Here is a 144179-nt window from a genome sequence, read left to right on the forward strand (position 1 = left end):
GCAGAAGGTCATCGACGAAGAAGTCGACAAACTCCTCGCAGCTGACTTCATCAGAAAAGCTATCTATTCTGATTGGCTCGCCAATATAGTGATGGTGAGAAAGATCAATGAAAAATAGAGAATCTATATCAACTACACAAATCTAAATGAAGCTTGTCCGAAAGATAGTTTTTTTTTGTCTAAGATTGATCAATTAGTTGATGTGGCTTTGAGGCACCGACTTTTAAGCTTCATAGACGTCTTTACATGCTACAATTAGATTCAGATGACATCCGAAGATGAGGAGCACACAGTCTTTGTAACCGATAAAGGCATCTACTGCTATAAAGTAATGCCTTTTGATTTAAAAAATATTAGAACCACATATCAATGGCTAGTCAACAAAATTTTCAAGACACAAATCAGGTGAAATATGGAAGTGTATGTGAATGATATGCTGGTTAAAAACCCTCAAACTACTGATCATATTCGAAACCTGGAAGAAGTTTTCAACATACTTCGACGACATCAAATGAAGTTGAATCCGACAAAGTGTACGTTTGGAGTAACTTTTGAAAAGTTCTTTGAATTTCTCATGTCACAATAAGGAATCGAGGCTAATTCTGAGAAAATAAAGGTTATCATCAGTATAAAATATTCTAGCTCCAAGAAAGAGATACAGTAGTTCAACAGAAGGATCGCAGCACTCAGTCGATTCATATCAAGATCGACAGAAAGATGCTTGTCTTTTTTCAAAATCTTGAGGTAATCAAATGACTTCATATGGTCAGATGAGTGTCAACAATCCTTTGAAGACCTAAAAAGATATTTAACATCTCCACCGCTGCTTATAAAATTAAAGGTCCAAGAAATTTTATATCTCTACTTAGCGATATCGATAGAGGTAGTTAGTTCGGTACTTATCCAAGAGGATGAAAATTAAATTCAACGATCAATCTACTACACTAGCAAGGTGCTTCATAATGCTGAAGTGAGATATTCAAGAGCAAAAAAAATGATTTACACTCTAATCATATCATCACAACGACTTCACCTATACTTCCAAGCACACTCTATTATCGTCTTGACAAATCAGCCATTGAAGACAATATTACACCGACCTGATATGTCGGGTCGAATGACAAAATGGGCAATAAAGCTTGATATATTTAATTTACAATATCGTCTACGTCCATCAATGAAGGCGTAAGTTTTAGCCGACTTCATCATCGAGTGTACAATACCTGATAATAGACCTGAGGATGAAGCTAATGACAAAACAAAGCAGGCCGTGGCTCTCGAACCCGATTTAACGACGGCATGGGTGCTACATATTGATGGAGCATCTAATGCACAGGACAGCGGAGTCGGTCTCATCCTCACCAATTTCGAAGAGGTTATTACTGAATATGCCCTTCGATTCAACTTTAAAGCTTTGAATAATCAAGCCGAATATGAAGCACTCTTAGTCGGTTTAAAAATTATCAAGAAGCTTGATATCGATAGCCTGAAGGTCTTCATCGACTCATAACTGATTGCTGGACAGGTTAAGGGTGAGTTTGAAGCCCGAGACTCCATTATGATGAAGTATCTTTAGAAGGTGAAGGATTTTACATCAATCCTAAAATATTTTGAGATCTTTCACATCTCAAGGACAGAAAATACTTGAGCCGACGTACTTTCACAACTCGCAATTACTTCTTTCAATTCGCTAGGTCAGACATTCGTCGAATGCCTTGAATAATCGAGTATTGATAAAGTCTAGGAAGTGCTACAAATTACTGATGAACCAAGCTAGATAGATCCGATTGTCCAACACTTGATAAATGAAACTCTCCCTACGGATCCCTCAGAAGCCAAATGACTCAGATGGATGGTCTCACAATATATTTTGATGAATGGTCAATTATACAAGAGGTCATTCTTTCTTCCCTTACTGAAATGTTTGGGATTGACAGATACCGACTATGCACTCAAAGAAGTTCAAGAAGGAATTTGTAAAAATTACTTGGAAAGAAATCTCTAGCTTACAAGGTCTTACGACAAGGATATTATTGGCCCATCATAAAGAAAGATACAGCTGAACTTGTCCGAAGATGTGAATCATGTCAGAAATACGTAAATATACAACATCAATCGGCCAGTCAGTTGACATCAATTATTGCACCATGGCCTTTCGCACATTGGAGAATTGATATACTTGGTCCTTTTCCTCCGACATCTGGTTAGAGAAAGTTCATAGTGATCACCATCGATTACTTCACCAAGTGGGTGGAAGCTGAATCTCTGGTGCAAATCACTGAAAATAAGATGGAAGACTTCATTCAGAAATCAATCATATGCAAACTTGATCTACCACACACCATTATTACTGACAATGGTCGGCAATTCGACAATCAAAACTTCAAAGAGTTCTGTGTGAAATTTTATATTACGCACAAACTCACATCAGTCAGCCATCTACAATCTAACGGAGAGGTAGAGGTAACAAACCGAATAATTCTTTATGGACTCAAAACCAGACTAAATGAAGCTAAAGGCCTTTGGATGGAAGAATTATATCCAATCTTATGGGCTTACCAAACGACTCCTCGCATACCAACGGGAGAATCACCATTCAATCTGGCTTATAGAACAAAAACGATGATCCCACTTGAGATCGGATTACCATCAGCAAGGGTAGAGCAATACAGTGAGCCGAGCAATTCAGAATATCGGAGAGCTGATTTAGACTTGCTTTTAGAAGTCCGACAGCAAGCTCAAGTTCGGATGGCAGTATATCGACAAAGAGTAACCCGATATTATAATGTAAAAGTTAAGCCGAAGATCTTTCATCTAGGAGATCTGATCCTAAGAAAGTTGAAGTTTCAAAATCTTTGGATCAGAAAAAATTATCTCTGAATTGAGAAGGACCTTACAGAATAATCGAAATACTTAGATCGGACGCATATTGGTTGGTAACCCTTGAGGGAGCAGCTATTTCTCGAACGTGGAATACTGATAATCTAAAGATACATTATCAATAAAGCTGTTCATATGTACAGCATTCAGAATGAAATATTGAAGTTCAGAATCACAAAATTTCAGCCAACTACAAAATAATTTTAGACCGATAGATGGACGGTCAGCTCTTATCGACTATATTCCGATTTTTTACTGTAAAAATCGATACATCGATTATATTTTGGCTTTCATTGTAAAAGTCAAAATATCGACTATATTTCGGTACCGACTATATCTTGGCTTTTCACTATAAAAGCTGACTCTAATCGAACGACTATTATACTGACTTAGTTTTAATTAAGCGGAACATTATGCTAATACAATCCAGATCGGATTAGAATTATACCGACTTAACTACGGTCGGTCAAAGGATATTTGGCTTACCACCGATTATCAAATAACTAGACAAACTAATCCGACTACGGCCGTTTGAAGGGTATTCGGCTTATTATCGTTTATCCTAATACCTAAAAGGTAAAGTATATCTATTAATATTTGACTAACAGATGAATTCTATAAGTACGTTCGGCTTGTTGATTGATATTCGATATTTAAATAGTAATACTACAATATTGCAAATACACAGAAAAGAAAAAGTTTGTACTTAGAAAAAAAAATTTCATTCATTCATTGAAAAGAATATTACAAAATTGGACCGAAGTCTGATTACAAAAATTTTTGATTATAAAAAGAAGACAAAAACACTACATCGATCACTAGTCATCATCCCCATCTCCTTACTCCGACGTAGTATCGATGATTGGAACGTCTTCTGATGCAGTCAATGCACCATCTTCAGTAGTCGGTGCAGCGTCTTCAATTGGCGTAGCTTCTTCTTCGACAGCTCCATCTTTTAGGAGAAGAAGGATGATGCTGCTCAAGTCCAAATTTGGGTACAGCTTTCTGACCGCATCTCGACCGTCTTCGTACCCAATGCAATAAGAAGCGAACCCACCTTCAAAGATTTCTTCTTTAAACTCTTTAGAGTTCTTGAAGTTCTCAATGACTTGGTTCAAAGCTTCCCTTGCCGACTCTGCTTCCACTCTCGCCAACTCTGTGTCAGCTTTTGCAGAAGCTGACTCATTATCGGCCAATGCCAACCTTTTCAGGGTGGCCCAATGTCTTCCACATTTGGCTTTGAGTTCGTTGATGCAGTCATCTCTTTTTCATCAAAGTCGGTGGATGGAATGCTTCTTGCTCTTGATTCGTGACTCAAAAGACAAGATGTTCTGACGAGCTGACTCAAGTTCAGCTCTAGAAGATTGAAGATCGATGGGTAGATGGGAGACTTTCTCCTAAAGCTTTGCCTCCCACTCGATCGTCGCCTGGAATTGTTCAAGGGCAGCCATCTTCTCAGCATTGGCGACCGCCACCTTGTCCATCCAGGTTTGATGAAACTCTGCAACCTTTCGATAGCCGATCTCTAGGTTGTGCATATCACGTGCCCACTAAAAGCAGAAGATAAGTCAGATCAGATAAAAAAATGTTGAAGAACTTATCTCGAGTATCATTAGATAAAAGAAAGAAAACATCTCGACTACGATCCGATTCTTCCTGTTCTCCCGATCAGTCGGGAGAAGAGCAGTTTGGATGAGCCGTCTGGCCAATACCGGATTGGCCAAGGCCGACTCACCCTCAGAAACTCTAATATCAAAAAGAACTGAGTGACCCACCAATGATCCATCATCTGTCGAAGTCGTCGGTGCCTTCTCCTGGTCTCCTGTCGGCAGCCCCGCACTTAAGAATGCAGGAAAATCGAAGCTCAACTGCATCCGAGATGGTTCCGCTGGAGGAACGACTGGCGCAGCTGTTGATTGCTCGACTGCGACTTTCGTTATGGTTCGAACTTCAGTTGGTGGAGCTGCCGATGGTACTGCTGCAACTCCTTTTGCCACCCCAGCTTCAATAGACGGCACCTCAGGGAGCATTGTCGGGGCCGACAATATCAAAATCGGCTCAGAAATCGATGCCGATGGTACATCAAATTTCTTCATCGATGCAGATGAAGCAGCTACCCGACCCCTCTTGGACAGTCGGGAGGGTCCAGCTTCGGATGCTGCCTTCTTCTTGGCAGTATGCTGATGAGTATCGACGGTCGATATTCATGTCCTCAGCTGCATAGCTATAATCAGAACAAGAAAGTCAGTACAGTTCAGAAACAAACAAAGAAAAAAAAAATAAAAGTGATCAACTGTGCTATACCTAAGGAAGTGATCGAACTAAGACCGGTATCATAGAGAGCTTGTTCGGTCATCAGCTCTCTCTGTGGTGGTACTGTCATATCCTTCAGTCGGTGAAAATCTTTTCGATCGTCGACCTCCACCCGACTATTCTCGTTGGGGCCGGTCCTTGGATCACCCCAGCAAGAAGGAAAGCCCCAGGGAAGAGAAGAAGAAACAAAAAAAAATTGGTTCTTCCATCCATGAATAGACGATGGAAGATCGATGATGAAGGAAAGGTCTTTTCTTGGCTTGAAGAACCACCAACTCTTAACCTTGGGATGGGAACGTAGGATGAAGAAAGTTTGAAAAAGAGAAGGATGAGGCTCAGTCGGTATTAACTAACACAGCAAAGCAAAACTAATTATCAGCCAACCAAGTTCGGTGCCAATTAAGCAAGGCAGAGACTGTAATGTCAAGCAAATTTCGGACGAACTCTAAAATCGAAAACCGAAGATCGGCTCGAATTTCTTCGACATAGAAGGAATCTGGCTCGGAGGAGGAGAGTTCACCCGACTATCAAAGCCAGGAGCGAAAAGTTGATACTGCTTCGAGATACGATATTGCTCCTTGAGCCGTTCAACATTAGGCCCAGATAGAGAAGAAGCTTCCACTTCCAGACCCGATGGAGATTTGTCAGTCAAATTTTTCGACTGACTATCCCGAGAAGAAGAAGCCCTAGCCATAAAGAAGAAAAACTAAAGAAAACCAAAAAGGAGGTGGACCCAAGAAGAAGGACAAGAAAATTGACCTGAAGCTAAGAAGGGGCGAAGAGAAAACCCTGGAGCTCTGGTACTGGGGCGACCTTCCGGCAGAGCTTCCGCAGCAAAGAATGGTGACAAAATGCAAAGTAAAAGTTTGGCTGAAAGCGACCCTATATATATAGGATCAATCAATGATCCAGATGAAATCGATCAAATCGAAATCTCATCAGATGATGACACGTGACAACATCCGATCGATCATTGGTCGGACGGTTCGACGCACCTACTCCTGATCCTGCCACCTCACCATCATCCACATGAACAGCTCTGATCCAATGATATTCGGACACGTGGCCAAGATCTACTAATTAGAATCATTTTGTCCGATACCGAATTATTTTTTTGAAACGATGTCCGATATCGAATTGTTCTGTCGAAATGACAGTCCAATAATGATTCTGCAGCTACTGAAACGATAAAACAGTCGAATAAATCTCATATTCCAAAAAAATTATAAAGACCAGCAGCTAAGTCGGGGCTTGAGGCAACACGTGACGACTTCCTTTGTCCAACGTGATAGACTACGTGATAATATACATGTCAGACCACCTTGGATTTGGGAGTAGGGGGCAACTGTTGGGACAAGTCAACCGACCTCCGACTATATATCGGCCGCATGAACACATTACGCCGACTCACAATCGACTGACCCATCAATAGTCAGCTATTGTCAACCAACAACAGAACTCAATTAATCTTCGATCGAAGACCATCGGTAGAGTTACCGATCGATGCTCATTCGAATCTCCAAGACTACCGATTTATCAGTATTACTGATATATAGTCGGCCTATCTGCTCAACACACCATAATCATTATGAATAATTATCGACTACGTGTCACGGTCATTAATAGGAATAAACAATCTACTAACTCCACAATTCGATAATTTAGCGCCATAAAAAGCAGGGCCACGTATTCGACGGTTACATTAAAATCATCTATAAAAGAGAAGTAAACGAACAGTATGAGTAAGACAATTCTGAGCTAAGACTCTACCGCTTTAAATATTTTTTATCTGCTATTCACCAACTTTCTCTCTGACTTAAGCATCGGAGGATCTCTGCCGGACACAACTTCGGTCTGTTAGGATTTTATCTTATAAGTAGTCTTCACCGACGATAGGTGACAGGAGATTGGCCGCAATAATTTTTTAGAGAGTAAAAATCAAAAAGTGTAATCAAATGCATCCCAATAGAGTTGTGATGCAGCAATCTCTCGGTATGTTAATCCAAGCATTTCTGTTACTATTTTCAATGTTGTATGGATAAGTTATTGCACATACCGGTCAAGCTTCAGGATATTAATTGACACAGAATTCAACTTCTGTAGCATTTTATGTTCAAGCCCTCAAAAAATAACAGAGCATGTATAGATTATGTAGATTCAAATTCTGCATAAACTTGAGTTTAATTGAAGTAACGTCCAAGAGTTGGAATGGGCTCCAAATCAGGATTTGACCTCTTATCTTGCTCGATTTCAAGTATGGCTCTTACAAAAATTGGATCTAAGTGGCCCACAAAGCAAAAGTGAATAGCAAAAATTAGTTTAAATATCTAAATCCAGCTGTATGAGCTTAGATCTGATCAAGACTCGAACTGAAGGAAGAACAGGCATGGCCCACTTCCAACTCTTTCATAATTATTATTGTTCAATTTCCAATGGCAGAATAATCTAAATCTCAATCGTTCACATGATATTATTAGAGCACAATAAATAAATGCACAAACTAAGACAACTTATGTTTTCTTTAGAATAAAGAAAATAATAAGTTTTGCATGACTGTATCATCTAGAGTATTTAGAGGGGAAATTTTGCCATGGCCAAACTTCTTTTTCGCAGATATACCTGAATATTTCTTATATTTGGGCCCATTTTTTCCCGGTTCGAATGGCATACATTAAATCTTACAATCTCTCTCTTTGCATCTTTTTTTTTTTTTTGGTAAAAGTCTCTCTTTGCATCTTTAGTGGTTCTTTTCTTGTGTATACGTGAACCAGTGCACTTCCTCTCCTTTCAACGTGGTGAGAGTTCTTATCACTAGGTGGGATTCAAGCCTGCCTACATTATTTTAAAATTTATCTTCTCGATAATTTACGTGAGCCCAGATTCCTGATTATATTGTCCTAAAGAAAATTAGAAAAATATCTCCTACTAGTCGTATATGAATTTTTATGGATATGTGCTTCAGGCAATATGATCATATGTATCCATGCTTCTTTCTTTGGACATTCAAATGCCACCATGTCCCCAATATTAGCAATTTATAAGTAATAATTCCAAGCAGCCAGTTGAGAACATCAAGGTACCGCAAATAGCAATCTTCAAATATGTCACTCCAAGAAGCATAGCTGTAAATATGAAATTGATTGCAGACGTAAAAGAAAAGAAAATTCTTGTGCGATATAAAACCCTGAATGTTCTTATGTCGAATCAAACTGAATATAAGTGGATTGCCACATTGTTAAAACGTCAAAGCACAGAGAAGCTCAGCACATACTCTACTTTTTCTTCTTTTTTCTCTTTATGGATGAAAATGCTCGGCATACAATAACATAAAGTTTTTTGACCCGTTATCCACCTAAGATGCTGGACCAGCACTTAAAAAAAATTAGTCAAACAAAATAATGCTTATGAACTGCAACATAGATTCGTACAATCATTTCTAAGAGATTCTTGCCCCTCTGACTTCATACAATGATAACGTGAGTTTGTAATCTGACAATATTCAATATTCTGATTTATATACTGCCTCAGTATATGTTGTCTGGTTCTCTAAGTTATTCTCGGTATGCCAAAGTCCCATTTCGTCTCTTCTGGCTGATTGCAGTCCTCCAGGTCTTCGCTTTGAAGCTTAGCCTCCAAAATTCTAAACCCAAATCAGCAATCCACCTCAAATCTTATTGTACATCGGTTTTTTGTTTCACTGGATAATGCAAATTTATCAGAATCAACATTTAAGGCAAAAATCTGAGTGTAAATTAGCACACTCTTGGTTGTGCAGTTTTGAACATTACTCTTTATTTTCCATGTGAAAATTTTGAAGACTTTGGTACATGGTACATGACATATTACAGTGGAAACTCTTTCTGAAGAACATCAAGGTTTCGTGCATCACAAGCTTCAAACATGTCATTCCGAGATGCAGAGCTGTATAAATGGAAAGAGCATATTGTCATAAAATTTTCCCGTATGTCTACTCTCTAAAGAAAAATTTGTTTATCTCAATAAATTGGTTTCATTACCAGTTTTGAATGCATATGGGAAAGAAACTTATCAGCAGCATACCTGAGAGAAATCCTCAAGTATTGCCAGGCATTGTCCCCTTTAGGATTCATCGAAAGTGCTCTCACATAGTATCGTATGGACTCCTCATACAGACCCTGAACAAACAAAGAAGGAAATCATGCAAGGGTGAAAAATGTTATAAGCCAAGCTATAAACAGAAATAGTTGGCTTACACAAGTAAATATGATTTCACCTATCATAAACAATATTGTTCATTTCCAGACTTCTACCAATTGAAACACTTTACAATTCCTTTACTCTTCAGTGTTGCTTTGCTTTACAATTTATAGGGGCTGTTGCATTGCAAGATTTTGTAAAGGTTGTTTTGATAAAAATAGGATTTGATTGTGATAACCTAGGTTGTTTTCCCTTTTTTGGGACTACATAAGAATAGAGTTTATAACTATTTAAAAAAGGTTGCAAGACTCTTATTTGAAAATTTATGAAAAGGAATGCTCCCTAAGGACATATATAGTACAAGTATTGTATGCAAGCCCGGGACAAATTATATAGAACTACATAGAAAAGAAATCATACATAAAGGTATATTGTTGATCCATTTACTTGATCCATTTACAATCATCATTCTAATGAAATTTTATTTGCCATGCCATTTCTCAAAAATTTTTTAAAGAAACTGCAAAATATTGAGGTTGACAAATAACCATGTATTGAGAAGGGGTGAAGGGAGACTGGCCGTGGCTTACTGGGAGTACAGTGGTGTTGCTTGGAGTAAGAACAAAAGAGGAAATTATGGAAGGGATGTTATTCTGTCGATCTAGAAGCTTCCAAATCCCTATATTTTTACAGAGAACTAAAACCATCTTTATAGTGGAATTTTTAATATCAAAGACTGAGGGATTGTGAGTGATACATTCCTCAAAGCTGTTAGACAGTTTTTTTATCTTGAAAACTGCTGATCATAAGCTATTCATGGATGAGAAATCCAAGTATTCAAAAAGCTCCTAAAGGAAAAGAAGAAGATGATAATGAGAATAATCTGGCTTGCCTCCATAATTACCTCTTTTACAGAAGGGATAAACACAAGGCACATAGAAATGGAGACATCAAGGCAAATGAGAGAGTATCAGGCATTAGATGTCGCATGGAACCCAATCTGACCAGATTAGTCTGACCGGCCCAGATCAAATTAAACAGCTGGTCCCCAATCTCTCTAGATCAGGTTGTTCTGACCTATCCTACATGTCCTACCCGAGACAGACTGAGATTGATGCATCTTGACACTTGGGACAGCCTAGTATCCAGATAATTAACTAGGATGCCAATTTTGTCGCATCTCTTTTTACTTCTTGCTTTCAATGGTTGTTTTCTAGGGGCTTTCTTGTTCTTTTATTTAAATCCATGACTTTTTGTTCATGATATGATAGATAAGCAGTGTTTCATTTAAATTCACTATTAATTTTCCATTATTTTCAATCTATCACCGGCACCTCAAACCCAAGTCCCAACCATTGGCTCAGAAACCCTGCCTAAACCCTAAATTTTGATAAACAAGCTCTAAAAACCTCTAAATAATATTAAAAAAAAGGCCAACATGGTAAATCACTGGGATGCCAATCCAAGTGTCAAGATGGGAGTTGCAGTAACATCCCGACGTGGCCCTAAACTGATATGAGCACCAGGATCAAGATGGGTGCAGGCATGGATCATTAGCTTACAAGAGAATGTGAAGTCTCAAACGCACCTCACAGGCTCCTGTAACCATGAAACAGCACACAGGAAAACCAAAGTTGACAAATTTGTCTTGCTCAAGTCTTCCCACTTTTTCCAATCAAAAGAGGTAGCATATCCCAGGAAAGGAAGTACTGATCCCTAATCTAGTTTCTAATTCTTAATTTTAGGGACATAGATAAGAAAGCCTATAAGCTATAACAGCATAAATAGTTAAGCGATCACAGTTTGGCCAAAGGCAGCTTATCTTGCCAAAAATCAAAGAGCAATCTCCAATAACAAAGGAAAGGGCAAGAAGCAATGCCTAATAACTGCCTGAGTAATGCGAAAGAAAAGGTACAGACAAAAAAGACAATTTTTCAACCATCTTAAACCATCTTAAGATTCACTGAATAATGTCTAGCAATGAATGAAAAAGCCATCACTTTTCCCAAGCTAACAGCAGAAATAAACAATTAAAATTAATTTCCATATGGTAAAGGTTGTTTGACTTTGAAAGGGGAAAAAACCTGATTGGCGTAGCTGATACCCATATTTGCCCATGCTCGAACATAATTGGGTTTCAAGTCTAGTGCCTGAGAAGAGAAAGGTAAAAGAAGGAAAACAAGTAAGAACACTACAGAAGCCAAAAGACCACACACTAGATTAAGCAGAAGGAAACAACATAATGCTCCCTGTTACCAATTTATATTTAAAAAAAAAAACACTATTCATTTGAACAAATGCAACATGCAGGCCTATTTACTTGAGTGCATTTCCCAAAAACAATAGTGTGCTATTCTACCATCTACAAGTAAATAACTATGCAGCTACGACTCTTGTAACAGTGCTGTAACCAAAGAAGAATGATGGAGACAACTCTTTGAATGAGACACGAAAGTTGCACAATGCATGCCAGATGCAGGTTTTACAATGTCAGTATCTGAACAAGTAATACAATCTGCCTGATAGCATATAAGGCACACCAATATGCAATGTGTGATGTGTCAACTAATTAGCACAACAAATCAAATCAATGAACATATCATGGTCATCTTTTTTCACTTAAAAGAATCTGTAAAGATCTGTTGAGCAGATACAGTCTGTAAAGCTACTTTGAAAAGATAATGAATCTACCTGTTGGTATGCCAATATTGCATCTGCACTTTGAATGCTGTTCGCTTGGGTTGCGCCAAGTTTGTTCCAGAGAGAGTAATCATGTGGTTTGAGTTTTAATGCTGTCTTGAAGGATTCTATAGCTTTGTCATATTCCCTTGACAGGTTATATAACACACCAAGTACAATATGGACATCAGCATCCTCAGGTGACATTTGAGAAGCTTCATTGAACAACCTTGCTACCTGATATCAATAATATGGTAAGTTCTTTTATCAACAACATTAGATGCAATATTCATTACATCAGTTAAGTTTTTTTAAAACTGTGTTAATAGAGCAAGTTGATGGACCCAAACAACTTGCTTCCTGTCTCGTAGTAATGAGAAACCAATGTTAACTTTTTATTTTTCAGAAGCCATCAAAATCAAGAAATTGAAGGCAATTAAGGGATGGTTATTTACATCACTACTGCTCAAATCGAAACTATTGTGCATAAGGGTTGTAACAGAAAAAACTGAAGGTCTTGTCTCTGGTGTCAATTCGCTAAGAATGGCAACAAGAACTTTTAGGTGATTGTCTGGAGTACTTACACTGGCATAATACAGAGAATCAACTTGCTCATGGGGGGTAAGAGCCCCATACTGTGGGTGATTTTGAAGCCATTTATAAAGAAACGTCAATGCCTCTGCTTGCTCTAATTCTGTAGATGTCATGGAAAAAAGAATCAAAAAGAATCTTAGACCGGAAAATGGTATGATCTTAAGTCTCTATAATGACATGATTGGTAATACAATTAAGTAGAGTTCAGACAAAAGAAAAGAAAAAAATCAAGCGTAAGTGCTAAGAATGAAAAGTGTCGATTCAAAAAAATGATAATAATTAGTGATGCAAAGAAGAATTGGTGAATGAAATTTCTTAAGGTTTTATAAGCTAGTAGTCAAATATTGTGGCACACAGCAATTTCATGAAGCGTCACACTCACCATTGGTATGGCTCACACCAAGAGCAAGAAGCACTTCGAGGTTTGTTGGATCTACTTCTTGGGCACGCATCATGGATGCAATAGCCTGAAATGTAAACAGTTAATTTACTATAACTGAAGTAATCAGAACCCAAAATGCAATATCTAGAATGAAGCAAATTTCATTAGGTTTTCCAGCTTTTCATGTCTATAAATCTCAACATTTATTTTCATCTTCTCATCCCTATCAATCTCAAATTCTGTCCACTAAGGTACAAATTTCATTGGTTCAAGCAGTGAGGCATTGAAATAATCCATAAATAACCATATTGTCCAATAAGACTCCCACCTCAGAATTTTCTGACACAAGCAAACATTTAGTGACCTATTTAATTGTTAAAAGATCTATTGCCAGGTCTAGTGCACAAAAATACATAGCAGATTCTAGAGTATTATGGCATAACAATCCTAAAATTTCATCAATTAGTAATGATGTCTGCTTGGAGTTAGTACAGATAGGTATTCCATGTTCACAAGTGCTGCTAGTTGACATCATATAAAAGATAGCCCATATTAACAAGCCTTATTCATCTATGTAAGGCCAGCCTCATGCAACCTAGTCATAATTTTTAATAGGATGTAAAGCATAGCTTCATTTATTTTTGAGATAACCAATTCCGACAACCAATAGCGGTTCATGAACCATCATCACATTTTGCTACTGCAGTGAGACTGTGATTTGCAAAAGCAGAACCATTGAAACATACTGATGATTATTTGAGGACACGAAGCACAAAATTTGATAGAGGTACATGTCTCATATGCTAAGATGTTCAAACATTCCTTTCAGGAAAACCCTGTACAAAAATAAGAAATGTTTCACTAGCTTAGGAAAATCCTGTACATGATAAATAATCATGCTTCATTTCATGAAACATTCACCAACAAGGAGATCCACCTGCTATCATCACCAATGGTGAAGCGCACATTTAGGGATTTCAGGATGTTTCTAGGATCTCATAACACCAGTGTTACTCTTATTTACAATTTTTTTTAAAAAAAAGGATTTTGAGCTGAAGAAATCGTAAATGGACAGTAAGGAGGATGAAACTTTTCAAAAGTTGGAGATTGTCTCACCTGTTCATCATCATCATTTTCTGCATGTGTTATTCCCAGCAACCTCCATCCTTCAGCATTGTCAGGATTCTTTAAAACTTCAGCCTCTAAAGCGAGAACCGCTTCACTTAGAAGTCCCTTGTGAAAGAGCTCCTTCCCTTCCTTCAAAGGATTGGGATGACCAACATAAGGGTTCATATCAGAAAAGACATAAACACGGCTTGAAGTGTTGGACTGTTGCTTGGATGCCAGTACTTGTTCATCAAGGTACCTATTAGTAGTAGATTAAAAGATTAATGTATTGAAAAAAAAAAATCAGAAATTTATCCAAGACAATCGGGAAAGTATGCCATAACAGATGATCAACAAAATGCATGCTCCTAACTGTTCAAGAGATCTCCAGGTAAATGGGCTTTCATAGAAAGTGAAGCATAACACTTCACAGAACAAATTCAGATTGAAAGGCTTATATAGCCAAATACAAAAACTGAATTTTCGTAAATAAGCTAGTAAGCATAGCATATGCACAATGATTTATTAAAAGCATGATCACATAACATTATAAAAGAAATTGATGCGATTAGACTTACTTATCATATGCATCTGCCCAATTATCTGCAGAATTTTCTCCGAGAGCACCTTCACTGACCTGCTGTCCAAATTCCTCTGCCCAGTCTTGGACATGCAATTTGGAGAACTCATCAATCCATTGATCATCAACTCCCTGCTGTTGATGTTGCTTAGCAAACTCATCCACCCACTTATCCATTCCTTGTGAAAGCTACACCAAAATTGGTAGCACATAAGACATCAGCTAACAAGAAGAGGTTGATGATTTCAAACCATGAGGTCCTACATACTTTTCCAACTTTGACTTAACAAAGTAAAAGAGGCCATCCACAAGGCTCTGCCACTGCAAGGTCTCGGAAGGGCCAAGTATATGCAGCCTTACCCCCAAAGGGAGAGGCTGTTTCCGTGTTTCAAACCCATCATACCCAAGTCAATGGAGCAACCTTACTGCGGCACCAAGGCCTGGCCTCTTTGACTTAACAAAGTACAGGACAAAAAAAAAATGAAATTGTGTAAATGAAAAAAAAAGGGTTTTAAGTATGACAACATCACTAGCAGAGCACATGAAAAACCAACAAAGTATACTGTCATACTCCTATGAACAATTCAGAAAAGGAAATTTGATATTTTAGCGTACTTCATGATGAATAGAGAATATAATAGTATTCTTCATGACAAATACAGAATATAACAGTATACTTCATCATGAATAAAGCGTATAACTTACCTGTTCATGTGCAAACTGATCAGCCCAAGAGTTAGGAGAAAAATTATACTGTGTTTGATATTCATCGGCCCAATCAGCAGAAACAGATCCAGTAGCTGGTTTGATTTGGTTCTCATCAACTATAAGCTCCCCACGGCTCATCTTTGAAACATACTGGAGAAACTTTGAATTCTTGTTGATCATGAAGCAAAAAGAACATCAGGTGTTTATGATACAAGAATATTGAAGGAAAACAATTAATGGTATTAAAGGATGGTGTGTCCCGCTAGGCTGTAAAATCATTTTAAGTTTGTAATTTCTTCTCTTGGAAATACTATAAGGTTAGTAAGAACAAAAGTCAATATGGACAGGTTACCAGCATTGTATGAAGCATTCCATGCTGAGGCTTGATCTCCCTACCGTATATTTGGTGCTACAAACAACCCTACTCTTGGTCAATAATCCTATATAATATCATACTGATGATGGTAAGGTTCACTGTCACGGTACCAAGCCCCATCTCAATGCCAACCTGTTACTGTGTCAGTATGGGGCCAGTTCAGTGTACCGAGTGCCCATACGCTCCCCATACCATGTACTGATATTGAACCAGTATGGTATAGCACACCCATACCGCCCGGTTCAGTACAGTATAACAAACCTTAGATGATACACTATTAACGTTTCTGCATGTATGTATGTCTATATGTGTCTATATGTATGTTACACAAAGCACAAGCAGACTCATGCACTTTCCACCCACACTGACACATCTAATTTTAAGAGACAAAGTCATTTGTTATTGTAAAGCAGCACTAAACATGAACACGATAGTAGTCACATTTCAAGACATTTATAATTGAGATAGACATGAAGCTCTTGGCTTCCATTTCATACAGAATACAGACCCCATTAACCATATGTTTGAACTTTGAACTGTTTGAACTCAAGAGAATACAAAGCACAAACAATAATATGCACAAAGTAATAGTATATCAACATTTGAATATTACAGCTAACCTTCTTCAAACAAATTTCTACTAAATATAATTGAATTTTCAATCTTGTACAACATGGCCAAGTTATGTCAGCTACATAACACAATGCGTCAAATACCCCAGTGATCTTGGTATTTGTTGAGATTGAAGAGTTGAAATAGAAAGATGATAGCAACAATTTTTTCTATAAAGACATCAGAACTGACACTCCCATACCTGAAATTTTGGGTCAGTATTTTGTGCTAAAGTATGTGCAAGCATACGGCTCTGCTCCATAACTGAAATATTAGACATGTTTCCACCCCTTATCTGACCAAATGATTCCATTTGTGATTGTTCCTGTAAGCGAAGACATTGTCAAGGCAGAGCTCAATATTTTAAAACTGAACTGTGAATTATTTAATGCTGTCTAATAATAAAAATAAAAGATTTTTTTTTCTTAATTTTTTATGTGAAAAGCATTTTCCTGACAATCAAGTACATGAGCTTGCAACTGACTATAACATATGTCACATAAAAGTGCAAAGTAATATGAACTCAGGGCTTGTTGGTTGCCCATGAGTGTTAAACAAATAATTATTGAACCTGAATTAATGTAGAGCAGGCTTTATAAAGATGGGGAAATTTGTTTCTTGAAAAACTCAATCTTCAGGTTTATGAACTACCAGAAAAAAGTTTTATGCAAAGCAATCAAACAAGTGCTTTCTAAAATTCATTTTTGAGGATATTCTTGAACTGGCTTTAGTAAAACCTGACAACCAAACAGCCCATAAATCACTTTATTATTAAGCAGGGATTGCCTGGTTTTAGTAAGGCCAAGAGGGGAGAACATTTCAAGATTTGCAAGATTAAGTACATCACTCTAAAGGATAGAATTTCAATTACCATGTCTTATCCAAGGTCTACCATATTGATGCATACCGCCGTGTACAGGTTATACCATACCATACCAGCACCAAATTGAGACTCGATACTGGAGGCATAATGAGTTTTGGTATGCCGAACCAACCTCCATAACATGTGTACCAACACTGTATCATCACAGCATCAGTGTGTGGTTTGGTACCGGAACAGCAAACCTACTCTTATCCAAAAAACAACTAAACAGTTTATAATCTCAAGCATCTGCTAATTGGAAAGCAGCTATGTTGTAAAACTTTTGCACGTCGGATGGCAAAGCACCAATCCTCAAAAATTTTAGTAGCCCTCACTTAAGAAGGATTTATTTGATTAAGTTCTATGATGACTAGCTGGTATCCAGTGATTCTCTTTTTTAAAAAAAAAAGTAATTTTATATGGGTAAGTAGTTGGTGGAATTAGGATCCAGCTTAGAACGGGCAGCTGATAACAGCAAATAAAAGGTAGAACCCATGCTTAATGCAATTTCAAACTCCGTACGTCGATAAACGATTGTTATTTGGAGGATTTATTTGTCTCGTATCTAGATAAGAAGTGAAGTCGCACTGAAATTATGGAGCTAGGCAGTGAATAAAAAATAGACATGCTAGCAACCAGAGGTAGGAACAAATGAAAGAATGAGATGTTAGACAAGTGGGAGCAAGAGGAGATTGAAGATTCCATATCAAGAACAAGCACCTGTATTTAGGTGACTTACAAGTAAGATATCTTTAAACATAATCATCAATAAATTTGGCAGTGAAGCTCCAGTTAGAGTACTATTTTTAACCTATAGAATTCAGATGAGTCCAGGCAGAGTTAATTCACGGCAAATTTGAGTTGAAACTTTGATCAGAATTTCAAATGAATGCCTGAAGAAATGCATCCATGTTGCCTAACATATACACAGAAACACCATCCTCAGACCCTCACTAAATGCACAACTAGATTTGTGGAGTACTGGAGAATGTAAACAAACCAATCAAGTGGGATACCTTGTCTTTCTAACTTAACTATAACCAGGTACATTATCTAGTCTAACAACTACTGAATCAACGTGTATGGCAAGGCAAATTGCATCTTTCATGAGTTTCATTTTGTGTATCATCTTCTTATGCTCACAATTTACAATAACGGACCACCACAAACACTATGTATAGCTTCCCTCCAAATTTTTGACAATCTTAAAGAGAGAAGAAATATTTCAAAAAGAGAAAGGAATATAATTTCAATTTGTCTCAGCAGCAGAAACACCTGTACATATGATTGTTCACTTTTTTCACGAGTGGCCTGTATCAATGGGAGATAAAAGTACTCTATATGGCAATCTTGAAACTAAAGAAGATAGAGAAAAGGCTCCTAAAACTATTCAGAAGTCTATATAGATGCATCTACCAACAGACAGAGCATAATCCCATGTTCTTTATGGTCCAAATACGCCAACTAACTATATCCATGCCATTATCTGGTCTCAGGACACCAATATATAAATCATAAATAATCCAGATGTACTAATACATGAATGTTTCAGTAACAATAGAGAAGGCATTCTGTTAAGGGCCTTGGCGGTACATAATAATCCAATTGTGTGATTCAAATTATATGCTCTACGAGACTCTACCTTCTCAAATTCAGATGCCCAAGCATCAGTACCATGTAGTTCGTCAAAAGAATAAGCCCAAGCCTCAGGGTCGCCATTCTCCCTTTGTTGATTAAATTCAGTAACCCATCTATCTGCAGAATTAGGCATCCTGGATTGCAAGCCACTTTGAGACTTATTCCAATACTCTTCCAACTCTGGAAAAGGGTCATGCATGGGGCCTCTAATTCGATGGTCACTGTCAATATCCAGAGAGTGCAGCAATGCATTTACCTGAGACAGGCATTGATTAATATAAGATCCAATTTTTTTTCCTTGAAAAAAAAAAAAAAAGGCATAGAACTTAATGTAGCAATTAACATAGTATGAAGTGCAAAAGGAAATAGATGAATATAAAAAAAATGACTTCATCTGGGCACTTCAAGGTAACACAGAGGGAAAAGGTGGTCTTTTTTTTTGCTAAGAGAAAAAGGACTTTTCATTGTTGCCACTAATCACATTCTAAGGCATGGTTCAGTTAGGAATATGAACATCTAGCCAATATAACGAAGTAGATATTGAATGATCATTAAATATGGGCACGCACTTCAGACTGATCAACTTAACCAACCTGGAAATTTTCAATGCAGCCCACAAAACTAAAAGCAATGACTTCGATAAATATCATGCGTCACAAATAAGAGACTCAAGCCAACCTGTGAGCTGATGTACTCTTCACTTTTATCTACAAAAATATGCCTAGCCATTATGCAGCTACGATCACGAATGCACTGTTTGTCACCTTCAGACAACCCAAGAACTGGTTGCACCGCTGGACGGAATGGAATACCTGCACGACCACTGTCCACAAAGGAATGCAAGAAACTAGACAACACTCTCTGTGGTGGTCCTACAAAGAGAAAAGGTGATATAAATCATGTTGATTTTTAAGAAGTCGTATGTTTCTGCACTTCTCTTCCAATATGTAATCAATAAGGTTTTATCATAGTTCTAGAAGCTTTACACCAAAGCTTCCAGCATCATGATAGGAAGAAAATTATGGCTGAAACAGATCAGATCAGATATAATCCGACAATATCCATCTCCAATATATGGCAATTGTAGGACATGGATATGTATTTGTATATCCAGTCAATATACAGATACGTAGCAATTGTTTTCCCACAAGATCTAGATACGGATACAAAAATGTATAGTTCAGATAGGATTACAGATTATCCAGATATTGGAACACATATAAAGATCCAATAATCAACATATCACAAAACAGTTTTTCCTTATACCGGTAACATATTTAGAATTTATTTCCATTTAGAAGATTAGTTATGCATATTACTTCCTATAAAGACCAATATATCCAATAGATCTACTTTTAGCATATTTGATGTATTTAACTCAGAACAAAAAGGACCACAAGTGCAGTAATTGTGCAATCTCTATCCAATATTTGTTATTGAAGACACTACTTGTATTCAATTTTTTTCCAGTATATAATATATCAATATATAGATATTACTCATTTTGATCTGTATCCATATATGTGCAGAATAGAAGCATATATACTTTAGCACTCTACCTGATGAGCATGTTTATATTCATAAATTAAAATGGATATGGTTATGGATATTATCAACATCGTCCTTAAACAATTAAAAATATCTCTAGTCAGTAGAAAAATGTGCCTCCAATGACAAGTATATGCATTGAAAAGAAGTATAATAACCTCTTGCGTAGTACTCCAACATAGCCAACAAGCTCTTGTGTAGCACTCTTGATTCAGTGTCTTAATGCATTGGATTGGGCTCTGGCTCCAATTTCTCTTTCATATATGTATATTGGTATTCCTACCACTACTATTAGTTCAATAGAAAATAAATTTTCAATGAAGTAGTCTATTGAAGTAATTTGGTGATTGATTCTACTATTCCTTGACCTAGAATTTTCTTGGGCTACAAGGTAAATAAATTTCTAATAAAGTACATTGATATTCCACAGGGTATCATGAGTTAATGAGAAAAATATTTGGATACAATTTTGGAGCGCTCAGTTAACAATTTAGCAAAGTTCGGGAGCACAATTCTTTAGATGCAGAACAAGATTACCGATTTATTATATAATTTAAGCCTGCCTAGTCTCGCTATTTTTTATTCAACTTTTAATATTGCAATTGTGAGAAATCATCTTCAAGGGGAGGTCCATTTACTTGGAATTGTTAGCAAGGTGGTTGTGCTTCCATGACCCAAGTAGTATGTTCCTTTGGATAGACAGAGGAAGCATTCCTTCGATTGTCAGGTAAGTGGCCTTTCTATTGTCATAGTAGTAGTAGAAAAGTAGGTTTATTTTGGGAAAGGTAATGAAATTTCAGCATTTCTAGAAAAGAATTGATCTCCCACAGACAATTCCTCACTCTAGAAAGCATCCTGGCGAGCAAGGATTAAGTACCATGGTGCCAACCCCATGTAAATCACAAACTGGCATGATTGTGGTCGCATGCCATGGCTTATGGAAAAATATTGATTTCTATCAGCTGATGCTGATCTGTGCCAATCCAGCATGCATCATCACAGACTGCAGGCCAGCATGGATTGGTGCTCAGGATGAAAAGATACATCCCTCTACACCATGTATGCAGTTACCCAATACAATACGTATTATGCAATAGATATTGGTAGGCTACATTAATCCTTGACAGAGAGCTTAAAGGTTATTAGGGAGATAGTTTACTTCAAACTTCAAAGTGGGTCAGAAGGAATAGTGTGTTCTTATCAGATGTAGGTAGATCTTTCAAGTTCATGGTTGTTACTACAATTAGGGATCGAACTGACAACATGATCTGCTATCCTTGAGATTCTGCAAGATTTTGACTACAACCTGCCTCTTTCTTGGATCAAAGGACCCTTTTCAACATTGGAAAAATTGGCCCAAACCATCTAATGCCATTAAAGATCCACATATTCATCTAGATTATCATTTAGAGAAGATCCAATCTTGTGGCCACTTAATGTAGAAAAATGTTCTGCAAATCATCTGAACATACAAATAAGTAATTTCTCCATTGCTACTCCTTATGCCCTTAAGAAAGATATTCTGCAGAAACACAGGATTACCACATACCAATTAACAATTGTCATGGCTCTCACAGTAAGCTATGATGCTAAAGGGAATGGATATTCAGTTACACCCATGACATTGAAAGGGCCAAGATTTCTAAAAGATATTCCATCAAACTGAACTCATATAGATATTGCTGTATCCATCTTAATTTAAGCACAACAAACCTTTTAAAGATTAGTGATCATCCTTTTTAATAATGCAAGAACTTATTTAAAGGAAAAATGGCAAGTGACGAAAAAGAGCCAAAAGAATCCAAAGAAGAAAGTTTATGGCAACATCTTCCTAATAGAAGCATTATATGATCTAGAATACCCTTATTAGCAAGAAAGCACATGAACTCATTGACAGTTCGAAGATGCCCTGCCTATGGAATGTTTCCATTTAGTAGCCAAGCAGTATCATAACTTCAGTCACCTTCCACTATATTTTCATTAAGTAAAAACTTCACTGAATTCTTTAGTTTTCATGAAAGTTTCCCATAACCTAGAGGTCTTCCACCACTCCATCCAGATTACCAAAATGAGTGTATGATGTCACAATTTGTCCACCCACCCAACATAGGTACTGATGAGCTTCCATGAAATTATAATTCGGTTATATCCCAAGGAAGACTTGCTCACCTTAGTCATAACTTCCAATTCTATCCAGTAAACACCAAGATATTTAGCCTTGATCTATGAAGAAACAACAAATATAAAATATCCATCAATCATTGATGTTGGGAAACATGTTTCCCACTCTAAGAGGGGTTTCCAGGGAAACTGAATTGAGAAACAAGTATGAATTGCATTTTAAGAAGCGTCGAATTCACATTTTCAAAAATTACCTATCCCACTCAGATGAGAGGAAAAAAATGATCTCATTCTCCCTTCCCTTCTTTAATTCTGCTTGGGTTTGTCATATCTATAAGAGGGGTTTCCAGGGAACCTGAATTGAGAAACAAGTGTGAATTGCATTTTAAGAAGCATAGAATTCACATTTTCGTAAATTACCTATCCCACTCAGATGAGAGAAAAAAATGATCTCATTCTCCCTTCCCTTCTTTAATTCTGCTTGGGCTTTTCATATGAGAGGAAAAAAATGATCTCATTCTCCCTTCCCTTCTTTAATTCTGCTTGGGTTTTTCATATCTATCTATCTATCTATGTGTGTATGCAACAATTGGAGCAAGGATACATAAGTGCAGGACTTTGGGCTTTCCTCCCTCCCGTAGATTCAAGAATTTTTTTTTATGGATTTACCTCAACTAATCTTGTTAATTTTTTGGTAGAGATTTTTAAGGAGATGGGAAGGAGAGAATGTTGATTAGGATAGAGATTTTAATTTTTTGTTACACTTTATATGATATATTTCTTGTTTCTTATACTAAGTACATGAAAGATTTTTGTAATGTTATACAAATGTTTCATGTTTCCCAAGTTATACAATTTTTTATCAATCATTTCCTTCTCTTGTTTCTCATATGGTTTCTAGCACTCATTTCCCAACCTGACAACTATGCCGTCAATATCCCCAAATGCTTCACAGATGACAATTTTGCTCTTCATTGACGTGGCAATTTGTTCCGGCCTACTCATATATCCCAACATATTGTCCTCAAATTATTCTTCCAGATTTCCTTTTCCTAAGATTATCAAGCCAATAATAACAAAAGATACACCAATTAGCATAAAATAAAGAAAGTCCATATTTATCAAACCATTTTAAATTTTTTAAAAAAGAAAAGATTATTTGGCTTGTTAGCGTCACCAACAAGAATCATATAAGGAATAAAAGTACCATATCTGAATTGTTAGTTTGGTTGTGCACCTAAATAAGAACCTTAAACATCCAAATGAATGTTATTGATTTAGGTGCAGATGAATCATGAATGACTTGGAAACAACAGTGAAGACATATTCTGGTGAAGTAATATGAACTTCATATAATTTCTATGAAACAATCTGAGTGAAACTTCACATCCTTTAGTGGTTAAAATCCAACCCATTATGTGGATTCAGAAAGGCTTCTCACCATCTTGTCAGCTAATTTTGATTGCTTCCCTATTGTTTTTACAAAGGTAACATGATAATCATGACCTAATCCAAACTAATAAAATGCAAAGGCTTTCATCTCTCAATCAAGTATAAGAATACAACTTTTATACTGCCTTCAGTAGCAAGCACTCACATGGTAGATTATGTTTAAACTTTTAATACTTATTTTAGATGGCTTCATCAAAAATGATTAAACCAATCCATCTTAATTCTAGATTTATAGTACATTTTTGTCTTACAACTTCCATTACAGAAAGCAATAACCATATTACACATCCTCTTTGCTAAGTATGTCATACTAAAACAACTAAAGCATTTAGACCTGGCAAGTTATAACCAGAAGCAGTAAAAGAATATATATCATGCTAAAATCAATTTGTCCTTGAAAGAACCTAAGGTTGGTACATTGCAAATATAGCAATATAGTGGAGAAAGTGTACAGATAAAACTACCATGAGGTATCAGGTTGTTCGATAAGCAAACTTTAAAGAGGCAATTTCCTGCCTAAAAGAGCAGGTAGTTTAAGGACATAGCAGACAAAAACATTAGGCAGAAGAAAAATGGAATATGCAACTTAAAGTGTACAGAGGATCAATTTTGTGCATTGCTTAGCCAACTGAACTTGTTTCAAATTGCATAAAACCAGCTAAAACTGCTGACATATAGCATGGATTACACAAATAATAATAACAGTAATAGTAATAATAAAGGAAAAACAGATCTGAAAGCATACCATCCCAAGTGGGTTGAAGGACAGAATTGCCACTATGGTTGTAAATTTGCTCAAACTCAGCAAAGTGAGATTCACTTTCTCTGCCCCGAGCATGGGGAAGATTTGAAGGTCGGTGGATTTCATCCCAAGCATCTTCAAGGCCATGATTAGCAGAGCGGAAGCCATATAGGAATTCAGAATTCTGTGAAAGGTTAGTTACAGTTAGAGAAGTTCAACATATTAATTTTTTTTCTTTTAAAAGATAAAATTTTACCCCGGCATCCAGTTGCTGATGCTGTTGGTTCTCATATTCTGACCCCGGAATGGTTGTCAAAGGAGCTTCAGGCCTAAAGTCAGAAGAGGGACCGGGGACATTAACTGAGGTTTCAGGAAGTCCCTTCAACTCCTGTTAAAAACAATAGATAATGGATCAGCTGACTGAACAGGGAAGGAGAAACAAGGAGAGAAAATTAAAGAATTATATAGGGGCACTCATGTATTCATAGATGTGCAAGAAGAGCAATGAAAACTCCATCAACTGCTATCAACTATGTTTGCTTAACCAGCACCCATATTCTAAAGTTGGAAATGATTTATACAAGATTTCCAACAAGACCATGGTCTAGAAGGTTGAGAAGGTTAGGCATTTACTAACGTTAAAATTCTTTAACTATCTTCAAACTCCTTATCCCCCTCTGAGAAGACAAGAACACATTTTCCTTGGCCAAAATTTAAACAATCGAGTAACCAGGAAACGTGTTCCAGCTAACAGTTAAGCAAGTTTATAGCACATTCTGTAATTAAATATCGCCTAAGGTTAATCATACATCACATGGCACAAGTCAATCATATCAAAATCTTTAAACAACCACTATCAACTGTGTTTACTTGACAAGTACCTGTATTCTAAAGTTGGAAAAGATTTATAGAAGATGTCCAACAAGATCAATGTTGAAAAGGTTGAGCATTTACTATGTTAAAATTCTTTTATCTTCGAACTGCTCTTCCCTACTCTTAAGGAGGCAAGAACACATTTTCTTTGACCAAAATTTAAATAATCAAATAACCAGGAAATGTCTCCAGAAAACAGTTTAGCAAGCTTATAGCCCAATCAGTAATCAAATTTCACCTGTGTTAATCACACATCGCATTGCACAAGTCAACCATATCAAAACATTTAAACATGGTCTTTTCTTTCCTCTCATTTTGTCACGACACTTTATTTAATATGGTGAGTAGACAGAAAAACTCATGCATGCAAGTCAGCTCAAGGAACATACGCTTCCCTAAATAACCCAAAGATATAACTCTTCGGCAAAAGAGCTGCAGAGGTATGTCCTAAGTTGAGACACTCCTATTGGCCTTTCAATCTTTGGATTGATTGGGCTATTTTAAGTTTCTGAATGACCAGCAGCAGATCAAATAGGCATTAGGCAGGCTATTAATCAGTGAGTTGATAGCACTAATACATACATACCATTTTAAGTTTCTGAATGACCGGCAGCTAATCAAATAGGCATTACGCAGGATATTAATCAGTGAGTTGATAGCACTGGTACATGCATGCAAGCATGTGTGTGTGCGCACGCATGTGTGTGTGGGTGTGCGCATGTGTGTGTGCACGTGCGTGTGTGTGCATGTGTTCGTGCATGTGTGCGCACGCGCGCCCGTGTGTGCATGCGCGCATGCGCTTCCATGTGTGTGTGTGCATGCATATGTATGTATGTATGTGTGTGTATGTGTGTGCACGTGCATGTGTGCGTGCATGTGTGTGTGTGTGTGTCTATATATATATTGTAAGGATACACATTTGCCATCATGCAAAACCTTGACTAAGAGGCATTAAGATCCTAGATACCGAAGAAGCAGTTGTCTCAAAAAGACATATATAACAAGCAAGAATTTAGAAAGCAGGTGTCAGAACAAGTTCCTGCTATGATTATAAAGTGGATACAAAACCCTAAGCAGACAAGTCCTGCTACTAAGACGAAGACAACTGCCCTTCTAAGCATGACTAATGCGATATGAAATAGCACGCATTTCACAATAAGCTAAGGATTCCTATATGGTTGTGTTATCCCAGCAAGAATTTAAGTAGATAATTAATTCCAAAACCCTAGGCTGAGAAATAAAATCTAAAGGATTTTCTGGTATGAGGCAACAGTCCTTCGGAACAGTTCTAAAAGAAACCATAAAAATTAAAATTCAGATTTTGCGCACCATGATTCAGTTGAATAAAGCAAAAACTAAATGTACCCTGTACGACATGGCAAATGGCGCCAGTGATCCATTTTTCTTGACTTAGAAACTCAAAATTCGCATGAACAAGGGAAAATGTAAATGCTCAGACAAGTAATGACAATATTTTTATTATGTCCAAAAAAAAAGGTGCCAATAGATTTCTCAGAAAGGTGCACACGATTTCCGCTAAACAGTGCATAAAAACAGGTCTGTTGGTCAATCAAAGAGGCATGGAAGGAAAGACTCGTGTGATCCAATATCTACATGGCTTCAACTGATAGAATGAAAATGGCGAGATTTTTGGAAGAATTCTAACAGCTTGTCGGAGAGATTGATGGTAAGATGAACGCTTTATCAGTTCGGCAAAACAACTCGATATTTGGACTTTGTTGAGCGTAAACAAGCCAAGAACTGAAAATTTTCCAAGAAATCCAATATTTCAAATAAATGGCACATCAAATATCAAGTAGGTTTCATCGATTTCAACCAGCAAGAACCGACCGAAGAGTTTTTGAACTAGAATTCACAAGAGGGTACCTGAGCCTTGGAGGACGACCCGAGGATGGCGTTTGCGAGGGCGCCGAAGGGATTCGAGGATGAGGAGGTGCCAGGGACGGCGCAAGCCGCACCGCCGGTGACGAGATCCCTCATCGCCATCGCCGCCCTCCTAGTGGACTTTATCGGACGCTGGGGCTCTCTCGACTTCGGATTGCTTCTCTGGAATGCTTTCTAATATATTTATGGTTTTCGTGGCGCGTGGCGACGAGAGCCGCACAGCGAAGGACGGGAGAACGCTGGTTCGGGGTAGGGGAACGAGACAGCCGTAAAGCCGTTTCCCAGCCGCGGTCGAAGCGGGATGGGATTCGGTCACCGTCACTGAGCTAACCCACCTCGTTGTCAGTGGGTCCCACAACAAAACCATCCTACCTGTGTATCACATTATTTAATCATGCCGTCGGATTAGTGGTTCTCTTGTGATTGATCAAACGGTTGAGATCATCCGGCAACGGATGTCGATATACCGCAGCGGATGGATGGCTGGTGATTTGGTTGTGTTGAGATAAGGTCCTCAGGATCGTGTACCAGTGTTAGTGACAATGGGTTTGGGTTGGAGCTATCGCCTAGACATGTGAGCCGGGAATCTTGCGTTGGCCGCCGGGGGAATGCATATCTGGAACGATATAATTGGTAGGAAATTCTACTTTAGTACTCTACTCGCAACGGTCCGCCGATTAGAATACGGAGATAAAAAATCTAATATTTTTATCTTATTACTCTAATTAAAAAATATAAATATTTAATTTGATTAAAAAAGTTTACATGGAAGTTTTTTTTTTGATATTTTTTTCTCAATTATGCGGAAAATTGAAAAGCGGATGTTAAATCATGCTGTGAGAAAATAAAACATCTATTATCATAAAAATAAATTAGTTAGTTGATATTAAATTGTCCGATATGAAGTTTTTTCTTCGATAGTCATGCCATCATCTCTCAGTAGAATAGAAAAAAAATATTTTTTTGTTATAGAACATAAGAAATATCATCAAATATTGATGTAAAAATTTAATATCTAATTATAATAGAAAATATTTTTAAAATAATTTATTGAAAATTTCTAAATATATATATTTTTTAATAGTAAAAAAATCCGACGTCATCAAAAGATCATCTCTCTTCCAAAAAATTTTTGTTACTTGGAAATTGCAATTATCAGTCTCAATGTGCCGTAGACCAAACATAATCTAAAAGATATAAAAATTATTGAAAAATTTTTGATAGAATTTTGCATGTATAACCTCCTAAATATTCAAATTTATATGAATATCTCTCAAAATTTATATTTATATATATATCCTCATAAAATACATATTTTACATATATATCTTTTTTTTTTATCTTTTTTATATATGTACCCACATCGTATAATGCCGTTAAAAAATGAATGATTTAAAGTTCAAATAACTAAAATACTTTTATGGGTAGATGTGCAAAAAGAAAATTTATAAGGATATATATATAAATAGTAATTTATGAAGATATTTAGATAAATTTGAATATTTAGAAAGATATACATACAAAAAATTTTAATTTAATTTTTATCTATTTCATTTAGATGGATTCATGTCCTATTACTCTATAATATAGTAATATATTACATAATATTACAATATGATGATGATATCATATAATATTTTATATATTCAAATATTGTATTACATTTTAGTTTTAGGCAAGATAGGATGTGTATGTCGATCTTATAACAATATGATATATTTTATACATTTCACAAAAATATTTTCTGTTAAAATTTTTAAAATAAAATATAATAAAATTATAAATTTTTATTATTATATAATGCTCAAACCCATAACTATGTCTACATGTTAGATATTTTTTTTAGAAGCTTATTATTACATGTTAGAAAAACATGGATGGTTATGATTTATCTATTTTCTAGATAAAATTATTTTGATCTATTATTTAATAAAAAGATTATTTTATTTATGTAAGTCAATAAATTAAGTATATTCATTATTTTAGTTGTGTATGTTAATTTTTTTCATTAGAATAAAGAAAAAATTAACAAACCAAGAGAGGTGTATTATATACAAAAAAAATTTAATTTAGATGTTTTGCATATATACTGTTTCGAACATTCAAATTTATATAAATATCCTCATAAAATTACTATTTATATATATTCTTATAATTTTTTTTATGCATATATCCATAAAGATATTTTAGTTATTTTAATTTTAAACTATTAATTTTTAATAACATTAAATGATGTGGGTACATATATAAAAAAAATAGTTTATATAGATATACATATAGACATCAATTTTGAAAGGATATTCATATAAATTGGAATGTTAGGAAGATATATCCGTAAAAAATTCTTCTTGATAATGTTTGAAGGAATAAATATATCTGATCTCAGATTGATAACAAGATTAAATACCGATATGTCAAATAAATGTTAAGCCAATTTTTTGAATATAATAAAATTGATATCACAAGTATCATCTTCAACTATTGCATTCAGTTTGTATCTTTAAAATTTAAATATCAAAAAAAAAATATTTATTAAAAAAAATAAATTATCCAAATTTTTGTAAATAATATAACAAGAAAGGTATTATTGTTCTACCATGGCATTGGAAGTTGGTCATTGTTATTGTATTTGTTACATTACAAATTATCATCATATATTTTTGTTGGTGTATATTATCCAATCTCACCATCATCTAGAGTAGATTGTTATTTGAGTTAAATGTTCTCTCAAGTTAAGTTGGTCTTTATCCGACCTGCCTTTTCAGTATTATCTGCTAATCGACTTAATCCATAACTACTAGTAAGCGAGATGCTCATCTCAATTTACTTCTGATCTCTATCACAATACTTCAATTTTTGACTGACTTGATTATTGACATCAAAAGCATGACGTCTAGTTTAGATAATTACTGATATCAGCTATTCCACATCGATCTTATATCGACGTACCACTATAAGTACATATAATTATCTGACAGCTATCATCTAGCTCAGTAGTAATTGCCTTCCAGCTGTATTTCAGCTCATCGCTACGTAGGCGGCCATTCCACGATCTCTGCACAGCTGACCATTTTGTTATAATAACCTAATGGTCTAACAGATCTCCAACGATCTAACCGATCTCTAACGGCCTAATTGATCTTCAACGGTCTAACAAATTTTTCTTAAATCCTAAGCAAGCTCCCTCTATATAAGGAAACAAGGTGCTCTCCGGGAGGTAAATCTGAACTCACAAAGATAAAAATCTGTTAAACTTCTCATTGAGGAATCAAACATCTCTGCACTTCTCTCTACTCTCAAACTCTCAATTTTTGCTTTCTATTTCTCCATTTCCACCATCTGTTCTCAAAACTCTGGCTGACTTAAGTATCGAAAAGTCCTAAATCGGAGGGTATCCCATGATCTTAAGATTTTTTTGTGGATTTCACTCATAGTTCAATTGGCTCAATCTCAATTCTTTAGCTTGGTTTATTACTGACTTCATCTCCGGAGCCTTGCAGCAATATTTTTGATTGCAGATCCATAAAAATATATATTTTTTCTTCCATTATCCATCATATTATAAGATTATTTGGATGATGAGAGGTTTGAAATTTCTGGTAGCTCATGCAATATACATCGTGCAAAGGGTGATACACAGGTTACCAAGCGAACATATCCCGTGTAGTTTCCTCTCACCATGCATAGTATCATATATTATTATGAAAACTATGAGCTACTATATTTGTTTCCATCATGTCTTACATAGCACGTACGAGTTGCATTTGCGGCTACTTTGGACATTCAATATATTAATATGATAAATTTTGTGTTACCACATTTGTTTCGATCCCCTCATGAACAGCATAGACAAGTCGCATTAGTCACGAACTTAGAATTACGCTAGGCCAATTTTATCCACATTTGGCCTTCAACGAATGGAAACTTGCTTATACACCAGCACAATATTTCCACTAACATATATGAGTGTAATATCCATCATGCATAAAATGATTGAATAAATTATAAATAATATTATAATATCATATCTTAAATTATAATATTATACTTTTTTACTTTATGGCTATAATGTTTCGGTATTATATTTTAATATAATTTCATACCATCGTAGCCTCTACTGTGCCATAAACAAATAAATTGCACATGTAACCTCACATAAGTCTCAATTAGATGTAGCCAATTTTTTTATCAAATTTCAATGATATTTAACAACCAGCTGCATAAATACTATATAATATAATAATAACTAAGAAATAATATCATAAAATCAAATTAAAATATTATTATAATATATTATATGATATTATATATTAAATTACATCATAATTGATATAATTTATTGTAATACATATCATGCATAAAATGATAGAATAAATTATATTTTTCTGTTTCATTGCTATGATATTTTAGCATTACATTTCAATACTATTTCATGCTATTAAGATATTTTTATTATGATATAAACCAGTAAATAGCCTCACATACTCTTGATCCTACCATAGGACATGGCCAAGTTTGCTATCAAAATTCTAATAACACTTCACAACAAATACACATAGCCAAAGAATAATTATATTATTATTTTACATTAAAAAAAGTACTATAACATAATATAAGAAAATATGTTATATCAAATTATATCATAATTTTTATAATTTATATATTCATATTATATTATACTACACTCCTCTACCGGCATAATTTATAATTTTTAATAGTGCAATACCAGATTATATCAATTACACAATATGTTAATAATCCAGCAATAATGAAATAATATCATATTATACCTATCAAATAATATATTAGTTAATGCTTTATTATAACATATCATATTTTACAATATTAAATTTCAATAATCAATATTGCTGCAATATATAATAAAATGTTGATTTATATATAATATAACAATAATATAATATGATATATTTTATCCTTTAGTTCTATTGCTATAAAAATATCTCATTTCTCATAAAAATATCTAAACATGATTTTTACACAATGAATTTAGAATAGCGCGAAACTTTGAAGGGTTGCCAATTTTTTTTTGAAAAAAAATCTATTTCAATAACTAATCACAAAAGAACACTTCAAATAGCAATTTTTATTATCGTCAGCATCCAAACGTTCCGAAATCGCAATCATTACTTGATATTATACTATTTTTTAGATATAAAATAAATTATCGAAGCCAGTATAAAATAACGTCTCTACTGTAACTTTTCCTTGTCCCCAGAAAGATCCAAACGTAGCCGTAGATTCGAGCTGCAAGTGAAAAATTCCCCCTGCTTTCGCCCCCACCGCCTCTCTCTTTTCTCTTCCTCCCTCTCGCTCGCTTGCTGTGGGCGCGATGGCGTCGTCGTCGAGCAGCGGGCTGACCTTCAAGCTCCACCCGCTGGTGATAGTCAACATCTCTGACCACCACACCCGCGTCAAGGTCCAGGCCCAACACTCCTCTGCCGCCGCCGCCCCTGCCGGCGCCGCCTCCAACGGTGGCGCTCCCTTTCCCCCGCCCCGCGTCTTCGGGTGCGTCATCGGCGTCCAGCGCGGCCGAACCGTCGAGATCTTCAACAGCTTCGAGCTTCTCTTCGACCCCGTAACCCACACCCTTGACCGCGCCTTCCTGGAGAAGAAGCAAGAGCTCTGTAATCAAAATCATCCCTTCCTCTTTCCTCGTCTAGATTTTTTCTTCTTTCTCGTGTTTCCCTCTTCTATTTTTTTTTTTTTGCTTTCTTTAGATCATAATCTTCTCTAGAAGAAAAAGGAAGGAAAAAAGATAAAGATATGATACAACTTAGGGTTTGTTCTGTTCTGATGCACTTGTTATTTTATTTTTCCATAGAAAATATTCTTTTAAAATTTTTGGATTTTTTTGGTGTAGACAAGAAGGTTTTCCCAAACTTTTATATTCTGGGGTGGTATTCGACAGGGAGTGATGCCGAGGAATCAGATATGCAGATTCACAAAGCTGTAAGTTTGGCATTGTCTTTAGGAGTTGAGTATACGTATATATGCAGTTAAATTATTTGATAATTACTTTTATGTTGATGCTAGTTGAGTTTTGAGAATGATCATTTATCAGTCCGTGTTTTCAGTCCGTGCAGTCAATGTGTCTATGCTTATACAATGTACTAAATAGCACTGTACAGATTTTCTTTGTCTCTGAAGAGCTCAGCACGTTGAACACCAAGGTTCTTTGGAAGCTCTTATGATCCCTTCTAAATAAGATTTGATCAACCCAAATCTATGAACTTACAAGGAAGGCATGAGATGGTTTGAGCATGAGAAAGGATGTTGGCTTGGGAAGATCATCTCTTGGAATGTGGTCAGCTTACCTGAAACCAGTCTCCTGCTGCTGTCGTTGTTGGATGTCGCATTGACATCCTGCTCCCTCTCGCCCTTGGGAGGAAAGGGACAGGTTTCAATTCTTTGCAGAAGCATAGTTCCCTACCAAATAGAAAGCCCTAAGGAGGAAGAAAGCAGCTACAGATCTTGTGTATATAAATTGGAGCTAACATTTTTCATTTAAAGATTTTGATCATGAGCTGGTGAAAAGAAGGACAATAAACATGAGGTTAGGATGTAATTTAGTTGTAAAAAGATATTAGTGTTTGGTTCTGGAGAAGTATGTTGGTCTTCTTTTTTTTTTTTTTTTTTTTGGGACACCAATATATTTTTATTCTTCAATAATGGAAGGTGAAAATAATCATGTTTGATGTTTCATTTAAGACTATTATGTTGGTGGTGTTTTTGGCTACTTTTAGAGTTCAGGCCTAGATGACCCATGGTTAGGAAGCTGACTTAGATTTGACTAAGTTGGGACACATTGGAATAGATCATGATTCATCGAGGATGATTTAGTTGTCACCTAGCATTATTGGAGAAGCACACCTGTGGAAGGCTACTGGAATTATGAAGTTTTCAAACTCTGTCGGGAGTTCCATTGGGTTTTGGATTCCTAGACCGTTGCTTAATCCTTATGATGAACATTTTTGAATAGATCAGAACAGGTTATTGTTACATTGTTTTTGCTCTTTATAATCATAACTCGTGTTCAAGCACCGTCCTACAATTTTTTCTTGTATAGTGAAAACAGATAAGTTTCCTCTTTTTTGTTTTTTTCCAAGGATTGTATGGTTGTTATTCTATGTCTTGCCACACTTAAGCGTGATAATTGTAGAGGGAATCAACCATACTAATATTCTTATAGATTTCAGATAACATGACTTGAAAGGTGGGATCGCTCGAGTATTTGAGACAATGTTGTAAAGGGGGTGAGGAGATGTTTAAACATGTTAGACAGTTATCTTAGATGGTTTAGGAGTTCAACAAGGCTGGGTAGTCACTGGAGATACAGACGCTGGGTATAAAAGGAGAGTACTTATTAACTGAAAAGTGACTTGAGGACTTGAAGTTATGGTATGGGGAGCGGCTTAAGAGCGAGAGAGGTTGCTTAGATGCAAAATGAACAAATGGTTTGGCTTTTTACATAAATGTCGGAAGCTACAAATGTATTTATGGTAGTCTGGGTGCGGTGGGAATTGATCTCATGTTGTACCTACCAAAATCTTATGAGGTGCTTATATTTTATGGTGTTGGCTTTACATGATTGAGTATGTCACCCTGACTCAACACAACTTGGATATAAATTCTGTAGTCGGTGTAGGTTTAGATGATGCATTACTAGAGAATGTGGAGTAGTTAAGATAGAGGATAGATTTTCTAATCAGGTATTGGGCTTACAATTTAGTCGGAGTTCAAGTAGGCGGGGTTGCTATGCCAGACAGAGTGCTTGCTTACTTGGATACTGCTTGCTGGCTATTTATCGCAACATAAAATGATGTGATAGAGAGAGAGAGAGAGAGAGAGAGAGAGAGAGAGAGAGAGCAAACAAGGAGCAGCTTGAGCTCATGAGGTTGTGGTAGATATTGAAATATTCTTTTAGAGGTTGTAGAGATGAGCACGATGGTCTGTAATGAGGGACGGACACCTCCAAGAGAAATTTGTAGAGGCTAAAACTTCCAGATGCTAGGCAAACCTTCATGTTAGGATATGGAACGATGGAGTGATGCCATTGTTACGGGTGATAAGATTCCATAGAGGGTGGCAAACTTCCATAACTAACTAAAATGGAAAATGTTCTTTGGAGGGGAGTTTGGGATTTCAATCCTTTATTTTTAAATGTTTGCAGTGTGATTATGGATCAATCTTCTCATGGTTGCTGATGTAGTCACCCTCAATTAGAGTCTTGCATAAATCCTAGATTTTATTGCTGATTGTAGATTTGAACTTTTGAGTTCTTGTGCTGAAAATTCAACAGAAAAGGTTACAACTATGTTTGAAGGTGTTAAGTCCCAATTGCAGATAGTCCACCAAAAGAAAGAGAGCCTTGGGAGAGAGCAAAAAACTTGGCTGGCCATCCTAGTGATGACTTAAACCTAAATAAGGAGAACCTTTTGACCAAAGGTCATCTAAAAGGTTCTTAAAAAATGCTAATATATAATCTTTATTTCAATAACATCCCTATGACTCAAAAATTAATTTCTAAGATGCCAAAAACATCAAAAAAAGATAAACCTTTGAAAATTTAATTATTTAGATTCAAATTTAAATAAGAACCCTAGAATGTATTATATACATCTACTGCATGGATCGTGTGTAAGATCTCTTTGATCATGTCTGACAGTGTGCTCCATCATTAGACCCAACTTTATCTCTTATCATGATTTATTGGATGAAAACTTTATTTCATGATTTGATTGATGAATAAATGCTTTTGAGGGTGTTTGTTTGATGACTTGGATCCTTCTCTTATGATCTTTCGCTACTAAGTGTTTGAAGCTAGGATGAAAGAAATCATATATTGAGGAGTTGAACAAGTCAATTGGTTCCAAAATAATAGTTTGATTTTGATGAGAATTTTATCTCTTTTAAATATCTGGTATTTGGATCTTCTGTTGCTTTGGTTGCAAATTCATAAACTCTTAAATCTTGCTGATCTTTGATTTTGAGATCATTGGCTATTGATCTTTAAAAAAAATTCTTTTGTGAGGTATTCTATCTCAAGACTTTGAAGCAAGGTTCATTGTCTTGGTACCAAACCTTGTATCATTACCATGTTGGTATAGTGTTGATATGCCATGTCATGGTTGATTTAGCATATCGAGACTTGGTATGTCTGCTGTATGAAGTCTCAATTTAGTACCGATATGGTACGGTGTGCCCAATACGACAAACCATGCCTTGAAGCAGTTGATTTGCAGGTGTTGAAACTTCATTGGATAGTATGTGAAGTTCATTGAGTTTTGATGCAACCATTTGCTTCCATATTTTATGTAATCGCTTATCTATTTGCTCCTCCATCCATGGCTTTTAATTCTCGTTGATTGGCACTATTAGCATGATCTAGATGTTTGAATCTTCTTTTGAGTTGTACATGCCATTTTTCAAGTTGTCTGCAACTTGTCCCATGATTTGTGTGCCACCACATGAAAGGATCTTGCAGCTTAGTGATGCAGATGTTGTAGCTGGTAAATCCTTTGATGCAAAGGGTCGGGCCAGAAAGAGGAAAAAATCGAGTTGATTGTATCCGACCCTGCTGATTTTGATACTGCTGCACTAGAACGGCCATAATTATTGATGTTAGAATCGTTATTATGATCCCAATTTAGAAAGTTCTTTTCGTGCTCTACAAGCCTGATTGCTTCATCGCCGCTCTCAATTTTGAAGCCTAATTTAATCATTTGACAGGTCAACGAGAGCTTGAAAGAATTCTAGCTAAATTGGAAGTCCTAGTTGTAGTCTTATTCCTTTTTCTATTTTGTTTCAGATTTCTTTTGTTGTTAAGTTAGGATTTTTACTTTATAAATATGGTCCTTTTAGCCATCATTGTAATCAGTTAGTTTATTTCGTGATTGTTGAATCAAAACTTCAGAGAAGAGAGTTTCTTCTTCTTTGTTGTTTTCTTATTTTATACGTCTTCTTTTTCTTTCCATTGGAACATGATCTATATTGCATCAGTTGGTATCAGAGCCCAAGCGATCCTTGAGAGGAGATTTTTCCCTGCAGTTCAGATAACGGATGGTGGTCGCAAGAAGAACCAATCTGCAAATCAGACGACAGTAACTCATAATAAAATTATGTAGCGGGAATGGGATCTGATGATAGAGTATAAAGATTTGATAGAACAGGTGACGGAAGTGACTGCGTGTCTTACGCAGTTGGAAATTTAGAAGGCGAGATTTGAGACGGATCCAAAAGATCGTAGATCTGATGGAGAGACTTCAGATATTCGATGGAAAGTAAGGAGTAGATGGTCGCGAAGTATCTTGAGGGGCTAAGATAGTAGATCCAGGACGCCTTGAGGCTCCACTTCCTGTGGAGGGTCAAAAAAGCATACCACCGAGCCATGGTTGTTGAGGAGCAGCTGCGATGAAGGTCTGTGCCCAGATCTGATCCTCTCCTGTAGAGCAACCAAACACTGGAGAATCAGGAGGATATGTGGCACAACCCAACTTCTATCCTTTCTGTTTGTGCTGCTGTTGAAGCAAGGTCATCAAAGCCAATCCCAGCTGGATCGTCAACTCTACGGTGCTATAATTATGGCGAGATTGAACACACGTAGAGTAAGTGCAAGAAGCCTGCTAGACGGCCCGGGATGCAGTTGTTGATAGAAGCAGACAAACCTTTCGACGGGGATCAAGAGCCTATCTACGATGAAGGAGGTGACAAGGAGGATGATTCCCTACTGTTTGGAAATAGAGCAAAGGCTCTAGTTGTTTGAAAGTGTCTGTTTGCTTCAAAAAAGGAGAAAGAAGACTGGAGGTGAATCAATATCTTCCACACCTGCTGCACCAAAGAAGGTCTGTAAGGTTATCATTGATGGAGATAACTGCGAGAACGCCATCTCCCAGGAGGCCATCTCGAAGTTGAATTTGACAACTGAAAAACATCCTTGGTTTTACAAGCTATCATAGTTTTGGAAAGGAAGCGAGATGGTTGTCGATAGTTGTTTTCTTGTATTGTTTTCTATCGGATAGAAGTACTTTGACGAAGTTTGGTGTGACGTCGTTGCTATGGATGCTTGTTATCTGCTTTTAAGGTCTTGGCAGTATGATCGCAGCGTTACTTATGATGGTTGTCAAAATATCTATATGTTCTGGAAGGACCGTCAGAAGATTACTCTGGCATCGATGAAGAAGGAAGATCAGTCTACATTAAAGTTAGAGACCAGCATCAACCTTTTGATGAATTACTCTTACTTGCAGGAAGCATGTTAGAAAGCGGTGGTTTCGTACGTGTAGTTTAAATTTTTTTCATAAAATAGTTTTATGTGCAGAGGAAGTAAATTAAATTAAAACTCTTTTAATTTAAATCACATACCAGATTGGATTTGAAAACCACGCTTAGGATCTTGATACGAACATGTCATCATGAATCTAAAATCTGAAATCAAAACAAAAGGTTAGTAAAGTAAACTCGTAGATCTGATCTCCATACCTTTGGATTCTACGGATGTCCAGGGTTCAAGTCATAGCTGCGCAAACGTCTAGCCTCTGTTGGTATCCATACGGAGATGTCTGATCGGAGCACCGAGACCATCGGTGTGCTATCACCTTGCAGATCTCATTCCTCAGCTTTGGATCTGGATCTTCTTTAGAACTCGAAGAAGATGAAGACTACGCGAACCCTTTCGCGCAGATCTGACAGGATTTGAACCTGACCACCAAGAAGAGGAAGAAAATATCTTTTTTTCTTTTCCTTTCTCTCTCTACTCTCTCTTTAGGTTTGATCTAATCAGATCATAGGTGTGGAGGTGTGGGAACAAGGAAAGAGGGCGTGGAGGAGTGGCAAAGAAGAGATCACATATCTCATCCTCACGTGCACCTTTTTCACATCCTTTTATTTTGTCGCACAAAATAAAAGTCATCTCCCAATTCCAACGCCCAAACTCGGATAAGATCTTATCTCATCTAACAAGAATATGGGGCATGGAAATTTTTGCAACGGAAAGAAGAACACACGGAAGGAACTTGGAAAATACCTCACGCACAAAAGCATCGCACGCCCTTCTTTCCTACCTTGTTTTGTCGCACAAAAAGACCCTCTTCCATGCCAAAAACTAACTTCAATCTGATAAGATCTGATCTCTAATCAATTTAAATTCAAATTAGGGAACAAATCTTAATCAAGGAGTCCTACATAGTTGGCGTCCTTTCTCCTTTCACGCTCACGCCAATAAAATCAGGGAGAAAACAATCACCCCATCTGATTTCTGGTAGGCCAAGTGGAGAGAAAAGCCCAGAGAACCTGGACTCTAAGGGTTAGGTTTAATCTGATTCAAACTGGATCCAAATCGAGTCCGAATCGAATTGAATTCGAAAGACTGTCAAACCTGATCCAATCAAGATTGAAATTCAAATTTGATTGGATAATTGAATCCAATTAGCATTAAATTAAATCAAGCTCAATTAAATTAAATCTGATTTAAATTAATTAAGATTTGATTCATAATTTAATTGATCCCAATTAAATTATAACATTTGCAATTAAGTCTCTGTGCTAATACTTAGCAGTTGCTACATCTGTAACACTTACAAATTAGCAATTTTTAAAATTTAAATCATCAATTCAATTGATAATTCGAATATGATTTAAATCGTTGATCAGGTCATGCTTCTTTTGTGTGTGATCCTTTAGGTTCTATTCTGTCTTAGTGAGACATACCATAATCTCCATCACAGTATCATCGAAGCTTCTTTTGATGGGTTGGAATAATTCTAACTCATCTCAACAAAGATCATTGATCCGAAAACGATCCTAGGGAGTTCTCATGATCCACCAGTGATGTTTAACAGCATGTAGTGGCAATCCAACAGAACAGAAGAATGAGCTCTAAGTGTATTTAATGTGTGATACAGTCCCTCTATTATGAGTTTCGATTAGACGGAGGTCATGGAGAATTCGTCAAATTCCATCGTCAGTCATATGCTAGATTGGCTCGACTCGAGTTCATTTATTAATCCCATGAAATTTTTTTTTCAGCATTTATACTTGCTCTGGTCAGAGACTTTCTGAACTCAGTCTTGTGAATCGCATAGGACTACTTTTCTATCAAGATCGATAGATTCCATCTAGATGCATCCTACTCCAAATAGCGAATCTGAATCTATAATAGCCAATATACACAGTAAGGATCCGAATGGCTAGGGATCAAGAAAATGTACAGTTAAACTAAATAGCTTCGCTGTAAATAGCCAACACACGGCAGGTCAAAAGATCAGTCACACTACAGCATCGAGAAAATTACTGACGAGTGAGTAGACATCCAAGTGGTTTCTCGTGTTGGTCACGTTCAGTGCAAGTTATTTTCTAACAACCATCTGCACTCTCATTCTAGTATCCCTACACCACAGACTCGAGATTCATCTGTCCAGAAGAGAGGTGATCCGTGCATCGATCTAAATGGATTGATCACTGTCCTCTGTGACGATCCTATGATCGAAAGTATCTAAAAATTAACCACTAATGATGTATGTCTCAAATTCTCAACACTTTGAGAATATACAAAATCATCTTTGTTAATTTTTAGGACAAATCGTGGACACATACAATATGATTGGTAATAAAAAATTATCCGATAAGTATAAAAATGTCTTAGCGTCCATCAAGATTAGCTTCTAGAGCATACATTTAACAAACTTTCATTTGCACTAAAATCAATCTGCCATATACCTGAGCCCCATCTTCTGAAGACAGGCTTCGGTCTTTAGCTGATTAAGTGACTTTGGCCTACCATATCCTATATGGAGTTTACTCTTTGCACCTCTATGTATTTCTATTTGAGGTAATCGCGTATATCCCTGCTCTATGTGCTTGGACTTCTGGTGAGACCTTGGGTCCTTAGCGAGGGCTATGGGCTATTATCTTTGCAGTATAGTGTCATGGCATCCGATGGTATAACATTTAGTTCTGCAACTATCATAAAAATTAGAATGCATCCTGCACATCTACATCATATTCGACTTCTATTGGTCGATTGCTTGGAACCCTTCCAACATACCGAACTAACATAATTCAAGAATACATACTGATGTTGACGTTCTACCATCAGCATTAGTGTATCCTCTCATTCTTAACTTTAACCCTTCTTCAAAGATCAGGAATAATCTCTTAGTGCTTCTCAAGTACTTAGGGATGTTTTCATAACAATCCGATGCTTCCAGTCTGGATTCGATAAATATCTGCTCGTGACTCTCACGGCAAGATATACCAAGTCGAGTACATAGCATGGCATACACCTATGCCCAAGAGGATAGCAAACCCCTCTTGAAGGTTTCTATGCTGAATCTTTTCAGCATCTCTTCTATGTATTTGTCTGTGAATATCCAAATATCCTTTTAGATTTATCTCTATAGACCTTTATTTCCAAAATACAAGATACTTGCATTAGGTCTTTGATGAGAAAATTTTATATGCAACCACATCTTAACTGATGTCAGTGTGGGACACTCGCACTAACCTTCATGTAAACACATGATTCTTCATTTTTGATGAAATCAAATAATTTGATCATATCATTGAAACGGTTATTCTAACTTCGAGATACTTGCATAAATCCATAAATGGATCTTTGTAGTGTGATCTCTATCACTGGAAGTGTAATCCAAAGACCGCTCTATATAGATATCTTCCTGAGATATCTATTTCGGAGGGCTATATACACATCCATCTCTCAAGATCGATGTCCAGTATCGTCTCATTGTAAGTTTTGGGATCATCTCTATGTTCCCAATCTTCTCTGAAAATATTTTTTCGGAGTCCTCTGTAAGAATATCAAGTATCTTTCAGAAGGATAAGAGATCCTACTAGATCTACAAGGTGGAAGAGGACTACAAGAACTGGCTCATTATGAATAGATTCTACAGATTCTATGGCTCGTTGCTCTTTAGAGACTTTTTCTTCGAGCTTGTCCTCCTACGATTTTTAAGAAAATAGCATGATTGCTCACAATCACATTGTGAACCACTGAAAAGAAAAAGTGTATCCCAAACTGTTTAGGATGCCCATGAAACGAGCTCTCATAGATCTATCCTCTAACTTGTTCGTCATGCCATATCTCATATGGTGTGGTGGAACCAACTTTAAAGAAAATCTAATTTAAATTTTAAAAATTAAAGTTTATCCTTAAAAAAATAAAGGTTAAATCAGTGATGTTCATGATGGTTCGGACCATATCTCATATAGTGTCATTTTTCCTCTCAGATATTCCGTTGAGCTGAGGTGTACAAGAAGGATTCCATCATGAAACTATACTATTTTTTTGACATAATCGAGAAATTTTTTATTTGGTATTGCATCCTCGATCTGATCAAAGTACCTTTAGAATTTTTTTGGTTTACTTCTGTACTTCACATCTAAAATCTTTGAATCTTTCAAAGGTTTCAGATTTGTATTTCATATACATATCTATATCATGACTGATCATTAGTAAAGATAATGAAATAGAAATAACCTTTCTAATTTGGCTCATCAAATGGACCGCATACATCAAATGTGTACTAGGACAAGTATCTCAGCGGTCCTATCCTCTTGTCTCACGAAGGATAGCTTGGTCATTTATCATCAAAGAGATGATTTACAGATTAGATCTGTCTTAATAGTCAATGAGCCCGAAAATCTATTTTTCTTCAGTCGGTAAATCATTTTTTCTCTTATATGACCTAACCTAAGGAACCACTTATATACTTCAGGTTTATTTGATCTCTGGATCTCTCAGATCTGATGGCATTCACTAGTTGCTCAAATAAGTTCACAGATGCATCACCATGCAAATGATAGACTGTATCTAAGAACTAAATCCAAAATGGTAGTCGTAGAGGTTAAGTACCCATGGCCACAATGCAACTCTTGCACCATTGTTGACTCAAAAGAGTACCTCACCATCCTTCAGCCCTCTTCTTTCCCTTAGATCCTATATAGAAGTGCGTAACATGCACTAGAGTCTAATACTCAACTGGGAGAAGAAACCGTAAGATCAATTTTGAGCAATTTCGACATACCTTCCAAAGGCGTGTCCATGTTTCTTCAGGCTTTTTAGGTATGTATCTCTTAACTTTTCAAGGTCCCTTAGTTACCGACATATTGACCAATTCAGTTAAAGTGCTATAATATTTATTCATATAATAGTTTCACAAACTATCCATATAAATCAGGGATTGCAGGATTAAATCCATCAGCAATTCCTTGTGCATGGTCATGTCGAGCTTCTCAAGCTTCTCAATGTCCTTAATCATTGTCAAACAGTGATCATGGACAAATTGTTCATCACGTATCTCATGCACTGTGCGACTCTGATCACCTCACAACTGTTGTAGATGAGTCAGCATGTCGTTGGCAGTCTACATGTCCTTATGCATACATTGGAGCTTATTAAGCATGGACTCCAGATTATAGCACTTAACCTAATTGTTATTGTCCAGCCATTTGTTAAGTATAGCTCGTTGACTATGATTTGGACAAGCTGATGACATTGGGATAACCTGATAAAAAACATGACTTAATTTTTCAAAAATTAAGAATGATTCTTAAGTTTCTGAGCCAGAATATATAATTGGTTTCAGCTAAGTGGTTGATATTTAGGATCGAGCTAAAGGGTTGGAAGCTGATACTATAAATTGCAGAGTAAAGATTTAATTAGATGATTGTACTTGTAAATATTTGTTCTAGGGATTTTAAAAATAAATAGAGACTTCCGTTAATTTTCAAATCTCTCACCCTTCTTGGATGGAGAAATGAAAATCCTAACACGACAATTGGACTTCTAGTGGTGCTGCGGTTCCACTGATGTACGGCACCTCACCTAACAGTTATTGATGATACGTACACTAATGCGTGGATAATTCTTTGTCCAGATACTTTTCTAAATATGTTGCAGCGACTTGATCTCTAAGTCATATGGACTCACCTAACAGTTATTGACTATACTCTTTAGTTAAGTCCGATCCACCGTTCATCAGCAGGTGTAAAGTCATCATTGGGTCCCTTACCTAACAGTTATTGGGTCCAACCCCATCTTTATCCCGAGACATCTAATGCCAATAGAGTGGTTGTGCTTTTTCGATGCAACCGAACCACTATGACCAGTCGAGAACGATCAGTGGTGGAAAAGGCACCCGCATCTCTACAACGGTGGAAGATCGTTAGACTTAATATTTAGTGAGGAGATTTAGGTTTAGGTCTCTTCTAATAGTCACATACATCTGATGTAGATAACTGATCTTGTTCATGTCAGCATATCTCATATCTGATCACTCTAGTCGGCATAGGTGAATATGAATGATCAAGCAACGTTATCTAATCGACCAAATTGGTCAGATAAGTGAGATTGGTGGGAAGGTCGGTCGATGCTTACCTTAGACACCATCGAAATGGCCAGATAAGCATGCTTCCAATTAAAAACTATCGATCGAGCTATCAAACTTATCTTAGACACCAATTGGTCTATTAGAATCAAACAAGTCAACCTAGTTATTCGAGCTCGGACCGGAGTCAAATTCGATCTTGATTTAATCAATTCACATCACATATGAATCGATTTGATCAACTACAATTAAATTCAATTTTGAGCCCCTTTGATCTAATCTCAAGCAACTGCTCAAAATCGGAAAGAGTTCTAACCTAATCTAATCAATGATCCTAGTTGTAGTTTAGTCTTTAGATCTAATTTGTTCAACTCATACCCCAAGTTCATATTTTATGCATTAAAATTTTGGATATTAAATTCATAATTTTAGATTTTTTAATTTCAATTTTTAATTCTCAAATTAAGTGAATTATGAACATGGGTTTTAGTTTAGATGTCAAAATAATTTTTAATCTAAATCAATTTAGATTGTATCTCATATAATTTACTGTCTGCAGAATCGAATTGACTCGCCTTGGACATTGAGTCGACTCGTCATAGTGAGTCGGCTTAACTATGAGACTAAGTCGGCTCATCTGTGACAAACCAAAATTTGTAGATTATGGCCCGTAGAATTGAGTTGGCTTATCTGCAAATGAGCCGACTCGTCAGGATCTCGAGTCGACTTCAACAAAAATGAGTCGACTCGTCAAGCACTCGAGTCAATCCGAATAAGAATCGAGTCGACTCCATAGGCATGCCAGTCACAGTTTCAGGGTTTCATGCAAACAGAATCTAGGATTTTGGATCTAGGATTTTGCAGAAATTAAGTTTCAGATCATGTGTTCAAAGCTATATATTAGATATATTATTTATTGATCTAAAACACATAAAAACACATGCATAATCAGATTCAAAACATGTATTACGTACAAATTTTCGTTCATGGTTCTTCTTCATGCGAAACATCACAATCGGTATCCCTATACGTCATAAGAGAACTCGTCGAATGGGCAAGAGAGGGATTTTAATCTCTTCTTTTTCTTATGATCGAACGGTCATGGTGTTTCTCAATCCGAATACTAAGCTACTACGAGATCCAATCTAACATATCATATATGTAAAGACTAAATTTCAGATCTAATTATCTTTCACATATTATGTATATGAACTATAATTCAGATCTATGCATGCAATCATATATCGCATATATGAAATAATTTTAGCAACCATACTAGATCCAAATTAAACCCTAATTAACGTATTCAGATCTGAAACTAATTTCAGATCTGAATCACTCATGATTTATTTCAGATCTGAAATAATTTCAAATCCGAAACAATCCTGTAATCACATTACATTATGTAGAAATTTTCAGATCTACCATTAATTAATGTTCTATATCGTTCTCAAACAACAATTTGTCAGAACGATGTCAATGATTCATCAATCTTTAGATTTGATTTCAGCAAATCAGATTTCAAATTTGAATGGTTTCATGTTCGTATCAAAATCTGGCTTTGATACCATTATTAGAAAGCGGTGGTTTCATACGTGTAGTTTAAAAATTTTTCATAAAACAGTTTTATGTGCAGTGGAAGTAAATTAAATTAAAATTTTTTAATTTAAATTACGTATCAGATCGGATCTGAAAACCACGCTTGGGATCTTGATACGAACATGTCACCATGAGTTTGAAATATGAAATCAAAACAAAAGATTAGTAAAGTAAATCCGGGGATCTGATCTCCATATTTTTGGATCTTGCGGATGTCCAAGGTTCGAGTTGTAGCTGCGTAAGCGTCTGATCTCTGCTGGTATTCATACAGAAATGTCTGATTGGAGCATCGAGACCATTGGTGTGCTAGCACTTTGCAGGTCTCGCTTCTCAGCTTTGGATTTGGATCCTCTTCTAGAACTCGAAGAAGATGAAGGCTGCGCGAACCTTTTCGCGCAGATCTGACGGGATCTGAACTTGACCACCAAGAAGAGGAAGAAAACACCTTTTCTTCTCTTTCTTTCTCTCTATTCTCTCTCTAGATCTGATCTGATTAGATCATAGACGTGGAGGTGTAGGAACAAGGGAGGGAGTGGAGGAGGAGCGGCAAAGAAGAGATCACATATCTCATCCTCACGTGCACCTTTTTCACATCCTTTTATTTTGTCGCACCAAATAAAAGTCATCTCCCAATTCCAATGCCCAAACCCAGGTAAGATCTTATCTCATCTAATGAGAATATGGGGCATGGAAATTTTTGCAGCGGAAAGAAGTAACACATGGAAGGAACTTGGAAAATACCTTACACACAAAAGCACTGCACGCCCTTCTTTCCTACCTTGTTTTGTCGCACCAAAGGACCCTCTTCCATGTCAAAAACTAACTCCAATCTAATAAGATCTGATCCCTAACTAATTTAAATTCAAATTAGGAAACAAATCTTAATCAAGGAGTCCTAGAGAGGTGGGGCGCCAACTATTGGTGCCCCTTCTCCTTTCACGCGCACGCCAATAAAATCAGCTAGAAAACAATCACCCCATCTGATTTCTGGTTGGCCAAATGGAGAGAGAAGCCTAAAGAATCTGGACTCTAAGGGTTAGGGTCAATCTGGTTCAAACTGGATCCAAATCGAGTTCAAATCGAGTTCGAATCGAATCGAATTCAAAAGGCTGTCAAACCTGATCCAATCAGGATTGAAATTTAAATTTGATTTGGATAATTGAATCCAATTAGCATTAAATTAAATCAAGTCTAATTAAATTAAGTCTGATTTAAATTAATTAGGATTTGATCCATAATTTAATCTGTCCTAATTAAATTACAACATTTGTAATTAAGTCTCTGTGCTAACAATTAGTAGTTGCTACATCTGTAACACTTACAAATTAGCAGTTTTCAAAATTCAAACCATCAATCCAATTAATAATTTGAATATGATCCGAATTGTTGATTAGGTCATGTTCCTTTTGTGTGTGACTCTTCAGGTTCTATTCTGTCCAGTAGTGAGACATACCATGATCTCCATCACATTATCATTGAAACTTTTTACGATGGGTTGGAACGATTCTAACTTACCCCAACAAGGATCGTTGATCCGAAAATGATCTTAGAGAGTTCTCACGATCCATTAGTGACGCCTAGCAGCATGTAGTGGCAATCCAGTAGAACAGAAGAATGAATCCCTAGGTGTAGTTATCGTGTGATACAGTCCCTCTATCATGAGTCCTGACTAGACGGAGGTCATGGAGAACTTGTCAAACTCCATCGTCAGTCTTATGCTAGATTGACTCAACTCGAGTTCATCTGTGAATCTCGTTAAAATTTTTTTTCAGCATTCACACTTGCTCTAGCTAGAGACTTCCTGAATTCAGTCTTGCGAATCGCGTAGGACTATTTTTTTCTATCAAGGTCGATAGATTCCATCTAGATGCATCCTACTCCAAATAGCGAACTTGAACCTACAATAGCTAACATACACAGCAAGGATCCGAATGACTAGGGACCAAAGGAACATGCAATCAAACTAAGTAGCCTCGCTACGAATGGTCAACATACCGTAGGTCAAAGGATCAGTCACACCACTGCAGCATTGAGAAAATCACTGACGAGTGAGTAGACATCCAAGTGATTTCTTATGTTGGTCACGCTCAGTACAAGTTATTTTCTAACAACCACCTGCACTCTCATCCTAGTGTCTCTATACTGCAGACTTGACTCATCTATTTAGAAGAGAGGTGATCCATGCACCAATCTAAATGGATTGATCACTGTCCTCCGTAACGTTCATATGATCAGGAGTATTTAGAAATTAACCACTAATGATGTATATCTCAAATTCTCAACACTTTGAGAATATAAAAAATCATCTTTATTAATTTTTAGGACAAATCATGGACGCATACAATATGATTGGTAATAAAAAATTGTCCGACAAATAAAAAAAAATGCCCTAGAGAAAGGTATGCATCAGCTACGATTGGCTTATAGGGCATACATCTAACAAAGCATTGATTCTTCGAACTTGAGGACGAGTTCTTTCCAACCTGAGGAGTATGACGCAAATATTGTAGTTGGTAAATCCCTTGATTCAAAAGGTCGGGCCTGAAAGAGGAAGAAATCGAGCTGATTGTACCTGATCTTGTTGATTTTGATACTGTTGTGCTAGAACGGTCATAACTTTTTCATCCGGTGTTAAAATCGCTATTATGACCCCAATTCGGAAAGCTCTTTTCGTACTCTACGAGTTTGGCTGCTTTGCCACCACTCTCAATTTTGGAGTCTAATTTAATTGTTTGACAAGTCAACAAAAGCCCGAAAGAATCCTAATCGAATTGGAAGTCTTAGTTGTAGTCTTATTTCTTTTCCTATTTTGTTTCAGATTTCTTTTGCTGTTAAGTTAGGACTTTTACTCTATAAATATGACCTTTTTGGCCATCGTTGTAATTGGTTTAGTTTATTTCGTGATTATTGAATCAAAACTTCAGATAAGAGAGTTTCTTCTTCTTTTGCTATTTTCTCTTTTCATGCGTCTTCTTTCTCTTTCCATCGAAATACGGCCTAAGTTGCATCATTTAGATTGTGAATTTTAGAGCAGCGGTAACAATCTACCCAGGATCCATGTGAATCTATATGCTTAAATTTAAATTTTTCAGATCAATCTTGCTAGTGATTGATAAGAGAGGAATGATTAACATAGCACAAATGAATCCTCAAACCTCAGCTAAAAGGGAGCAGAAGCAAAAAGGAAGAAAAGAAGGGACAGAAGAAGAAATAATTAAGAATTTTTATTAAACTTATCAGAATAACATTTGCTTCTTCTTTCTGTAGCCTAAAGTTGACCCCAAGCACTAGTCAATGGTCAATCTGATAACACCAGTATTGAGGGGCTGTGCTTCAATTATAAGACAGGTCAGCAAGATAAAGGGGAGGAATAGGGGTTTTTGGTAGCCCTGGCAGCCGGCATTAAAATTTCGATATGTACCTGAGAATTAAATTTTTTCTCCGTAGACCAACTTGAAGGTTGTTCTGTTCCTGTGAATCTTTTTTCACTGCAGGAGTATGGCCCTTCCATTTGAGATTTCATTTATGTGCGGAAAAGGGTGAAGAAGTAATACTTTAGGGGCAATTCTGTTGTTTTTTCTAGTTCTTTTAGCCCTTACTATCTTTAGTTACTTTAGAAATAGATTTTGGCAAGGTTGTTAAACTGCAGCATGTGACTGTAACAGATCACTGGTCAGTATGGCATATACTATGTAGGCTCCATACTAATGCTGGGTTTTTCCTGCATGGCTGGTGACCTGTATGGACATGGATTGGTGATTGGCAGGTCTTGGATGATGGTATTTGAATTGCTGGATTTACTGGTTTCTTTTTGGGCATGAGGTTGGCATGGATAATGTCGAGGCTAGTTAGTCACTCTAGATCTCTTATTAGTTGTGCTGGTGTTTCTCCATCAAACACTTGTGACAAATCATGCCTTTTGAGTGTGTGATTCTGAAGGTCTTTCTCGTCGCATATGGGTACTTGATCTTGCCTTGGTTATACATATGCATATTGTTTAGACCTTTTTTTTTAAGTTATGCGATTATTTGGCTGTAAAATTTCATGCATCATGGATCTTTTAACATTTTGTCATAAGTAGCATAATTGACAAAATTAGTACTAGGGCAAAGAAAGTTAACTTTAGGAGATTGGCTGTGATAGTAATGTTCTTGTATGTAATGGTATATCTGTTATTCTCCACCAACTGTATGATGTGAGTCATAATATACTCTGTTTTATTATGGATTATAGAAGACCCTGTCCTTCTTGCATCCTATTTTCATATGATATATTTTGAGAACTAATATTTCTCTTGGTGTTTGCATGAGGAGGTTATTATTATAGTAAACAGTTGTTTTAAGTTTCATTCGCTTTGCTAACAAAACTTTTTTTTTTTGAAACAGTTGATGGATATTAATGAAAGTCCTATTTATGTCCTTCTGAATCCTTTGATCAACCATGCTCAAAAGGACCTTCCAGTAACCATCTTTGAAAGTGGTGTGTGATCTTGCCCTAGAACCTTCTTTTGTTTTCCTCTTATTCTCATTTACAGTATGTGATGCTTCATGCTTTGTACAGTGAAGACTCAAATCTCACGATCTGTTTCTTGTTTTCTTCCCTGAAAGAAAACACAGAGGCATAATTTGTTAAAAATCACTGTGAAGTTATCTGTGAGTATGTGTGTCTGTCTCTTTTGTTACTTCAAATAAGTTCTTAAATCGTGCCAATTTCATGCACTTTCATCCTTGCCAGTTGCAACATCAGTGGCCTTTTGTCCCCCCACCCCTTCTGCATCTCTCTCTCTCTCTCTCTTTTTGTGTGTGTGCGTGTGTGTGGTGGGGTGGGGCCGGGGCGGGGAGAGGTCAGAGGCTTATACTGTCAATTCTTACTGCGTAACATCACTCGTGGGCACCTTTATGTAAAGTTCTTCTCATTTTGAAGTGTCCAAAAATTGCTAGGGAAGATGCCTTGAAAAAAACCTCTCTATTTACACTTCTATGGTATGTAAGGAGTTGTGGGTCAGACACGCAGAATGTGGTTTGGAAAAGTTGGTTTTGTCATGACACAGATTATGAAGAGCAGGGTTCGCCGTCCCGGGCCGAACCGTCCGGTACGAGGCATATCGAGCCGGACTGGTACATTACCGGTTCGGTTTGGATCTTTTTTTCGAAAAACTCCCCGAACCGCATCGAACCGCTCGGTTCGGTCCGGTTCGTGTCCATACCGCCCAAAACTGGACGGTATGGATCGGTTCGGTACCGGTTCGGCGTGAACCGAACCGTGCCGACATCCCCACATGCAAAAAGTGGGGAGGGGGGAGGGGTGGGGTCGGAGAGCTTTTAAATGATTGAGAGGTGTTAGAGTTCTCTGAGAAGTCTCAGAGAACTCCCGAAGCATATGAAGGTCTCAACGAAATCGTTGAGACCTCTGAAAAATTAGAAAAAAAAAAAAAAACTCCGTCAAATTGTAGGAGTGGTTCGAGGAGAGGCTGATCTTTGGCCGGAGGTAAGATAATATGTTATTTTTTAGTAAATATATTTTTTTTATTTTTGTTGTTAAAAATAGGATTAGAATGAGAAAGAATGAAAATAAGAGAAAATCATGCCAAAATCTTATGATTTTGGTATGATTTAATTATATGTGATATTCGATTCACCGGTGATTTTGGTATTATATGATTTAATTATATAATTTAATTATATATGATTTTGATATGATTTTGGTATGATTTAATCATACCACAGGGTGATATTCGATTCACCGGTGAATCTCAGTTTACGCATGTCACACAGGATAGGGATCATAGTGGACGAGTCGGTAGAGATCGTGGGAAGCCGATTTCATATAGACGACGGGCTCCTAGAGGTCGTTCAGCACATGATGCAGTTGCGGACAATCTTGCACGTGGAGTAGGGTTCATGGATGTATCTGGATCATCCTCTCATTATGGATCCTATTATCCACAGCCACCTTATGATCCATATGTATATGGTGCATCCGAGGCATCTTCTAGTGGTTACTATCCTATGCAGTCTGGAACATCTTACGGATCAGATTTTGCTACTGGCATATTTGGATGGACTCCACAACCGTACCATTATCTTGAGGATACTTCTCAGAGTCAGAAATTTTAGCGAGAGGTCTGAGATGTCTTACAATCTAGAGAGGATGTCTTATGGGATGATGAATATTCGAGAGTACGGTGCAGCTTGGCTAGAGGGTTGGATTGATATCCCTTCAGACTATGTTGATGATCCAGACATCTACGAGCGTCATAAACACTTGACAAGAAATTAAATGCAGAGTACATCTTAAGGTTCGTATATCAGTTATTGCGCTTTGTACTTAAATATTTTTATACATTTTAATACGTATTTTATATATTTTTTCTTTAGTTTTAAGATGACAGTTGAAATATAATGTAAATAATTATATATTTGAAATTTTGGATCAAGAGTCTTTGTACCGCAACCTAACTCCAAATTGAATCCAAATATGTCAATAATATGCAATATAATGCCATATTGAGGTTGTATTTATCAATTATTAACTTCAAAAATCAAAAAAAAAAATTAAAAATCAAAAAAAATATTATGTATCGGTATCGGCCGGTACGTCTAGGCGTACCATGTGTCGGTACGGTATGGTACCGATATCGTACCGTACCGATCCGGCACCGGCACGCCGTCTGGTATCGGTACAGCGAACCTTGATGAAGAGTATCAGTAAGATGCATTTCTTACACTCCTGCACTTGTTGAATGTAACCTCCCACCTTAAAAACAAGAGAGGAATTTTTTTGGAATTGCTTCGTGTTTATAAGTTGTGAAATTTTGTGTTATATCCTTGTTCCTCTTTTCGGCCATATGGCTGAAACCATTGATGGTCCCTCTATCTGCCAATTTTCATGCTTCTGCACGTATGGTTAATCTGTGAGTAGAGTGAAGGATTAGAGAACTGGATGAAATAATAGTTATTCTTTGAGAGAAGCCCAACTTTTTTTAATGATGACTTCATGATTTTAGCCTTCAAAGCACTAGTTTACTAGTATTGGTAGATACAAAATAAAGCCTAAAGGGTGCCAAGGTCCACCTTCTAGATAAAAAATATGTTTTATTTTTAGATAAAAATAAAAACATGTTTTTTAAATTTTCTTTTTAAAAAAATCGACCTTTTCCATATCTCATGATAATTTTGGTGGTGGTTCAAATCCGATTTGTGAGCATATGGGCAATGAAGCAGTTCTAAGGCACTTCTTTGTTATTTAGTAAACAAACTGACTATCTCATATCGCTTGCCATGTATTCATTTCAGTCCAAATCTACTAAAGCCTTTAGTAGACTATGTGATCTCCAAAATAATAGAACCATGATAAGCCAACATATGATGCATGATAATCTGTGAAGATGTTTTATATAGCAACATAATTTATCCTTGTGATGGATGATCAGGTCTTTGTAGTGTTGGTGGTGATTTATGTGAAGGGGCTTGTTGAATTATCTCTGAATATGAGGACCAGGCCAATTTTGCAAAATGGTGTGAAAAATTTCTCTTACCGTAGATTCTGCAACACCCATCCACCTTTCAGGTTCATATTAGAGGGACCTGCCCGAATTTGATGCTAGGTGGTTGAACAAGATAAAAATTTGGTATTCTTTAAGGTTCAAGAGCATTTAAGTTAGTATACATGACAGCAGACCATGATTAAGAAACATTTGTCTTATGCTAGATGTTAATTCTTGCTGGACAAAATCATTCATGGTTTCAGCAATGGAATGAGGCACTCTAGAAAAGAGATTTAGAGGAGGAAACATCAATCTAGGTGTTAGTTTAGATGGAGCAATCGTAGGAATTAGCAGTTCCTAAGAAACGTGAAGAAACTAGGAAAATTTTTGTAAAAAACTTAAAGCCACAGGATAAAAATATAACTAAGCAGCAAAATTGGAAAGGAGATAAAAAAGTAAGTTCTATGGATTCATTATCATCATATAAACCTAGGACCCTTGGTTAAGTCATCATCACCAACAAGTATTGTGTGCGTATGGTTTTTTATACAGTACAACAACATTGTTAATCCGCAGTTCATGTAGCACATGTGGATGCAGCTGGGTGATTGCACTGCATCAAAACTGGTTGCATGGTGATTGCCAGTTGCTTGCATAATGCCCAACTGGCTTGTGTTTTGGCCCAAGAGCATATGGATTGTTATCAAGGGTGGCAAATGGGTCAAGGTGGGCCGGATGTGGGTTGAGTTGGATACTGGTTGGGTTGGATGCAAGTTGCATCAAATGTCTATCAACCCGAACCTGGTTTGTTTACTATCTAAACCAGAACCCAACATTTTTGTTAAACAATTAACCCCAACCAACTTGCATTACTTATTTAACAAACAGGACAGATTAGGTTAAATGTTTTTAATTTGGTTAAACAGGCCTTGAATGGGTTACACGAGTCTTAAATGGGTCAAATCACAACTTGGCACAACTATTAAATGGGTCAAAATTGGTTAAATGGGTCAAGATTCTAAACCTGAACCTGGCGTGCTTAATAAATGGGTTAGGTCGGGTCTGCTTGCTTACAGCTTGGTCCTGTTTATGCTTTATACCAAACTTGAACTTGATTGAATGGGGACCGTTGCAGGTCATGTTCGTGGGTCGGGTTAGTTGTAAATTGCCACCCTTGATCGACTGCTCGTGATTCGACAAGCTATGCCTCTTGCCCATGTGGGAAGGTTCGATGGCCAGTGGAAGGGGGCCGTGCCTAGAAACTTTCATTATATATGCATTTCTATAACCACACAAACTCTTCCATAGTTAACTCTTCTAAGAGAAAAAGTAGCTACCCAAGCTTATGTTTCTACAAATACAAAGTGCAAACCATCCTCTTATGTCAAAATTTGAGAAGAAAATCGAACCCAACCAACTTGCATTACTTATTTAACAAACAGGACAGATTAGGTTAAATGTTTTTAATTTGGTTAAACAGGCCTTGAATGGGTTACACGAGTCTTAAATGGGTCAAATCACAACTTGGCACAACTATTAAATGGGTCAAAATTGGTTAAATGGGTCAAGATTCTAAACCTGAACCTGGCGTGCTTAATAAATGGGTTAGGTCGGGTCTGCTTGCTTACAGCTTGGTCCTGTTTATGCTTTATACCAAACTTGAACTTGATTGAATGGGGACCGTTGCAGGTCATGTTCGTGGGTCGGGTTAGTTGTAAATTGCCACCCTTGATCGACTGCTCGTGATTCGACAAGCTATGCCTCTTGCCCATGTGGGAAGGTTCGATGGCCAGTGGAAGGGGGCCGTGCCTAGAAACTTTCATTATATATGCATTTCTATAACCACACAAACTCTTCCATAGTTAACTCTTCTAAGAGAAAAAAGTAGCTACCCAAGCTTATGTTTCTACAAATACAAAGTGCAAACCATCCTCTTATGTCAAAATTTGAGAAGAAAATCGAACCCCTGTTCCATTAATTTCCAAAAAATTGAAATACTCAATTTTTGATCCAAGATAACCAAAATTGCTGCTGCTTTAAATTTTAAAAATTAAAAACAAATTCTAATATGGAAAACTAAGCCAAATCCGTGCAGATTTAAATTCTATTGAGTCAATTGAAGGAACTCAGCTTACCATAGATACAGCCTCTCTTGAAACTTTTCTTTTTGTTTTTCACGCAATATACTTGCCTCCTTAGTATCCTTGCTTTGGTCGCACTTTATCATATCCAAATCCGTGCAGATTTAAATTCTATTGAGTCAATTGAAGGAACTCAGCTTACCATAGATACAGCCTCTCTTGAAACTTTTCTTTTTGTTTTTCACGCAATATACTTGCCTCCTTAGTATCCTTGCTTTGGTCGCACTTTATCATATCTGTCATTAAATGCCCGTCCATGTTAAATGAGCACAAAACAGAAGAACAGGGTTTTTTAATGGAGTGAAGGACTTTCTGTGCTTAAAATAAAAGATCTTTACTTTAAAAAAATTGAGTTGATAATACAAGAAATTAGTTTCACCTGTTTCATTTTCATTTAAAATACAAGATTTACGTCTAGATAAATGCATTTGTTGTTTGAGGAACTTTATATGTATGTTGAAGTCATAGGAAATTGCTACTTTACACACTACATGATTGGTGAGTAGGAACAAGCTTAGGGATTGAGTGACTAACAGAGTGTAACATGGACATCTAGTTTGCTTGACGGTGCTAGATTACATTAACAAAGCTGTATTGGTCTTTCTAGATTGTGATATTGGAGATTTTGGAGGATCTGTTGGTCTTGGAGATCTGAATGGTTGATGCATTCTAGTTCTTTTTTTTTTTTTTTTACCGTGTGCATTTTCTAACAAATACTTAATATGGATGTTGGATCAGAGATGAGAAGTTTTAATGTTGGTACTCTAATTAGGTCTGTTCAATTTCAGATCTAAAATCAGTAGTCCCTCCAATGCATTGCAGTTTTCCGAGGTCCATATTCTTAGAGATTTAGGGATCTATACTATAAATTTCAAGTCAATAGTACAATCCTAGTCAGCATGATAGTCTTCATTGGGCTATTGAAATAATGCTTCAATATATTTGCTGTTGCAACCCATGTTGTGTCATTTTTTAGTGATTTTCCTGTTTTACCATTCGTTTGGAACCATAATAACGTATGCAACCTTTTCCGCATAAGCTTATGAAGAACTATATATTTATTGATTCATAAGTTGTTTGATTCACTAGACCTTTTAAAAACCAATGATCCTTTTCATACTTAGGCTTTTTGTGTGAACTAACGTTTGCCTATGCTATTTCTTGAATGTTTTACAACCCTTGTATTTAAATGATAAGAGCACATTTCTGTTACTATATTTGCACAGTTTTTTTTACATATACCTTAGATCATGGTGCTATTCAATGCATATATCCAAGGTAACATATTCTTTCCTACCTAATGGAAGTGCATTTTAGATTTCTTCTGCAAAATCAAGTTGTAATTCCTTGTTTAAACTGAAGTTTGATACCACCTTGTTTCTCATAGTTTTCATGGCGTCTGGTAAATGAGCCTCTCCCCTGATGTTATCTAGGTTTGTAAATAACATATTCCATCTTCTTAATCTTGTAAATTGCATTAATGCATTGTGTTAGATGTGACTTATGCGGTTCACCGAACTTGTGCCAAAACCATTGATGAATTATTTGAGATTTCTTTTCCAAAATGATTATTTTTATGTCAGTGATTCAGAAGTGCCCTTCTGGATTTAAACCTCTTTCTCAGCAAGCATGCCACACATGGCTCAAGTTTTAACTCATACTACCTTATTTGACATCAGAAATCACCTTGCCCAGAAGATTCGAAGTGAAATCTCTTCATAAATCTGATGCAGATTAAACTTCTAAATAACAATTTTGAGGCCTATGACATACCTTAAAATATTGGCATGACAACTTGCTTAAAAAGAAGACCCTATAATTTAGCTCAAAACTACAACAAAGCAACTCAAACAGTATCTTGTTGAACTCAAACACGGACCTCTTATCAGAAATCCCTATGGTGGAAATATTGAAGCTACCATGGTTACCTTGATCTGTGACTGGAAAATGATCTTCCCATGATGAAACAGGTAGATTAAGTTCACATCTTGTTAGCAGGCCGCATCTTAACTGTGTTTTAAGTTAGTCCTTAGCTCCCTCAGTCTGGTTCGGTCAATCTATATGATTGAATCTTTAATTTAATCGTGTTCTATCATTTTAATTAGATGCACTGACCTGCATTTGTTCCACCTAATAAAGCTGATTTAGTTGCAGCAAGGGAATAATTAATATGATTTGGATTCTTTCTATTAAATTATCTTAGTTTCAACAGTATTTTATTCAGGAATTTAACTGACTATTGGCCTTCTATTCTGGAAATATGTCATTACTTTCAAGAGTTGCACGTCATCGATGGAATTCCTCAGCTCATATTTGTTAGATCAAACTACACCATCGAGGTTTGTCTTTTTCTTTCCATTCACTTACATTGCCATCTAGATGAGGCAGCAAACATGTTTTAAAATTGATATTTTCTCCAAAAATTAAGACAGTAGAGGCCGAGCGAATTTCAGTTGATCATGTAGCTCATCTTAAGCCATCTGATGGGGGCTCGGCTGCAACACAATGTGAGGTTTCTTTCTTTAACTGAATTTATTGTTTCATTTTATATTTTCTAGTCTTCTTCTTCTTTCGTACTTATAAATGTATTTTGTGAGCAGTGGCTGCCCATCTTACTGGCATGCATAGTGCCATCAAAATGCTAAATAGCAGAATTAGAGTTGTTCATCAGTATCTGCAAGCCATGCAGAGAGGTACATTTATATGACATAAAATCAGCTTACAGACTTATTTAATATTGCATTATTTTCAATTTCATTTTGTGACTTCTATGGACAATTTCCATTGGAGTAATGCTAGGGGGTGCCTGTTTCATGCACGTGAAAGGTCCTCCTGCCAAACATGGTAGGATGGGATTGGCGTGACTCATGGGAATTGGTGCAACACATGGGGGAGGGTGGTTTGAATATGGAGTTGCCAGGCCAGGTTTTAGTCAGCGCAAGGAACTCTTCATGTGCATTAGCGGGCACCTCAAAGCATTTTCCTTCTTATAATTCTTAGTGGAGATTCTTTATACCATGCTGCTTTGAGTTTACATCAACCTTTTCTTTTGTATCCTTTCCTTTGCAATCCTTTTTTACAAAATCTTTATGCTGAATGCTGTTTTTTTGCATTAAAGTGCATTTCCTGCCACCATATCCTGAATGGTAGAATCCCATATTATTTATTTTAGTAATGAATGGCTTTAGTGTGAAACATTGAAATCTTGCATCTTTGTAGCATGGGAAAAAAGATGGTAAACAATCTGAATTCCTCTTGCACTTCTTTCCACTTACTGTGCTGTAACTTTTAATTGTTGTTGATGGTGTGTTTCCTTGAATTTGCAGTAAATGCTCATAATTTTAAAACATGCAGGTGATATTCCTCTTGACAATTCATTGCTTAGACAAGTCTCGAGCCTTCTGAGAAGATTGCCTGCCATGGAATCAGAGAAGTTCCAAGATGATTTTCTGATGGTATGTATTGAACAGATTTGGGCGTGCCGACTTTGCTTTGTGCATTTGCTTGATTTGATGCATTAGACATTTAGACCTCTATTCCATTAAGCTGGGCTACCTTGGCATAAAGCCTACTGTATTTATATAACATCACGATCATGACAGGACTTCTGGTTTCAAGCAAGTCCATTTTTCCTTCCCAGATGCTATCTTCTAATTATCCATCAGTAATTCAATAACCATGTCAATTTTCCTCTACAGGAATTTAACGACACACTTCTCATGACCTACCTCGCGATGTTCACAAACTGTTCAAGGTATGCAAAAAGTCTCTTTTGCTTGCAAATAAAAAGAACAAGATTAAGAATTTACATAAATGAAAGGCATGAATTTTGAATCGGCCATTTGTAATGCAACTGTGTCGTCCATTCAGTTGGATCACGTAAATGAGAGGTGGAGAGAGTGGGAGGGCAAAGACAGCTATGTCATTTTGTATTTGTACCCAAAAAGGATGGTTGCACTAGATGATCCATTAAATAATAGCACAGAGAATCATGAAATGGGTACATGGCAGTTCTGCATCAACCTAATGACAGATTTGGTTGCAAGTAATGTGCATCCAAGTGGTCCCTTGAAATTTTGATCGCTGATTGCATCCTACAGTTAATAAGATGCTCGTTTATTTGCATACAAATTCTTTTTAAGAGGCCCATATAAGAACCAAAGTGACATTGTTTGCTTGCTTCTCTGCCATTGCCAGTAAAATTGATATATGTGTATATTTGTTGCAACGAAATATGAAAGCCTGTTGTCTTGTGAGATTTTATTCTTTTGCATTTGTTTGATAGACGTGGAAATTTATAGATCTGGGAGTGTTTATCAAGTTATTTCAGGCATGTGATAACAACTCTTTCTTGAACTTTGCAGTACCATGAATGAGCTGGTTGATAAATTCAACACAACCTATGACAGACACAGTAGAAGGGGAGGCCGGACTGCTTTCATATAGCTGGTGGTGCTTGTTTTACTGGCATTGTCTCAAAGTTTTTCCATCATTAGTTGGTTCTAGAGTTCAATATTCTTCTGAGTTATAGAAGGGTTGATCATATGCTGGTGCTGCAAACTTTTTGTAACGTAAACTTTCCCATTTTTGCTGTTGATGCCTCCAGATAGGAGGATCAAGTTTTTAACCTTGTTTTTGAAATTTGTTTGTGCGTAAAGATCTATCAGATGGTTCAGTTCATGCATTCTAAACTTAAGAATGTTTTGCAAACTCAAATTCCCTTTGTTCTTCTCGTAAGGTGGTGTTGAAGTTTCAAGAAATAAGAATGGAATTTGTCATGTGTTTGTTTATCTCCATCGCTCCTCATACATGCAATGTGTGTACCACGGACATCAAGTAATAATTTGCTATTTAACATTTTGGGATTGAGTATATATCGGAATGCTAGTAATAATGGGTAATGAACTTATTGGTCAAATCAACCAATAAATTCCGGTTAGGTTTAAAAGAGCTACCAAAATAATTGTGTAACGGGTCCCAAATGCCTATTACGGATTCTTGAAATTATGGAGGGTCACCAACTGTACCTGAAATGCCTGTTATCAATTTCAAAGTTTGGCGGAGAAACATCCAAAGTTTCAGAAATATTTTAAACATGTCTACCTTCCTCATAATCCATCAGAGGTGGCAGTCTGTATGGTTGTCAGATACCAATGTACGCTACTGCAGATTAAGATCATGCTGTTTTGCGTCCTAGAAGATCCATATTCAAAAGAGCTGTCGAAGGAAAAAAGAAAGAAAAGAAAAAAATTTTCATCGGACGTATGGCACTTAATAGCACATTCCTTCTGATTTCGAAGTTTCTTCTGAACTGCTGAAACTCATCTGATCAGACAGCTTCACCATTTAGGTTTTCAACTGAAAATTTCAACAAGGATCCTTTTATCAAGTACCGGATGGTGTTACGAAAACCTCTGACAGTTAGCAGTGCTGCAGTTTGGACGCTTACACCATGGCCACCGAGTAGGTCCAGTAGTATTGTTGTGGAAGTTTTCTTTTATAAGCAATGAGGTTGCCAGTGACTTGCAAACCTCTGGGATGCCAAGATGCTTCCAGCGTGGGTCATGGGTACCATTCTTCTATTCAGTCTCGCTCAGACCAGTAGCATATTTATACCTTTGCAATGAGGGCACCAACTGGAATAGCATTTATTTTGAAATGCAATCCAAAGTCTAGTGTTCACAATTGTTGTCACCTATGATTTATGATATTGTAGTGCAACATGAACCACCACCGGCTGAACCTGCTTATGTGCAATTTGAGTGACGAATGCTGAACCTGTTTGAGCTATTGCTTTGCGGAGTAAATTATCAGAACAAAGAAGATACGAGGCCTAGTAAGCAGTATCACCTTCCATAGCTCATACGGTCAATAGCTATTACATGATCTACTTGGCCTGCTGCTCTTGTCAATAAACCCACGCCATGCTCATTAATGACTCCTTTCAGTAGCAATAACTTTGATCATAATTAGGCTAGAACAGCTTCCCTTAGCTGAAGTTCTTCCGTCTAAATTTAAATTTTTTCTTGTGTTCTAAATTTTTTTTTATACTAGATGAATGTTATTGTTCTAGAGATGTGGGTGAAATTTAATCATATACTGACCTTTTTATCCAGAGAGTACCCTGTGCCACATCAAATAATCTATAAATTGTATATATCAGATAAGCTGTGCTTAAACTGAAAAACTGTTGTGAATCAAGAGAGGAGATGAATAGACAGGTGAATTTGATCATTTTGTAAGCAGATACCACTATCACATTCCTTTCCATAGAAAACAAATGTTAATATGAAAATGAAACCCTCAGCAGAAGCATTGAACGGAGAATGGAAGCAAAGTTAGATACTGTAAATTCTTGGGTTACATGCAGTCAGGGTTTCTTCCGGCAAAAAAATTCATGTTTTGTAATACTAAGCGAAGCTTAAACAGACTAGTTCATATCGAGCATACAAAAATTCATTAATTCAAGCACAAAAACCTTTTCTGGAGTGGCCACAAGCACAAAATTGATAGGAATCTGCTTTGCAATGGCAGCTGGGATAGGTCTATTCCAATCACCGTTTCTTTTTCTGTAACCATCCCTCAGCCTAATCTCGAATGCTCCGCCTCTTTCATCTGGGATGAAAATCATCATGGGAGGTCTTAGTTAATCGTCAAATGCCCATCAGAGAAAACGAAATAAGAAAAGATAACTGCTTCCTTTTTTTGAAGCTCGATACTAGGCATGGAAGCACCATTGTAGCATCAACTTCTTACTTCGAGAAAAGAGTCTGGTCCTGTATGACTCCAAGATGATTTAGCCTTCCAAACTGGAGCTTGCTAAAGTCCATTCTCTTCCTGCTTCACAAGATGAGAGAAGATGAGAGAGAAATATCAAATCCTGTTCTTGATGTAGGAATGCAAGCCGCTGCAATCATCGATGCTTCATGTCCAAAGAAACTTTTCAACATCAACAGCACTCTTAAGGTCTGGCATGGCAAACACCATATTTTCAGATGCAAAGAGTCCATAAAATGGTCATCCATCATCTTCATCTCCATTGTACTTCTTAAACTTATACACAAACTGCCAATACCAAATTTCTTTTGTCAGATAAATTCATGGCACTGCCATCCGTCCTTGCAACCCATCTCACAGCCATTTGCACAAATCGTTAGACCTGGTCGATCTCTTGAAAGTTCCACAAATCTGTCTTTGCTTTTAGCCAGCAACCTAGTGTTTCCCACACCAAGCCAGCGTAGGCCACGGAAGAAAGGAGGGGCAAGCAGCCAAAAAGAAGCGTTTGACAACCCACTACAGCTATAGAGATCAAGCTTTCGAAGTGGTCTTCTTTTGCCCTCGAATCCTTCCATCGAACCCAGAACTGTTATAGAAGCATCAGTGACAAAGAAACAACTCCGGATGCTAAGGTTGGTGATTTCTCTACAGACCTCAGCAATGATAGATATACCTTTATCTGACAATCCAGGCAGGTAACCCAGATCCAGAGTCGATAAAGTTCTCCTAATAATGCCATCCTGATGCAACAGCTGCGTCAGCCCTCTGTCAGTGATCCTTTTGCAGCCCCTTAGACATAAAGAAGCAATTGGGCAACTCCCACGACCAAGGGCTGCTAAACCACTGTCAGTGATATCAGCTCCACCAAGATCCAATGTAGTCAATTTACAAAGTTTTGAAATTGAAATGAGCCCAACATCTGCAGTGCTTTTGCATCCTGAAAGGTCCAGAACCTCCAAATTTCTGCATAAGGATAGAGATTCTACAGTTTCACTGGTTACAAGATTGCAGGACAACAATCTCACTTCAACAAGGGAGTTTGTGGCATCAGCAAGATTGTGAAATGTCAAATCTGACAAGAAAAAAGGATTGACGACCTCAAACCTTTTCAAGTTCTTGCAGGAGTAAAGAAAAGATACATACCCTGCATCAGTCACTCGAGAAAATCCACCAAGTCTTACTGATTCAAGCCTTCTACATCCCTCAGATAGGAGGAGAATACCAACATCATTCACCCTCCTGAAAGTGGCTGGGAAATTTTGTCTACTCCGTGTAAGCGAAAGGCTAGTCAAATTTCTACAGGAGCCTAGCGACTGAAGCCCTCTGTTGGTCAAGTCATTGTGCAAAGAAGGCTCCTCCAGTGGTTTATCTTCAAGGCACAGTTCAACCAATTGAGGAAGACTGCTTGCAACAGCTATAAGAAGTTCATCTTTTATTTTATTTAAAACAAGAGATAGCGACTGCAGTCCATTACAATTGGGCCTTAGAAAGGAACTGCCAGGACCAGCTAAGGATGCAGTTGAATCCCTATCAGCTCCAGCTTTGAGGACAAGCAGCTTGGCTTGCCAATCAGATATAGGCTGCAACAGCAGAACTCTAATGGTTTTCGGCAAGATGAGCTGGATGAATTCAAGATCACTTGGGCCATCATATTGGACATGGAACTTTATACACAGAGACTACAAAGCAGCAGAAACAAATTAGAGTACATAAATTTTACACACCACTTTGTGCTGCAAACAATATGTGAAAAGAAACTGAAAATTTGGAATCTTGTATTTATAAATTTTCACCTCCAAGCACAAGCATCCCTTGAGCATTTCTGCTATGGAATTGTTGCAGTCATCAGGTGAGTCAAGCTCACATGGACGTATCATTTCCAATGATAACAGTCTGACATGGTAAAAAGATGACTTTTCAGGCAATTTTCATTCCTTTCTCATATATGCAACTCATGTAAGATCCTAACTACCAGGGAATATACACTCATCAAATCAATGAAAAGTTATGACAAAATAATGTCACTGAACAACTTTGAGTGATTCCATATTGCATTTTGTACTAATCTTCTGAAAACAAATTTACCTTGCTGTGTGTTTGGAATGATTTATGCCATGAGTATTAACCTTTCAGTTCAATAAGAGAAGTTGATCATTTTATTGTAAAAAATTGATAAGAAAGAGTTCACATTATGGATGTAAATAGCTTGTCATGCTTTACTACTTGGTACAATATTACAAGTGAACATCAAGTCAAGTATCATTGCTGCTGCTGATAAAACATTTTGTATTTGACAAAATTATTGCATTATATATCTGAGGAACTGATCACCGAAATATATAACCGAAATAGCAAGATTCTACAGAAGTTGACTGCAGAATTTTTTTTTTTTCCTTCTTTGTCGATCATTTTTTTTCTTTTTCTCCTGTTGCATAAACTAAATCTCTCACAAACAGTCATTCTACATGATACCACAGACATCAACATATACACAGAGGTTTCTTTTATGCCCTTCTTAATGCTTCAAGTCTTCTATATTTTTGTATTTCAATTGTGTTATGTGGTGATGGCCCTCTTTTCTTCATAATATCCATACTATATTTAAAATTGACAGTCTCAAAATTGGGGAATATTCTGTTTAGATTCAGTCTATCATTTTTTCTGAAGTGCTTTGCCTCACCACCATTGGCAAGCGCAGCTGCGGGTATGTATGGTGATTGCAGGGCACACACATTTGACATGCTATGCACGAGCCCTGCACCTAGCATTGCTTGAGATTGCACTTCCCTAGTGGCGAGTTAAGCCATTATACCAAAAATATCATTCTTTCTAGTTTCTAGATTAGCTAAGCAATCTTCCATGTATACAAATAAGGAAAAAATTTTAAAATCCTGGGTACAAATAAATAAGGAAAGCTCACCTATTTACAATTCTAGAAGTAAACAAATAAAGAAACAAGTCAAAAACCCTAGCTTCAAAAAAATAAACAAATAAGTTGCAAACAAGTAAGGAAATGGCCATAATAAAAAAAAAAAAGAGAAAGGAAACAAAAAGGGGGAAAACTTGAAAATACTAGCTGCAAGGGAAGAAAACTAATAGAAGATATTCTTTTTGGTGACCATACAAAAAAGAAAATCCTTTCTCTCTGTTCTTCTCCCAACATGAAGAATAACCACATGGAGAAAAAACATCATAATAAAAAATTGGAAGAGTAAACAAATTAGAAAACTAAAAGAAGGGCTGCAAACAGATAAGGACAAAACTAATTACGAAAAATCCTCATTATTTTTAATATTATTTTTATAATTTTTATTTAGTATAATTTAAAATTTTATATTTTTCTTAAATGTGCATTGCATGTGTTCAGTTACTAATGAGCATAAATTTCTTTCTCCACATGGTGATAAAAGCCCTTCATTTTGTCTTGTTGCTTAAGATGATTCACATCCCACGACACAAAATCATAATATATACAACAAAAAAAAGGAGAAAAAGAAAAGAGTCTCTCCTTGTAAAAGAGATTATCATGTTATGCAACAAAATTGAAATAAATCCAGCTAACTCTAAAGAAACATATCACTCAAAATATTAGACCTCATATTCTTCTTATCCAAATCTTTCAAAAGCACTTCATGTACATTTCTTCCACAGTGATGACAGTGAACTCAATTGTGATTTTATAGAGCCCCAAATGTTCAGACAGAAACTATGGGTGGTCAAAATTTTAAAAAGACTGCAAGCTACAAATTTCATATTTTGTTTTCGAAAATCCACAAGTTTTATGTATCTTTGAATGTTAGAATTTGACGCCTCGAGATTTGGTCCACACTAAGCACACAACGAGATCCGCGACGACGAACGGAGTCCAACGAGCCCAAGATCAGCCCAAACAGAGATCGGATAAAGGAGATATGCTCGATAGAAGGTGGCACGGCTTACGGAGCGGCGGAGGCCGGCAGAGCGGGCGCATGGCGGCTTGCGGCCCAGGCTTGGGTGGGCACGCGCGCCGCACGCGGGACGACCACGAGTGCATGGCCCAGTGTGTGGATGTGCGGGGGCGCACGGGCGTAGTCCGTGTGGTTCTCCTATGCGGTCCACGCGCGGTGTGTGGACCGAGCGGACGTTTTTCCTTGGTTTCGCACGGTCCACCATGGATCGAAGGGCGTTCCGAGCTGGTTTCTCGCGGTCTATAGGGGTTTTCGTGGATCAGATGCACAATCGGATGGCCCAATGAGCTTGTGGTCAAGATCCAACGCTTCAGAGGCATGTTTGGGTGATCTAAGGAGTCCTAATTTGCATTAGAGTCGGGATTAGATCAATATGAGGTCTTTAAAAGAGCCTGTTGACATAATAGAGATGGTGTGGCTTTTAGTTGTTCGGCGGAGGACCCAGAGCAGCAGCAGATCGAGAGATGCCGATAGAGAGCAGAAGTAAGGTACTTCAGGCAGACTGTTAGGCAGCGAACAGCGGTTGCTTCAGGAGTTCAGAGAGATCTTCCTAGAGAAAGAGCTTTTGTGAGGAAATACTTTTTGTGAGGGAGCGATTGAGTGTACGAAGGTTGAGAGTGTGATCTCCTCTTGTAATTTTTTTTCTTTTCTCATAGTGAAGCTTGCATGCCCCATGGAGGCGAGTCTTTTTTGGCTGATCCACGTATTTGATTGTTTATGTTTTATTTTTTCTTTCTTCCTACTGCGACGCGTGGTATCGAAAAGGTCCTATGGAGATGGTGTCCTGACCAGACATCCCCAGCAAGTGGTATCAGAGCAAGGCAGTATCAGAATACAAATTGCAGTAGTGGTGAGCAAGATTGAAGATGGAGAAGACATGATCAATCAAGATGGAGATCAACAGATTTGATGGAAAGAGTAATTTCTCTCTGTAGCAGGCAAGGGTGAAAGACGTGCTCATCCGGCAAGGATGAAAGACGTGCTCATCCAGCAAGGATTGATCGATGCTCTCTTGTGCGAGAAGTCGACTACCGTGGAGGTGCAGGATTGGAGGCGGCTTCAGATGCAGGCAGGCGGTGAGTACAATCTGCTTGTACCTAGCGGATGAGGTGGTGATCCATGTACTTGACGAGACTTCCCCGACAGTACTGCGATCGAAGCTCGAGGAGTTGTACATGGTGAGGTCTCTCACCAACACCCTTTTCCTTTGAAGGCAGTTCTACCAGCTGCGGATGACTGAGGGACAGAGCGTACAGAAGCATCTCAACCACTTTCAGAAGATCCTCACTGACCTCCTCAGCGTTGGCGAGAAAATTGAGGAGAAGACCAGGGCGCTGGTCTTGCTAGCATCGCTTTTCCCTTCGTATGAGTCTTTGGTGACTGTTCTTCTAGTAGGAAAGAGCACCATAAAGATGGACGAGATCACCGCAGCGATTCTTCAGGACAAAGTTCTTAGGAGGGAGAACACAGCTTCGAACTCAGGTAGCAGCTTAGCTTTGATAGTTTCTGGAGGAATAGGAGGCGGTAGACGGAGCGACAGGAGATCGCGACGAGACGGTCCAAGTCTAAGAAGAGGGACTTGAGCAAGACCAGATGTTATCTGTGTGACGAGTTGAGGCATCTAGCCAGAAATTGCTCTCAACTCAGGGATCAGACGAGGGCTATTGCAGCGACGGCTAATAGCGAGTCAGAGGATGATGCCTTGGAGATATCTGATGAAGTATCTATTTCTTCCCAGCAATGGATTTTAAATTCTGCATGCATCTATCATGTATGTTGCAGAGAGGAGCAGTTTGACTCTCTAGAGAGCAGTGAGGGCACTGTTTATTTGCCGGATGGATCGAGCTATGCGATTAGAGGCATCGGGATGGTCAGCTGGAGGATACATAATGGTGTAGTGAGAAGATTGAGAGAGATCTGATACATACCCGATTTCAGGTGAAATCTTATCTCACTGAACAGACTGGATTCGAGAGGCTACAGAATGATAGCTGGTGGAGAAATCCTGAAGGTGTTGCGCGGCGATAGAATTATTCTGAAGAGAAAGAAGAGGATGAGAGGATATTACTACCTGACAGGGAGTTCAGTGCGAGATGGAGCTTCAGGAGCCAGGAGGAGTCCAGAGTGAGGTGGAGCTCCAGGTGGAGGTGGATCAGGCATGAGATGCGAGACTCGAGAGACGATATCGTAGAGTGAGATTCTTATTGCCGCAGGGTGCTACCCCGAGCAGATCTCAGATTAGGAGAAGCACAGCATACGACAGAGATAGGATCGAAAGGTCTGGTTCGACTCCCATGTCTGTCCATTCATGATCAGCAGGCGATTGCCTCAAGACATGGGAGCGAGGAGATTTAGAAGCTCTCAGAGTTAGGAGGCCGAATGTCAAGTCGAGGTGAAGATTGTTAGGATTTGACGTTTCGAGATTCGATCCATACGGAATCTACAGCGAGATCCGCGATGACGAACGGAGTCTAACGAGCCCAAGATCAGTCCAAATGGAGATCGGATGGAGATACACTCGATAGAAGGTGGCACAACTTATGGAGCGGCGGAGGCCAGCGGCGACCGACGGCAGGCTGGCGGAGCGGGGGCACGTGACAGCGCATGGGACGGCAGCGAGCGCGTGGCCCAGTGCATGGACGTGCGTGGTACGCAGCTTAGGCCCGGGCGGGTGCGCACAGGGGCGGTCTGCGCGGTTCTCCCACACAGTCCACACGCGGTGTATGGACCGACGGTCTATGGGGACCCACGTGGACCGGGCAGGCATTTTTTCTTGATTTCGCATGGTCCACCATGGACCGAAGGGCATTTCGGACTGGTTTCTCAGGGTCTACAAGAGTTTTCGTGGACCAGACGCGCGATCGGATGGCCCAGTGAGCTTGCGGTCAAGATCCAATGCTTCAAAGGCATGTTTGGGTGATCTAAGGAGTCCTAATTTGCATTGGAGTTGGGATTGGATCGATCTGAGGTCTTTAAAAGACCCTGTTGACAAAACAGAGACAGTATGGCTTTTGGTTGTTCGACAGAGGACCCAGAGCAGCAGTAGATCGAGAGGCACCGATAGAGAGCAGGAGCAGGGTGCTTCAAGCAGACTGTTAGGCAGCGAACAGCGGTCGCTTCAGAGATTCAGAGGGATTTTCCTAGAGAGAGAGCTTTTACGAGGAAGAGCTTCTTATGAGGGAGAGATTAGGTGTATGAGGGTTGAAGGTGTGATCTCCTCTTGTAATTTTTTCTCTTTTCTCATAGTGAAGCTTGCATGCCTCGTGGAGGTAAATTTTTTTTGGCTGATCTACGTATTTGATTGTTTCTGTTTTATTTCTTCTTTCTTCCTGTTGTGATGCATGATATCGAAAAGATCATATGGAGATGGTGTCCTGACCAGACATCCCCAACACTGAATAGAAATATTCATTATTTTAGTTTTTTTATAACATTATTCTTTTTGATTTATGCAAGTTTGATTGGCTGAAGAAATATCGCATGAACCATGAAGGTAATATGTGTAGGAAATAAACATGACTCACGGACTTCCCTACTTAATCATGAGTTTACATTATAAGAATCCATAGTACCGACTTTTCTACTTAATATACCTATTATAATAAAACTTGAGATAGCCTTTTAGAAGCACTTCATTTTGATAGCCTTGCACATAAAGAACAGTACAGCACATCTTTAAAATGATAGAACTTCATAGAATCACCTCTAGTTTTGTTCTCTACATCCGGAACCTTGATAATTGCAGTCAAATATATACTTTCTTTCTTTATTCCTTGATGGTTGTACATCCTGCTTACTTTAACCATGCACCATACAAGGCTTAGTGATGCTTTAAGTCACCGTTTCTATAAAAAGGAGGATGGAGTCATCTGTGTATTGGCAGGGACACATTTTTCTTTTCAGATAACATATATTGACCTCCCATTAATGCTTTCCTAAAATCGTGAACAAGCACTTGTTGAATGAATTACATTATAGTTGGGGAAAAAAACCAAGCTATAGCATGTCCAAGAATTAACTTTTTTCTAACATATTAAATAATTGCAATTCTATCTTTCTGGTAAGACACAAACATCAAATTTAGCTCTTCATTCAATGGTTTGATGTGGTTTATGGAAACTAAGATCCATACCTTAAATTGGGGCACTTTCTGCTGATGGCTGTGAAAATATATGAAGAGAACATGAAGCACTTAAGCAAAACAAGTTCTTGGAGATGTTCCTTGGCAAAAACTTCAATTGAAGAATCATCGAGTCGAGCACAGTCAAGGGTAAGGCTTCGAAGCATTCTATTATTAGCCAGAACTCTATTCAGGATCTGGACGGTAGGTGAAAACTCCTGCAACAATGACCACCAATATTTAACAAGAAAATTGAAGGAAGGTCTTGATTATACTCAACCATCTATTCAAAATCTCAGAGCCGCTAGAGCCGCAAACACGCAACAAAATTATGTCCACATGCCGAATTTGCAAACCATAAAAAAGCACCCTCTTAATGTAGGCACTGCATGTAACATATGCGGGGCCCATGATTCAAGGGCTAGGCAGGTGTGCATGTAGGCAGTCTTCAGTTTGGTCTATTCCTAAAATGCATAGGTAGGTTTAGCTTTTCCTGCATATTCTTCAGCTCTACCTCATAAAATGAAGATTATGATATATGCAAAAAGATTAAATTTTTGAATGATGGAGAAGAGAGCAAAATGCAATTCGATAATCTACATTTATTTATAAGGAAAAATTATAAAGATAAGAGTCGCCAAAAGTGCTGAAGTAAGAAACTGAAGTTACAAGGCACATCAAAAGGTCTAGCCACCTGATCTCAAACCTGTCTTGCCACCAAAATAAAATAAATTGCCCAAGTATATCATTCGCATGCCTTTCCATTTTCTAGCCAAACCCCACTTTTCAATCGTAGCAAACTTTTAATGCGCCACGAATAAGTTAGGAATTTGATGAGATCCTCTATGTAATTATTATCTTCATAGTGCATAGGACATGTTTCTAACTAAACTAATTTCTAACACATAATAGGCAAATCTGTTGCACACCAAACAGTACGCATCTAATGTACCATGGACATTGGAACCCAAATTAAATAATTAATCCACTGCTCACACAGCAAAAATAATGATAAAAGGGAAAATACTTTCCTATTCAAAGATTTAAGGAGATTTATCCTAAATAAAGAATCAACAGGCCCTACCAACTTAAAAATTCACAATTTTCTTTTACTAAAAACAATATTGAGCAGACGCATCAATAAGGCATCTAAAATATCTGAAAAGCGCATGAAACTGTATAAGATTGCAGTCCCATTAAGTTGTGCAGAAGAATCACAAAACCAAATATATCTCCCACAAAGAAGAGAGAAATCTGCACAAAAATTCCAACTTTACGACACCCATCTAGTTATTCTTTCATGGCGAGTGAAGAAAAGGAAAAAACGTGTCAAGAAAAAGGATTTGGGAGTACTCACAGAGAGGTCGATGGTGGAGATGGTCGAGAGAGCCTGCGACACCGAGAACCGGAGAGCTTTGCAGACGGGTGCCACCGAACATAGAGACTCCAAGTCCAGCCTCCCCAATATTTCCAGTACTAGGCTCTGTGGAAGACTCTCTATCAACCCTCCATCGCCGCATCCTCGTACCACCTTCGCCATTTCCGACTGCGCTGAGAGATTCTTGGCACACGGAGCAGTGGATTAATCTTGGATTAACCCCGTACCTTGTTTAAAAAGTAAAAAATGGGGAAATCGGGGTGAAATGAAGAGATGAAGCGAACCCTAGCAAAGATAACAATGACAGCAAGTTGGAATTGAGGAGAGCGAGACTTTGGGATCGGTTACCTGCTCTCAAGTAGAGCCCTTGGAAAACACTCAGTATTTGGGGTCCTGGGAACGAATTGGCCGCCGCCGCCGCGGATTCGAGAATACGAAGACCGAGATTCATCTAGCGCAACAGCCGCAGGAAATGGCTAGGATTTGAAAGAGGATTGATGAGACTTGTCGCCCGACTCGAACCAGTACTTTTCGACATCTCTCAAGAGTTGTGTTGGATCAGCGTGCGGTCCGGATTTCCACTAACGGGCCCGTTCATGCCCAAGAGTCCATTCAAATTTTAATAATTTTAAATTTTTTATTCAAAATCGTAAGATTTGATTAAAAAAATATAAAAAATATTAATTTATAGAAATATGTGGTATCGAATATCCTAAAAATTAGAGCTTATCAGATGCAGACTCCTTCAATAGAATAAATTAAGAGTTTGATGACATCTTCAGACGGGTCAAGAGAATGGAGGTGGACATTATGAAACTGTAGAGATGAAAGGATCAGGAGGAAGGCTTCCACGATCCTAACTTGAGGAAGTTTTATTATAAACTTTTGATGCACCATTTTTTATTGAGATAGCATTAGAAGTTGTGGAGGCAAAAATCGAAGGTACAGTGGATTAAAAAGAATGACAAAAGTATCAAATTCTTTCATCAGTCCACTATGATCCGGAGATCTGCCAATCACATCAAGTAGTTGAGAGAGGACAACGGTTGAGTGGTGGATGACAGTGAGGAGATCAAGAGGTAAATCTTTCAGTTCTTTAGATGGTGATGGACAACTTCTTTAGACGAGGATACCCCCTTCCAAGGGTCCTTGCTTGTGACTTGTGTCTCCGATCAGAAGAATGAGGCTCTGACTCATTCGGTGTCTACTGAAGAGGTGTGGGGGGGTCCTCTGATCTCTTGGGGAGGATAAGACCCCGAGCCTAGATGGGTTTCTCTCCTCTTCTTCCATTGATATTGGCCTATCATCTGGGGGGAGATGGTGGAGGTTATGCAGATTGTCTTTGATTCCAGAGGTATCTCGACAGAGTGGAAGAAGACTTTGATCACTTTCATTCGAAGCATTCCGATATGTTTACTTCGAGGCACTTTAGACTGATCAGCCTTTGCACCATCCTCTACAAAATGTGTGCCAAGATTTTGGTTGGGAGGCTGAAGCTGATTGTCCCTCGTCTAATTAGTTTGGAGCATGATGCCTTTATCGGCTTTCGGTGCATTACTGACAACATTTTGCTCGTCCAAGAGTTTGTGCATGATCTGTGGCGAGCCTCCATCGGTCGAAGTCTTATAGCAATCAAGTTGGATATGAAACAGGCACACAATCAGATAGTTGGCGCTTCTTGGATATTATAGGAGCTCGGTTTTCAGGATAGGTGGATTGGTTGGATTATAGACTGTGTGGAGCATCCGAGTTTTGCCATTCTGATTAATGGTGCTTCGATGAAATTCTTTCATTCGATGGTTGGGCTTCGCTAAGATTGCCCTCTTTTCTCTTACCTGTTCATCTTATGTGCTGATGCTCTGTCCTAGGTGTTGAGGGCGACGGTCCAGGGGTCAAAGCTGGAGTCCTACTAGCCCACCCTTAGGATCCAGTTTCTCTGGTACATTCTTTTTGCAGATGACTGTCTTCTGATTGGCCAGTCTTGATTCGAAATATAAGATACTTTGTATTCATCGTTGAGACCTATTATCAGACTTTAGGTCAGATGGTGAATTTATAGAAGTCCATGGTCATCTTTAGCCCCTAGACAAAGATCCACATGAACGAGATGATTCGAGAGAGGCTAGGATCCAGGAGCAGACCGGAGCCCTGATCTATCTAGAAGTTTCTATCATCGATCGGTATCTTTGGAGGGCTGACTGTAGGCTCATAGAGCAGCAGGTTCAGAATTGCTTCGAGGGCTGGCAAGCTAACGCCCTCTCCATAATGGATAGGACGACACTCATGAGATTGATCTTGAGCTCAATTCCAGTCTATCTCTTAGTAAACATGATTATGCCAAGCTCTTATTTCAGATGGTTAGAGCAACTATTCCAACATTTCCTGTGGGACTCAAGGCACGATGGTCATGGAATCCACTTACTATCGTAGGAGGTGGTACGTCAGTCTGTGGAGGATGGAGGCCTTGGAATTCAGTCTCTTCTCATCAGGAGGGAGGCTTTGATCATCAGGCATGCCGTCAGATTTTTGACCCAGCTAGATTGTTTATGAGCAGGGTGATGAGGGCTTGGTATGAGGTATGGAGTTAGGGATCTAAGGTTCGAGTGGTTCGTGGCTGCTCTTTCGTTTGGAAGGAGATTTATACCCGTACCCCTACGACTTTGGCCCAAGTTAGATGGCAGATTGGGGATGGGAGGTCGATGGATGTGACCCAACATACTTGAATTTTTAGTTTGCCTCTCGCTCAGTGGCCGACCTACGTCAGCATGGAGGTGGATGATCAATTTTGATTCTGATGGTAGGGATTGGAGAGCTCAGGACATCACCCATCTTTTCGATGGTCCACTTGCTGATCAGATTCAAACCATCCTAATCCCTATCCATCGTTGCTAGGCCTTGAGGGCGTGGGGCTGCTCTTGTTACCCAAGAGCCCCCACGAGAGATTTATTCGAGATATGCAGGCTTGTGATGAGTACCAAGATTTAGGCAATTTAGATCTGGAGAGTGGCTGCTCATCTCAAGATGAATCTTTTTATATGAAAGATTGTCTAGGTCCGACTTTTGATGCGTACCTACTCAAAGACAAGGGCATGGAGCTCACGGTCTCCTATCTAGTTTGTGGGCTGAAGGATGAGTCGATGGAGCATGTCTTCTGGTGATATTTGAGAGTGAGATTGATTTGGAGGAGGACGGATGGTCAGCCATAGGAGGCGAGCAGTGGTCCTTGGCTAGACTCTTTTTTGGATGTGATCCGCTGGAGTACTATTGATAGATCAACCTGTGTCTAGGGGAGAAGGATAGCATATATCATTTAACAGATCTGACTTTCCAGGAACAGCTTAGTCTTCGAAGTAGAAGTGATATCCGCTCATCGGGTGCTGGAAAGAGCCTTTTGCTTGACTACGGAGTATAGCCACTTCAATGCTACGAGCTCGCTCCTTGACACCTCTGATTTCTGAGGCTCCAATGCTATTTATGCATCGATCTAGAGGGTTATTTTCATTTCTTAAGAGCTCCCTCCTTTGGGGTCTGTCAAGATAAATTTCGACGATAGAATCAAAGATGGCAGGGGTGGTGCTAGCTTTATCATCCAAAAATTAGATACCAGATTACTGACGACGGGTGGCTCACATCTCTTTAAGCCTTCCATCCAAGAAGCTGAGCTTTGTGCCATTTGGACTGGCATTATTTGTGCACGATAGAAGTTACGAATAGAGAGGATCATCATTGAGGGAGACTCTGTCATCATGATAGGCTGGATTCAGGACAACATGATGTAGTTGGAGGCCCATCTGCTATTTCATGATATGCGGACCTACCTTTGTGACTTTGCTATGATAACTGCTCAGTATGTCTTTTGTGAGGCGAATAGCGCCGCTAATTAGGTCGCCTCCTATGTGGTCAAGCAAATTGATGACTGAAACTGACATCAGGGTTAGACTTGCTTGCGAGCCTTGCAGGATATTTTATTTTTTAATTTTTTAGGGTGCACTCATGCTAGATTGGTGTGAGTACCCATCTATACCAAAAAAAAGAGATGCGAGGGAAAGCAGAGGAGGGGATCGCATAGAAGTTGCCAGGAGAGCCCAGTAGCTGCTCGATAAAGTGTAGTTTAACTGAGCTGAGTTAGATAGCCAGAGACTCAAGCTTGATTTAAAATACTCATACTTAAAATTTGAATTAAAATGGATTAGACTTTAATATCTAATTGGCTTATAACCTCATGTAACGTATGGAATATAATTTTTTTAAAATAATATTTGATTTTATTTATTTTGTAAAGATCCGACCTGAGAAAGATTGAAGGAGGAAGTCTGACACTAGTGATGATGGGGAGGAAGACGACGGCGGAGATAGTGGGAGGTGGTAGCTTGGATAGCGAGGAGAAGATGGGCATCCGTGAAGGCTCGGGAAGGTTTAGAGGCTCTGTCAATGAAGAACCTAAGAAATCCCTCTCCTTTCCAATGGATTTCTGAAAAAGATAATGAAATGAAAAGAAAAAGAAGTGGAAAGAAACAACAATGATCATCTATGTAGGGAAAAGTCTTACCCTTAAATTTTTTTCCATTTTTCCTCTATTTTCGTTGATTTTTTCTATATTTTCTCTATATTTTCTCTATTTTTCTATCATCGGGAGTCCCACCCGAGTGGGAGGATTGGAGTGGCCGAATAGGGAAGCTTAGACGATGGCTGGGGTTTTGTATTGGGTTTTCTATTATGTTGGTGATGATCGGAGGGAAGGCGATGGTGGAGATGGTAGCGAGGAAAGTAGGGAGGAGATAGGCATCTGCAAGGACTCGGGAAGGTTCGAGAACATTTGGCACCTCACCAATGACTCCCCCACTGCTATCGCTGGCGAACCTAGCTCCTCCACCTATGGCGTCACCCACCGCCGCCTCACCAGCCACTCCCACTTCATCTAGGATGTGGTCCTCTCCTTCGACGATGAGAAACATAGCAAGAACGAAGAGCAAGAGGGATTAGTAGTGAAGGGGCTCTAGCGGAGAATTAAGATTGATTTTAAATTGACTTAACCCACTAACGATCTCAGGTGAACACACTTCCACACAAGAGTTGCGACGTGGCGGACGGAGGCTTCTGCATTGTTGCAACATGGTAGACGAAGATCCTGCCAATGCAGAAGCCTCCGTTTATATATATATATATTAGATTCGATCAATAATAATAATAATAATAATAATAATAATAATAATAATAATAATAATAATAATAATAATAATAATAATAATAATAATAATAATAATAATCAAGATTAATTCAACTAGATTCAAATATCAACCAAAAACTCGAGCTTGAGCTCAAATTCGAGCCTTGACCATGATTATAAAATATGATGAAAATATAATATAATATAATATTTAAAATATTGAATTAATAATATATTATTAATACAATATTATATAATTAATAATATATACTTAATTAAGCTTATGAGCTTTCTATTCAAGTTTAACTCAAAAAATTGTTTGAGCCAATGAAACTTAATTAGCTTGACTTCAGTTCGATAATAATTAAGTCGAGTCAAGCTTGAGCAACTCGAGCTCACTCGCATATTTAATTTGGATAACTAAAAAATAAAATAAAATAAAACAACATCCTATAAGATTATTATTTTACTATCTGCCTCTCATATTTTCATCCTATCTTTTAATAAAACTTTATAAATATTGCTCCTTCTAGCTATTAAATATAGAGACTAACCCTAACTCCATTGTTCTTCCAATTCTAGCTCTTCTTAGTAACTTGATTATTTCCAATTACCATCCTCTCTTGCTTAAGCAAGTTGCATGTTGTTATTTGTAATTTGCATCTTCTTCACCTTGCTTATGTATGAATTTGCGGAAAACTTCATGATAAGGACCAGCCTTCTTGGTGGCTTTATGGGTCATACTTGCAAAATATTCCTCATATAATGTATATATTATATTTTAATTTGCACCTCCTTGTATCTTTCTAAATGTTCCTGTCCCATAATTTTTTCACTTCAATATATTTTCGTTGATCACCAATAACTATGTGGAATGGTTGCATATATCAATGATTGTATTGTTTAGTTGTTCATGCGGATGCACTATTACGAGCATACATTATGCCAAACTGATGGTCTCATTCTCATAGATCAATCATCGAAATGAGTACATGATAAATTGAATCTACAGGAATGAGATGGTTTGATTAGCATGATGCATAGTAGTGCAGAATATAATTTTTTTTAGAGTAATTTTTTGTACACCGCATACGGTGTAGAAAAATACACCGTCCCTTCTGATTGGGCAACGTAGTCATCACTTTTTAATATACATTTAATGTTTGTAGTTTCATTTTTTTTTTTGAAATTTTGAATGATAAAAATATCTTTCTTCTTCTGAAAAAATTATGATACCCCGTGGTCACATTATGACGTCCTATCATAATTTGACTATAAGATGTTATAAGAGAGGAACAAATATTTTCATCATTTAAAAATTTTATAAATTTTTAATACTAAAAATATTTTTTATTTTTATAATTTTTTTAAAAAATTATTATCTTTTATATACAGAAAATAAAAAATTGGACGTAGATACCATAATATAGTCATAGAATATAATAATTTTTGTAGAATAAAAAAATATTTTTATCATTTAAAATTTTAATAAAAAAATAAAATCTTAAGTATTAAATATATTATTAAATATATTTTAAAAAATTAAAATTATATATTTTAATATAATTTGATGATATATTCCATATCAATTATATTGCGTCGTGGTGCAAGAAATTTTTCGCTTTTCTATTTTCCCTTGAGGTACTGGGCCATTCAGATCCAAATAAAATAAAATAAAATAAAATAAAAAACAACCGGAAGCAAGCAAGAAACAAGATAAGAAGATGATTGATCCCAATGAGATATGGAGTTTCTGCTTCTGTCCCTCCGCCTTCCAAAATTGAACAAACATGGCCTTGCGAGTCCACCCTACGAGCCTGACCCGTGCTGTCCTTCTCCCTTATCACTGCTCCCGCTCTAGCCTCTCCAACATCCCCCATTTCCAAACCCTTGGCCTAAAACGCCGAAGCTTTCGGTCTCGGAGACTCAAGGCGCTTCCCCGGAGATCGCGCTCCCCAACGATAACTGCAGCTCTTCCTCCCCTAGATTTAACCGAGGACAACATCCGCCAGGTCCTAATCGACGCTAGATCAGAGGCACGTAACTCCTTTTTTTTTTTTTATATTTCTGGCTTAAAGAACGATCTTTTGTATAACAATCCCTATTTTCCTGTAATTATATGAATCAGTAATAATGACCTCAATTGCATAGTTTGGTTAAATTTTACAGTCAACTTGCATGCATGAAAGGGCTCGGCGCCTTTTAATGGAACCAACAGAAGGAATATATTAAAGAGAAAAAGCAATTTACCATACGAATTTGAGGTTGGATGTAATATTGGATCTGGATATTCTATGCTGCTCTATTTTTTTCTATATTTTTGCAGGGTGTTGGTCATGCGTTTGTTTCATCAATGTCAATAACTATGATCTTTCAGAGACTAATTATATGTTTTTCATGTTCAGTTGGCACAGATATTTGATTCCTCAGTCGGCATAACAGGTAACCTGGTAGTTTACATTTAGCGTGTTCTTCACCATTTAAGTGTTCTATTGATGTGACTATAAAAATCGTTTTTAGGTGAAGTTGATCTTGCTGATTTAGATGGTCCCTTCGTTAAGCTTAGACTTAAAGGTCGGTTTTGGCATCAGCGAGCTATAGTTCTAGCACGGCTTGGTAATTATCTCAAGAATAGGATCCCGGTGAGTTAGTCATTATACAGTGTGTGTTCAAAACTGACGTATTGAAGATAGCAATGACCTGAAGTTGATTTGATTAGGAAATTTTGGAGGTGGATATTGAAGATGAGAAGCAACTAGACGACAGTCCAGAAAATTTTTGAGGTATTGAGGCTTGGTGGTTATTAGCTTTTGTCTTTTATTGAACGTGTTACCACCGAGTTGGAACAATTTAATCATCTTAGAATATCTTTTATTTTTTGGTGCTTGGTGACAAAGCTTTCTCAAAATATTCTTTAAAAATATCATGTTGTTGTTCTGATCTTGTAATGTTTTATGATTTAATTTGCATCTGTACTTGTAATATAAAATAGTTTGTATATATAATGCAGCACCCATGAACAATGTTATCAATCTCTGAGTTTTTCCATAATCTGGATTATAGACTGCCTTGAGCAACAACTTATTTAATTGGCAAAAATTACTCCTTGTGATTGATTGGTGGAAGTTCTACTCTCGTATATTGTGTCAGGTAAGTGTTGAGTCAGCTTAGCATGCTCTTAAGAAGACACTCCCTCTGCCCAAACAATGATTGTTTGCTGTTGATGGTTCTTGGGTATATGACTGTAGTAGGAGTTTTGGCATGTACTTGGAAGGATTTATAGTCAAATGATACACATAAAAGGAGGAGTTTCGGATAATTAAAGTTAGCATTCAATAGTGAAATAGTTTATGTTGTGGTTGACTTACCAACTGGAGGCAGCAAAGGTTTGCTTTTGTTAGCAATTTCTCAGTTATGTAGGAAGATGAAATTATATGCAACAGTCTTATGGATCTGAGATTTACCCTTATGCTCTTACGAATTCACACCATCACTAGCACTTTCTTCTGCTTTGTCATAATCTTTACCAATGTCAGCTTCCATCTTAGAATGAAAAGCTAATAATAAGAAGATTGTAGCGAGATCAAAACAAGAATCCATGGTAGGTCCTGTGTTACCCCGGTAAGGTATTTTCTGGCCTTGAGGTGTAGAGATATTGTTAGAAACATAAAGGTGTGTAGTTGATGCCTTTTATCCTTTCTTTCCTTGACAAAGAAGTTCTATTGGTAAAGTTAAGTGAGCATAAGCAAGGAGAGTGATCAGTATTATTGTGTAGAAGTGAAGGCCTACTTCTTCCCTTGCATAAAAATTAAGGAGAAAATATTGCAAAGCACAAGTACTGAACTTATAAACTTACTTGATGCCTTGTTGGTGTTTTTAGAAATATATCAAGCAAAATAGACAAGTAATCAAAAATATTTTGCATTATCGCTTTTAGCACAATGTCTAATTTACAAAAAATATCCCATTCTATCTTGTACTTAATATATGCCTACATTAAATTCTTATACAATAATCTATGGATCAATACAATAAATGCTAACAAAAACTAAATATTATAGCGTTTATTCAAAAAATTTGAGTTGCATGGTATCAACCACTCAGACACGTGAATTTTAGAATCTAATTAGTTTTTATAAGAACATGATTGTTTTTGGCTTGGAACTTTTGATTTTGTTTTCTTTGTTTATTCTGCATTTTAAAATCTTATAAACACATACTTATTGTTTATTAGCCAAGCTTCATTGATGAATGTTTTCTCAGTAAAGTTAAAAGTTGATTTTCTTAGCCCACTCCACAGGCATGCAGAAAACAAAAAGAAAGAAGAAAGAAAGAAAAGGTGCCGTCACTTGGACTCTATCAAATTACTGGGCAGCTATACCCATAAAAATAGTCACCACCATTCATCTGTATCATTGTAATCTTGATACTGATCATGAATAGAATTTGAATATTTTACTACTGGTTAATTAACCAAGGTTACCTGGACAATCATTCAGCTCGAGAAATCCATCTCGAATATGTATTAGATACCTTGATACTCATGAAGTTTTAGAGTTGCCACTTTCGAATATTGGTGGAGAGTTGAACTCTTCCAATAATGAATTTGACCCTTCATATTAGGGGTGAGTATTCTGTATTCATTCTTCTTAGTGATTGGCCAAGGATGTAGGTATTGAAACAACCGAGAAGTTTGAATGAGAAACACATTTACTGAAAGACCTTAACAAATTATATCTCCTTATTGTTTATTTTTAATGTTTAAACAAACGATATCCATGGCATAAATATAATGTATAATTTAGCTAAGATTATAATTTTATTGCATATATTCCCATATCACATTTTTCTCTCTTGCGAGTCATACACTTGGATATGCGTCCAAATCCTATTCTCATGTCCATGTCCATGCAACACTATAAAGTTTCATTTCTTTGCTTAATATACCTGTTTTCCCAATTGAATTGCATAGCTTCATGAACAGTTAAAAAGAAGATTCTAGTCATGGTCATATACTGCACTAAGAAAAAAATGCATGATGATATGGAATAAAGCAAGGGAAAGACACATAATATGCTCTATACATATGCAGCATAAGCTACAGGCAGCCCTCATGAAGAAGGGCCTCGAATTCGGGTAATGGGTCAGTTAAAATGGTGGAAGAGCAAAGAAGATTTTTTGAATGCAAGATAAAAAATTACAGTTGCTTTTCACTTAAATTAACTTAACCATGATTGGAACTGATCATGAAGACATGTCATAGGATTCATATAGCTAATATTTATGGTTATATTGCAATATTTGTATTTTTTTTTATTGAGTTCATTTGTGATTGGTGCTTGCCCATATCAAATTGAACTAAAGTGCCAAGTCTGGACTCGTGCAGTTTGTACAATTTCCAGCTGAAGCAATTTCTGCTGCTGTTTTCAATTTCATTTGTTCATTATGATATCTTGGCATGTGCAAAGCATGTGATTATTCAGCAAGGTGCTTCTGCAGCCACATATAGCTGCACAACACACACAAAACATTTGCATTACAATCTTAGAGATATATCAGAATTGTTTCTGTTTTCGTATATATATTCCACAAACTTGAATAAAGCAAAAGAAGGAACCAAACCTCCTGTAGCCGCACACCAGCAGAACCTTGCCCCATGTCAGTTATGATTTTTCACTAGTATTGCTGATTATGCCAACCAAGGAGACTTAATTTAAGCAGCTAAACTATAATGAGAGTCCTTCCTCATCTCCTTCCATGTCAAGTTAACCTTTAGATTGTCACTTCCATGAAACTGATTTCAATCTTCTATCTGTTCCTCAAATCCTATATTTGATTAAGTGGTTTTTTGGATTAGTGACTGTCCTGTTTGATTCTCATTTCATTTTATACGATTCCTTGGTGATTTAAACTTCATTCAAATCTTGGACTTTAAATATAGCAAACCAATTTGTCTTCTAGGCTGCATTGGGAGTGACTTTGGTCTGCTATTTGGCATCTGATTCTCATAATTGAAAGTGGGAGAGGTCCAATGATGTCAACAACAATAGTCTATAGTTGATCTATTATATGCATATTGTGACCTAAAAACACATATTCGATGCCCCACAGATTTCGGTATATTCCATCAGAAAAGATGGAGCAGCTTGTGAGGTGGAAGACTGCAATTATTGATCAAGGGAAATATCAGATTATCTATTAGATACTCTTTTTGGTGAATCCTATTATGTTGAGCTGTTTCGTCATGTAATTCTCATCAAAGAGATATGTGCGTGCAAAGTGAAGTCCATGGGATCTGTTAACATATGCTGTAAAGTACATGCTAGTATGCTGTACATCAAACCTGAGAAGTATTGCTTAATGACTAACCATGTTGTGTTTTTTATATGTTTTGACAGCAGCTGGTATCCAAGTGGATAAGTAAAACAAACCTTATTGATCCTTGTATTCCTGAAAGCTTCACGGAATTAAGAAATTTAGTTGATTGGTTCCATTTTACGGCTATCCATGGAGAATGGTAAATTAATACAAGCTGAAAAAAAGGGAATTTAGGTGCGCTGAAGGAACTAAAGTATGAATCAAAACCTCGCGTACTGAAGAAGAAAGGCCTATTACTTTTCCTGTTGAGGAAAGGCCTATTACTTTAAGATGGAAAGAAAGCCCAGTAAAGTTCCTTCCATATGATAAAGAACTGACTCTGAATATCTGGGCCTTGTGTATGTTGTCATTTTGTCTAGAAAACTTGTTTTATTTTTTGACCACCAGCCAGGAAAAATTTGTGGTACAAAGAAAAAGCTGAGCTTTTCATGTTATGCGGTTATGCATCATACAACTTGCATTTGTTTATCATGTACCTCGAAGCTGGTAAAAATGGACAGAATAGCTGATGCTTGTGTATAAAGCATACCTTACTCCCCTTGTCATGAGGCTGTTGTCATCAGGTTTGCTGGAATTGCCTACAGAGTTCTAATCAAGATGTTGCTATATTGTTAAAAAGGGAGATCTAATGAGTGTAAATAAATAATAAAGCTCTTTGAAGGAAATCAACCATGCTTATTGGTTGGTTTGGTACTTCTGCAAACATGTTGGAAGAAACATGATTGGGGCCTCTTGTATTGGCTCTAGTGCAAGATTTTTTGAATCGTCTCGAATCGGACAGTTCAAATTCTATTGAACCATACCGACAGAAAATTGGTTGAGTTCTGATGTACAAAACGGCATGATGGAGTCTTGAAGAGAGGAAGAAAAAATAAAGAAAGAGAGAGAGGGAGAATGAGAGGGAGAGTAAGATAGGGCCTCCGGCGATCTTCGGAGGCCGTAGGAGGCCATCAGAGCTCTGTCGATCTCAGTAATGATGGGGGGAGGGAAGGAGAGAGAGAGAGAGATCAGAAGATCAAGGTTACCGAATCCCTAGAGGGATGCCAATGTCGATGCGACTTCTCCGATGGTTAGCAAGTGAGCGTCGAGGGCAGTCGAGGTCGAACGAGCGAAGGACGACCTCCTCCATCCTCCCATGTAGAATAGTAGTTCGTCCCTATTCCCTTTTTTTTTTTAATGGGCGAAGTCAGAAACTTGGTTGTTGACTCCGTCCATTATAACCCAAAAAAAATCAAAACAGGGATGAACTCCTATTTCGAATCCGGCCTCCTCTGCCCTCCTTCAATCTTGGCCATCCTCTGTTCCTTTGGAGCTGGCTTGCTGGCCATCGAAGAGTTTGCAGCGGCGTTATCGCCCGTCTGGAGTTTTCTGAGGGCCTCCGATGATCCGGTGAATTCTCCGTCTCTCTCTTTTTTCCTCCCTCCAGCCTTACCAAGCTTGGAAAAAGCTTACCACTGGAGGTCCTCTCTTTCGCTTCCTCTCTCTCTTCCTCTCCTTCCCCCTCTCTCTTCCTCTTTTTCTTCTCTCTCTCTTCTTTCCACCATGTTGGTTCACACCGATCCGATCCGATACGGATATGTACCAACTCATATTGCTGGCTGGCCAGCATAAGTCTCGATTCCAGCTCAGAAACCTTATTCTGGTGGAAGTATGATATAACTTCAATGGTATCTTTGACAGTTGAATAATTTTTTTTACTGATTTTTCTTTGATCCCTTTTCAAATTTAGGATCGTACTAAATATTCATATGTATTTGATGCCATAAAAATATTATCTTTTTTTTTCATATTTATAAATTTTAAATAGCCTCAAGAAAATACGAAGGTTCAATATTTTCTTCACTAATGGAAACCGGTTGAGTTTTTTTTCCCTTTTTGTTTTCACACTCCGTTCGGAAACATGGTATGAACTGGGAAGGTATATCCTTTGATAAGAGTAATTCTTTTAAAGATTTGTTCCTTTCTTTTCCCAAATATGAGAAATAATTTTAGAAAATAATTGTTTAAAAATATAGTTAATAATTTAAATACTAACTTTTTGAACAATGCATCATTTTTTTGCAATTAGATAGAAATATTCCTGTCACCATCCCCTTATTGTATTTGCCCATGCTCTTGGTCTAAAATTCCAAAAAAAAAAAAAAAAAAAATCGTGCAGCATATATTTAAAAATTATGCAAACATTATTTAAAATCTACAGTGTTTTTTTATAAAACTATTTAGTTTAAGTTTTTTCTGGGAAATCAGAGGAAGTAACTTTCCCTTTCCTATATTTATATAAAAGCTAGGCATAATACAATACGCTGAGTTAGATCATATTACAACCCCCCATCCAGCTAAATTATCAACTAATTCAATATGTGCATATGCCCAAAATGATGGACTCTATCTCATAACATGCCAAAGTAAAACCTATTTGCTTCACAAAGCAAACACCCAAGAAATCCAGGCCCTATATAACATTGAAGATAAAGACAACAAATGTGCTACCGCTAACCCCTTTATTGATAAGTATTGTAATGAAGGTACAATAATTTTGCATCGATTTGAAGTCCCAGCTTCCCCAGGCTCCAACATGGCATGTGATATATTATTTGATTCTATATCAGGAGAAAAAAAGATATATTATTTGACTCTATAGAGAGGACGACTGTCGTTTTGAAGTTTCTCGTCGCCGAAGTCTGTCCATAGTTTGGGTTAGGGCTATTCTTCTCCGGAGATCATTTGTAAGGGTGGCAAAAGAAAGTCATTGGGAGGTCGACGTTCACCCTATATATAAAGGAAGATCGCCTTCTCATGCACCACTTGGCGTATCTGAGCTTCAAAATAAAGAGCTCAAATTTTCTGCTGTGCGCTGCAGAGTGCAGTGCACAGTATTTTATTCATCGCATGATGGACGGTCGTGCACAGATGCATGTCTATTACATGCGATCATCCATCGCACGATGGATGAGATGCACTGTGCATGATACGGTGCGGTGTACAGCAGAAAATTCATGTGATAAAATAAAATATATGTTTATTTCTTTCTTCCCAAATACACCAACATTCCATAATTATTAAGAAGTCCACCGCATTAGTCAGTTTTTTGTTGTTCAGATTACTTCACCATTCATGCCAGAGATCCTACTTAGTTAAAGTTTCTGAAGCAAGTTTTTAGAAACCTCTGTAATGCGAAATCTTCAGAACTTGTACAACATTTATTCTTGAATTGTACAGAGCGCTTTGAGATCTGTGTTCGCGCTAAGGAAGGTGATTCACCTACCTTCGCGCGAAAGATAAACCGTGTAGAAGATGCTCATTTCTGGGAAATGTTAGGTGTTTTTTTTTTAAAAAAATCTTTGATAGAAGGTGGGTGTTACCATGTGGTGTTCCGGAGAGCGCGTAGGTCATGCCAATTGCCAAACGGCAGGCAAGATTTGTAACCCTTCCCCTCCGCTATCTTTTACCTTCTGCCTTTCATTGGGGTTTTAAATTCTTAAAGCAGTTGCTATAATATAATTTAGGTTCATGCAACTAAGGAAGATGGTATGAGGCCATCTTCTCCATGGACCTATCCTTTTCTCTACCTCTTCACATTAATATAATCCACTCATATTAGTCGGTATGGAATCCGATGCCATTATCAAGTCTATTGAAAATGATTAGAGAAGGTGGCATGTCATAAAAAAGGCTATGGCTTTGGCCTTCCACTCTAGAAGGATGGCATTGCCCCTCCCTTGTACCAAAAAAAATAAAAAAAAGAAAAGAAAAGAAAAAGAGTATTCTATTTGAAGTAGACCCACACGAGCAGTGGGGGACCATTCATAGGAGTGGACTTCATGTAAAATTGCACAATTATAAACATATCTGCATAGTTTTGCCATCTTAACCTTGCATTAGCTAGTTTCACTAGCAAATTTGCAATTAAGAGTCTTAAATAGCATATAGATTGTAAACCCTTTTTTTCTTAACTTTTTATTGGACCCATGCTTTCAGAGAAGCAAATCAGCTTGCTGATACTTCAGTAGGTCTGGTTATTTCTTTCGGATTCATGTCAGTTGCTATATTACCTCAAAAAATAAGAGCTCTTATCCAGGCTGATCAGGCCGGTATTCAATTTTTTCATCACCAGTTTTCTATTTTGTTTGTATTTTATGTCAGGCCTTTGGCCTGTCCTGTATCCAAAAAACAAACAAAAAAACAAAAAAAACACTGCATGTACCAAAAAGATAAATTTGCTTCTTAGTGGCGTATAGCACCCATATTAGCCATTTCTATCCCTTAAGCACTTCATTTAGGAACACCATGGGAGGGTAAAGCTTCCCTACATTTAAATTCTTATATTCTAAAGTCTAATCCCAAGCTCATTATTTTTAATGTTCCACTTTGGAAGGTGGTTTAGAAAGGAACTTGTCCCTTAGCACTGAAGTCACATGATCAGATGTGCTGATTGAGGTTCACATGCATGTCACATCCCTCATGGATCCCACAACACCATTGTTGGTTGCTTAGGGCCAACTTCATCCCACTCCCATCCAAAAGCGACCTTAAATCATTACTTGCAAGTTTCCATCAGTTTATTAATTCCCAAGTTTGCTCTTGCTTTTGCCAACATGTACAGATACTTAAATATAAATACACCGGGTCTTTTGGGAAGCACAACATAAAGGAAATAAACAAGGGTTCACTAGAGCTTGTGAGTTGGGTTATTGCTGGTATTAATCGGTTCATAAAATTTTAACTAACAAAATTTATTATGTTTATCAATGCTTTATCAGCTCATTTTGTGAGTTGAATTGAAGGCGAGTATGTTATCAGCTGGTATAGTGACAATTATCTGCAACTCCTTAAGGTTTCATTTAAAGAGAAGCCACTAATGTATTGACTTCTATATTCCAATAATAAAGTCAACTATACCAATGCCCATAAGAACAAGAGGTGAATGCGATTTCAAATCATCTTAACAACGTTGTTGATAAACTTGTGGATATTTAATCAGCAAAATGTCGGACCGATCAGCTCTCTGGACATAACTAACCATAGATATGGTTTTCTGAACATCGGATTCGCCAATGATTCAGTTGCTTTTTGTATTGTAATGTTGTCTGCCTGGACTTCGGAAGAAATTAAGAAGAAGATAAATGGTAGAGTTGTGCGCTTGCGTCCAAACAACAGATGTGTTATTGTAATCACTGTCTCTGCATAGTTATTGTTTAACTTGCATATATAACCTGACACCGGCAATTAACGCCAATCACCACCTATCTCTTTGCATGGCATTGTTTAGAAGGGACTAAACAAATGCAGTGAGTGAAACCCAACGTTACCACTATAAAATAGTCTCAAAAAAGAAGCATACATGGTAGCTTCTTCCCAAGAGTACCAGGCCAAGGCCTCACTTGGAGACAAGAATATGTAGACAATAAGACTAGGGGGAGAGTTATGAATGCAGGTTCAGAGAATCCTTATCTTGTAAGGTACAAATGAAAACGGCTCCCAATAATGATGGCATGCAGTGGGCCAAACTAAAGATATAAACCAATGAATCCTAATGATGCAGGAGAGATAGAAGACAAAAGATGTGTATGTTGTTAATTAGTTATATATTTCGTGGATGGGTAGAGAAAATGAACTTAACATGACCGATGGGATAAGGATCCACATGCTTTTGAGTGCAAGGATCAGGGATTCTCCTTTTTTTTAAAGGTCCTGAGGATAAGGCTAAAGTGACATCCAAGTCTTTTCTTTGTGCAGGGAGAACAGTGCTGCAATACAAATAACTCTTTTAAGGTTCGCTTCATATATATATATATAAAATAGACCTAAGCATTTTTTGGGAAGAGACTGCTAGCAACCGAAACAACTTTTTTTCTAGTAATTTGCAGTGTATCAAAAATGTGTTCTCAGGGCTCTTAATAATCTCATAAAAGAAATAAATAAATTTCACCAAAAATTCAGAATTCTTCTTGTTGATTTACAAGCCAAGTTATTTTAATTTTAATTTAGAATTACCACAATTTTTTAGACTTTACAAATTGCTAGGTTTACTTGTGTATGAAGTCCTCCTTTTTCTTCTTTTCACTCATCTCTAATTAAATCCTTAGTGCGAACTATTTGCCAACATTGACCAAGACTTGGAAAGATCTTGTAGGTCACAGTTTCACCTAAAGGAACAAAGGCAATGTTTTTCAAGTGACCAAGAAAACATGTTGCCCAACAGTAGAAAGGTTTGCTGGCGCTCTCACCACCGAAGCATAGAGTCCAGGACAGGCCATCCATTGACTACCGGGCTGGGAAGGTCTCAATGGACGCCAAAGTTTTTTCCAAACGAAGTTAAGAATATGGAGCGAAGTGAAATTCTTTATGCACCGCCGGTGGTGCCTGCGGTGATTGGCTCATGCATAGAATTGAAAATTTTTCTTTTTTCATACGCAAAATTATCCGCATTGAATAACTTAGAAGAAAAAAGGTTTGGCCCATAATAATTTAAACAAAATATCCTATATGTTGGAATAGCAACATCCTCAGCATTATTATTCTATTGTTTAATAAAATATAGCATCTTTATATTTTTTCTCCAGCAATCTTTGTGTATATTGTTTTCAATCCAACAATTCTTTTTAGTGTGTGTATGCGTGCGCCTATATATATATTGTATTAATAGTTTTGCCATGTTTTATAATGAAAAATGACGTGATATCTACTATTCAAATTAATTTATCGAATCGAATATGTGGTTTGTTGGTCATAACTCTAACTAGAATTCTACATAATTTTAATGCAATTATAATTTTCTACCTTGGTGAGGTTTTATGGTGGAACAAACGGCCATATCTTGAGGGAGAACCCATTAGGTGATCTGAAACTAATAGGAGACATAAAAATGATTAATAATAGCAATGCTATAATTCATTCTAGATAATATAATATTAAATACTTATATAAATATTTTTTTTGATAAAATTATGTATATATATAAATATTCTTTGATGAATAATAATTTTATATGTTATCAAAACTTACCCACCTAGTATATGACTATATATATTAGGTGGGACTTAAAGATCTTTTGAGAAATCAGAGAAGAAAAACATGGGTAATGTCTAAATGGGAATTAAAAGGAAAGACTAAAGAAAGCTAGAGAGGCAAAAGAGTAGGAGTGGGAGATATTACAAGTAGGAGAACTAAGACATGGAAAGTGTTATCATAATCTTAAAGATCATGTAACAATTTATACAAGACCCCTTTTTTTTTTGGTTTGTTTGATCCTATATCAGCTTGTATTATTTCTCTTTGTTAGCAATGATCTTATTAGAGTGATTTTAGAGATCACGTAGTAATCTGTATCAGTTCGAAATATATATATATTTTTTGTTAACATAATTCTATATCAATCTATGGATTGGAGGGACGGACACCTGGGGACCTCGAGCATTGGTGTTGGTGCTGGAGCAACCTACAAAACAAATCTCAAATCGGAGGTTGTGGCTTCGGTAAGGATCCTCCGACACTCAAGTCAGAAAAATAGAGAATAAGGAAGCAGCAACGAGTTCTCTTAGAGGAATTCGATGAAACTTACTTGGATCTTCGGGGCTCTGGCTATTTATATAGAAGAATGTCGAACAGCTGGATCATTAGCTGTAAGATTACATGATCCTGAGATTGCCGGACCGTTGGACATACCAAATTAGATGAGATAATTCAGCCTTTAAATGCTCTCACAAGATCAGGGGACATAGTTATGTCAAATTTTATCTTATTCGGGATGGATAGCTGTTGCACACATCGAAGAGATAAGTCGGCTGAACAGTTCAAATACAGATCAGATCTGTGGAAAAATTCAGTGCAAGCGTAAAATGGTAATTTTAAAACTTTTTCAAAATTACGATTTTACAGCGAAAAAATATTAATTAATCTAATTAATTAACATAAATTTATCCTACATTAGGATCTAAATATGATATATAGTATTCATTTATTTAAATTTGAATTTCAAATTCGAACAGTAAACACTTTACTGTAATATGTTCAGAACACAATACCTTTGTGTGGGTAGTAGATCGCCGCAATCTGATTACCGTTGGGAGAGTCTGATCATCGCGATGCAGCCACACAGTGTGTCTGACCTCTGCGGATCGTCCATACGAAGTTTTCGATCTGATCGACTCCTTACGAGTGCTAGCTCGTTGTAGAGCCTTTTTGACGGTCGATGCTGATCGAACTCCTTCGATCGATGTCTGTCAATTCTTCGGATGCTCTGAATCGTCAACAGACGTGCTTGAGAGGATGTTGAAGATCTTCCTGAGATTTTGTGGGCTCACGACATTCGTAGCTCACTTTCTCACTTCCCAAACCCTAGGCTAAAACTCTAGGAAACTCACCAGAAACCTTGCACCCACTTTTCTTTCTTTTCTTTCTTTTTCTCTTGGAAGGATATGGACTTCCTTCTCACGCACAAGACTTCCTCACGCCCCAAAATTTTTTTCCAAAAAATCTTCTTACACACGCCCCACTCTTCTCCTCCTTTTATAATAACGTCAAACGTCTTATCCAAATGAAAGGATAAAGATGAGTAATTGCACATTTGAATTCAAATCAAATTTTAAATTCAAATGGACACCAACTCATCCCTTATCTACTAAAGGCGTGAGAAGAGGAGGGCATGGCTTAAATTGTGCATGGAGTGATTTCATGAGAAATATTTTCTCATGTAATAAATAGGACGTAAAAAAAAGGGATAAGGCGCAAAGATTGATTGTCCATTCAAATTCAAACTTTATTTTGAATTTGAATGGCCAACCAATCACCCTTATCCATTCATTTGGTACATTAAAGTGGGGCGTGGAGAGGGCTTGGCGTGAGGAAAAAATTTATGAGAAGTTCCTTCTCATGAATTCAAATGGGTGTAATGGAAGTGAGGCGGCGCATGGAGATTGGGTCAAGGTGGTTTAATTATTTAAACCAACCTAATTGAATCAAATAAGTTAGGTCCAATTAGACTAATTTAAATTCAACTAAATTAGGCTTAATTAGGCTCAATAAAATTCTAATCAAATCAGGAATTGATTAAGCCCAACCCCTGATCAAATCGGGGACCAAACCATCTCGACGATTAGGTCAACTCTTAACCTAATCAGATCAAACCCAACTGAATCCAATTCAATTGGACTTGATCCAAAAATAATTACTCAATCAAATTGAGTTAATTAGAGATCAAATCACTAATTAAACCTCTCATAAATACTGAGTCTAAATTCGATGGGCAATCGGGCATCAGAATTCATCGATATGTAACCCTGATCGAAAAGTCCCAACCAGCAGGACTCTTGACCCCGGTACCCATAATGTGTGGAACTCGTGATTAGAGAATCCTGATTCTCGATCACTGTCCCAAACATGTAGGATTCTACATCAGCCATCAGATCAGATAGGAATCTCTAATGTGTGTGACCCCGCAGGTTCGAACCTAAGCCGGTAGCATAGAAATCAATTCCTGTACTAATCGAAGTGACCATCTAGCAATGGTACCCGACGTTCGGATAGGTCGAAGAGTCGCAATTGCAATACTCAGAATCTACATGAATATGGTTACTGTATAATTCATCCTTTTGACCCCTGTGTTTAGGATGACTCAGGGTTAAACTGTCAACCCTGATCAGATCAGCCGAATCGTGCTCAACTCAAACAGTTCTGTAACTCTTCACAAGGACTACCCTGGCTAAGATTTTGCTAAATTGAAACACGACTGTACACAGCTCCTAAACTGGAGTGGTCAATCCCATCTTGACATACGCACCGACAAGTCAAGTACTTGACTACACCCAGCAGCCTTCCGTCACTGAATTAAAAATTCAGATAGTCCAGTGCCTAAGTGCAGTGAGTTGCTTGCAAGTCACCATGGCGGTCTCAGGTCGGAGGGATATTTATACCCATATTCCATCGGAGCAAATCTTGACAGCAGAAATAGCTCTGGAGTTGGTCACGTTCAGTGCAGATATACCCTTACATCTCACTTGTATGTCATACCATTGTCTCCACACTCATTGGTTAAGAGGACAACCAACCTATATGGCACACAATGACCTATGCTTGATAAACGTTGTCGTCTTTGATAACAACGTATTATTTGGTCGCAAACAGATTTAAGGACTAAACGATAAATCCTCCTTTGTCGAGTCTAAATAGTCCTAAGGACTTCATCACAACATAGGAGTTCATTAGAAGATGAAATATTTTATGATGAAAAATATCAAAATAATTTTTATTAATTCATAATTCATGTATAAATATAAAAATAAACACAACCGTCCACAGGCTGATGATTGGCTTTGGGACACTATTCCCAACAAGATCTTGGGGATGCCTCAGCTCAGTACGGAGATAGACTCCTCAGCTCATACGACGGTTAGAGATCGTATTAATATCCTGATAGCTTGACATACTTTATGATATAACGTTGATCCCAGGTGCTCACGGTAATCACCATAACACTATCCCCTACTCCTAGGTCTGAGAATCAGATAAAAAAATACTCCAAAAGTACCTCGGATCCAACGTCAAGCGCTTCTATCTTCACGCCTGCTTCTGTTGCATTTAAGATGGATGACATCAGCCTTATACAACTAATGCAGACGGACGTAACTGATGGGACCACTCAGATGATAGTCTCTTTGAGGTTTTAATCATTTTGTGGTGGCTTTTTATTTTCTTCCTCATTTAAATTTGCTCTTTGAAGGCACGAGTAGCCACCGATCTTTTTATGCCGATTGTCCATCACGATTCTTTGGAGCAAGATGGATTCACAGTGCGTAAAGAGATTTGAGCAAATTTTGGCTCGTAGGAGACAGGTTGTGGTTTTGATTGCTGAAATGAAATCTGCGGTCAGGAAAGAAGAACATACTGTTCCTACCATCGAATCCATAGTCCAACCATTAGAAGCTACGACACAGGGTTCTCTAGAGAAAGTCCCGATTGGTAAGGCACCGACAGAGATGGCACCGGAGACGAGCATCGATGAACGCTCTGAGAACGATCTGACTGAGGAAGTACAGATAGAAGAGGTGGACGACAACCCAGAGAAAGATCTGACCAAGATGATAGAGATGGGGGATCTCCGGAGATGGCAACCCCTGCTGGATGTTTTCTTACATCCACTGCTCATGCAGGACCTTCAGATCCGATGTCTCGTGCTCTGTCCATAGGAAAGATCCTCCAATCTGTGGCAGAATACTTGAAGAACCTCCTCCCGTCAGTCAAAAAGTTGTTTCTCAATAAACAAAGGGGGGAGAATCGATCTTTCGATGTCTTGAGATCTCTTGCACATGTGGATCAATGTTTGACGAGCCTTGTTAATTCCAACCTCGATGCTCCGATGATGGAAAAAGAGAAAATCGATCTGTTGAAGTATCGATTGGAGTATCTGGAGAGGGATAATACTGAGCTGGCCAAAGAACTCAACCTTACTAAGGAGGCTCTTCAGAAGGCCCAGAAATCGATTCTCCGTCGAGATGAAAAATTACAACAAGTTGAAAGATAGATTGAGGCCCTCGAACAATAGAAGTCTAGGGCCGATAGGAAGATTGAAGACCTCGAGGGGAGGATCAAAACTCTTGAAAAATAGAGGTTTGAGGCTGAGAAAAACTATCTTTGGAGCTGTGATGACTTGGAACACTTGAAAATGACACTTAAAGCAAGAAGAGGTTCTCCGAATTTTGAAACTCACTCTCAAAAGAGCCTCAATAGTGGTCCACCTAAGAGGGCCAGATCTCTAAAGGGACGAGCCGAGGAGAAAGAGCTCCTTGAGGGGACGTGTGTTGCACTTTCAAGGGAGTTCAGACCTCTCTAGAGCTGCCCTCGGGAGTCCAGGAGACCGGGTATAATTTTTCAAAAAGAGATGTCAAATTAAATAATGTTTTAAAATTTTTGAACGACTAAAATTTAAGAGATAAAAATTTATTTATTATTATTATTATTATTATGAACAAACCTATTTCAACCATATATTAAAATCCAGTTCATACAGCACGAGTAGGCAAATCAAATCAACGTGGCACGCACAGTGCATCAGTCATGATCGGTCAGGTCTCCGTAGGAAGGGGGCAAAATTTCTTCTAGTTTCTAGGCGAAGGTGGCTTCGTTACATCGCAGTTCAGAGGTGGAGCACCTGAAGAAGAGGTTGAAAGAGAGAAAGGTAAACCATAAGCTTCTCTAGGGCAAATTTATAGATCAGAAGATTTTACTCAAATATGCTGAAAGTAAGAGAAAGCGGTTGGAGAGAGAAGAGGTTAAGATCACAGCCCAAACTTGCAAAGCGGCGTTCTTCACGGGCTTCGAGAAGTGCAAATCCATTGTCCAGGTGCATCTTCCTCCTGACTTTGTCAAGCATCTCCAAGTTGATTGTCTGGACAAAAAATTACAGGCGGTATCATCGGATAGCTGATTGAGGTTTATAATGACGTCTTATTTTCTAGATAAAGTAGACGATAAAATAGACAAGATTGACGCGACTGTTCAGACTGAAGACTTCGTTGGCATTGAGGAATACCACCTTGCAGATGACCGCCCCAGCAATCCTCCTGTGGAGCGATTCATACCCTTTTCTTTATTTTTTTTTGTGATCCAAGATCCCTGATCTTGTACTAGAGTCTTCATAGGAACAAATGTATTCCCCTTCTTTTTGATGAATAAAGGTCAAGCTTTTTAGTCTTTAATGTGTGCTCGGCCCCTGATTGTAAGTGCAAAACCCGATTAGAGTAAATAGCCCAGGCGAATACTTAGCCTGGGCTACGCTTCAAACAGGGCATAAGTCAAGCTGAAGTTAGGGCGAGAATCTGAGTTGGCTCCTGCTGTCGTACAGATTTCGAAAAGATCAAAATTTGAATTGCATTCGTATGGAAAGAATTGGAGCACGTCTACACATATTCTTCTGAAAGTGACGTAAAGTGTGATTCGCCAGCCATTGGCATTAATTATCATATTGATGACAGCAATCATATCTATTCACAGTCTCCACGTGTCGCGTGTATGCTAGTCTTCTGTCGATGCACGTCTCCTGCAATTAATGCGTCGATGGGAGGTGACTTTTGGACATCCCGTTAAGGTCTAAGGTTATTTAAAATCTCCAGACAGAACTAAACGCGGACCTTACTAAGCTCTGGTTTTCTCTTTTCACTACAAGTTCTTCTCTTTTTCATCTTTTCGTGGCTTTCTTGCACGAGAGAAAGAGATGACCATCATGGAGACTGACTTTGCATCGTTGGATTTTAAATTAGAGTTGACGAAGCGGGACATAATCGTGTTGCACGAGCTATATCAAATACCTTCCACATTCCAACTCGAAGTCCCAAAATTGGGTGATCGAGTCTGCTGTCTATCTTTAGGGTGCATGGGCTTCTATGAGGAGTATTTTCGGGCTGACTAAGGCTTCCTCTCCATCTTTTTTTTATGGTGCTCCTCCATTATTTTTAGATATCGTTGTGTACAATGGTGTCGAATGCGTGGTGGCATATCTGCGGCTTCACCGCATTATGCATATTGCTGGGATCGCACCGAATGTTACACTCATCCATTTTCTCTTCAGCCTAAAACGGCATCCAGACTCACATGGGTGGTGGTATGTGACTCCGTGGAAGAGGAAGGATGGCTTCTGCCTAATATTTTCGAGTATGCCCTCCACCATACACGGTTGGAAGTCGAAGTTTTTCTTCATCTTGCAGACATCAGACAAAGACTGAAATTTTTCTTTCTGGGACGAACCTTGAGAGGCTGCACTGAAGGAATCTTCGGTGAATGAGAGCCTGGAGCAGGAGATGGCAGCTCTGTGGAATCTCAGGGTTTCAAAGTTGAAAGAGCTACTGTCGGCTTAGGCGCTATTCAACTTTAGTATCAACCAAGTCGCTCCTTAAGATATGTGAGTCAGCTATTTTGGTCTTAAATTTTCTGGCTCTGTTCGTCTTTTAATTTGATCGCTATGATTGCAGAGCTGGATGTTGGAAAGAGCTCGAGCCCACCTAAGAAAAAAGAAAAGCTTTGTGGAAGAGAAATGCCAAGCCCATCATCGGGCGGAGCCTCCAGGTCAGAGTCGGAGATTCTGTACAATCGACTTTGAAGGCTGGAGAATCTGAGTCTTCTCATTCGGAAGGCCATGAGATTACGCGGGTAAGAAGCTGCTCACCTATCACATTAGGCATTGAAGGTTACTGGGTGAGCCACGCAGACCAGAGTTTGAGGAGGTGATTCTGAGCCTACTTGATCTTTCCAGCCCTCCGACCCGACCAGCTTCACATGCTGTCCGATCCTCCTCGGATGGGGCACCAACTGAGGTTATTGGTGTGTCTGGAACTACATCAGCTGAGCTAAAGCTGAAGGCATCGGTGCTGAGGGATCTCATATTGGTGAGCGAGTTATTCTCTGGACTGCTCCTCTCTACCGACATGAATGAGCTGCTAAGCATTTCTCAAAGGAAAATCAGGAGAAGAGCAGTGGATTGCATTATCCGAATATGTTGGGGCTTTCTCATTTAGCACTTACTGCATACTCATTTGTTACTTATGAGTTTTTCTTCATTTGCCAACTTACCCATTATTTGAACGGATATATTGAAAGCTCCCATAAATTGACAAAAGAGACAAAGAAGTCTAGACTTGAAACTAAGATGCTCAGAATAGCAAAAGAGAGGGCCGCAAGGAAAGTCGGAGAAGTCTTTATGAAAGCCGACGCCATCGAGAAAAGAGCCGAGATGCCGAGGCGATGTTGAGAAAAGCTATTGAGGAGAATTCTCGACTACTAGGCAAGATAGCAGAGCTCGAAGCTCAGGTGAAGAGGAACGCGGCTGCTTGTAAGGAGAACTCTCATCTGCAAAAAGAAATAAAAAAGCTGAAGGCTCGATTGGAGGCAAAGGAGAAGTGGACAACCGAGGTCATTTCTAAGGCTATGGAGAACTTCTGGGCCTCAGAAGAATATGAGGAAGAAATAGCTGAGTACTCCACCGACACTTATGACGTTGGGAGATAGTCTATTCGAGCTCGAGTTGCTGCCAAATATTTAGATTTGAATTTAAATTTTTTAGACAAAATCTGGGATCCTACTGCAACAGATGTCTCAGCGACTAGCACCTCAGCTCCAGGCACCGCACTGTAATTTTTGTATTTCTTTTTTTTTCATATTTTAGGGCCATTGTAAGAGAATCTTGAAAAGAATAAAGTGAGTAGTTTTTTGTTATGCTTCTGTTTTGTGAACTTAGTCATGCCGATCCAAGGCAACTTAAGTGGATGATAATCTTATTTTGCTTCTTTAAATATAGGAGATTATGGGGAATAGCGATTGATGACTCATCCGATAAGGCCATGCCTAGGAGATGACATGGGGTCTATGAAGATGCACCACATGGACATATTTTGTTTTATGAAGCATCGCAAAAATTTATTCCCTCTTTGGAGAAGGCGCGTCATTAACCGCTTGGTCATTAACTCTCGGGAAGCACCGATTGATGATTGATTTGGCTATTAGTGCTTATAAATAGGAGGCCAGAAAGCAAAGGGATCTCCATTCCTTCTGTGGCAAGAAGTCTCCTTTTTCATCTGCTATCATATCATCGCTTTCGAACCTACCACCCTTAGAATTAATTAAGAGACGGATGAGAGAGCAGAATGCCATTGTGAGGGATGCCCGTCGGAGGTACTTAGCCCATGAAAGGGAAAGAGCTAGATGGGCTGGCACATCCACTTCTCATGGGGCTCCACCTCTTTTGCCTCCTATGACCAGTCTTCTCCATCAGCTTGAGCACATCCCGCCTGTAGTCCGGGAGCACTGCATTATAGAGTTTCAAAATTTTACAATGTTTTGGAGGGAGTTGCTCGATGTTACTGCCACTACCTTCATCTAGAGCTTTGATGATTGTAAGATCCGTTTACTGAGGATAATACTGTATCTAGAACTTCACGGTATACATACTGATGGTACCAATAAAGAGGTGGAGATCTCGATGGATGAAAATTGAATCAGCTCACCTAGATGCTAAAGAGGCAAAGTTCTCGATGGATGAAGATCGAACCAGCTCACCTAGTCGATCTAATGTTCTGTCGATTGTAGCGGGACATCCCTCCTTATCTTCTCTTCTTCCTCTTCATCTTCCGCTATCCTCCTGTTCTTCCTCTTACTTTTCTCATTTTTCTCTTGTTCGTAAGATGGTACCTGGAGCAATCATCCCCTAAAGTGTTTGAAACATCAGTTTTGTCTCTGTAAAGTGCTTGGAGCACTGGCTTTTTTTTTTGTAAAGTGCTTGTAGCACTAGCTTTCTCTTTATAAAGTTCTTGTAAAATGAATAAAAAGGAATATTTTGTTATAAAAAATTTGTATTTGCGGACTGTGAATTTTGCTTAGCTCGTAGAGAACAACACAAATAGATGCTCGAATCAGCATGAGAAAATATTCAGTGCTCAGCTCAGCATGAGCCAGATTTTAGGTTGCTTAGCTTCGGTATAGATATTCTTAGGATAACTTCGATTGAAGTGAACATGTGTAGAGCGATTTAGAACAACTTGAATGTAATCCGGCTGTTTATAAATCTAAGGCATTATAATAGTTATCTCAACACTACCTCTCTACTCTTGAGTCTGAGAGAGTGCCTCAGACGGAAGGAGTACTTATTGAGGTAATACCTCTAGTTATACGTTGTCTGTCTTTTTATTCTTTTTCTGAAGAGATTGTGTGTGCCGGTAGCGAGCTGGTGCCTATAGCATCTAGAGCTCTTCAGTGGCATTCTGAGGATCTGATTAGTTATCCTTTATGAGTGGCATTATGTGCCTGCAGCGATCTTATGCCTACGACATCTAGCACTTCTTGTCTTCGTACGAGAGGCAGTGTGTGCCAGCGGCGAGCTTGTACCTACGGCATGTTGCACTCTTGGTGGCATTCTGAGGGTCTAATTAGTTATTCCTCACGAGTGGCGTTGTGTGCCTATGATGATCTTGTGCCCACGGTATCTAGTACTTCTCGTCTTCAAGCGAGAGGTAGTGTGTGCCAATGGCGTACTTGTACCTACGGCATCTTGCACTCTCGATGGTATTTTGAGGGTCTGATTAGTTATCTCTCACGAGTGGCGTTGTGTGTTTGCAGTGATCTTATGCCTATGGCATCTAGTACTTTTCGTCTTCGCACGAGAGGCAGTGTGTGCCAACGGCGAGATTGTTCCTATGGCATCTTGCACTCTTGACGACATTCTGATGGTCTGATTAGTTAGCCCTCTGGAGGTTCCCTAAGGATCTTCCTCTGCTTCTTGCATGACTTGGGCTTTGCTGGAGTCTGATAAGTTAGCCCCATCTTGAAGTCGTCGAGATCTTCTCGAGGGTCTGATAAGTTAGTCTTCCAGAGGTTTCCTAAGGATCTCCCTCTGCTTCTCACATGATTTGGACTTTGCTGGGATCTGATAAGTTAGTCCCACCTCAAAGTCATCAAGGTCTTCTCGAGGGCCTGGTAAGTTAGCCCTCACGTTAGTTGATTGTAGTTATAATTCATACTCTCAGAGAACTCGGATGCCAATCACAAATTGATGACCCTGTAAATTTTATTTCCATAGAAAATAGTTACATCATTAGTAATATATGTGAAGATTTGCTAAGTTCTATGGCTTTGATACTGGAGTCCCATCGAGTTGCTTTAGTCCACAAACTTCTGAGCATGTCACTTCATCCACTCGGTTAGGGAATAGCTTTCCTTCTAGCACTTGCTTGGTAGGTTGTGATACGTTGGCTTGCCACATCATCAGGTCGCCAGATCAAAGTAGATCATCAGGTGACAAGACTTGCATTTTTTTGCAAAAGATTAATTAGTCAGCATTTGGTTACATCATCTAAATGTGGGTCGACTTCATCATTCGGCTCGAATTTCAAACGACCCCTAGTAATCATGTGGATTTCTCCTCGGATGGGTCGCTCTTCTTTCGCCATTTGCCTTCCACCCTGCTGTCACTCCTACCGTGCTGGTGCTTGCTACGGCTGAGGTTAAGGGGGATGCTGCTGAGACAGAGGGGGCGAATGTCAAACTCTCGAAGCTTGACGTTAAGAGGTTGTTCTTCGAATAAAATGATTCAGCCGCCTCTGTCTAGCAAGCCTCTCGATCTTGTCGCGAAGTTGGTGGCAGTCTTCAGTATCGTGAACATGGTCACGATGGTAAAAGTAATATCTATTCAGGTCTCGATGGCGTTCTGGCCTCATTCTTAACAGTCGAGGCTTAGGTAACTTAGGCCCCACTAGCAACAATACCTCCCTCCGAGAAACATTCAGGGGCGTGTAGCTATCGTATAGTCGAGGAGGTGATGGTTGCTGAATCCTTCTTGGAGGACTGCAGGATCGACGATTTCGACCTCCATTATTTCACCTCAGACGTGGGCACTGGAAGCGCTGGCATCTTTTTTCCTTTCATCTTGGATGGTGCTCCTTGTGAGGTCCCGCCATGATCGAATCGATGGAAGTATCATCGGCAAAGGCTTCTTCCATGTGAGTGTACTTTTCTACACAGGCAAGCATATTCGGGAGATCTCGAGGATAAGTCTTCACTAATAACTTTTTCAAGTCATTTTTCAAGAGACCGCTCATCATTGCGGCCATCACGGTCGATTGGTCTAGATTTTGGATCTTCAGGGTCACCACGTTGAATCTGTTCGTAAAAGAGCGGATTGACTTACCCTCCTTTTACTTGATAGTATGGAGATAGTCGGATCGCTTCTGCTGTCGTCAGCTGCTGATGAAATGATCGATGAAAGATCGGCATAAATCTTCAAAGGAATAGATAGATGTCGATCTCAAACTCGAGTACCACTGTCGAGTGATCCCTTTAAGAATTGGAGGGAATGCTCGACAGAAGATTGCATCTGATACTCCTTGAAAGAGCATGGCTGCCTTGAAGGTCTTTACATGATCGACGGGTTAGTAGTCCCATCATAGACCTCCAACTGAGGTAGTTTGAAGTACAGAAAAAGTGATTTCTGTACAATCCTCGGGATGAAGGGCGGCTGGCTATTATATCCTTCGTAGGACAGTGCCGAGGAGCCATTATTATTGAGGGCCTTTTCAATTTTCTTGCCCAACTATTGACCGAACTCCTAGAACCATCTTTCAAAGTCAACTTCATGGACAATACCAGTCTCGGAGCATAAAAGAGATCGACGACTGGGGGTTGAGTCATGGCCCGATTGTGGGCTTGGAGATCACCGTCTGATCGACTGTTGGGCCCTAAGGTGACTTTGATGGGTTAATTTTCTCTTCAGACTTCGAGGAGGTGCCTGCAGCTCTGATTGAAGTGGTGGCTGTAGAGCCACAGACAAAATAAGATTCTATGGGGGCACCGTTGTGGAAGGCACAGGCGGCATCACCGAGGGAACCGCATGATGCACCGATGTAGGGGTGCAGGATCAGCCTGAGGAGGCTGTGGCACCACCTGAAAGGATGCAAGAAAGGTTTGGATCGCTTGACCTACAGTCGTCAGATGCTGAACTTGTTGGAAGAGCTGACCAAATTGATCGACCGTGACTGGCGCTGACAGTACTGCTTGAATCGGTGGGATGATCAGTTGGACCGACGGAGGGATTTCTGACACCAATGGCTGAACTTGATTGTCAGCCTGGCTAGCTGCTTGTCGGGAGGTGGCGGCATTGGAAAGTCGAGAAGATGCCTGCGAATATAGAGCTCTTCCTCTATCTATTGCTGCTTAAATCGGTTAGGATCGGAGGGACGGACACCTGGGGACCTTGAGCGTTGGTGCTGGAGTGACTTGTAAAACAAGTCTCAAACTGGAGATTATGATTCTGGCGAGGATCCTCCGATGCTCAAGTCAGAAAAATAAAGAATAAGGAAGCAGCAACGAGTTTTCTAAGAGGGATTCGATTGAACTTATCTAGATCCTCGAGGCTCTAGCTATTTATATAGGAGAATATCGAACAACTGGGTCATTAGTTATGAGATTGCACGATCTCGAGATTGTCGGGCCGTTAGACACGCCAAACTGGACGAGATAATTCAGCCTTTAAACGCTCCCACAAGATCAGAGAAGATGGTTACGTCAAATCTTATCTTATTCGAGATGGACAGCTGTCGCGTACGTCGAAGAAATAAATCGACGGAACAGTTCAAATATAGGTCAGATCTTGGAGATGCTTCAGCTCAGCATGGAGATAGACTCCTTAGCTCATATGACGGTCAACGGTCATATTAATATTCTGAGAACTTGACATGCATTATGATATAACGCTGATCCGAGAAACTCACTGTAATCACCATAATATTTTGTTTATATGGATTCTATTCACGAATACATATAATTCTTAAGATGCATCAAATACGATGGAATGAAAATATAAAATAATTTTTTTTTTCTTCTTTTTTTTTAAAAATATTTTAATAAAAAATCTTTCATACCCACAAATATATAAAATAATCTTATTCAATTTATATTTTTTGAATCTAATTATTTTGTAATCTATGTGATTATTATAAGAGTATTCATTAGCTTATAATATATGCATCCACTATCCTTGGCCTGCCATGGATGCCAATAGGCTAATGGACGGTACGGAGAACAAAACTTTATCTAAGTTCAAAAATATTCCATGTCTCAAGAGATGGAAATATTTTTCTATAATACTCAATGAAATTTATCAGAGATTCGTCTTTTCTCTTTCATTTTGATTATGTGGTACAGCAAAATGATTTGGTCTGATCGCGGGATGGCGAAATTCCGTGCTCTCGTCACGTCTTTTTGTCCCCTGCTTTAATCTGAGTGGAACCACCAACTAGAAAAAAACAATTAAAAAAATCCATCGGGCCCCAAATGGGGATCTTCGCGGTGTGGAACTGGGTGGCGTTAAGCATGAGGAAGTCGTGAGTCAGGTTTCCGGCACGGTCGACAGACCCTCCCCCTTCCACGTGGCAACCCGGTACGCCCAGGTCCCCAAACCTTACCCCTCGCCGCCCCATACCAATAAATAAATAAAATAAAATGAAATTACTGAAACACCCATAATTGAAGGTGATTTTCCTTTGCCGCATTCTTGTTTAAAAAATTTTATTAGATTTCTTAACTTCGCTAAGTGAAGCAATCTAATCCCAAGTCCCATCTGTCATCCAACATCATTTTAGAACACATTTCCTCTACGGTACGTATAACTATAACTATGGTACATCGCACTTGCTTTTCATCACACCTTCAGTGAATGATAAATATGACATGTATGTACGATACATACCTAATGCATAAGTTGTTTGCTAGCGATTCATCCTGTGATAGACGGTGGATATGATGCATCATATATATTAAAAAAATATAATAAATTTTTTATTATTATTTTAATATATTTTAAATTAAGATAAAAATTCTAATAAAACTTTGAGGGTTATTTGAGCTCTGCCCTACGTCTTGGAATGCAGCACCATTAGATTCATTCTCAGGCCGTCCATTAACAAATCCATGGAGGGGGTGGCAGCTCCCTCGGGTTAGCTGCCCGTCAAGTTAGGATTTGGTGGACAAAAATCATATAAGATGGGGACTAAAAAAAAAAAATTATACAGTAGATTTTAAATTTTATCATATTTTTTGATACTAATTTTAAAAAGATGCTTAAAAGTAAAAGATTTTCTCAATTAATGAAGTCATTAATCTCAAAATTCAAAACAAAAATATATGGTACTCTCTTTATTTTTTATTTTTATAATATATTTTTATCGATTATATTATATGATCAAATAATATATACTAAGTAAATTAATCATTAGGTAAATCAATATATGCATCTACATAAATCGATATACAATTTTCGAAACATGGAGTGCATCAATATATAATACGTAGCTAGATGATACACACTTAACAAATTAATTAATCATCTAATAATTTAATAAACACCTTCAACCCAAATTGATACATAGTTTTCATAACATTATGTTTATCAATACATATTATATGGTACAGTAATGTATACTCATCGACTTCTTGATACATACTATAAACTTCTTTGATATACACCTAACAGTGATCCAATACATATTTTTAGATAAATCAATACTCAGTTTCTAAAATATAAAATTTATCAATGTATAATACACGATCAGGTGATACATACTTAGCAAATTAGTCATTTAGCAAATCAATACACACTCCAAGCAGACTAAGGTATAATTTTAAGAATATTATATTCATTAGTACATATTATATTGTATAATGATGTATATTAATCGATATTTTTTATATATACTATAAGTTTTTTTGATATATATCTAGAAAATAAATATTAATTTACCTACAGATGTATATTGGATTATAATTAGGTGTGTATCAAATAAGCTTGTAACGAGTATCAAAAAATTGATAGGTGTATATTACCAGACCATGCTTTGAGTATTTGTGAGAATCGATTTTTTTGGGATCCGATTCAATGTGAAGTCAGTAACACCTACCAACTTCACTGGATCTATTCAAGAAAAAAGAGGAGTTGATCAGAATAAGTAAAAACTTAATCCCCTACTCGATCCACGGCTGCAGACGAGGATAAAACCAGAAAAACGGCTGAATGGATGCCATACATCAATGGGAAAGCAGTCGAAGGGTGCTTGGATGGGATATACCGGTGAGACCCAGCTTTACTCGAAGATAATCAAACTTATCCCTTCCCCATCTCTCTTTTTAAAACCCCTTCCCTCTCGGTTGAATCCACCATCGAAGCCCCATACCTCCCTCTTCCTTCTTCCTCACCTCCAGCAACCATCGGACTGCTGTGATCAAGTCACCATCGCTCGAAAACCCTCTTCCTCCCTAATCCTTAAAATCTTCTCTGTTTTGGGGTGTTATCATCGTCAGGATTTTTTGACCGTCGGACCGCCTCCTCTGAATGTCGCTGCACCATCACCACAGTTGACTCCATCTCCTCCTTCCCTCTACCCTCCTCCTTAGTAATGAAAGTAATGAATTCCCCCCCCCCTTCAGCTTGACAGTAGAAAGAAAGAAAAGAAGGGGGGGGAGAGAGAAGGAAAGAAATAAAGAAAGAAGACATGAGAAAGAGAAGACAAAAAAAAAAGAAGAAAAGAAAAGAAAGAAAAAGCAAAAAAAGTGAGGTAGATATGAGATGTTTAGATTCGTCTCATGATCCGACCAAAATCATGATTTAGACAGTGTATCTCTCTTTTTTTTAGGTTAATTGAGTTAGATCAAATAGATCAGATCTTGATTATTTTTTTCTTGATCAATGCATTAAATCTGATCTATGATTTTGATCTAGATTGAGAGGAGCATGGATCTGAGAATCAGATCATGTGTCGAAGATCATGTCTTTTATATTCGATCACTGTAAGCTTCTTATATATATTCTCTGAGATTTTTATTATATATTTTTAATTGATTTTATAAAATAATATATATAAATATTTAGAGATTTGAAAAATTATTTTTGTTATGTATGCTCTTATGAAAATGATAGTTCAAATTATAGATCAAGCATAAGGTGACTGATATGATTATTATAAATTATAATTTAAAATAAATTAATTTTTTATTTTAAATCTATTCTATGGTACTTGAAAAGAAGATTAATTAATATTGTATAGTTTTTTGTAAATGAACATTATGCATGTTCAGCCCTGCATGAGTTTTTGAATAAAAAATATTTTGTTGCTTTTTGAAAATAAAATGTGGAAGTTTTGAATTACTATTATTATGAAAAATAGTATGATTATACTATGAAAATCAATTATTATGAAAATCATAAGAAAAAACTCTCTATTCAGACTATGATTTGGATCTAGCTAACAGGACTGATCGTTGACCATACGTCAGAAACATATTTCTCCTAAGTCTAGTCAGTCGGGACTGATCGCTGATAGAATTAGTTCTCTTGGGCCTAGTCAGTTGAGACTGGTCACTGGCACACGCTAATGCATCTTATGTTTCTTATTTTAGGACTAATTTCTTTGTCTTGTCATGAGGCTAATTGTGGCTGTATGAATTAGAGCTAGTTCTCTTCTAGGCCTAACCAGTAGGATTGATCACCGATACACATCGATGGATCGAGTGCTCTGTATTTAGGAGCTAGTCTCTCTTGGGTCTTGTCACGGGATTGATCATTGCTATAGTCAATGAAGACTGAGAGAAATTTTTAAAAACTATTGTTACACATGGCATGTCTTGAAAATTCAAATTATATTGGTATTTATATCTATTATTATATATTTAAAAAATAAATTTATTATATTGGATCTCTCAGAGATATTGGTAACTTATTGAACCTGTAAAGCTCAGCTTCTCTTTTTTATTTTTTTGGATCAAAAAAATCCTACGAAGCTAGGGACTGATCAGTGAGGAGTATAGGATATAGGAAGTTAATAGCTTAGCTATATTTAAAAATTATTTTAAATTTTAATTGAATCTTTTATTTTTATAGATATTTTATTATTAAATAAAGATATTAGAAAATTTATTTTTACTATGGCTTGAGTAGAACTGATGTGATCATATTTTGATTAAAGATAGATCTTTTATATTCTTTAAGACCTTACCTTAAGGAGTGTGCAGTCATCACATGCCTGAATCAGATGCTAGATTCGGGGTGTGACAGATCAGACCTTAGCTTAAAGATCATAAAAATTTAGATTAGTAAGAGTGAGATAAAATTGAGACCTTGATTATTAATTGTATTTGATCTATTTATCAATTTTTTCTCCTTATAATCTCAGCCTCAATATAGGAATCAAGATATTGATATTTTATCCTATCGAAATTAATTTTTATAATTCAATACTGAGATTATTTCCATAATTAGATCATTGTTGCCTAAAGCCATTAGCATCTAATCATAATTATTTTTATTGTTATCTGATGATTTAATTTTAATCAAGATCGGCCAATATCTTTTGTGGAATCAAATCTTCATCATAGTATTAATGCCGAATTCATTTCAAGATCTATCATAAATACAACTAATTTTAATAATCGATCTTGCTGTAAGATTTTTGCATCTAATTGATCCATACTTAATCTTAAATGAATATGCATTTATCTCAATCTCAGGTTTTGATCACTTAATCAGTACTGATCTTATTAATCTATATCTTAATCCTAAATGCGATTGAAAGCTCTTGATCTGGTAATCACATTGATTTTGATCAAGAAGAGATGAGATCTTTGATTATATATATCAAGGGGCAAAATTCTAGGATTAACACAGAGGTGCCGAATTATGAAGCATGCTTGAAAAAAGTTTGTGCTTTGGTATAGAAATGTGCATAAGCATTGTGGTTGACCCAAGGGATAACATTTTAGTAATGTGACTATGCATTTGGTTTGATAGAGATACCAATGCAGGAAAAATTGGTATATATAAATTTTTGGGACTGAGCATTTTTTACTTCGAAAGATCTAGATTTCTCAAATTTTGAGGATGAATTTTTTTTTAAGAGGGGAGAATGTGAGAATCAATCTTTTTGGGACTTGGTCAATGTGAAGTCGGCAACACCTATCGACTTTTTCGGATCTATTCAAAAAAAAAAAAAAGAGGATGTTGATTAGAATGGGGGGAAACTTAATCCCCTACTTGATCCATGGCCACGGACAAGGACAAGGTTGCAAGAGGGACCAAATGGGTGCCGTACATCGGTGGGGAAGCGGTCGAAGGGTGTTTGGATGGGATACACCAGTGAGACTCGACTTTATCCAAAGATAATCAAACTTATCCCTTCTCCATCTCTCTCTTTAAAATCCCTCCCCTCTTAGTCAAATCCACCATCGAAGCCCTCCTGCCTCCCTCTTCCTTCTTCCTCACCTCCAGCAATCGTTGGATTGCTACGATCAAGTCACCGTCACTCAAAAACCCCTTCCTCCTTAATCCTTAAAATCTTATCTATTTTGGGTCCCTCTTCCTTCTTCCTCACCTCCAGCAATCGTTGGACTGCTACAATCAAGTCACCGTCACTCAAAAACCCCTTCCTCCCTAATCCTTAAAATCTTATCTATTTTGGGTGTACGTTATCATTGTCGGGATTTTTTCACCGTCGGACCCTCGCCTCTGAACACTGTCGTACCATCACTGTCGCCGACTCCATCTCCTCCTTCCCTCTTCCCTCCTCCTCCTTAGTAATGAATCCCCCCCTCCCCCACACGGCTTGATGGGAGAAAAAAAGAAAAAAAGGGAAAGAAAGAGAGACAGAGTGAGAAGGAAAGAAATAAAGAAAGAAGATGCGAGAAAGAGAAGACAAAAAAAAAGAAAAAAAAGAAAGAAAAAGCAAAAAAAATAAGGTAGATCCAAGACGTTTAGATTCATCCCATGATTCGATCGAAATCACCATCTAGATCGAATATCTCTCTCATTTTTAGGTTAATTGAGTCAGATCAAATAGATCAAATCTTGATCATTTTTTCTTTTATACCTTTATTAATTGATTAGATCAAGCATAAAAAATTTAATTTTTTTTGATAATGAATTAAATCTAATCTAATGTTTTGATCTAAATTGAGAGGAGAATGGATCTGAGGATCAGATCATGTACCGAAGATCATGACTTTTAGATTCAATTACCTATAAGCTTCTTATGTTCTTTGAGATTTTTATCATATATTTTAAATTGATTTTATAAAATAATATATATAAATATTTAGAGATTTGAGAAGTTATTTTTGTTACATGCTCTTATAAAAATGATTGTTCAAATTGTGGATCAAGCATAAGGTGACTAATATGATTATTGTAAACTATAATTTGAAATAAATTAATTTCTCTACTTTAAATCTATTCTACTTTCTCTATTTTAAATCTATTCTATGGTACTTGAAAAGGAGATTAATTAATATTGTATGATTTTTTATAAATAAAAATTATGCATGTTCAGCCCTGCATGAGTTTTTGAATAAAAAATATTTTATTGCTTTTTGAAAATAAGATATGGAGTTTTGAATTACTATTGTTATGAAAAATAGTACGATCATGCTATGAAAATTAGTTATTGTGGAAATCATGAGGAAAAAAATTTTTTAGTTAGACTATGATCTGGGTCTAGTTAACGGGACTAATCATTCGTCACACATCAGAAACATATTTCTCGTGAGCCTAGTCAGTCGGGGCTGATCGCTGGCACACATTGATATGTCACGTATTTTTTTATTTTAAGACTAATCTTTTTGTCTTGTCACAAGGCTAATCATGACCGCATGAATTAGAGCTAATTTCCTCCTAGACCTAGTCAGTGGAGTTGATCATTAGTATACGTCGATAGATCGGATGTTCTGTATTTAAGAACTAGCCTCTATTAGGTTTTGTCATAAGGCTGATCATGATCATAGTCAAAGAAGACTGAGAGAGATTTTTAAAGACCATTGTTACACATGATATGTCTTGAAAATTTAAATAATATTCATATTTATATTTATTATTGTATATTTAAAAAAAAAATTATTATGTTTGATCCCTTAGAGATATTTGTAACTGACTGAGCCCATAAAGCTTAGCCTCTCTTTCCTATTATTTTTCGAATCTAGAAGATTCTGCGATACTAGGGACCGATCAGTGAGGAGCATATGATATAGGAAGTTAATTACTTAGCTATATTTAAAAAATATTTTAAATTTTCATTGGATCTTTTGTTCTTATAGAGACTTTATCGTTAAATAAAGATATTAGAGAATTTATTTTTACCACTGTCTGAGTAGAACTGATGTGATCATGTTTTGATTAAAATTAGACCTTATATATTCTTTAGAACCTTATCCTAAGGAGTGTACGGCCATCGCGTGCCCAAATTAGATGCTGGATTCGGGGTGTGACAGTATTGACGAACATAATGTTTTAGAAATTATATATCATTTTGCTTAGAAGTGGGTATTAAATTGCTAAAAGACTAATTTGCTAAGTGTATATCATCTAATTGTATATTATGTATTGATGAATACTATATTTTAAAAATTATGTATTAATTTATTTGAAATTATGTATTGATTTACTTGATAATTGATTTTAATGGGTATCATATGGTCGGATAGTATGTACCAATAAAAATATATACTTAAAATGAAGAAGAAAGAGAATATTATTTTTTTTTTTAATCATGGAATTAACAACTTCTATAATAAAATTTTTTTTTGACTTTTAAGTTTATTTTTTAATATTTATGTCCAGAGGAGCATGTCAAATTACGAATCCTATCCTATAATTTTTTTCTCTGGTGCCCGTTTCATATGATTTTTGTTCGGATTTGGTCGATCCTTGTCACTGGGTGAGGATCATCCACCGAGGTAGCGGCGAACTCAATCCGCCTTCCCCCTCCAGCATCTCAGATTCTTAACATTCTATTCTTCTCCCCTCAAGTCTAGCTCTTAACCCCCCCTTTCTCTGCTTACCATGGTGCATAGCGTGCACCGGGCGAAGATATGTTTAATTTCTTTTCGTTTATGGATTTTTCTCTCTTATCTGGCTGGTGCTATTGCTTTTTTGCAACTTCAAAGAGGAAGAAGACAAGGTTTGTGAAGTTTGAGGAAGAAAGCATCTTTGAGTCCAAGTAGGCTATGTCTCACCAAATTCTTGCACCATTCCATCAAAATAAGCTAAAATACTTTGCTTTATTCCTCTGCTTCCGACTCCGGCAGCGATAGAGACACTACCAAGGACCTAGTGGTCCTCTTCTTGGGTGCCGTCCCCCTCCAAAACTTCTAGTCACTAACGCTACTAATACTAAATGCTTCAAAACAATGGATAACAAAGAACAGAAGAGCAGAGAAGCTTAATAAAATATTTAGAAAGAATGGAGAGGAGAAGACAGAAGGGAAGGAATAGGATTAATGAAGATGGAGGTGACTTGATGGTAGGCTTCATATAGATGTCACTGGGAGCTTGAGAGGTGTGAAAAAAAAAAAAAAAAAAAAAAAAAAAAAAATTGCAGAGAAAAGCCACACGCCAGATCGAGGTTTAACATATATTAGTCAACCAACCAACATCTCCTAGCCTTTATCCTCTCTAGGGACACATCGACATTGACCACCTTGAGGCCCTCTTGACGAGGACAGGACCTCCATGAGGGACTCATTTAGATCTCCAACCATGGCAATAGCAAGCAGGAGAAGGATGGAGTCATAGACTTGCGATGCAACCTACCTTCCCCATCCCTTTGCCTTCTTCTTGGGTGGCACATTTGCAGAGGGACCCCAAGGTGAAGCAAGTGCTTCACCCTCAACTATACCTTATCGCCATGCTCTACCATCAAATGCCTTCCCCTCCTGGTTGTCCTCCTTCTCTTGATGGTAGGATTTTTTACTTCCCCCTCCAAGCTATTGTCATCATCTTCTTGATGGTTTTAATTGAAAAGAAAAATAAGAAGTAAAGGATAAAACAAGTTGTAGACACATATGCTTCCATTTTCTTGTTATTATAGCTGTTGATGTTATAATTTGTTAGACTTTTTCTTCTGGTTTGCAATACCTTGTGGTCTGAGCTGATGTTATAGCTTTTAGTATTCCTTTGCCTTGATGAGATTGTTTATGATCATCTAATCAATAGTTGTTGGTCACTGATGCCATGGGAGATATGAGGAAAGGAGAAGACGAAGGAAAGTCAAGAAATTAGAGGATAGTTTAGTTCGCAAGTATATCACATGATTAGAGGAAACACATTGCATCGCCTATGATCCAAGCATTTAACTGAAGATTTTAAACAATAGAGGTGGTAAGTAAAAAAAAAAAAAAAAACCTGACGTTCAGGGGTATTCCAGTAATTTTGTTCAAAAATAATAATATAAGCATCTCTAATCCGAAAACTAATAAACCAAAAAGTTAATAATATATTATAGGATGGTATATATTGAAAAAGAGAGAATAAAAAAATGAAGGGAGAAAAATAAATTAAGAAAATTAAAGGAAACAAAGGGGACAAAAGGCGGTGATAAAGAACAGCTCGGCATGATGGCCTTCGAGTTCCAACGAATCCTTCCTATTTCGCGGCCTCTCTCCCTCCTCGGTCAAATCGCCTCTCTCTCTCTCTCTCTCTGGGAGTGAATTTTCTTTTCCCAATAGAAGAAACCCTATGATTTGGGTCTGATCCTTGTCTCTCTCTCTCTCTCTCTCGCTCTCTCTGCCCTTCTATGCCCTTTTTTTTTTTTTTTCTTCTTTTTCTTCCTCGCCTGTCTTTCGTCTTCGGTGGCGTGGGACTGAGAGCTCCTCTTGGGAGCCCAATCATTTGTTTCTTAAGCACTGCCGGCTCTGCTGATTTTGATGTGATTGGGTTTGTTCCCGTTGCATCCCACCTCCCTTCCTTTTCCATTTGGTCGTTTTTTTTTTTTTTTTTTTTTTTTTCCGTTTTTCTTTTATTTTGTAGCTTTCTTCCCCTTTTTTGTTGACGAGAGATTTGAGCGATTTGGTGATCTGGGTTTATTTATTGTAGTCTAAATCCGCTCACTTTTCCGGAAGTGCGGCCTTTGTGCTATATCGTGCTTCATTTTCATCGCTCTGGCTCTTTAGAGCCGTGTTGGTTTGTGTTTTTTCTTGTTTATCCTATTATTCTAACGCCTTTTTTTAGTGCTTATGCGATTTGGATGGTTCGGTTAATCGAGTTCTCTTGGTAGCTTCTTAAAAATTGAAACTTTTTTAATCTCCATTTTCCTTCTGAGTGTTCGGAAAAAAAGAATCTGTTTTTTTCCTATTCAATTGGTATAGCAATTGCTTCTCCGAGGAGGAATTAGCGGTGGGTTTTGATTTTCCTTTTCCGATATCGGAGGCTGATTTCTTGGATTATCGATGTGACATGTTGCATTTGCTGATTGCTTGGACTGGGATGAAACCTGTTTGTTGTTTTGCCATACCAGATCGAAGAAGCCTTGTTGCTGAATTGGAGGAAGGATTGAATTCATCATGGCTGGGGCGGACGACAACGCCACTATGATCGGTGACTGGACGTCTCTTCCGAGTCCCATCCCAAGGACGTTTTTGTCCACCTTTTTGAACGAGGAATTCGGTTCGAGATCATTGTCTGATCTCTTGGCAGAGAATGGAAATGAGGGGCCGCCGCCTGGATCTGAGAAACAGAAAACATCTACGGATCCAAAAGAAGAAAAGGTTCAGGCGGGAGTCCAGTACTTGAGCGATCGCTCTATAGAACCGAGCTTGTTTGGTGCTCACAAATCGAGCTTGCAAGGGGGTCTTGCTGAGAGGATGGCGGCAAGGGCTGGATTTAATGTTCCGAAGCTCAATATGGCTCGCATTACATCAGCCAACGTGGGATCATCATCCTCAGATGTTCGTTCTCCTTATCTGACGATTCCACCTGGTCTCAGTCCGACAACGTTGCTGGAGTCTCCAGTTTTTCTTTCTAATTCTATGGTACGATTCCATACTTGATATCCTAAATTGGTAGTTGTGATGTATGAGAATTGAATGTGCTATCAATAGAAAATTGAACAAATGGAGATTGTAAAGCGAATCTAGGACATGGTTCATTGAAGAGTGGAGGAATCCATCCATGGATTTCATGTTGTGGAAAAGTTCTAGTATCTTAGTTTATGTATTTTGAAGTGCTATTTACATGCCCACAAAAGAATCTGCCAATGGATATGTTTCAATCTTGCAGCTGTCAATTTCCTGACCAAAATCGAAGTTTTTTGTTAGTTTTTTGGGGTTTAATTACTCAGAACAGAGTGCTTGATAGACTTGGTGAATGCCTTGGAGAAAAGTGTGTGGATAATTATCCTTCTTCATGGATCATGCAGTTTAGGTTTACCTTTATGAACTCCAATTATTATGTCAGTACTTTCTTTGCTGTGTAAGCATAATTTTGATTCAGTACTTATCTGCTGGCATTGCTATGTGATATTTATGGAAATATAAGCAAGAAAAGTAGTTTTTTAATGCAAGTATTCTTGTATAGATCTAGAGGTTCAACAAATGAAGTGTCAACATTATTGAATTCGGTTTTTATGATGAGTATGTAACTGCTTTTATATTACATATGTACACACGCACATGCAAAGTATTCTGCAGTATAATTATGCATAGTTAATGTAACAATCAAAATAGAAAGTTATATGATATGTAAAAATTGAGTTAGAGAATGTGCAGCGAGTTTCACTATGCTGAATTCTGACTGTATGTATTTTTACAAAGTGCTTTAAAGTGTGGTGCATGAGCTTGCAGATGCAAATGTCGTCCCTTGAGGCACTGCATTGCCTATTGCTACAATAGGGGCTGAAAAGGCAGTCCAGTTAGCACTATACAGCTGTATATGTAGCTCAATTGGCAGTGGCCTATGCAGATGCAGCTTACCTAGCTTACTTAGCTATATATGACCCACTTAGCATTATGGGGCCTGTGCTGATGGATCATATTCAAGCCAATGGTTAGTTTGGATCTAGGTTTTATTATGCTATAATTGTTCCCAACTATCCCAACCAAGGTCGGCGGAACCGGTACCGGTGGCCGGATCAGCTGGCCGAGGGTACGGTACGGCATGCCTCTGTTCCGTTCCGAACCGAGGTGAACCGACGAAGGAAAACACGGATGAACCAAGAAAAAAAAAGAGAGAAAGAGAGAGAAATAGAGAGAGAGGGAGGGAGCAAGAAAAAGAGGGAGGGAAATCCGTCGGAGAGGCCGCTGGAGGGCCATCGGAGGAGCCGTGACCATCGAGCGGCGGAAAGAGCTCTCGCGGCTCTGCGCGGGGAATAGGGGCGATCCGCCCCTGTTTCTCGGGATTTTTTTTAAAGAAAGCTTTTTCAAAATAAAGTTGGCAAAACCCTTGCTGGCTTCACTTAAGTGAAGCCGGCAAAATCCATGCCGACTTCACTTTGAAAAGGCTTTTTTAAAAAAAAGCCCCGAGAAACAGGGACGGATCGCCCCTATTCCCCGTGCGGAGCTGCGGGAGCCCTTTCCGCCGCCCGACGGCCATGGCGGCCCCTCCGGCGGATTCCCCTCCCTCCTTCTCTCTCTCTATTTCTCTCTCTTTTTCTTCTCCGGCACCGGCATGTGCCGTTTTGCATGCCGGAACCGTCTCGGTTCTCTGCCCGGACGGTTCGGCACGCCCCGTACCGGGCGGTTCGGCCCAGTACGGCATTCCTTGATTCCAACTATTTAGCACTAAGTAATAAGCACTAATATTAGTTGTGATTATTATTGATTTTGAATTTGTTTATCCAATATTATATTTTTTTTTATTGTACTCCATCAACTTTATTTTCTTATATAGTTAAAACATGCAAACCACCTATGTGCCCACAAAATACTTCATATGCACTATGCAGTCTCTTGACTGCCTGCATACTGCAACCGGCTTTTAAAACTTTATTCGCAGTTTCAGCTAGTTAATAAGTCGACAAACTCTGCGCTTTGCAATGTATTGTATATGCCCCACATTTTGGTGAAAACAAATTAGGGGACCCCTGAGGAACATATATATGGCACCCTCTGAGATACACAAAATGGCATCCTGGCTAGAGATTTTTTTTTTTTTCCCTTTTAGAGGCCAATTTATGTTGGGAACATGGTCTGTGGGTTTCTACCATGTCTCTGCAAAGTCCTAATTATCTTCCTTTATCAGTTGCTCTAGTTAATGGATATTCAACAATTAATTGATGTAGGAGTTTTTATGTTAAGTATTAATATATTATTTCCTTTTTATGTTGATATATAATCTTAACTTTTGCAAGTAAGTAGCATATTAAGTATATTTCATGACAACAGCTTGGATCAATTATGCGCAAATTGTGTCACCTGACTATTTTGGAGTCATGATTTCTGCAGGCTCAACCATCTCCAACTACAGGAAAGTTTCCAATTGCGCAGCATGAAAATTCAAACACAGTCACAACCTCAGTTTCAGCATTTCCTAATAAGAGTGAAGATTACTCACTCAAAGATGTTCGTGAAACTTTTTCCTTCAAGCCTCATATGGATTCAAGTTCCTCATATTTTTCAACTGCAGAAAAGAAGGTAATGTGCTGGATATGTGTTCTTTATTGTGGCTTTGAATATATCCCTCATTTTCGTGAGTTGCTTTGTGAAATTGTTTTTAAAAAAAAAAAAAAGATCATAATAAGAAATTCACTTAATGAGTTCCTATTCATTTTAGCAACTAGCAAGATATTAGAAGTAATTTAATGATTATACATATGCCTGACCCGTTCAATCAATTCTGTGTACATCAAAATTTATATTGGTAAATCAGTCTCAATAGGAAGCCAGGATGAGGTAAGGTCCACAAGGCTAACAACAAACAGTTTTGTCTTTTCAGAAAAGACAAAATTGTCTTGTAAGGCCTTGTTTTTGGTTTTTGTTTTATTTTAATATTTTAGTTTAGTTTGTTGGACTCATTATGTTACAAATACAACAAATTGCATGGATATTCTGCTTTTTATGTTTATATTATTAGCTTGCCAACTCCACATCTGAATATTTATTACATAATTTTAAAGATTCTATCACTTGAAGATTTATGTAGTATTAATTACTTGAAACTGATCTACTTACTAGACTGCAAAATCTTGTAAATTGAGATTCATAATTTATGTGGTAATTTTTATAGATGCAGGCTAAAGCTTCTTTTTTAATAAAAAAAAGAAAAACTATTTTTGCTTCTTTTTCCTTTTTGCGTTCTGCTTTGTTGATTTGTTATGGTCAAGGGTTGTTGATGTCAATGGTGTGAGAAGCTGTTACGAGTTTTAGTTTCCTTGGACATTGAGCTTACCACAAAGGTCAAACTTAAGCCACTGCCTTTTGATTGTCATAGATGATTTGACTGTGACATTAAAGAGGATCTTGCATAGCACATGGTTTTTGGAGGACAATGTTGAGATGGAGGAAAGTCGAAGATAATGGTTTAGATTTCAGTCACGCCAAATAAGAGTACATGTTGTCAGATGTTAGGAAGAGCTCAAGTGAAAAATGAGGTTGTAGCCACAACTAATTTGACAAAAAGGAGACTGTAGACTGATCGTCTCACAAACTAGGTTCTACTTAAATATCAGCTAGAAGAATGGAAAGATATACAGTAGAGTAACTTCATTATGGTTTTTTATTAGAGATACATCTAGCATGTTGTTTGCTTGCTTTTGGAGTTGTTTCGTGATTAAAAAGAAGGGATACTGGTGCATAGCAGTAATGATGCTGTTGAGGTTGATGTGTGTTAAAAACCAAGAATATATATACCAGGAGGAATCTTGACGAGTTTTGGGAACAAGGAATAGGACAGTGGAGAACATGTGTTGCCAAGAGCAGAGAGAACTGCACAATGGCCTGGGTGCATGTGAGCAATCAGGAATTTTCTTTTTCTTTTTTTCCCATGGTTAAATCAAGAGGCTATTAAGAATACTTGTGCTCTGACCCAAACTTACTTTGTTTTAAATATCTAAGGGGTGCTAGTTCCAGTTAATTATCTCATCAATATTATGTTCGATCTTTCTTTTTCCTTTTTCTTATTGGAAAATGGATGATTGGAAGTTATTAAATAACATATGAGAATGCTTCATAGAAGGATGTAATCCATAATAGGAACTATTTTTATAAATCAATTATCTTCATACAACACATAGCACAAACATTTATTGTTCTGGTTTATGGATACAGCTAATTCTATCATGCTCTGCAAAAAGGCACCCTTTTACCTATGAATACTGATCTCTGCACTAGCAGTAACCGTTTCATTATAAGAACGCATTTCTCATATGCCTGTCATTTATTGCCTCACAAATCAACTATTCAATCTTTTCCAGCACATAATACCTTCAGTACATGACACCTCCTGCTAATGTGGCATTAACACTGTATATTAATTTCTGTGACACAAGCTCCAAGCAGTGAATTTGTAACAATCACACTTTTAACTTAGTGTAAAACATTTCCTCGGAATGCAGAATAGCAGAGGCCTTGGTACCACTGTCAGTCAGCATTGCACATCATAAACTTCTTATGGTGATTTATGTTGAAGGAACATAGACCCTCATGACCTTGCTTTAGTATGTAGCCTAGTATTTGATTCCTTGGTCCTCTCGATCACATCTTTGTTCACTTCAATTTTCCTATGGATTGTGAATCTCTGGACGTTTGGTTTGCAATAATGCATTTTCAAAATCCCACAAAACAGTGCTTCTCAAAAAACAAAATATATCCATGAATTAGTTGCTCCTTCCATGGCACATACCATTTACTGATTGTGCTCTTTAACGTTTTCTGTGGATTCTGAGGCTTCACATTGGCCTCTTTTCCACTTGTGCACCTTGTGATATGTGCAGACATGTTTGGTATATGGGTGCAGGACTTGTCCCTCTGGTATAGTATAACAAATATATACTTGAAACAAGACCTCCTTAAGGCAATATAAACATACCCAAGTACATATTGTATAGTTCTTAGCTATAACTTATCTGATTCAGCATTGTGCTACTGCTGTTCTGTGTATTGATCTATTAGTAGAAGCCCATATTCTATATGATCTCAATTTGTTGAAGGGAAGAATGGGTTCCAGATAACATAAGACAAATTCATCTGTATGCATTCAATCAATTTATCTATGAGCCCAGGTTACCATATTCATAAAAACTGAAAGTCTTTCTTTCTTTATTGCTTTTTTGCCCCCCCTCTAATACTTGTGCATATAAGATTATAATCTGTTATAAATTTGAATATTTGTACAAATTAATGCTTTGTGAAAACTTGTGTATAACATGTCTGCAAATTGCTTCCTAGTATTCCAGTCTGATTAGTTCTGTTGCTTATAGGGTGCTTCAACTGTTGATCAGCAGCAGTCATTACCAAGTATAGAGGTCTCTGTTCAATCAGGGAAACATATGCAACCACCAAGTCTAGAAACTGGCATTGTAAGCTTGCAAAATCAGCAGCAATTCAACCATCAGGCTGGCTTTTCTGACTCATCTGATAGAAAAGATGCCACTGATGATGTGACGTTCGACCAGAGGACGTCTGATTCCTTTATGGGAAATGAACATTCACCACCTCCTAATGACCAACAAGATGGTGAAGCTGCTCCGAAAGAACTTTCTTCCATGGCTCCGGGTGCACCTGCTGAGGATGGATACAATTGGAGGAAATATGGGCAGAAACAGGTAAAAGGTAGTGAATACCCACGAAGTTACTATAAATGCACTCACCTGAATTGCCAGATGAAGAAGAAGGTGGAGCGCTCACATGATGGCCACATCACGGAGATAATCTACAAGGGTGCTCACAATCACCCCAAGCCGCCTCCAAATCGCCGGTCTGGTATTCCATCTTCCCACCCATTCAATGATCCACAGATTGATGCTTCAGAGCAGCCTGGCTCACAGGCCAGCTTTGATGGCAAGCCCTTATGGGCAACAAGCACACAAAATGGAACTGGAGGCCAAGAATGGCGAGGTGATGGCCAGGAAGCATCATCATCTGCCACTGTTGCTGCTGAACACTGTGACCCTTCTACATCCATACAGACACAGGATGGCCCTCGCCTTGAATCCCAAGATGCTATAGATGTTTCATCCACTCTATCCAATGATGAAGAGGAGGAGGATCGGGCAACTCATGGCAGTGTCTCACTGGGTGGTGATGGTGAGGGGGATGAGACAGAGTCAAAAAGAAGGTTAATATTCCTTAGCTTCTTAATGATAACTTCTAGTTAGTGGCTGTGGACATCACCTTAATTTGTTTAAGCTTGCTATGGCTTAGTTCACCCTGCATTTATTATTTTGGATTTTTCCGTTTTTGTTTTAGAAAGCTCGATGCTTGTGCACTTGAAATGGGTGCTGCTTCTAGAGCAGTTCGTGAACCAAGGGTTGTGGTTCAGACAACAAGTGAGGTTGACATCCTTGATGATGGATATCGTTGGCGCAAGTATGGACAAAAGGTGGTCAAGGGAAATCCAAATCCAAGGTATGCCATGACATTATGTATAGGTCTGTCCATAATATTGAGTAATTCTCCTTCATTAGTCATTGTAAGCTTCATGCAGCAAATGCTCTAATATACGTGGTAATCTGTGGAGCATTAGTCCTTCTTTGGTCATGTTGGCCAAATGATATAAGAAAGCATAAAGAAATTTCTATTGAAATACAAATGAATTTTTTGGTGCAGGAGCTATTACAAGTGCACAAATCCAGGATGCACAGTTCGAAAGCATGTGGAGAGGGCATCGCATGATCTCAAATCAGTGATTACAACCTATGAGGGAAAGCACAACCACGATGTCCCTGCTGCAAGAAACAGCAGTCACCCAAACTCTGCACCCTCTGGAACAGCAGGCAACTCTGCATCCCAGTCTCACAGCCTTCACCGAGGACTGGAGCCAACCCAAGATGGACTGGTCAGGTTTGATGCCCCTACTTCACTTGGCACATTTTGCCTGCCTGGAAGGGAACAGTTGGGACCAGCTGCTGCTTTCTCTTTCGGGATGGGTCAGCAAGGCCTGGCAAACCTTGCGATGGCTGGATTAGGCCCTGTGGCATCAATGAAGATGCCGGTTCTTCATCCAGTCCATCCTTTTCTGGGGCATCATCAGGCTGCTGGAGCAGGGTTCCACATACTGAAAGGAGAACCCAAGGAGGAACCTGTTACGGAGTCCAGGCTGCCAATACCAAATGGAGGGCCAGTTTATCATCAGATGATGGGCAGGCTACCTCTAGGCCCTTAGCTGTAAATGATAGGTTGAGAAAAGATAGTATGTTCCGGTACACCTGAAAAAGAGTGGAGAAAGTTCTTGTGCTCTTTTTTCTTTTAGTTATATATAATGCAAAAAATTCTTGCTTTCTTTTTGTTAAGTTGCACAGTTTATAGCAGAATATTTGGGAATGGGCAGTGGTTCCAATGTTGATTGAATTGTATTATGCAAGAGGAAATAGAGCTTAAGTCGGGAAATGAGTTCTGTGGAAAAGGTTGGATGCAGGAATCACTTGATTACATGTAATGGAAGTATCGATATTCTTCCATGGAATCTGTAGTTCTTATTCAGTAATCCAAGATTACTCTTATAATAGAGCTTTACAGAGGAAGCCAGAATGGTACAACTAGTAAGTTGGCGTGCAACAACTCTGGTTGATTTGGAGCCCTGATGGGGTCTGGAGGATAGCAGATTTGAGAACCCTGTGGGATGAGCTTGGCATGAAAGTGGTCTCTGCAGGACAGGTGGATTCTGAGGTGAAGACCAAGCACATGTGGATGGCAATTTACTTTGTCCTAATGGACCTAGCACATTGCTTTGTGCTTAGTCTATTAGACCAAAAGCCCAAGTGGTTGGCTATAAAGCTTTAGGGATTTCTCAAAAAGTGTTTTGGAATTAGGGAATTAAGTGATATTTAAAGTGTCAGGTGAAGTACAGTGGGTTGGGTGGAGGAATTTCAGCAGTTCTTTAAGCCTTTTATATGATGTTCAAGTAGAGGCTGGTACATGTTTTACCACTTCAATTTAGCTGGCATTTACAGAATTGAGTTGAAGATGTTTTGTTAAATCTCATTGAGTCAAAATAGAGTGCTCAATGTTGAACTTAAATTATAAGTCGATCTATTTAGAAAGGCATTTTGTAAAAATGGGTAGTTCTTGTTAGTATCATATTATTTTCTTTACTTTTCAAGTGAGAGGAAAAGGCTCTTGCTTACAAGAAATATGTGGTAACAAACAATCTATATAGCAGAGAAAGGGGACACCTATTGTTAGCATGATATCATGTTGATCCTGCAGGGAACTAACCAATTTACTACCTCCTTGTTTGGCATCTCTCCTTTGCTAAAGCTGCTTGCTTAACGGAAACGATAATCACCTGCCACATTGGGGAATGGGGATTGGATGGTGTAAATCCTGTGCATGGTTATTAGAGACTCGAGTATCGTCATTTCATGTATGTTATATAGACTAGTGATTGAGAGGTGGTAAAATGGGTGATGTCTTGCATTTATCATTACCCCAAAGGCTTCTTTATATATTATTTTTAGATCCATGCAATGACGATCTAGTATGGGAATGCAGTACTAGTTGGATCTAGTATGGAAATGCAGTACCATCCAACTAGATCCATTCTATTGCAGAACCAAATAACTCAAAAGGCTCCAGTCCTATCAAAAAAAAGAAAAAAAACAAAAGGCTCCTAAGTGCTCTTAAATTATTTTTAAATACACAGGCCGACTGGCTGATGTGAACAAAAGCAGTCCAGGCATATTGCGATCTGGGATTAATTCATTTCCGCCGAGAGCTTAAATTACTCCCAGATCCTTAACCAGGTTTGTATTATTTTTTAGTATATTGTTCAGCTAGCTGTCTGACTAATTTACTTATAGGTCTTTAATTGTGCTTAAACTATTTTCTTCAGTAGCTGTTGCAGTAAAAATGAACAAGTCCCGGATCACTGCACGCGAGAGTAGTTCATCTTGTGAGTTGTTACGAGCAAAATTACTTTTATGTCCGTATTCAGACCCCAAATTATTTTTCAGTGCGCCGCCTGATCATGTCTCGTAAAAATAAACTAGCCCCACTCTTTCAAAACCACTGCCAGGTTCTGAACTGAACGAGATACAAAAAGAAAAAACCTACTCATTATGTAGCCCATACTAGTCTACAGGCTGAACCACCTAAAACCAAAACAAAATTACAACATTATATTCTTATCTTAAATATTCAACAAGACTGACCTATCCATAAAAGAGATGAAAAGAAATCTATGCTTTGTTGAAGACTAAACAAGCAAGTCGTCTCATTTCCAACTTGCTTTTGGTTTCTGGCTTTGGTTGCAGCATTAGGTTGTTCTGATGTTTTATGGTACATAGGAGCTGATTCTTGTTGGTAGAAATATGAGCTGATTCCAACACATGGAAGACCTTTGGATGTCCTTCAATTCGCTAACTGGTATCTGTACGTTCTAGAGACAGTTTTCTGCCTTGATGGTGGCCTATTTGGCATCCCGGTGATGAAAAACACCACTCAAGTAATTGTAGACTACAGTTGGACCTCACAAGATATCCTGTAACTCCACTTCCATTGTTTATTGCACCCTAACAAGCGTATTTTAAGGCCAGTTAAATGTTCCGAATCTGAACTACAAAACACCAGCCATAATATTGGTGACTTATGTTGAATCTATACCGAAATCTTGTATGACACTTGGATACTTGACCTATGCTTGGATAATTGGAGAAAGGAAAGGAAATCGCTGGTAAGATTTATGGAGAAAGGAGAAGAAACCTAGCAATCCACCAAGGGTGGTTATCCTCCATCCGAATTGCCTGCCTAACATGAATGTGACATGAAATTATTAGATTTATGTTTGATGTGCAGAGGTTCATAGTGTGATCATGTCAATCCGACTAATTTCTTGATTAAACAAGTTAAGTTTGGATTTAGAATTGGATTTGATACGACCTATTCGATAATCATGTCATGTTGACATCACTAAGACCCGAAAATATGTACAACACATGACTAAATTACCTTTACAATTTATTAGGTTACCTGCGTTAAATGAAGTTACCTATGCCTGATTTTTTCAGATTGAAAATTAAGGCCTCTTTTTTTGCAGATAAAAGATTTATTCAGAAAATTATATTTTTTTGGATAAGTATTTTTCAGATAATATTTAGATAGTAAAATAGTTTATTCATATTTTTTTGTGCATTGAAAAATGATTCGAAAATCTGTTACCCATATTCTTTTATATACTATTTTTCTGAATAAGTTGCTATGATCTATCCATATTTTTTATAATATTCTTTATTATATAAATATTATTATATATTATATTATATTAATATATACTATTATATATAAAATATATTATATAGTATCATATATATAATATATCATAATATATTAATATATAATATATTATATTATTATATTATTATATATTATTAAATTATTATAATATATTATAGTATATTATAATATATTATATTATTATAATATTACATTATTACAATATATTATCATATATTATTATATTATTATAGTATATTATATTATATTATATTATAAAATATTAATATATTTTATTATTATATATTATTATAATATATTTTATTATGTTAATATAAGATATTAATATAATATAATATATATTTTATAACATTATAATATATAATATAGTATGATATATTATAAAATATTAATATATAATATATTATATTATTATAATATATTATATAAATATTATATTATATTATTTTCTTATTATAATATATTATCTTGTAGTATAATATAATATTATATTATATTTTTATATTATAATATAAAATATTAATATATTATATTCTTTTATTATTATATATTATTATAATATGTTATGATATATCATAATAATATCTTATATTAATATACTATAATATATATTTTATAATATTATTATATATAGTAATATAGTATAATATATTATAAAATATTAATATATATTATATTATATTATATTATATTATAATATTATATTATACTTAAGTTAAAGATATATTAGAAATGAATTAAAAAAATTACTTTCCTAATTGATGAAAAAATGATTTAGTCCCTTCCTAGATGGATAAAATTTTCTTTCATTTTATGAATAAATACTATCCATATAAAAATAACTTATCTATTTTTAAAAATATAAAAATATATATAAATTAATTAATAAAAAAATTAATTAATTTTTTTATAATATTTATTCATAAAAAAAATAGAGTGTAAATAGATGGTCGTTACTTAAACGGTTCCATTTGCCACCGCGAATTAACTCTCATCCATTCTAGCAAATCCAATGCTTCTAAAAATCCCAAGGTATCTCCTTGATTACTTTCAAACGGATGGTTATCCATCTTTCATCCCCCATGCGTCACACCTGCCAAATTCTAACGGACACAAACAAAGGAAGAACACACACTCATAGCAGAACTTGAATCCGTTCACAAAGTGGTGCTTAATTAGATCCTAAGGAAACCAAGCCTGCATGCGGCCGCCACCAAAGACGAGTTTTCTTGAACAAGACACTATATCAGCAATGCCTCAAGAATCTTCATGGTTCATATGACAGTCACAAACTCAAAAATGCATTCTCTGTTAGGACGACCTTTGGATGCACTCCATTGCGGGGTATACGATACAATATTGCAGATACCAAAGGGTTTGTTGTGTACTGTTATATTGAGCACCTTCACTCATGTAAGACTTGTTACACTAGATTTACAACATCCTGTCAATGAGTCCAAAATGAATAGAGTGATACAAGAAGGAAACCTCGTTATCCACAGCTTGATCTATAGCTTCAAAAAAATCAAGTGCAAAAAGAAGAAAAGAAAAAATGTTGATCAGCTTATATTGAAGACTGAAGCACTGGCTCACAATATGACTACTTCCTCTATTATAGATAAATTGCCCACGGTATTTAAGGAGATGCTGTAACTCAAATCCACCAGGACTAAAAAAGCTGCATTTGAATGTGCCAAAACAGTATTGCATTCACTGGAGCATCCATTGCCTTGAGAGAATCCTTGCATAGAGCCCGGTTCATACGGTGCGGATGGTGAGTAGAATTACATTAGCAGAGTCAACAAATCAGAACATATGCGTTGCAATAATGGAACTGGTGGGATCCCCCAACTCCGAGTGTGCCCCATAATGAATGCAGCTGTTGGGCTAGATGGCCTGCATATGAGTTTAACCCACTCCAAAAGGTAACTACATGATTTGCTGCATACATTTAATGCCCGTTTGTTGTGATTTCCTGGAGATCTTTCCTATGCTGGCAGAAGGTCTTCCGGTGTTCCACTTCCTCTCTGCATAAATTGAACACCATTTGCAGGTGATGCTAAATAGGAAGAAAGGAAACATTTATGCACTTGGAAATGTAGATGCAAACTAATGAATGAAGCAGAATGAAAGGAATAAGAAAGCATGAAATTATCAGGACGAACACATAGATCTATGTAAAGTAACACAAGAGAGCATGGACAAGTCTGAAAAACAACTTTGGTTTCCAATTACACTCAAAAGTGTAGGCATTAAACCTTGTCAATCATTGTCATCAAGTACCTATATATTGATAGACAATAGTAATCCCTCAGTTCATGCTGTCAGCAAAAAGATACTCTGTTGAGTAATGCAACAAGAAGAGGAAGTCCTACATCAGAATCACAATGGAGAGCTTTTAGGGAATGAGGATCTTAAAGCTGGTTAAGTATAATGTTCAGGTTCAATGGGACTCTATATTCAATTTTAGAAATGAAGATCTGGCTTACATCTGAATGTGTCCAAAAAAAAAAAAAACTGCAAAACTTTCTTGCAAAAAATAACTAGGATGTCTCATCACTGAAGTTATGAGGGCAAGGCAGATAACCATGTCTTAGTGTCTTTTGACCATTAGATATTGCATGTAGATCAAATAACAAAACAGTATACGTGCATAAAACACTTGCAGACAATAAAAGGTTGAAATGGATGGGGTGAAACCAATGAAGATAAATAAGAAATAGGTAGATGCAGAAAAATTTGGAGCACTACCAAAGAAGCACAAAGATGGACAGGTCATTTGCAACGAAAATTTAAGATAGCAATAACTAGTAGGTGAATGTGCAATGCATGAGAAAAAGAAGCATGGATAAAGGTAATATCCCAACTGAATGACAACTTCACTCCTCTACCCTGATGTAAAAGATGAAACGAAGAGTTGTTTTTTATTGAAAACGGATGTCTCCTTAAAGAAAGAGGAGGCACGAAAAGAAGTGAGTCAAAAGGTACTTTGTCAGAATAAAGGAAAGGAAATGTGGCTTCTTTCCACCCAAACATGCACAGCTTGTTTGTCCAAAAGCTTGTTCCAAGCATGTGATTTGACAACTCAACTGGCTTTGCACGGCCAGACATGAAGAATTTCACATCATAAATAGCAGACGCAAAAGCATGATGTACATGATTTCTTCCTTGTAGGTAATGATTATGTTCATGTTAATCATGAGCCGATATGTTAATTTCAACATTAAATTTTATTTTATAAATTCATCAGAGAGAAGGGTCATGTTTGTGACTTCTTCCTTGTAAGTAATAATTCTGTTAATGTTAAGCAGGAGAGGTACATTTAAAATTAAACATTAAAAGTTTTTTTTATAAATTCATCAGAGAAAAGTTGTATATTTATATGAAGCAAATCATATTGGCTTGAAGAAAATGGGATGGACATTATTTTACATCTATAAGAATATATTACTTAACAAATATAAGTCCAAAGTTTCTCTCCATAATTCTGTAAAGATCAAGGATCTAACAATAAAATTAGTAACAACTTGCAGTAATATTACGGGATACCACAATTAAATAAAGGCTGCATTTTTGAAAGCGAAATAAGAGGGATTAAAAGCCATTTAACTCAATTATTCCGCCCCCTTTTCCAGTGAAATACTCATTGGAACACCAAGATTGAACCAGTTTTTCAGAACGGCAAAATTGGTATTTCCAAAAAGCTGTGACACAATTTTTGCCATCCAAACCATTTATTCCACTTAACCTCAGAGTTGTTTATTTCAGAGTAAAGAGGGTTGGAGCTAGTAAACCCATGTAGCTCTGGGTTAGTTTGTTCTGCTTCCAAACACAGCCAAAAGCATGACAAGTTATTTTAATTTAACCAGACCTTTTATTAACTATGACTGAGAAGAGAAACCATTAAATATTTTGGTTCTGTTCTAGCACTACCAAACAACTCTTCAAGCAATAGCATAATGGTCCAATGAATTGAGATCTAACACCGCTTCAAGCTTTTCATGTATGTTTTACTTGAATCTTCTGGTGCAGTTAACAATAAGTGACTCCAAAAACTGGAACCAAGAAGCAAACGAATCCAGCAAAAGCGTGAATAAGGAACCGGCCATACTAACCTAAGGCAGCGCCCAATTGAATCATAATGAAGAAGTGCAACAAGTCTACGCTTCCATCCATTTCTAGGGCCCCCACCACGCTTGACCACTGGCAACTGCTTGATTCCTTTGGCCTCCATAAGATCCTTTGCAGTTGTCAAGTCAGTGTCAGGGAAACATGTTAATAGTCCACGTTCACCCCCCTGATACTTAAACCCTCGAGTAAGGCATGATGATATGAGACAATTGTTCACCTGAAAAACAATTTTCAAGTCAATATATATGCAGTTAAAAAGTAAGTCAAAAAGCCAGCTGGAAACCTTAAATGCTGTGTTGTTGAATGGGAGGTTGGGCTTAGAGTTTAGGCGGGATTTAATCATGATCAACATGGAAGATTATGATAGGATATGCATTAAAATAAGACCTGAATAGTAGCAGTTACACTTACATGCATACTATTTTTTAATAAACTATCAATTAATATAGACCAGGTTGATTATTTACCTCAAAAAGCTACCTAGAAAGATGGATTCAGCCTGGCCATAACTAATCTACCTCAAAAAGTCCAGTATGGTGCAACGACATGATAACTTGTTAAATTATACCTAGGTTGGCTACAACCTAACCTGGAGCCTACCTTAGCCAATTAGATATATTACATCATAATATATGTAGAAAAATTGATAACCCTGCATTAGTACTTACCCATGTGCTCGCATCAAAGCTTAGAGTTGCTAATGGGAATATATATCTATGTACAGCTAGGCAACAACCAGCCAGCCAAGGCAGTCTTACACAGTTATGTTTGCCAACCTAGCCACTTAATTGTATCAAAGAATCAGATGTGCAGGCTGAAGCCCAGATAACACTTGAAGAGACAGCTTCATATACAGCAACTAGTGCGGATAACCCCCCCCCCCTCCTCCCATGCTCTCTTTGAGCGAAAAAAAAAAAAAAAAAAGTGCTCCACATGATAGCGTCTCTACCTAGGTTTGCCGTCTTGGTAACGGACCCCATTACAGGTATCATGCTTTTACACTGTCAGTATACGGTACGGACCGATATGACAGTGTCGGTATGGTATGGGACCGTGCGACAAACATTGGTCTCTACTAAAACCTAAATATTTTGGTGTAATATTGTAAATAACTGTTCTATTTGTACGATAATATGAGAATCAAAACCAACAGGTAACAAAATTCTCCGAGATTACATACATCTAAACCTGTTGAATCTCCGTTGGGAGTACGAGTCGTCCCTCCACCTGCTTCTAATCCTCTCCGCTGAATGTCACCGAGTGTGACAATTCCCTCCAAAAAATCTTCATCATCAACAACAAGAACACAACTTTGATGGTTATCATGCATAAGTTTTAAAGCTTCTTTCACCATGACTGTTGGTCCAACTTTAACATAATTCTTTGACATGGCCTGAGAAACCTGATAAAATAACTAGATTTGAATTAATAAAGAAGTCTGATGGCAGAAAATGCATCACTCTAACCTGACCTGATCAAAATTATAGAACATGGTTAACAAATAAATTTAACACAGACAATTATCCCCCAACTTAATTGCCAACTAGAAGAAAATGAAGAATCAAACCTTCAGGTCATCCAGAAGCACTTCCTCATTAATAGCTCCATGTTGGTGAATTCCAGTTTCTACTGTAGAAAGTTCAAGATCACCTCCTCCATCAGGTCTTCTCCGAACAGCTTCATTTTTGTCTTCAGCAGATAAAAGCGAAGAATAGCCATGCCCAGCTGACCTGGACTCCAACACTTCACTATCTTTGGACTGGTTTGCCACAGAAGGCACCCAGATTGCTAAACCAACAGCTCCCTGTTGAACAGAAAAAGAAAAAAAAAACAAAAACAAAAACAAAAAGATTAAAGAGTTCATTATTTCAGCAAATAAACAATCCATATTAGTTCACTTTTCACCCATATAGGTAAAATTGAGAACTTGAACTATCATATTATACAATGATCAGCAGCACTATGACACTTCCTAGTTACTTTTGTTTTGCAGCTTTGAGAGATAACAAGAAAATATCCGAATTTCATTTGTGAATGCCAAAATATTGAGTCATGCACGTTACTAGGGAACACCTATTAGAACACCTCATTTCACAATAGGTCGCTTTACTATAGGTTCATTTTAATTAAAGGTTCACTACTAGACCAGAGTGCAGTAAATCATTGTGACTCAACAGCAAACCAACGCAATCCAAACTTGCATGAATGCACAATCATCTCCCAGACAATAGTGCCTGCTAAACTGAAAGATGAAAAAGAGTTTCGACCATACTATTAGGTTCTAGGTGATGAAGGATTTCAGCAAACCTAGAAAGCTTCATTAGAAATTTCTATACTTCTAGAATTTGACCATGGATGGATACAACATAAGTCATCATAACCATATATTCTAATCATGTGTTAAATTATCATCAAATATTTATTTTGATTTAAGGTCTAGCAAATATGATGATACATGTACCAGATTTTGACAATCATATGCATCAAGGGCCTTATGCAAAATGGAGTTTGTGAACAAGCTGAATGACTTAAGATGCCAAAATCAGGGACCAATAGGTCCTACAGAACGTCTTCAAATGAAGCAGAAAAATGAAAATCAACATCAAACAGCTTTAACAAGACTGCACTGAAGTTAGTATGTGAGAATGTGCATAAACAAGCAGGCATATGTTACAAATTGATCCCACCAAATTGTGGTTATGAGCACATGAGAGCAAGACATTTTTTTTCCCACTGTCAAGTGAATCAAGAACACTATTTAATACACAAGAAAGTTGATTCAAAAAAAAAAAAAAAAGAAATTAGTTGATTTTTCTAAGGAATCCCAGAATGACCATAGATGAATCTATTAGTACAGAAATTGTAAGAAAAATAAAATACGATATTAGTTGTCAACAAGTAGCAATCAATTTTTCAATTAGACAGATCCCTCCTTCATGCCATGCAAATTGTTCGAAGTGTAGAAGGAAACTATCCACCCCTTAGAAACTCAGAGTCTCTGGATAAGCAGTCCAACAGTAACTATCCACCCCTTAGAAACTCAGAGTCTCTGAATAAGCAGTCCAACAGTCCTTTACGGTGAACCTTGGTGTCTTTTGCTGTTCAGAAAGGGCCATGATGCAAATCAGTGACCAAAAGCTTAAACCAACTAGATCCACAACAATCTGTCCTGCAGATGGGCCAGGGAGTTACATGCTAACCTGCCATCAAGGATTGAAATCTCACACATACCAGTCCTGTACTGGCCAGTATGTACCATGCTGCCATACGCCAATATTATCGGGGCCAGAACTGGGTGGACTAAGCCCATATCAAACCATAACATCTGTATCTAGGCACATTGACCCTGTATCAAACTGTATCAATCCCATACTGCTCAATACACTTCTTTTTTGTTCTCATTTGCACTAAGGCATATCAGGGTGCAGTAGTAGTACAACATATCAAGGATCATACCATACCATACCAATCAGCCATTGATACAGCACAGATCCTCTCAAGATTTGAACCCTTCATGCACATTAACAATGTTAAGCAAGGCATAAAAAAACTGAAAGAGAAATTTATTTCTATATCTAACAAAACTAGATTAAAAAGCACTGTTCACCCAAGAAGAAACGAGGATCGAGAAAAGAAGGGAAGGGGTCAGAGAGAACTAATAGTTCCAGATGAGTTCGCAAGGCATCAGTCATAAAAAAATGGAAAATAATACGAAGCAGGATGGTACAACAAATATCATGAGAAGTATAAAAGCCAAATTCCCCATAAGCAGAGCCAAACCCAAATAAAAAAAACAATACATGCAAGATCCATCTATACATTAATATACACTTATATAGAGGAAAACTTTTACCATGAGTGGAAGCAATATTCTGTAATCCTTTGTTAGCTCAAAGAGGAGCAATACTGAGGTCAATGGAACTGAACAAACTGAAGCTAGTGTAGCTGCCATTCCAACCTGTATGCAGAAGAAGCTCAAACCATTTTGCAAGGACCAAAACTTTAATTGAACTTTGCCGAAATGATTCACAAAATTTACCAAAGCATAGGCCTGTGGTTGGGCAACAGCAGCATTTCCTGGAATTGCTGAGTTTATCACTTCTGCAGCTGAACCACCAAAAACAGCACCAACTGCAGCACCAATCATCAAGCTTGGAGCATACAGACCACCTACCAGACCAGAACCCTTGCAAAGAGTAGTTGCTATTACTTTCGCCCCAGCTAGCTGAGTTAACAACCAAATTCCAGGGGCCGAAGCGCTCTTCCCTGTGTGTAGGATTTCTTCAACATTGGTGAAACCCCAGTACAATATTCCAGGATACCTAAGAGCTATCATGCCTGCACCTAAACCACCTAAGGCAGGGCACACAACAGCAGGAAGACCTAATCTTTCTTTTATATAATCAAAAGATTTTGTGAACCAAACTACCAACCGAGTGAAAGCCACACTCACTGCTCCACACAGCATCCCCAGAATAAGGTATAGAGGTAATTCTGCATGGGAGAAGCAGTGGTCAGGCTACAAATTTAAGAATGAAATGCAAGTCAGTCACACATTCAATGACAAGTACCCATATGCACAAGTTTTCACAAGCATCATTGTACACTTGTACTTATAAGCTCCACACAATGCTTTTATCCTGCCTTCAACTTAGGAGCTCACTGCTTATCAAGTTTTAAGTCAAAGTTGCATAAATAAATAAATAAATGAGTTCTATGAAATTCATGTTGGATGCTTTTCGTAAAACCTTTTTCAAGAAATTGACAGATCATAAATGTTCAAAATGACTTTTACACCTTTGTTCTTCATACATTTGTTTCATAAAGAATTATGTTATGAGTATCTCTTCAACTAAAACTGACAGACAACCAAATAGGCCCTTATCTGATTAGTGGCTGCCAGGAATGGAGAACTAGGGTCCCCTGAAGTAAGATGGTGGAAAGAAAGAGCCACAGGTTCTAAATGCGATTTCAAAACTATGTAGTTTCATAGCTGTCCAGTGTTCGGTTTCTGATGTGATCGGATGAGAGGTAAGTAAGATTAGAAAAAGATGAGAAAAAGGAACAACATGAAGGTGAAAAAAGGAAGGCAAAAGGCTGAACAAACTTCCTTTCTTTGCTCTGAATGCCAACAATAACCTCCAAAGTATCACCTAGCCTATTGATTAAACCTGATAGGAGTCAGTCTAGTGAAGCACTAATCTAGGCCCTTGGTATTTCACACTCACTGTCTCATGCCAATATTTACTTGGAAACAAGAAAGGAAAAGATAATATCCTAGACATACATTTCTGGCAGTACCCTTCCTGAATATTCACTATGATTCTACATAACACCTTCCACATCATGATACTTTGCTCATCATAAGAGCAAGCAGCAGGCCTAAGTTTCAACACTTTCTAACCCGATCAAGCCCAAAGTAGGCCCTTCTCTGACCGCTTAAACATATCTTCATATTCAAATGAATCAACTATTTTAACGGAGATGTTGGTAAATTAACATTTGGCAGACCAATATCCATAGAATGGGAACTATGACACCATGTTTAATCATCACAGCATGTCCATCAACTGATGTCACAGAAATGCAAGTGACATCAAAAAAAGTGGAAGATGTCAAGGGACAGCATCCTAGTAATATTTCCACCACCAAAACTTTCCTATACATTTATGATCATAATTTTATACATGCATCTAAGCTTATTATGCCGCATTACATAATAAAATTCAGTCAATCATCCCTATTAAAAAATAGCAAATGCTACATGACATTGGTCATGGCTTCTTTGATCAACAAAAAATTTACAGATGGACTAGAAACAAGATGCAAAAGTTGGTCCCACCTTCCATAAAACTAACAACATGCTTCGACAATAATAATATATGGATAACTACTGCTGATAACAACAAACAGGGTTAGATAAAGATAAAATACCTGCAGCAGATTTTAGTTCATACGTCGGCACAATAAAAGCTGGCTTTTCTCCAAGTAAAACATTTGATACTGTGGATGATATAACAGAAGCCAATATTATCATAGCAGTTGTAAATGGAGGAGAGTTTTCTGCTCGAAGTGGCCTCAGTACAGTTTCGATGGCAAAGAAACATCCGGCAACTGCTGCATTGAAACCTGAAGATCCACACAAGATCACATAACAATTCATTTGAAACATCTAGTGAACCAAACAACATGATGAGAAAGAAAATTGATGAGTGACAAAATAAAGAAAAATGAATCTGGTGTCATTTTTTTTTTTTTTAAATCTCAGAATGTACTCTCATATGGGCAGAATAATCAGGCCAAGGGTTATGAAGAAAGGTCAAACTCATTGCTAGAGAAATAATAAAACATCAAAGAATAGAAAATGTGAATACAAGGTTCCAGATAACACATTTAATCTATATATCGAAAACACAGCTTTCTCCCATGATATCAGCCTATTTTGTGAATAAGCTTTGCATCTTTATGACTAACAAAAAAAGTGGAACTTCACTAATATGGACAACTAGCAACCTAATTTGCAACCTAACAAGAAAAATAAATTAAAGGCTATACCTGAAGCAATCCCAGCAGCTGCACCAGCTGCAACAAGAGCAATCCTCCTTTCTCTATTATTCTCCATCATTTCTGAACACCCATTTGCACATGATTTGCCAATATCGACACTGGGTCCCTCAGGGCCCAATGAACAACCTGTGCCCAAAGTAATTGCAGCCTGGATGGCCTTTATTGTTGGAAAGATTGCAGCCAGTAAATCAATACCTTGCGTCTGTGAAGATCTTGACTGCTTTATCTGCTCAAATATTTCAAGTAATCCATGCATCATGCCAACAACAACTCCTCCTGTAACTGGAATTAACAGTATTCTGTGCCAAGTATCAGCCAGTCTCTGTAAGCGGAGCCAAGCAGCACCCTCATTTGGGGTACCTGCCCATGCCCATTCGTGTATCACATGCACCTATCCAAAATATTGCCATAAGTGCATATTTTAGGAACCTCAAGTTCAAAATTTCAAAATTTTGTGGGATTCAGAAAGAGTTCAAGAACAAAAGGAAGTCAATATAGACTGGTATCTTAATTATGATTGTAGAATTGATTAAGTGGCTTGAACTGGTCAAAATATCGGAAGTTCCATCTTCAAAGGTGGGAATATTCTGGGGTCTTTTTTCCCTAAATTAAATGGAACTGATCGATCACTTGGTTGAATGCCACATTTTAAGATATCTGCATACCACTAACGAAATTTGCAAATTCATTATCCCATTGGTTCTGTAAGCGCCAAAGTGACACAACCATATGTATATTTGCAAAAAAGGGCTTGCAATCTTAGATGCAATTGTTACACAAATATTAAAAGAAAAAAAGGCATAGTTTTTTAGACCTACAAATAGTTCGTGATATTTTAAAAAGAGAGACACGTAGTTTCTTGATATAACCACATAGCTGCAAAGTTTAGATCTAAACTCAATGCTGGAAAAACTCATAGTAACCACTTCAAATCCATATAACAACTCAATAATCTGCAGTTGGGCGACCTTAAAATTGCAAAGCTCTCCCGTAATTCAACGAGAAACACCAGCTATCTATCACAGTAAGCATAACATCAAGGCTCCGACTCTTAAAACTAAGTTGACCTTATGGTTTCCACTTTGATATGTTTTCAGATCCCCTAAAACGAGAAGTCTATTCATATTCCCCTACCTGATTCAAGCCAAACCTTTTTCGATCCAATAACTTGGACATAAATCTCGTAAAAGAGGACTCTTTTAATAGTTAACAATACAAATAAAAGAAAAAAGGCAACTATTCATGGTTCCATACGACAACATGATGGCGAAAACACAAGACACGATTAATGATTCCTGACTAAAAGGAATTTAGCGAAGTTTTGGCAAGGGCTTCTTACCCCACGGTTAAAGGCCGCGACGCAAATACCAGTGGCGAGACCAAGGAGGCACCCGATAAGCAGCAGCGCCCATTCCGGTGGCGCGCCGTCGCCAAGGGGATCGTGCGCCCGGTCATCGAACGCCAAAGGCGACCCCCCGTGGTCCGTGTACCGGCGGCTCCGACTCCGGCTTCGGCCAGAGAGGCCGCGATCCAGGTGCCTCAGAAGGTCCCCGATCCCGGTCCTCCGTGCCGACGTCGGCGTCGCCACCGCTGGCAGCCCGTTGGCCTCCAGATCGACGTCGGACGGAGCAGATCTGAGGAGGGCCTTGTGGTCGTCGATCCCGTACTCCTCCTCCGACATCGTGCCCAACCCGCCCACCCCTCGAAGAAACCCTAGAATTCCATGGCGGAGGGGTCGCCGATCGGATCGAAGCGGATCTCAAAATCCTAGAAAGAGATCTTGGGTTGGGGGTTTGTTCTTCACGTCCCGATTGCCAAGGAGCGCATCGCGGAACTTAAAAGGATAAATACATTTAAAAAATTAAAAAAGACTTCGTTTTCCCTTATTGTTTACTTCTCGTTTACCGGTCTTCTTGTATGACATGGGGAGGAGAGCGGGAAAAGGAAAGCGGCGGTTGTCGCTTCTGTGCGCGGAGAAGCCTAAAAGTGGTTTCGAAGTGGGGTCCATTTGAGGTTGGATAGGTGGCAGGGACAGAGGTTGAATGATAGCTGTTTCATGTTTTGTGAGGTTCACTTGATCCGATGATGAGTGAGTTCGGTAGGCGGCAGGGATCGAGGTTGACTTGGATCTGTTTCATGTTTTGTGAGGTTCGCTCGATCCGATGATGGGCGAGCTCTGTGGTTTCGAAGGTGATGACCTGGTCTACCATAAAGAACGCATCATTGCATAAAAACGAATGACTGAATGCCACGTAAGAGACTTTTGGTGGGGCCCGATCCTCGAAGTAACTGCGATCCGTTTCAAGAAATTCGCTCGATCGTTCCCTGCGTTTAATGCCATTTCCCTCTATTTCATTCCGGTGTTCCTCATTTCGGTGGTGTTTGGTTGCCTTATTCTGGATGGAATAATTTCAGCTTATTCTGTAAAATTGATAAAAATTGTATGATAGGCTATTTTGATTTAGCAATTTTGATCAATTCATTGATATTTTAAAATATTAATTTTATGATTTTTTATAAAATTGATAATTTTAGATCTTCTTATTCCTAACCGATCAGAGATAATCATTGTTATTTACCAAAAATTAATGAGGATGGTGAAAGGGACGGTGAAATCCTATTACCTCCCTCTTTTTACTTCTTTGTCTTCGTGCCACAGCCGCCTCTCATACCCTCTCGTCTTCTCGATGGCTTGATCTCCTCCATAGACCTCCTTCCCTCCATCCCCTCTGCCACTCCAGTGTTCTCCTTCATTTGATTTGGATTTCATGGCCACTGGTCGTCATTGCACCCGCCTCACACCCTCTGTCCTTCTCTCTTCGTCTTCACGTCGTATCTGCCACTCATACCCTCTCATCTTTTTGGTGGCTTGAAATCCTCCGTAGATCTCCTCTCCTCCATCCCCTTCGCTGTTCCAGTATCCTCCGTTGGTCGATTTATTTTTCAAAGCTACTGATCACAACTACACTCGCCTCATACCCTGTCGGTCTCTCTGCAAGTAGGTCTCTTTCTAATGCGCACTATTGTCATCCCTCTCATAGTGGCTAAGGTAATTTTAATTTGATAGCCTTTTGATTTTAAGTTGGATACATTATGAATAATGTTAAAGGGTTTTGTTGTCTTTATGATGTTTAAATATGAATATTATCTTAAGTCTGTGGATGATACATGTGAATATTGCCTTATATCTATGGATATATTCTTTGCATACTGTGCCTTGGTTATTATTTTCTAAATGATGTGTCAATGGAAGCTGATAACTGTTCACATTTGCAGATAACTGTCCAGACACTCATATATTTTGGATCATCTAGGTCTCATGTTAGTAGGTCTGCTTTGCAAATTATTCATGCTCGGTCCTCATTTTGGGTCTTTACTGTCTTATGTTATGGATCAAACTGATATGTCTTCTTTTTTACTCTTTTTTTGAATTTAGATAATATTTTGTTTCACAGTATTTTGACTTATTTTGTAATTGTAAATTTTTGTTGGATTACTTTTTTGTTCTATTGTACGGTTCTTATTACTTCTCGTTAATAAAAATTCAGTCTTCTTTTATCAAATATTGTAAAGTTGAACACAATATCATTTGATGAATCTCAAGCACACAAAAAATTTAAAAATAAATATTATTAAAAATAAGAAAGAACTTCTCTAATATTAGCAACTACTGTTCTAAGATGGCTGGGCAAGCTTGTATCAAAAGAAACATAAATTCATAGGCCAAGGACATTTTTAAATTTTTGAAAAAATTCATCATCTATTTTCCATGAAATAGAGGATTATTCTCATATCAACCAAATAAAATAATACTATATTAATTATACTAAAATTAATATAAAATATTATATTTTTAATTAAATAAAAATTAAAAATAATAAAAGTGAATAGCTATTCATCGAAAATTTATAATTTTATTTCAGAAATAAAATTTGAATGTCCAAAAGCTACTTTGGAGTTTCGGTTTTTCGAAGGATTACAATGCGGAATCCCACCTACACGTGGTCGTTGTCCGTGAGGTGCTGGAATTGGAGCCGGTCGCCATGGGTTAACAGGCTTTCGTCTGGTAGGTTTGACGTGGAATCCACTTGTCTTATACTGTAAGCAGGCATTAGCGAGAGCTACTGGCTAATTGCTCCTGACATTGCATCCATTTGGCTGGGATTAATATATTAATTAGAGATAATGCATATTTGATTCTTAATTTACTGTCACAGAATGCAGTGTGATGGTTTTAAGTCTTGGTTTTTTTCTGGACTTATCACTTTGTTCATTTTCTTGGAGTTGAGATGGATTACCAATTTTGTTGGCAGCATAGGGACCATTAGATCCAACATTCGACATACCTTTTTGATTGATAAGTAGGATTATAGAAGATGGATTGTCTTAAGAAATGGAGAATCGAAGGGTAACAGTTACATATTAGGATGGAAGATTCTAAATTGGATAATTTTGATAATTAAAATAAAATTTGAATGTTGATTTCTCCTGAATATTAGTTTGTAGTTGCAGAGCGATGACCAAATCAAGCAATCAGCATGCCAAAAAAATTTTTAAAAAATTGCATATAATATATCGAAATAAATTCTTTTTTGCGACCAGTAATTGTGGAAGAAAAAAATGAAGACATTTTTATAAAAAGAAGTTTTGACAAAACGAATGTATATGAGTAAGAAATGAAATTTAAATCTTTATACATCACATAGCTTCTACTCGAAATATTCTGTCAAAAGAGACTTAAAAGAAAAAAGTACTCCCATATATTTACAAAAAGCTTCGTATGCACTATCGGTAAAGGGGTTAGTATTCAAGAGCTCGCGACACAAAAAAATTATAAACAAACTACTCCTGGTAGATCCACCTGCATTACATCTAGTTTTCAGCTCCGATGGACGGACTATCGATTACCTGATCTTGGACCTCGCTTTGGAGTTGGGAACTAGCCCATGGGTGACAAGTCTTGCTGCTATATCTATTATATATATTGTTGCGGTCAATCGCCTCGTCGCCCGATCGCCGGAAAACGTGCACCTGCAAAAGGAAGTCCGCACTGACCGGAGGCGGCTCCGGCGGAGACCCTCCGACGGTCAAGTCAGAGAGGTGACTGGGCAACAGTGAAATGCAGACAGAGAGCTCTGAGAAAGAGAGAGGGAGAGAGAGAGAAGAGCGAGCCTGCGTATGTGGGAGAGACGGGCGGATCGACCCCTTGCACTGTTGCCTTCCTCGGTTTATATAGTGGAGCACGGTATGGCGCCGTCATTAATGGCGCGGACAAGTGAGGAACTGTCAACTCACTGTAGACTGTCAGAGCTGCCGTGAAAACGTCATGTCGCCGTGTAGCCGTCTAATCGCCAGGGTTGACCCGGCCCCGGGCGGGACAATGTCCCTAGGTAACTGTGCCGCATGTCCGTGTCAGAGCTGACAACGTCTGGCGGCTGTACGGCGGTTAGAGGAGTCAGCCGACCCTAGGTCGGCAGCCAGCGGAGTGGCGTCGGGTTCCTCCGGTCGGTCGGCGAGCTTTATGTAAGTCGGGCCTCAGGCCCCCCGGGTTCAGTCGGTTGGGATGGATACGCCCGACACACCCCAAGTCGGCGATTAGCCGCTGGTGGCTCCCGTCAGTCGGTCGCCCCGACCGACGTTCGGTCGGCCTATCGGCCAGTCGGAGTCGTCCAACGAGGGTGGTCAGGCCGTCAGGCGGTCGGACGGTCGGGCCGTCCAGTCGGTCGGGCCCTCCGGTCGGTCGGGCCCTCCAGCAGTCGGTCGGGCCCTCCGGCAGTCAGTCGGGCCCTCCGGCAGTCGGTCGGGCCCTCCGGCAGTCGGTCGGGCAGCGGGTATTCCCCAACAGTTGCCCCCCTCCACTCCCAAGTCGGGTGGTGGACTGGCCGAGGCTTCCGTTCGGGCAGCAATCCCGGACGACTGGGACTGGATTTGTCGCACGCGTAGATCCGACCGTACTGTCGGATGATCCGATGTCAGACGCCTCATGAATGCCCAGTGATCCGGACGTCCAGTCGACGTCAGAGGTCACGTCGGCGTCAGGTGTCAGACGCCACGTCTTGTCGTCGTCAGTCGTCACGCCGGTGTCAGAAGATCGGGCTCCGGACGATACGGCGTCAGTCGATCGGATATTCGACGCCGATTGCGGAAGAGTGGGCCGCTGTCAGGCGTCCCATCGGGAACGCGAACCGGCGTGGGTGCGTGAATGCGGGACCGCGCCCCGCGCATCGCGTGTCAAGGTGGTTGGCTGGCGCCCGCGCTGGCATTTAATGCGGGCGGTGCGGCCGTCCCGGGGCAGGGCGCGCCGAATCTTCCGCCAACTGGGGGGCGCCACGCGTCGCGCATCTGCAGGACTTTGGTCGGTGCGGAAGGATCTCGGCCGTCGGTCGGCCCTATATATATAGGACCTCCCGGACCCTGACCCACATTTGCCACATTTCGCTGGGAAAACTCTGTCCGGGCGATTTTTCAGTCGTCGCGGGCAGAGCTCTTCTTCGCCTGCGGAGGGTCCATCCGGATCCGGTTCGTGGTCCTCCTTCCCCTTCTTCCTTCCTTTCTTCTCTTTCTCCTCTTTCGGTCCCTGCATAATGGCCAGGAAACCGACTCAGAGAGCTCGGTCGGGGAACCCGACCGACGACCTCCGATCGGCTCCGGAAGATGAGGCCTCCTCGCTTTCGGGGCCGAACGTCGATCAGCTTCGGGAGCACTATCGCATCCCGGAGCAGTTTCGGCTTTCCGCTCCAGGGGCCGGCGGTAGGGTCAACAACCCTCCGCCTGGCGACCTGGCGCTATACGTTGAAGACCTTCGCGCGGGTCTTCGACTTCCGATTCCGGAGTTCGTCCGGAATCTGCTTGATTACTACGGACTCTGCCCGGCGCAACTGGCGCCGAACTCTGTTCGGCTAATCATTTCTTTCGCGCTGTTGTGTCAGCTCTTGCCGACCAACCCCCGCGTTTCCCTCTTCCGGGCCTTCTTTGTGCTCCGACCCCACCCTAAAGCCCGAGGGTGGTGGCTCTTCAACCCCCGGAAGGGTCTTGCTTTCATAACTGGTCTTCCATCGTCCATTCATGGATGAAAGAACCAATTTTTCTTTGTTTCCTCTTCCTCTTCTTGGGGCTTTCCTTCTCGTTGGGGTACACCCCGAACAGAGGCCAACGAAAACAGTCGGGTGGACGCGGACGACCGGGAAGACTTCCACCGACTGAAGGACATGTCGGTACCGAAGCAGAGGGAGCTTGTTACCGAACAAGCTCTCTATGACGCCGGCTTGAGTCTGGTCCCCCGAATAGGTATCGCCCGATCCCCCGGCTTTTCTTCTTGTCCATCTTTTGGTCGGCTTTTGGTCCAGCCATTAACTCTTTGGTCGGTATTGCAGGAACACCACCGAGGATGAGGCCGACTGATGCCGAGATTCGGCAGTTCGCCAAGAGGAGGAGGCCTGCATCGGGGGCCGGCCCTTCGCGCCCTGCAAAGAAGCCAACCCCAGCTCCGCCAACCGTCGAGTCGTCGGCAACCGACCGGTCGGAGCCGGTCATAGCTCTTGCGGCTCCGGCGGTCCAAGTCGAAGAGGGGCCGACTGAAGAGGCGGCCGAAGGAGTATCGGTGTCTTCGCCTGTGCGGGTGGAGCCGGATGACGTTCGGGAAACCGAACATCGTCCGGCGGCGTCCGTCGGCGCAACCGGGGGCGCCGGATCAAACTCCAGCGTCCCGTCGCTGCCAGTCCCGTCGGTCGGGGCAGCTGATCGGGGGAAAGCCCCGATGGAGCCCGCGGAGGAGGATAGATCGGGGGGCCGGTCGATGCCTCCAAGCAACTACTACCCCGAGGGTGCGTCGGCGTTGGCCGACCACGATCTCGCGAGGAGGTTGTGCCAAGGAATCCTCCTCCCAACCGATGTGGGGTTGCTGCGAACTC

The 144179-nt window shown here is 38.1% G+C and overlaps 6 protein-coding genes across 20 annotated transcripts; 3 read left to right on the top strand and 3 right to left on the bottom strand.

Moving 5' to 3' along the window:
• Positions 1-8461: 8461 nt before the first annotated feature.
• LOC105050023 (peroxisome biogenesis protein 5) lies at positions 8462-27789 on the bottom strand. 2 transcript variants are annotated; one of them, XR_832935.4, is made up of 16 exons: positions 27531-27789; positions 25027-25158; positions 24774-24954; positions 19586-19779; positions 18912-19163; positions 16610-16732; positions 15417-15587; positions 14710-14900; positions 14141-14390; positions 13025-13109; positions 12633-12742; positions 12061-12285; positions 11454-11519; positions 9253-9347; positions 8982-9114; positions 8462-8890 (listed from the first exon to the last, which is right to left on the bottom strand). XR_832935.4 is itself a non-coding variant. In XM_010929864.4 (15 exons), the coding sequence occupies exons 1-15, from the start codon at positions 27648-27650 to the stop codon at positions 9036-9038; spliced, it is 2274 nt and encodes a 757-aa protein (XP_010928166.1). In that variant the 5' UTR covers positions 27651-27789; the 3' UTR covers positions 8936-9035. The 2 variants fall into 2 exon arrangements, 1 of the variants encoding a protein (XP_010928166.1); XM_010929864.4 differs by lacking the exon at positions 8462-8890 and having other exon boundaries at positions 8936-9114.
• Positions 27790-32783: 4994 nt separating this feature from the next.
• Positions 32784-60927, top strand: LOC105050024 (COP9 signalosome complex subunit 6). The gene is made up of 9 exons (XM_010929865.2): positions 32784-33193; positions 33430-33518; positions 50896-50989; positions 58415-58476; positions 58566-58644; positions 58738-58830; positions 59492-59592; positions 59836-59891; positions 60502-60927. Exons 1-9 carry the CDS (start codon positions 32899-32901, stop codon positions 60581-60583), a joined length of 951 nt encoding a protein of 316 aa, XP_010928167.1. The 5' UTR covers positions 32784-32898; the 3' UTR covers positions 60584-60927.
• Positions 60928-62452: 1525 nt separating this feature from the next.
• On the bottom strand, positions 62453-72865 carry LOC105050025 (F-box protein At-B). 3 transcript variants are annotated; one of them, XR_012143352.1, is made up of 6 exons: positions 72708-72865; positions 72339-72586; positions 70994-71199; positions 64708-64807; positions 62894-64593; positions 62453-62752 (listed from the first exon to the last, which is right to left on the bottom strand). XR_012143352.1 is itself a non-coding variant. In XM_010929866.4 (5 exons), exons 2-5 carry the CDS (start codon positions 72519-72521, stop codon positions 63226-63228), a joined length of 1857 nt encoding a protein of 618 aa, XP_010928168.1. In that variant the 5' UTR covers positions 72522-72586; positions 72708-72865; the 3' UTR covers positions 62453-63225. The 3 variants fall into 3 exon arrangements, 2 of the variants coding, with proteins under 2 accessions (XP_010928168.1, XP_073117925.1); XM_010929866.4 differs by having other exon boundaries at positions 62453-64593; XM_073261824.1 differs by lacking the exon at positions 72708-72865 and having other exon boundaries at positions 62453-64593; positions 72339-72701.
• A 6392-nt stretch (positions 72866-79257) lies between these two features.
• On the top strand, positions 79258-84338 carry LOC105050026 (uncharacterized). 9 transcript variants are annotated; one of them, XR_012143366.1, is made up of 6 exons: positions 79258-79562; positions 79932-79968; positions 80047-80168; positions 80246-80309; positions 81815-81865; positions 83638-83913. XR_012143366.1 is itself a non-coding variant. In XM_073261873.1 (6 exons), the coding sequence occupies exons 1-4, from the start codon at positions 79317-79319 to the stop codon at positions 80306-80308; spliced, it is 468 nt and encodes a 155-aa protein (XP_073117974.1). In that variant the 5' UTR covers positions 79259-79316; the 3' UTR covers position 80309; positions 81827-81865; positions 83638-83913. The 9 variants fall into 9 exon arrangements, 8 of the variants coding, with proteins under 8 accessions (XP_073117975.1, XP_073117976.1, XP_029121934.1 ...); XM_073261873.1 differs by having other exon boundaries at positions 79259-79562; positions 81827-81865; XM_073261874.1 differs by lacking the exons at positions 81815-81865; positions 83638-83913 and adding an exon at positions 83488-83511.
• A 28479-nt stretch (positions 84339-112817) lies between these two features.
• Positions 112818-122630, top strand: LOC105050028 (probable WRKY transcription factor 2). 4 transcript variants are annotated; one of them, XM_010929877.4, is made up of 6 exons: positions 112818-113148; positions 114705-115218; positions 117628-117816; positions 120600-121456; positions 121588-121746; positions 121948-122630. In XM_010929877.4, the coding sequence occupies exons 2-6, from the start codon at positions 114751-114753 to the stop codon at positions 122501-122503; spliced, it is 2229 nt and encodes a 742-aa protein (XP_010928179.1). In that variant the 5' UTR covers positions 112818-113148; positions 114705-114750; the 3' UTR covers positions 122504-122630. The 4 variants fall into 4 exon arrangements, with proteins under 4 accessions (XP_010928179.1, XP_010928175.1, XP_010928176.1 ...); XM_010929873.4 differs by lacking the exon at positions 112818-113148 and adding an exon at positions 113776-113935; XM_010929874.4 differs by lacking the exon at positions 112818-113148 and adding an exon at positions 113956-114124.
• A 4300-nt stretch (positions 122631-126930) lies between these two features.
• Positions 126931-138087, bottom strand: LOC105050029 (chloride channel protein CLC-f). The gene is made up of 9 exons (XM_010929878.4): positions 137609-138087; positions 136258-136660; positions 135637-135831; positions 133742-134196; positions 133556-133660; positions 131270-131506; positions 130883-131104; positions 129687-129919; positions 126931-127598 (listed from the first exon to the last, which is right to left on the bottom strand). The coding sequence occupies exons 1-9, from the start codon at positions 137948-137950 to the stop codon at positions 127523-127525; spliced, it is 2268 nt and encodes a 755-aa protein (XP_010928180.1). The 5' UTR covers positions 137951-138087; the 3' UTR covers positions 126931-127522.
• Positions 138088-144179: the final 6092 nt, after the last annotated feature.

The sequence above is a fragment of the Elaeis guineensis genome, chromosome 8 (genome assembly GCF_000442705.2).
Source record: "Elaeis guineensis isolate ETL-2024a chromosome 8, EG11, whole genome shotgun sequence".
NCBI classification, from domain to species: Eukaryota; Viridiplantae; Streptophyta; class Magnoliopsida; order Arecales; family Arecaceae; genus Elaeis; species Elaeis guineensis.

Bases quoted from the DNA above. Each gene is read 5' to 3' on its own strand.
- LOC105050025 (XM_010929866.4), bottom strand. From the start codon at position 72,521: ATGGCGAAGGTGGTACGAGGATGCGGCGATGGAGGGTTGATAGAGAGT. The intron at 64,808-70,993 runs GTATGGATCTTA...TTACCATGTCAG, and splicing joins AGAAAGTGCCCCAATTTAAG to ACTGTTATCATTGGAAATGA. The intron at 64,594-64,707 runs GTGAAAATTTAT...GCTGCTTTGTAG, and splicing joins AGGGATGCTTGTGCTTGGAG to TCTCTGTGTATAAAGTTCCA.
- LOC105050029 (XM_010929878.4), bottom strand. From the start codon at position 137,950: ATGTCGGAGGAGGAGTACGGGATCGACGACCACAAGGCCCTCCTCAGA. The intron at 133,661-133,741 runs GTAAATTTTGTG...TTCTGCATACAG, and splicing joins AACCACAGGCCTATGCTTTG to GTTGGAATGGCAGCTACACT. The intron at 129,920-130,882 runs GTATGTAATCTC...ATTGTTTTTCAG, and splicing joins GAGATTCAACAGGTTTAGAT to GTGAACAATTGTCTCATATC.
- LOC105050026 (XM_073261874.1), top strand. From the start codon at position 79,317: ATGGCCTTGCGAGTCCACCCTACGAGCCTGACCCGTGCTGTCCTTCTC. The intron at 79,969-80,046 runs GTAACCTGGTAG...AATCGTTTTTAG, and splicing joins TTCCTCAGTCGGCATAACAG to GTGAAGTTGATCTTGCTGAT. The intron at 80,169-80,245 runs GTGAGTTAGTCA...TGATTTGATTAG, and splicing joins ATCTCAAGAATAGGATCCCG to GAAATTTTGGAGGTGGATAT.
- LOC105050028 (XM_010929877.4), top strand. From the start codon at position 114,751: ATGGCTGGGGCGGACGACAACGCCACTATGATCGGTGACTGGACGTCT. The intron at 115,219-117,627 runs GTACGATTCCAT...TGATTTCTGCAG, and splicing joins TTTTTCTTTCTAATTCTATG to GCTCAACCATCTCCAACTAC. The intron at 117,817-120,599 runs GTAATGTGCTGG...TGTTGCTTATAG, and splicing joins TTTCAACTGCAGAAAAGAAG to GGTGCTTCAACTGTTGATCA.
- LOC105050023 (XM_010929864.4), bottom strand. From the start codon at position 27,650: ATGGCGATGAGGGATCTCGTCACCGGCGGTGCGGCTTGCGCCGTCCCT. The intron at 14,901-15,416 runs GTAAGTTATACG...ATTTTGGTGTAG, and splicing joins ATCAGTTTGCACATGAACAG to CTTTCACAAGGAATGGATAA. The intron at 12,286-12,632 runs GTAAGTACTCCA...TATTGATATCAG, and splicing joins ATTCTCTGTATTATGCCAGT to GTAGCAAGGTTGTTCAATGA.
- LOC105050024 (XM_010929865.2), top strand. From the start codon at position 32,899: ATGGCGTCGTCGTCGAGCAGCGGGCTGACCTTCAAGCTCCACCCGCTG. The intron at 50,990-58,414 runs GTGTGTGATCTT...ATTACTTTCAAG, and splicing joins AGTAACCATCTTTGAAAGTG to AGTTGCACGTCATCGATGGA. The intron at 58,831-59,491 runs GTACATTTATAT...TAAAACATGCAG, and splicing joins TCTGCAAGCCATGCAGAGAG to GTGATATTCCTCTTGACAAT.